Source organism: Antechinus flavipes, chromosome 3, assembly GCF_016432865.1.
Source record: "Antechinus flavipes isolate AdamAnt ecotype Samford, QLD, Australia chromosome 3, AdamAnt_v2, whole genome shotgun sequence".
In the NCBI taxonomy this organism is placed as follows: domain Eukaryota; kingdom Metazoa; phylum Chordata; class Mammalia; order Dasyuromorphia; family Dasyuridae; genus Antechinus; species Antechinus flavipes.
Window position 1 is genome coordinate 182601904 of NC_067400.1, and position 144179 is coordinate 182746082.

The following is a 144179-nucleotide window of genomic DNA, read 5'->3' on the forward strand; positions in this document are numbered from 1 at the left end:
CATCTTTAAAATGATCAGGAGAAGAAAATGACAAAGTATTCCAGTATTTTTGTCAAGAAAACCCTGAAAGAGATCACAAAGTATCAGACATAACTGAAAAATGAATAAACAACTAGGTATTTAATTAAATGGAATTGTAAGAACAATAGTTACAAAACATTCTTCTTAACAAGGACACACTCTCCCACAAACATATTCAGAATACAAAAGGGGTAAGGATGGGCAGGAACAAAAAGTAGAATGGCATACAAGTAGGGAATATATGTGGCTATGACAACTCACAACTCAAGAACAACATATCTGAAATGCTCTTTCTTTTACCAGAGCATGCTTATAAAGCTCACTATAAGTCATTGGATTGACTTTTTTGTAAAACTGGGTCTTAGAGTTCAATATCTCTACTGACCATTTGGTAAACTTTTGGTAATCTTGGCTGCTCCCTCTAGGGTTCAGTATCTTAGCTGTAACATCCAAGAAATTATGGGACTGCATTAAGCAAGTCATTTGGTCACTGTGCTTGCTTTTCATAAGTTTCTGCTGTTGGACTGGGCCAAACAGTCATTCAGAGATTGTTGATAAGTAAAGGTTGGACAAGTCACTCTGTCAGGTAGAATGTTACTATGCCTTTTTAGATGGGAGTACTACAAAGCTCTTTTGTTCTCACAGTCAGTGACCCTTAACTTAGGATCAGCATAAGCTTCTTCCCTTTGACTTCCTGGAGGCCAAACCATGAGGTTGTTTTTTAACTCTAGGGACAACATGAGGTTTGACTTTCCTTTGATGTGATAAAATTCTTCATTTGTTCCTTTTCCATATAACCTTAGGGTGGTTAGTTTTAGTTCAGCCATTTTCGTCTTCCATACTCTTGGGAATTTTATGTGTATGAGTAGTTAAAAACAAAAGCAATATTGTCTTTAGAATATACTACATACCACCTAGATATAGATGACAAATTTGGGAAATCTTATAAATTTAGTTTAGAAATATGATTTAGGGGCAGCTAGATGGTGCATTGGAAAAGCAACCAACCCTGAAGTCAGGAGGCCCTGATTTCAAATCTGGCCTCAGACACTTAACACTTCCTAGTTGTGTGACCCTGGGCAAATCACTTAACCCCAATTGCCTCAGCTGGGGGGGAAGGGGGGGAAAGTATGGTTTAGTATTGAAGAATTCCAAAGATATAAATTTCTGATGGAATTCTTTATACCAAGAGAGTAGCTAATAATTTCTTTATATGTCTTAATGATTTCATTCTCTAAAAGATGGGATAACTGTAAGAACCACAGGAAGAAATTTTATTTTATCAGTCAGTCAATAAATATTTCTTAAATACCCATTATGTTCCAAGCACTGTGCTAAATATTATAAATATAAAAAGAGAAGAAAGACAGTCCCTGTTCTCGAGGTTCTTACAATCTAATGATAGAAACAATAAGAAAATATGTACAAACAAGCTATCTACAGGATAAATAAGAAATAATTTTAAAAAGAAGGTCTAGAAATAAGAGAAGGTGAGAAAGGAATTTAAAAAAAAAAAAAAAAGCCAGGGAAGCCAGTAGGGAAAATTGAGGAGGAAGAATATTCTAGGCATGGGAGACAACCAGAGCTAAGAGACAGAATAACATTATAAAACATCAAGTAGGTCAGAGTCAATGATACAAAGAATACATAGTAAAGGGTAAGGTATAAGAAGACTGGAAAGGAAGAGGGAGCTACGTTATATTATTTGTGTTATAAATTTGATCCTAAAGATGTTAGGGAGCCACTGGAGTTTATGGAATAGGGAGATGACATAATTAGACTGGAGGTTTAGGAAAACCACTTTGGACTCTGAATGGAGGATAATTAGAAGGGGAAAAAGACTTGAGACAGGTAGACTCATAAACAGACTGTTGCAATATTCTAAGCATGAGGTGATGATGACATATTAACTGGTGACAGTATCAAAAGAGAGAAGGAAAAATATTTGCGAGAATTACAAAAGGGAAATTAAGAAGTCTGAGCAAAGACTAGATATGGTAGGGTGAGAAATTGTAATGCCTCAGTTTCCCTGAATTGTAATACCTCAGTTTCCCTGAATTATTATGTTATACCCTAAATAAAATATTATGGCCTCCCCCCTTTTCTTACTCCATTAAGCTCTGGTCACTCTCAAATTCCAGTGAGTCGTAAAACTCTAGATGGCTTATCTCAAATGCCTAGGTATCACTCATTATCTCTTGCCCTACACTTTCTGTCTTCTGACCCCTATCCTGTCGGAACTAAAGTTATGATCCTTTCGTGGAATTTCCACTCACCCAGTGTTTTCCCCCTCCCTTCTTCACCCCCCTTGCCTTTCTTTCCCTGGTAGCTGGGGCCCTATAAAACTCTCTGGAATTAATTGCTTGCTGCTGGATGTTTTGAGACAAGAGTTCCATTCAGAGTCCAAATTCTCCACTATAATCTTTGTCTTGCCTCAGTTTCTCCAGCATCACAAGATAGTGAAGAGCTAGGATAACATCTCGATTTTGAGCTTGAGGAAATGGGAGGAAACTTGTTCTTTACAGTAATAGCAAAGGTGACACTGAAGGTGAAGAAAGAACAGGTAAAGGGGAAAGATAATAAGTCCCATTTTGGACCTGTTAAGTTTTAAATGTCTACTGGACATTCAGTTTGAGATTTCTGAAGGGAATTAGAAATATGAAATTGAAAATCAATTGAGAGGTTGAGGCAGGATATGTAGATTTGAAAATCATGAACCAAGAGATGATAATTAAACAAGATGATCAAGTAAAGTAGTATGGGAAGAAGAGAAGAGGGAAAAAACAGAACCCTGTGAGATATCTATGGTAAATAGTTATGATGAAGATCTAGTAAAGAGCACTGAAAAGGAACAATCAGATTAGTAGGAGGAGAATCAGGAAGGGAGTATCTGGAAAACTAGAGAGAAGAGAACATCAGGGAGAAGAGATCAACAGTGTCTAAGATCTACAGAGATGTCAAAGACAATGATAATTGAGAAAAAGGTCAGTGGATTGGGCAACATAAAAGGTAAAGAAGAGAGTAAGAGAAGTAGAGGCACCCACTATAGCTGACCATTTCAAGGACTTTATCCACAAAGGGCTTTCTGGATCAAATTTTTGACATCAAGGAAAAATTGGTTGCTAGTGAAAATGGGGAGCAATTAATATAAATAATGAAAATTATGGGGGAGAACTGACAGATCCATTTTTAATTTGTAATAGAAAATGAGAGAAAAGCTCAAATTGTTTGACAAATGCACATTAGATTCTTGGAGAGAAAATTTCAAATGGTTCAAAAAGAAGACAAAATGAATCAGACTAAAATTCTATGGAGAAAGTTTGCCCAAAGGGAGAGAAAACTAATGAACTAAATTCTGAAGATCTAAAGAGAAACAGTTTTGATGAGGAGAAAAAAATGGGTGTTGTAAAAAAACATGGATACACAGGAAACTGATATATGTGATCAGTACACATATACATACTTATACACATATATGTATACCCAAATAAATATTTTATTACATGCTAAAATAAACATTATATGATATATGAAATATACACAAATTATACAAAATATCTAATATTTGTCATTACATGTTTAATAAATGATGGATGATATTTATACACACATACACAGAATGAAAGCAAGGGCAGACAATAGGAGATGGATAGAAAGTGAAACACAATACCATAACAATAGTTTCAGCTAAAACTCAGGATGAGCTGAGGCTGGCCTTGGAATGATAAAGATTTCAAAAATATTTTTAAAGCTACATTGGGAGAAAGAGGTAGATCAACAAAGTAATCTTACTGCTAGAAGGGGAGAGTGAGACAATGATAATAGGAAATGGAAAGAATGAATGCTGAGTTTTTGCATTCTTTATTTAACTTTCTTTTCTGCCAAGAATGATCTTTGAACATAAAATGACAAAACAAAATAAAATGGTCAATAATTAATATCCAAAGTGAGTAAGGTGGAAGGGGGAGAACATCTAGTTGCTATTGTTGAATCCAAGTCACTTGACTTATACAAACAACACTTTACAATGCTAAAAGAGCTAACAGAAGTGATCCCTGAATCACTGACAATGACAGACAATGAGATAAGCAAAGAAAGATTGGAAAAAAGACATCAAAAGGAAGTGTACCAAAAGGAAAGTGAATGCAACCTGCTAAGTATAAGCCATTGAGTTTGACTTCAATTCTTGGCAAAATTCTAAAAACATGTTATTAAAAGATAGTAAACATTTAGACAAGGAAATGATGAACAAAAAGTGCCAGCATTACTTCATCAAAGAACAAGTCATGGTAGACTAGCCGCATTTTTTTTTTTTTTTTTTGGCAGATTTAAAAAGCTAGTAAAACAAAGGAATATTGACATTTGTAAAGTACTTCATTCTATTCTTTTGGAAAGGATGAAAAAGTGTAAATTAAATGACAATTCAAGTATGTTGATTGAGAACTGGTAAAATGACCAAATACAACAGTATTTACAAATTAATTACTAATACAATTAGCAAAATTAATGCCTTCAGTAGAATGATCTAGAGATCCATGCTTGTCCTTATCCTAAATGGATTTTTTAAATTAATGATTTGGGTGAAGTTATAAATAACCTATTTATCATCAGATAATGTAGAATAATGAATAGAGAATTGCAATTAGAGTCAGAAAGATATGCTCTAATCTTATCTCAGATTCTTATGAGCTTATAACCAGATTCTGGTTAAAAAAAAAACAAAACAAAACATTTTATTTCTATAGGCATCAGTTTCCTTCTGCAAAGTAAGAGGATTTGACTTAATAGTTTCAAATAAGATCTTTGTGTAGTGCTTAAGATATTGAGTACCTGACATATAGTAGTTGCTTAAAAATATTTACTCTTCTTTATTTCCTTTCTAGCTCCCAAACTTTCATTCTTTCAAACTATCAACATTTTAAAAAAAATTTGTGATTAATTTCATATTTAATCAGAATTACTGTAAAATCTTATATATCAAACGAATGAATTTATGACACAATAAGATAGTATCTTGTCTGAAAAATATTTGGGGGTTTATTAGACTACAGACATTAATCTATTATTCATTAATGTGGTGTGGCATCTAAAAGAAATAACCAAATCTTCTACTCTAAGAAGCACAACTTACATCAAGAGCTTTCAATCCAGGCCATATAAAGACTGGTCTAAGGAGCTGTAGCACAATAGGAAAAAAATCAGGAGGAAGAAGACAATTGTCTTCAAGTATTTGTAGGGCTTTTATTTGCAAAAGATAACTCCAAAAGGCCACATTAGGAGTGAAGGATAGTAGTTGAAAAGAGGAAAATGTAGGTTGAATGTTAGATAAAATCTTTCTAACAATTGATGTTATCTGAAAATGGCTTTGTGGAGTAGTAGATACTACCTCATTGGAGTCTTCAAGCAAAGTGTGGGAAACAACTTCTTGGGTTTATTGTAGTAATGAATATTGTTGGGACATGTGTTGAATTAGGTGGCATTCGGGACTTTTTTTCATTCTGAGAATGCCTCTTTCATTTATGAGAAAATATACCAATAGTTTGAAATGCTGCTTCCAGTGAACAAGTTTACTCACTTGCTCAAAAGCAACCCTATAATTTTCATTCATTTTCATAATACTTTAATTTAAAGGCAGGGTCACACTTCCCTGCCTCTTCCTCATCTGTTCCCTGAGGATTAGCTAATTAAAAAAGAATAAGACCTGCAGAGCAATTACTATTCAAAAGAAAATCCAATTCAAAAAACATACAGTGCCTTCCTTGCTTTCATGAGTCATCAGGGAAATAATTTTAGTAATTCCAATGAATGCACTAGTTGTGCTCTCATCTACTTTCTGTATCTCCCACATATTTTGTGACAACAGAAATCTCCATTGTTCCTAAGGGAGATCATTTAGTCATTTTTTAAAAGAGGTTCTGTGCAGAAGTATGAATACAGTGTGACAGGTTGGACTCCATCTGCTTCCTGCTAATAGGTCTTCTGCAACAGAGAAAAGGGCATGAGTGTAAATAACACTTCATTGTTGAGTTTTTCATTCTTCAAGATGAGAGATGTGGAGAATGGAGAATGTACAACAAAATCAAGATTTCCTATTTTGATCTCCATTCTGTGTTACCTTGTACCCTATAGAACATAGTCTTCTAAATTTGTAATTATGTTTACTTTGTGTTTTAGACTTTACAAAGTATGTTTTCCCCAATTCCTCTGCATGGTAGGCATTGGCAATATTATTAGCCCTATTATAAAATAAGGAAAGTCTGCTTGAATTCCAGCCTCTGTAAAAGACATTACAGAATAAACAGCTTCATTCTGTTATCCTGAAAGACACCACCCCCATTGATAACACTCACTACTGATTAAGCTCTCTATAGAAGTAAAGATTAGTCTACAGGTACTCATTCAATTCCAAGATTCTCTGTTCTAATTCCAGCTCAGCCCCCATCAAGAGCAACCCCCAGCTTGTAGCAAAGGCCTCAGTTATAAAATGAGCCAACTTGGGGCTCAGTCCTTGCAGAGGACCTAACATGTCAAGGAACTCTCTCTTCCTGGCATAGTAACAACCTCTGCCCACTGAAATGATATTCTCTTTCAGCTTTACCCTCTCTTTATCTTTCTCACCTATTTCCCTAACAAAACTTTATACCTCTCTGTTGGGATTTTTCTGCTAGAAACTTTACTTCTCTGCCAGGAGAAACTTTATTTCTCTGTCAGGACCTTGCCACCAAGGAATTCAATCTTTCTATTTATACATAGCAAAGACTGATTTCCCAGTGCCAATAATAAACTTTTTTTTTTTTACCAATCTAGCTTTTCGGGTTCATAAATTCCTTTACAAAGGACCTCTGCACTGCCAGAAAGGGGGGGGGGTTGTTCCCACATCTTCCTGACATGCACTGAATCCTAGGGGAATCTAGGTGAGCCAAACCTCTTCATTTAGTTCCCTGAACCCCAAACCTGCCACTAACCTCATCATTTAACTCTCTGACACAGGAACTCTAACCTCATCATTTAGCTCCCTAACTGGGAACCGGGAAATCTAGACCTCATCAATATGATTTGCCAAAGATTATATAGATAGATAGATAGATAGATAGATAGATAGTATTTGTAGCAAAATCTAATCCCAAGTATAGTCCTTTATGTACTTTGTTACATCATCTTGAGGGATGAGACACCCTAAAAGTGTTTGGGGATACCTAGGTTGATGTTGCAGGTTTTGTGAAAGAATTCACAGTCCCTGTCTCCAAGTTAAGTTGGCAAAAAAGGGTTTATTTTGATACCAAAAATTCTCAACAGGTGGGATTCATTATTGGAATATCCACAAAAAGTTGAGCAACATAGTTCAATTTTATCTAGTCTTCTATAGCCTGGGGCTAGAAGATAGTCTCCAGATAAATTAAGGATGGTGAGCTAAGGAGTAATATCCAGGTGAATTAAGTGTGGAGAGTGGTAGGTTAAGGAATAATCTTTAGGTGAATTAAAGGTGGTGATTATCCTAGGAGTTTCCTGAGGCTAAAAGCTAAGGAGTGGTCAGAATTAGGAGAGTTTCCAAAGCCAGAAGATTCAATGTTTTTTGACCCAGGGCTCCCATAAAGATCAGGGGACCAAACAGCCCCATTACATCAGTCTCCCATTCCATCTGCTAGGCAAAGCTTTGAAAGCTTTACTAAGTGCCTAGCATCTTGAACATAAGCCTGGGCAATGGAAAATTTGATTTCTCTTCCATCACACTTACTGAGGCAACCACAGAATTAGAGCTCATTAAAGTCTCAGTGTGAAAGACGAAAATTTATTAAATCAATTACTAGGTACAAATGAAACAACAAAACACTTTATAATTGCAAGATTAGCTGGCATTGATACAAATATCTTTGAGTTTCTCTTAGATTTCTACCCAATTAGCAATTAATAGTGACTGATGGCCCCAAAGAAAGCTCTTTCACTGCTGTCTTTTCTCAGAGGAAATTAGAAATAAAACATTTGACAGAGTCAAATTAGGAAGGGGGAAAAAAAAGCTAAAGTCTTTTATTTGTATATAAAATACAATTGCAGAATCCTTAAAAAAATGTAAATATATTTCATGGCTTTTTAAAAGGAAAGAGGTATTTTATCTTTTCTAATTTTTGGTAACTTTTTTTAGAAAGGTTTTCCTCATATTAACTCTAATATTAAATATTAAATGGATAATTTTAATAGGAAAATTAGATTGTGAAATCAGCATCAGCCTGGAAACCAGGCCACCACCTCCAGACTCTTCTTTCCTGGGCCTTTCCAGATGGTCCATCTGCCTCTGAGCTCTGAGTTCCCAAGCCTTCTGCAGTTCTCCAGAGATCTGTTTCCAGACCAGACTCAATCCCAACAATACTTTTCAGCCATACTTTTTTCCTGCCACTACTTGCTATAAGTCAGACTTTCCAGGAAACAGAAGCTTTCTTTGGTCCCTTGTCCTCAATTTGCCATAACTTTGAATCTCAAGGAAAAGTTGATCAATTGCCTGTCTCCATCATCAGACTGCTCCCAGTCATTGGTATTCTGCCTTAACTTATTCCTCAATAGTTAGCATACCCTCTCCCCATTCCAATGATTTTAAACTCTTGGCTGCTGATAAACAAAGTTTCCACTCCTAATTGCTATCTCTTTTACCTCCATCTCCATGAACTCTTATCCCCAAAGTCTCAGTTCAAATCTACCCATCTTTCCATTGGACTCTCTGGATGTTCACTTTATAATTATTTTAAAAATATACTTTATCTTAATTCTTTAATTTTCTCATTCCTTCCATCTTCTGGCTCTTATTGACTCTTGATGTTCCTTAATCTTTGGGAAACCTGTTTAGGTGAATTTTTATACTTTTCTGACTCACTGGACATAGTGGGGAGTTGGCATATTCCTTCCTTGATCATCATTTCAATTTCCACATAATCCCTCTACCAGCTTGAAATTCAATATATTCAAATTTATCATTTATTCTAAATTTTGATGGCTGTTGTCTCTCTACCCTGGAATAAGTCTCTTCCTCAATAAACTCACTGCAGAAGAGCTTCTCTCTTTACTCCAACTTTTGTCTTCTTATGAGAAATTTAATATATATATATGTTGATACCTTCAAGTACCTTAACTTCCTATGTCTCATTCTTCTCAATTCCCATTGCCCACTCCTCCACTTCACTGCAACTATGCAGTTGTTTATATCTTTGATCTTGCCAATACTGACAAATGTTCTATTTCCATATTAAATTCCTTTATCTAATCATTATTAATCCATCTCTCTCCTGCCTTATAGCTCCTAACCCAATTCTTCATCCTTACTTTTATTTCTAATGTCTCTACTTCTTTGTTCTTTCCCAGACCATCATCCTTTTATTGTCTATACTTTCCTCTTCCATCCCTTATTAAACCATCTATTTTCAAATTCTTTGGGCTCCTTTTTACTAATCATACCTTGCAAACCATAGTGTTGAATGATCCCTACTGCTTTTGCTCCTATTGTTATGCGGCTGAATAGACATGGAGAAATAATGAATTCATGATGACTGGATTAACTACAATTGGTAGTTACACCAAATTGATTTACTCTCCCACTTACCATAGTGACTACTCCAAACACTTGCATCTCTCCTCAATCCTCCCATGGCATACTTCCTTCCATTCTTTCAGATGAGTATGCCTCATGTTTCATTGAAAAAAAAATCTAGGCTGTTCACTAAAAGCTCCTTCTCCCCATCCCCTTTCATCCCACAACACTGACATCTTTTTCTATTCTTTCCTTTACACTTGTCTCACATGAAAAGTTGAACCTTCTTCTTGAAAGGTGAATATATACATCTCATCTTATTTTCTATCACAAATTGTTCCCACTATCCCATATTCTCATCTTTAATTTTTGTATATGTATTGGCTCCTTCCCTGCTCCCACAAACATGCCAATGTCTCCTTCATTCCTTTAAAAAACATAACACCTCATCTTATGTACCAACCTAACTAGATACTGTCATATATTTCTTCTCTTCCTAAACTCCTTGAGAAAATGACCTGTACTCATTACCTCCACTTCCACAATCTGGCTTCAAGCATCATCATTCATCTGAATCATCACTCAACTGTCTCCAAAGTGTGTGGTATGCAACTTACCCAATAAATCTCAGAGGTCTCTGAAGGTGTAGGGAGAAAGCTTATTCAATTCTCATGAGAAGCAGGCAGTTACTTTCACCATAGGGAGAGGTGAAAGTGAGGGCTTCAAGCACAGGTAGAAGGGTCACCATATAATTTCCCTGACACAATACTGACCTCCGCACTGGCTCATTCTCATTGACTGAGAATGTGACCTTACATTTTAAGTGTGAAAACTACAGAGAATGGGGAAGCAATCCATAGATTCAAATTTAAACAGACATTCCTTTTACTGACCCTGAGTCAGTATGAGATAAGGGTTGAGTTAGTTCACTCCATACCTTTCCAGACCTATATCCCCCTCCCCATATCCTGGGAACTATTTGCCAATAAAGAAAGACACTCCTTTCCTCAAAGCCATCAAAGTGAACCAGAGAATTTGTTTCTACCAACTCCCATTAAACCGGGATCATCATGGGGTATTAAAGGGAGAGTTCTAAGTTTGTACTGGAACATGTGCCAGTTTCCTAATATCCTTGGTAATTTCTTTCACTATTTGTCCATTATCATCAATTTTGATACAACAGTTAGTTAGATTCAGTTTCCTGTATACCCCTCCCTCCTCAGCTAATAAGTAATCGAACACTATTTGAATCATTGCAAACAAACATACCTGGATTTTCATTCCTCCCTGCAGCCTCTCATCTGCTAATAGGTTGCTTTGAGCTTCAAAAGAATTGCCATCCTGATGCCCTCTCACATGTATTATGGCTATATTCCTGGATTTTAATATGCTCTCCAATATCTCTTGGATTGATATGCTAGTTCTTTCCCTTTACTATTCACTAATCCACCCTCCTCCCAAATTTTTCCAAATACATGAACCACTCCCCATGCATATTTGGAATCTGTATAAATATTTCCATCCTTTTCATTTCATTCAGTCCCAAGGCCTGATTGAGTGCATTATATGCTCACAGGTCTGTGCTGACCAGGTGGCTGGTAACCCTCCAGATCTCACAACAGAAGTCATATCCCCATCAATTTTGCAAATGCATTCTTTCTGTTCCCATTTACTACTCTAGATGATCCATCAATAAACCAATTAAGCCCTCCTGGCAATGGAGACTCTTGCATATCTGCCCTTACCCTAGTTTGGTATTCTACTAATTTTGTACAGCAATGCTCTCTATCTAGGCTATAATTTGGGTTTGAAGTCAGAAATGATGCTGGATTTAAGTTGTTATCTTGGAATCTTGGAATATTACCAAATCATCCCTTTCAAATAATATAGTCTCATATTTCAGAATCCTGGAATCAGTCAGTCACCTGCTTCCCTTCTGGTTTAGTATAGTTCTAACCTATGGGGAACACTAACAATGAGACTGCCTCTGAAAGTGAGTTTTCTGTTTTCTTCCACTAGAACATCTATAGCTGCAACTTGCCTGTACATATGTGGACCAACCCCTTGCTACAGGATCTAATACCTTAGATAGAAAAGCCACAGATCTACTTTGGCCTCCTCTTATCTGGGCCAGAACACCTAATTCAATCCCACCATCAGCTACATTCACAAAAAGATGAAAAGGTTTTTCTAATATTGGGAGAGCTAGCACTGGGAGTGATAAGCATTTGTTTTAATTTTTCAAAACTGTGCTCCCCTTCAGAGTCCCATTTGATACAACTGGACTCTGTTCCAACAAATATCAATATAGAGGTTTAGTAATGGAAGCATAGAAGTTGATCCCACTCTACAGTAATCTACTAATTCCTCAGCAACTTTTTAATTTTTGGTAATGGAGTATGTATGATACCCTTGATTCTAGCGGGATCCAGTTTCTTATTCCTTCACTGATCAGATGCCCTAAGTATTTAACCTCTCTCTCCACAAATTGAAGTTTTTCCTTTGAAATTCTGAATCCTGATTCCCCTAGGAAGTTCAGTAAGTTAATAGTACTTTTACTGGTGTTTTCCTTATCTCCTGTAATCAACAGATCATCTATATATTGTAATACTTGAGTTCCTGTAATGGAATGAAGCTTTCTAGGAATTTTTCCAATATCTGGTAAAACAAATTTAGGGATTCTGTGTAGCCCTGTAGTAGAATGCACCATTGAAACTGTCCCTATAAGTATAGGGCCCTCCCATTCAAATGCAAAAATCTTTCTGCTGTCCTCTTCTAAGGGGCAGCTTTAGAATGCATCTTTAAGATCCAGCACACTAAACCATTTACTTGAACTGAGGATCTTTCCCAGGATAGTGTATGGATCTGGTACAACAGGATGAGCAGGCAGGACTATTTTATTTATTTCTCTTAGATCTTATACTAATCTGAATGTGCCATCTTTCTTTCAGACCAGTAGGATGGGGGTATTGAAAGATGAAATACAGGGCTCAATTAATTTATTTTTCAGGAGCCCCTATATGACAAGTGTCAACCCTACAGTACCTTCATTAGAAATAGAATCTTGCCTAATTCTTACCACCTTCTTTGGGTTTCAAAGGGTAATTTTTATAGGGGCAATGTCAACTGTACCTGGGTAATTCAATCTTGTCCAGATGTCTGGGAAGATTTCTATTAATTCCATCTCTTGGAGCTTTGCCATTTTACTGGGAGATATATTTACCACCTTCAGTTTCAAGGCTATTCCTAAACAAGTAATTAAATACCTTCCCTTTAATTTGTTCCAGCTTCAGGAACCAGAAGTAGTTCACAGAATATTTCCTGAATTACCATTCTGATTTTACATATTTTGGTTATGGGGACTAAAAAACTTTCTCCTTTTACTCCCAAGATAATCAATGTTTCTTTAGATAATTCAACACCAGTGATTGAGTTTTGAGTAGCTCCCTTGTCTATGAGGAAACATTGTTCCTCCTCTTTTGACTCCACCCTTAAATTTAATAAGGGTTCCTGGTAGGTGCTGAAGAACCCTTGACTTCCCTAATCTTCACCTAGTTCTATGAGGGAGTATACTTGTTGTTCCCTCTTTATTTGTGGACACTCTCACAAGATGTACCCTTCTGCCTGGCACTGCCAACATTTGATCAGGGCTTTATCTTCCTCTCATCCTCGAAAAGTATTCCCCTTGAAGGACCCTTATCAGTGTAGCCTCGGCTGGCAGCAGCTCACTGTTCTAGACCTCTCCCTTTGTCCACGCTTCTCTTTATTTCCTATGCCATTTACATCTCTTACAACTTGCATTAAAATCCTAGCCTTCTGTTTCTGTTTCTCCTCAGACCTTCTGGTATAAACTTCAGTTGCTTCCTCTAGAAGAGTAGCAAGTAATTTATGATTCCACCCCTCTAACTTCTGCAACTGTCTACTAATATCTAGGCCAGGAGTTTGTTAGAAAATGTTAATTTCAAAGTTGCTTCAGTTTCTGGATCATCTGAATCCAGACCAGAATATTTCCTCATACTTTCTTTTAGTTTATTCAAATATTCTGCAGGAGATTCCTCCTTTTCTTGTGTCACTGAAAAGGCTCTCTTAAGATTCTGTGTTCTGGCTACTGCATTTCTGCCCCTGTAACAATTAATTCTCTCAAATCCTGTAGGTTTCGCCTGTAAGCAAAATTATAGTGGACTCATTGGGTATCAGGGAGAATTTTTGGTCAACAAGAGTTACTCCCTTCACTGAGGGATGTTGATGATCCCATTCTTTCAGAGCAGTCTGCCTCAGCATTCCCCGTTCTTCCTGTGTAAAGTATTTTAAATTGAATTAATTCATCCCAGGTATGGGCTTGGCCCAGAAACTGATCAAATTGTTCTGCCAGCCCTCCTGGGTCCTCCATGAAGGATTTCATTTCCTTCTTAAAACACCCAACCTCAATCCCGCTAAGTGGAGCATTCACATTTCATATGGTCCCTGGCCCCGTGGAAACTTCTCTTAGGGAGTACTGGCTAACTAATGGTATCCTGAGATCTCGTGATCCTAAAGGGAAGTTTTCAAGATCCTTTTGTAACTATCTGATTTCTCTCCTCAGAGAACTATGTGGCCCCATTAGAATAGGGGTAGAAGGATTGATAGCAGCAGGAGCAGAAGCAGAAGGGGAGTTGAGGTAAGGGGAATGGAGAAAGAGAAGGGGATCCCACTCTTCCTTTAACACTGCTTCTTCCTGTGTCTTATTTCCCTGATTCAAAAATATCTTTTCCCCAGAAAGCCACAAACTAGCATATGCAATCTCCTCTGGATTTACAGACTTCTTTGCATTAAGAAATAGATTCAATTTTTGACACTCCCAATCTTTATTGGAACCCTTGAGAGATCATATGATTCCATTTCCTAAATATTTATTTCCCCATACAAAACAACAGTATTTAATAATTTTCTTTTTGCCTTTGCCCTTATATTTTGGCAATTTATTCCAATTGCTTAATCTATTTCCCACGGGATTGTCTATTGGTACCTCAATTTGCTTGTCTGCAGTAGAAAATTTCTGTTTGTAGTGGGAAAATTCCATTGGACAGAGACTCACACAATCAAGTATGCTTAGATCAAGTCTCAATTTGGGAATTTGCTTCTAGCCTCTTCCTCTTCAGTCACCCCAATAAATTATTTCCTTTCAGGAACCTTGTACCCTTAGATTCAGGAGTACAGCTTCTTTCACTGATCAGATTTTCAACTGCAGATGTACTTTTCACCTTTTTTTAAAGAGCTTTTTATTTACAGAATATCTGCTTGGATAATTTTTCAATATTGACAAAAATATTGGCAAAATCTTCTGTTCCAAATTTTTCCCTCCTTCCACCCACTCCTTTCTCTAGATGGCAGGTAGTCCAGTACATCTTAAATATGTTAAAATATATGTTAAATCCAATATATGTGTATATATTTATATAGTTATCTTGCTGCACAAGAAAAATCTGATCTAGAAAGAAAAAAGCCTGAGAAGGAAAACAAAAATGCAAACAAACAATAACAGAAAGAGTAAAAATGCTATATTGTGGTCCGCACTGTCTCCGCACTCAATTCCCACAGGCTTCTCTCTGGGTGTAGATGGCTCTCTTCATCACTGAACAATTGGAGCTGGTTTGAATCATCTCATTGTTGAAGAGAGCCACATCCATCAGAATTGATCATTGTATAGTCTTGTTGTTGCCATGTACCAGTTTCTAGCCATTACAAAAAAGGCTGCCACAAACATTTTTTGCACATGTGGGTCTCTTTCCCTCCTTTAAGATCTCTTTGGGATTCAAGCCACTAGAAATACTGCTAGGTCAAAGGGAATGCACCGTTTGATAACTTTTTAAGCATAGTTTCAAATTGCTCTCCAGAATGGCTGGATCCATTCACAACAATTTTCCTACATTCCCTCCAACATTCATCATTATCTTTTCCTGTAATCTTAACCAATCTGAGAGCTGTGAAGTCATATCTCAGAGTTATCTTAATTTGCATTTCTCTGATCAATAGTGATTTGGAGCACCTTTTTCATATGACTAAAAATAGTTTCAATTTCTTCATCTGAAAATTGTCAGACCCTTTGACCATTAATTGCTTGATTTCTTATAAATTTGAATTAATACTCTGTATATTTTAAAAATGATGCCTTTATCAGAATCTTTGAATGTAAAAATGTTTTCCCAGTTTATTGCTTCCCTTCTAATTTTGTCTGCATTAGTTTTGTTTTGTACTTTTCACCTTATACTGTGTTCCTCTGTTTTCAGGTTGCTTTTGCTAAACCATGACAAACTTCTGAAATTGGAATTAGGCAGGGCACCTTTTGCCAAATTCTGAGATCTTGGAGACCCCCCAATAAGCACACAATCCCGGACGAACCCCCAAACTGTGTGGTATGCAATTCACCCAATAAATCCCATGTCTCTCAGTGTGTAAAGAGAAACAAAAAGTTATCAAACTATGCATACCTTTTGACCCAGCAGTGTTTTTAATTGGGCTTATATCCCAAAGAGATCTTAAAGGAGGGAAAGGGACCCACATGTGCAAAAATGTTTGTGACAGCCCTTTTTGTAGTGGCAAGAAACTGGAAAGTGAATGGATGTCCATCAATTGGAGAATGGTTGAATAAATTATGGTATATGAATGTCATGGAATATTATTATTCTGTAATAGATGACCAACCAGATGATTTTAGAGAGGCCTGGAGAGACTTACATGAACTGATGTTAGGTGAAATGAGCAGAACTAGGAGATCATTATACACAGCAACAAGACTATATGATGATCTAGTCTGATGAACATGGCTCTCTTCAACAATGAGATGATTCAAACCAATTCCAATTGTTCAGTGATGAAGAGAGCCATTTACACCCAGAGAAAGGCCTGTGGGAACTGAGAGGACCACAACATGACATTCTCACTCTTTCTGTTGTTTGCTTACATTTTGTTTTCTTTCCCAGTTTTTTTTTTCCTTTTTGATCCAATTTTTCTTGTGCATCAAAATAACTATATAAATATGTATACATATATTGGATTTAACATATATTTTAACATATTTAACATGTATTGGACTACTTGCCATCTAGGGAAGGGGGTGGGGAAAAGGAGGGGATAATTTGGAATAGAAGACTTTGTAAGGGTCATTGTTGGAAAATTATCCATGCATACGTTTTGTAAATAAAAAGCTTTAATAAAAAAATTTTTTTTAAAGATATAAGGAGAAAGTTTATTAGATTCTCATGAGAAAATGGCAGTCACTCTCACCATATGAAGAAGTGAAAGTGAGGGCTCTGAGCACAGATAGAAGGGGCAAATTTCCCCTGATGCAATACCAATCAATTCTCCCCACTGGCTCATTCTCATTGACTGAGAATGTGACCTTACATTCTAAGTTCAAAAAACTACAGTAAATGGAGAAGCAACCCATAGATTCAAATTTAAACAGACATTCCTTTTGCTGATCCTGAAGCATGTGCTTTCAACATATGAGAGATAAGGGTTGAGTTAGTCTGTTCCACACCCTTCCAGACTTGCTCCCCCTCCCCATATCCTGAGAACTCTTTGCCAATGAGGAAAGGCAGGGAAAATAGAAACCTGATGCCACAGCTTAGCTAATTTATAATTTGTCTTTTGAAGAAATATCAAGTTTTCCATTCAAAAGGATTTCTTAACTGCTAAAGTAAATGAATTTCTCTCAGTCTTCATCCTTCTTAACAGCTTATACCCTCCTTCTGAACACTCTGTCCTTTCTAGGTTTTTTATCACAGTGCTCTTCCCTAATTTTTTTTCCCATAGTCTCATTTATTGGTTCTTCATTCATGCCATACCCACTAATCATGATTGTACCCCATGATTCTACTTTGAGTCCTCTTTTTATTCTAAACTTTCTTGGTTTGTGATTTCATGAGTTGCCCTAAATTCAATTGTCTCTATGTAGATAATATTCAGATGTCTAGCCACATTTCTCTCAAGCTACAGTCCTTTTGATGTAATATGATTTTTGTGTTCCCCTGATTTTAAGAAGGGGAGGGCTTCTGTTCTGGTAATAAGTCAGTGATTCTAGATCTTCTGGCTTTGGAGTCTGCCTTAAGACACTCCCATACCTAATCTGTCTGATTATTATCACTCCTTAGATAGCTTCTGGCCTCCACATAGTCCCACAGATTAAACTCCTGAGACAATAGTGAATAAGGCCACTCCTCAATTCATTGCTGATTGATAATCTGGTCAGTAATAATCTGGTCAAAATGAGAACCAAATTCCAGAGACTACTCCTTCCTACCTATGAACCACCAAATTAGCATATGGATAAATGATATATGATCATTTGAGCATATGATAAAAAAACTGGATAGATTTTTTTTCCTAATTTCTTTTGGAAATTCAAGCCCATTTTTGTAATGGTGTTACAATTACAATAAACTTTGCCCCTTGGCTAAGAAGATGGGTTCAAGCCTGCAAATTCTTTTGAGATGCCTCAAGACATTGGTCTGTGACTCCAAACTTTTGGGTCCTCTTTCCCAATCTCAACACTTTTGGTTGTCTTGAACTAGATGTCCTATAAGCATTTCGAACTCAATACATCCAAAACTGCTAAGATTTTTTCTCTCACCACCAATCCAAGGCTTCCCTCTTCTGAACTGCTTTATTATTGACTAGGTTCTACCCTTCCAAGTCACCCAGACTTACAACCTTACTGAAATCTTTTGAACTCACTTCACATATGCCAATTAATTGTCAAGCCTTATTATTTTTACCTTCACAACATTTCTTATATACATATCCTTCTCTCTACTCACTCTGCTACTGTCTTGGTCCAAGCTCCCATTCCACTTCATGCCTAGACTATTGAAATATCCTGATGTAAGTCTCTCTTCAGTTCAATACATCCTCCATTTAGTTGTCAAAAATGAGTTTTTTGTGAAGTATGGATTATGTCATTCTACCTACCCCTGTTCAATAAACTTCAGCCCCTCCCTATCATCTTTGCAATCAAATACAAAATCTTCTGTTTGGCTTTTAAAGCCCTTCACAATATAGTCTCTTAGTAAGACCTTTCTAGTCTTGTTAAACTTTGCTTATGTATTCTATGTTTCTATGCCCATTTGGCTGGTAGAGATTGTCTTAAAAAGGATGGAAGCCATTCAGCCCATTCTCATAATTTACATTTGAAGAAAAGGAGCATTTATTAGGTCTTCTTTTTTTGGGGGGGGGCATGCTTTAGCCTTTCTAATATTTTTACAGGATCTTGTATTCTTCCTCATTGCCCACTTACATCATTCTTGATATTTTTTTAGCTACTCATTATCAAAGCTTCCCTCTCTTCTCTGATCTACAAGTTTCTTGTGTTTTATTGTTATCCTCCTTCCTATTATCATATGCTCATCAAAATTTCTAATACCCATCACTTAAGGCTTAAATATCAACTGCAGATGTTCTTTTTACCTTCTTTCATTTTGTCTTATTTTGCATTTTGAACATTATTTCCTTTTTTTCTCAATAGTTTATTTTTTCAAGTACATATAAATATATGTATAAACTAAATACATGTAAAGATAGTTTTTGACATTCATTTTTGTACTATTTTCTGTTCCAAATTTTTTCTCTTTCCCTCCCTTACCTTCCTCTTCACCAAGAAAGCAAGCAATAACAAGAAAAAAGTGAAAATACGATACTTCAATCCACATTCAGTCTCCATAGTTCCTTCTCTGCTTGTAGATGGCATTTTTCATCCCAACGTTATTGTAATTCTCTTAGATCACCACATTGCTGAGAAGAGTTAAGTTTTATTTCTAATCATATTGAAAAAGATTTTGTCCTAACTAAAGGTGGCAAACTTTTCTATTCAATGCCACTATGGATGGGTAGAATCCTCTTTGGGGTGGGTATGAATTACATCAGTGAAGTCTATATATTTTTAAAACCTATTTGACATGAACTTTCTCTAGAAACCTAATATGAATAAAGTTTCCTTTCTGCTCTTTGAGAAAGAAAATCTTGAAGAAAGGATAATAAAAAGGTCATAATCGGGGTAGCTAGGTGGTTCAGAGGATAAAATATCAATCCTGAAGTCAGGAGGACTTGAGTTCAAATCTGGTCTCAGACACTTGACACTTCCCAGGCAAGTTACTTAACTCCAGATGCCTTAGCAAAATAAAATAAAAAGGTCATAATTTAATTCCTGACTTTATTCCTTCAAAGTACCTAATGCAACATGGTATAGTAGAAAACTAGAGTAGGGCTTGGAAGATATGGGTTTAATTCCTGGTTGACCCTGGGCAAATTATGCTTATTATTCTAGATAATTCTTTAAGGCTCTAAATTATGTCACAACTTGCATTATCAGAGAGAGTTCTAGAATTCCCTATATCAATGAAATCATAATTACTCCTTATTCTTATTCATTTTTTCCCAGAAAAAATTTTTTCTATATGATAGAATTCCAAAATAAAGAAGGAAGGAAAAAAAGGAAGGAAGAAAAGCAGGAAGGAAAGAAAGAAGGAAGGAAGGAAGAAAAAAGAAAAAGAAAGAAGGAAGGAAGAAAGAAAGAAAAAAGGGAAGAAAGAGAAAAAAAGAGGAAGAAAGGAAAGAAGGAAGGAAGGAAGGAAAGAAGGACAGGAGGGGAGGGGAAAAGGAAAGAAAGAGGTTAAAATGTAAATAGACTTGAAAAAACTTTAGATAAATTCATATATGGTAAATCTATAAGCTACTAAGTGAAATTATGGCTCCTGCTAGCCTTCTGAGTTTGACAGCAGAAAGTCAATCTACTCTCCCTCAATAGGCTCCTTGGTTTCATTACAAAGATTAAGTGGCTTAAGAATACTTCTGGTCTTTTGTTTCTTTTTCTAGGGAAGGAAGAGAAAAAGAGCAAGCCCCTTATTATTTAGCCAAGAGGAAGCTCATGCTGTTGACACTGCAGATTCAGAATTGAGAGCTGGGCTCTTGATGCCTGTTGGAAAGTACATTATGTAACATTGATACTGAGGAAAATTACATGAATTACTATTACACACTCTACTAATCCCCAGCCTTCAGTACCAATAAGGAAAGCATGAAATGGTGATTGCAGTGTAGACTGAGACAATATTGGATGATTAAACAAAGAGGCTTTTATCATTTTTGAAATTTTGATTTTAATGGGTGCCATTTTTTTCCCTGTGAACTCTTTAAGTCAACTGCAACAATCAGGAGCTCTCTCCCCTTCTATTTCTTGTGCTTCCTTTGATCAGCAGCTAATGGTAAAAACTTTTCTGTTAAGAAGTATCTTTATTTTTTATTTATCAGATTTCTTGGAGTTGTTTGAGTCAACATAGCTTTGCTAGATGGACAAATGCCACTACTGCAAATGTTTAAAAATGATAAAAGGCTCAATATCCCAAACCCTAATGAAATATAATTTCCAGTTGTTTGAAATTACCTGGAAAATGATACTAATATTTAAGAGTAAAAGATTACCAAATAATCAAATGACACAATGGTTATAGCACTGAACCAAGGGTCAGAAAGACTTGCATTCAAATTCAGCTTCAAATATTTAGTAAGTGAGCCTCAGTAAATTACCTGACCTGCCTCAGTTTTCTCAGTTGCAAAATGAGAAAGATAAGAGCACCTACTTTTCAGGGTTGTTGTGAGGATAAAATAAGATAATATTGCTAAAGTTTTTTCAGAACTTAAAACATTATATAAATACTATTATTATTACAAAATGAAATCAATTACTCGAGTTAATCTCTGCTTATATTTTATGCCAATTAATGCATAACACATTTGAAGATTTTTGGGGTATTATTTTGGTAGAGTATAAGAAATTTATAAATTAGTGAGACAAATCATACTCTCATTAATTTGTCCCAACAAGTTTCTATGTAATATTGGACAGATCATCTTTGATACCTTCTCTCTGAATTGGGTTATTAGGCTACAATATGACAAAATTTTGCTATTTCCCTATTATGTATAGTACTGTAAAGTTCACTTACTTAAAAACAGTTTGAAAACCCTGGACTCAATGTTGCCACTTAACATAAGAAAAGATTATTTAACATTTATAAAAATCAAGTAAAGTTTATAGAGATTTTTCAATAAAGCATTACTTTTCCAAACTAGTATTAGAGATATTAGAGACATTAGAGAGCTAAAGGACTTTGGAATTTTGTTTTTAATCAAAATCTTTACTGCTATGACTAGAACATTGCCCTGAGTTAGATGTTTTCTATAAAGCTAATAATTAATGGATTAATAAGAATAATTAATGGAGCAAAAAAATCATATTCCATTATCCACTGATTGAATGATGATTGACATTACATTTTATATCAGATTATCAATTCCTTGGGGACAGAGATTGCTTTGTAAGACCACTGGAGAGGACTTCGGGACAAAAGTACTTTAGTTTTGATTCTGCCACTAGCTAGTCATTTGACCTTAGGCAAATATCTTCATTTTTCCAGGCCTCAGTTTCCTTATCTGTAAAATTTTGTGGTTGAACTAGTTGATCTTCTATCTTCTCAATGTCTCACTAAATATACTACACAAAGATAGCACTCAGTCAGAATTCTTGTTTCAATGATGATATTTAAACATTCAGCTGGAATGATAATGATATGGAAATTTGTTTTTGAGGCTTGAAACATATAGTTTTGGTCACACTGTACATTACAAATTCGTATCACAGAGCCTAATCCTATGGTTTATATATTATCTGTTATTTGTATTGAATAAATGTTACAAAAGAATTACAACTTTTATGATTTTTGATTCTATGGATTTTTTCTACCCTAGAAATAGAAGACTAGTTAAAAGCTTCATTCATATACCATTCATATAGTATAACATGCACCACTGATTATATTTGTACCTGAATTATCTAGCATAGATTAGAGTCTCATGCTATACCTTCATAGTAATTCTTAGTAGTTAATTGCCTTCAAAATGATTATCTTTTATCATCAATTAGGAGTTCTCCCACAAAATTATGTTAGCTAAGAATATGGTTTAACTTGCTTAATTAATAGAGTTCCAAACATGATTCTACTGAAATCCACAGATAGTTTTTCTTCTGTCTTCACAGACACCTAGCTAATATGTTCCTTAGCTAAGGAAAGTAAACCCAATCTAATTATTCTCCTTGAAACTCTAAAAACTCCTCTTTCAGAGTAACAAGAAAAATGCAAAAGACTAACTTGCTAGAGAGGAAGGCAAAGTCTTATGGAGAATAATATTATTTTCTTGGGAGCAGAGGACTATGGGATTTGTGGTATTCTTTTCCATCTCTAGGTTCTGCTGTCCATCTATGCCCCACTATTCTTGGTCCTTCTTCTTCTTCTTCTCCTGACTCATACTCCTCATCCACTGCATGAAACTGTGGCTTTGATATTAATGGCGGCCTTATTCTGCTCATTTGGTCTCCTCTGGTACCACTTCTTTGACAACCCAAATTTAAAGATCTCCCTCCTCTACGCAACCTCTCCATTGGAATCAGCTCTGGCTGTTTTCGTCTTTCTTGAAGTGACCCTGTTCGAGCATGTGGTTTAAATGTAACAGGAGGGAAGACTGAATCACTGCTATCATCATCTAAAAGACAAAAACAAATAAACAAATAAAATTTGAACAGAGTAAGGAATAAAGAGCAAAGCATCTCAAAATGTCACCATATCTTGATGGAATACTGAATGGAGAAGTATTCTATTCTTCATTCATTCATAGGCAAATTACTTGCCATGTTCATCTTCTACAACATTCTTTTCAGTTTCCAGTTCCCAAAGAATAAATCTAACAAATTTGCAATATTTTAAATAAAAACCCCCAAGTTTTCCAGTCCATTTTCTACTAATCTACTATTCTCTATGTTGGTACATTCCTACAACAAAAATTCTTATTTAACTGGATTAGTAGATGAATGATTGTTTCATTACAGGATAAATATTTCTAAAATATTTTGTTTTATGAAAAGAATACAAATACTAGTGATGTCATAATGTTAGGAAATAATTTATAGCTAATAGAAAAGCATAATATGGCAGTGAAAAGAAAAGTATTAGTATTGTGATATGTTTTTTAAAGCTTTCAGTATTTTTTCAGTCAAGTTCAACTCTTGAAGGCCCCTTATTTTGGGTTTTCCTAAGGCAAAGACGATCACATAATTAATGTCTGAGACCAGGCTTAAATTCAGGAAAATAATTTTTCCTGACTTCAGATCTGACACTATCCACTACATCATGTAGATGAAAAAAAATTTAAGCTCCATTCTATGAATTTCACTATCCTTAGCTCATAAAGGCAGATAGGTGGTGCATTGGATAAAAGAGGCAGGTTTAAATCTAGCCTAAAAGACTTCCTAGCTGATTGACCCTAGGAAAGTCACTTAAGTACTTTTCTACTCATAGTTAATAATAACAGCTACCTGACAGGGTTTTATAAGATTAAAATGAGATAATATGCGTAATATGCTTTGCAAACTTTATTCTTCTTGTGCTGATGTAATAATTAGTCTGTTTGTGTACAAAATAGGAGATTATAAGCAAGAAGTTATTTAAAATAAATCTTTCTGTTGAAAAATATCATCCACGTGTTTTCAGCATACAGCTGAAATTTTTTTTTCAAAAAATCCACTTTGCTTTTACTTGTTTGTTTTACAAGGCAATTAGAGTTAAATGACTTGCCTAGGACCACATAGCTAGTAAGCAGCATTCAGCTTTCAAGATGATAAGTGGAAATTGAATACTTCATCATGAAATGAAGTGAGTGACATTTAACGTCTCATTCTACTCATATTGTATTTTTTTTGAAATACCTAGATATACAATTGATGTAACCTGTTTATTTACAAAGTCAGATATATTTTGAAGAAAGTATAATTTAAATGTCCTTTTAGTTGCCATCTTTTTAATATCAATCTTCTACTGGTGTTGTATGTTTCCAAAACATGGAACACAATAGTTTCCAATGAAATTGGAATGAGTATTAAATAGAGAGCATATAGAGAGGTATGTGGTAAGTGAAAGCAAGCTGCCACTTGTGACAAAAGAGGAATTTAGAAGAACAGGTTTAAAAGATGTCATCAGAAATGTGTGAGAGAAAAAGATGAATGATTGTTATGTACCAATGGTGAGACAAAGCAAGAAAGATAGCTTAAGCAATTTCTAATCCAAAAATTTTGCTGAGGATTGTGGATCATTTGAGCTACTCACATTTGAATGAAATTTTATCAGATAGAAACAAGCACACACCTCCCAAAGATTTAACACTAAACTATGCTGACATGCTTTAAAATTCTATTTCTCATATTCTTTGAAGTTTTAAGATTTTAAAAAATAACCAAATAGAAAAGAAGTCACGTCACAAAGAAAATATCTATTAAGACTCCAAAATCATTTTATTTTCAACCGTCTCTTAGAATTTGAAAATATAATTTTCTATCAACTTTGAGCTTGGGGGAGAGGGGAGGATTGTTGTTCCTTTCTATTAGAAGAATACCTATTAGAATTTTAGACTTTAAGAAATTTTTAAAACTCAAAAGAGAAAAACATTTGCTAAAATATGGTAGTTGGTAACCTATGAAATTATTTTTTAAAAAATTCAGTAGTTTGGAAATGAGTGAAATTCCAGAGTCTCAGGAGGTATCCTTTTTCATTCTTTGGAGGAAGAAGAGCAAAGCAGACAAATTACCTGTGAAAACACCAGTTCCTGTTTCTCTGTTTGCTGAATGAGGGTTGCTATATGGGAAGGAGAGGTAGCGGATATTTTTGATACCACTCTATGCAACAAGAGAAAATTAAATAGTGTGTTAGTTGGTAGGGATGGAGTTTTAGAAAGGAAATGAAATTAGATAACATTACACACACACAGACACATACCCACATTATAATGAGACTCCAATTTAATTTACTGGCTTTTAGTCATTTTAAGTAGTTAAGTTTAATTTTTTATTGAGTACCTATTTCATGTAAGGCCCCATGGTAGGTGCTGAAGAAAGTGCAAATATGAATGAAGCAAGCATTTACTATGGTTAGGCACTGTGCTGAGTATCTCATTTGAGATCATATCTCATTTGATCTTCACAACAATTCTGAGAGGTGGATTCAATTATTATCTCCACTTTATCTGAGTAAACTGAGGCAAAGTAGTTAAGTGACTTGCCTAGGTCTACACAACTAGTTTGTTTCTGATTCCAGGTTTAGAACCCTAGATTAGCAATAAAAACCTGGATTCAAACTCTACCCCTTCCTATTTGTTATCTTTGTGGCACTGGACAAGTGATTTACCTCTCAGAACTTAATCTCTTTTATGATGAACGTTCAAAGACCCTTTATTTAAATGCCAAGAGCTCTGGAACCAAATTCAAAGCTCCCTGGAGCCCCTCTACATATGTGGTAATAGAATATAGGTCTATATCAGATCAAAATTCCATTCTATGGAACAAGAATCTTCACCAGATCAGGTCTTGACCTTCTCTGGAAGATACATTAAGAAAATTGGTTCAGGTATAATTTTGTTTAAAGAATTCACATTTACTGTGAGAGAAGTAAATTATGTATAAATCTGATTTTAATCCATTGTAACTTGGAGTAAATCTAAATCTTTAAGCATCAAGCTCTCATGTTGTATCTACCCAAAGGCAGTCCTCTTAATCTTAAGGCAGGAAATTCATAGCAAAACTGGTTTTTGCCTAATTTGCTAAGACACATGGATAATAGAGCTTAATCTTCTGCTTTATAGATAGCTTTTACCCAGTGTCATACTAAAGGCTTAAATTATTAGTAATTTTAATGAGTATTAAATAGTAAATGAAAAATCATGTAATAATTCCTATAGCCCTCAAGTAGAAAAACTTGTTTGTGCTTATTGTAAGAGATCGTTAGAACCATCCTACCCCAGCAAATTGATATGACTTTAGTAAGATCTTTTAGAAAACTGAATTAATTACAGATCATAATAGGTTTCTCAGAAGAATCTTGACTTGAAATGTGTTGGCTATTAATACTTCAGAAATTCTTTGGCAACTTCTGGCATGGGCCAACATGAGGCCCAGCGTGAGACTGGGAGGAAGGGAAAGGAAGCTGCCATGACATCCAGCACCATATTTTTTAGAAATTTCAGACCAAAAAAAAAAAAAAATTAATGATATGAAGGTAAAAATTAATTTCAAGGGATTTAAGTTTTGTAATTTATAGAAATAAGCAAATATGATAGGAGCTCAATAAATATTGACAAATAATTGAATAAATATACAAATGAATTTTTCTATTCCAAGTAAATAAATGACAACTTGTACCGGCTTTCCCCATGGCAGGCTATTGCCTTTCCTCAGACTCTCTCTGAAGGTATGTTGGCGACGGATTAGAATTTCTTTTGCTTGTTTCTCACTTGTTTCTGTGCTTAAATTATATTTATTGTAGGACAGGGTCTGAAATGAGAATGGGATTATAGACACATGCTGCTCATTTTGAAAACATTTTCAGCATACTTTTCAAATATAAGCAAAATCATAAATTTAACTGAGTTTATTTTTCTTGGACTTCCTTCTTTTTTTCCCCCTTTTCAACAATCTCATCCAGATGACTGGTGCATATGTTCCCTAAGATCTCACATAGATGTACTTTTCATAGGTAGTTACTCATATACTTCAGATCTATTCTTTCCCCATCAAACCTAACTTATCCTATGTCCTAGTTCTTTAGAAATTTTCTGGTAACCAAATACCTAATTTGATAAATAGTTTAGTATTGATATGATCTTATGTGTTTAAGGCACTCTTCCCAATGTAACATCATGGCATTTCCCCTTAAAAGATGCTATCAAAGTCTCAAATTAGAAGAAAACTTGTCATTTAGTCATTTTTAGTCGTCTGATTTTTTGTGATTCCATTGTTGGCAGAGATATTGAAGAGTTTTGCCATTTCCACTCATTTTACAGATAAGTAAACTGAGGAAATAGTGTGAAGTGATATGCTTAAGGTAATACCAATGATAAGAGTCTGAGGTGAACATCAGGCCTAGCTGCCCTTAAAAAAAAAAAAAACTTCTGTTAGGAATTTCTGGCCCTACAGTTTGCTGGGAGTGACAACTGGGTGGGAGTGGAAAGAAGGGCAAAAATGCCTTTCAGTGTTCTTCTGATCTATATCATACAGCCTTGGCTATTTTTTCACTTCCTGTACTGATACACTAGGAACATATTTTTCTTGTTTTCTGACTGCAAAAATTTATAGTACTTCTGGAATGGACATCGTATGATGTTACAGAGACATCAGGCATTTTGACTAAACAAAATATCTACATTTTGGTCACAAACTAGGAATGTTTCGTCATAATTTATCTATAACACCGAAGTCATATTGACCCATAAGCCAAAAGAAACATTTGGAACATAATCATCTAGTACAGTCTAAGAGTCCAACATATAGGGCAGTAAGGATAAAACTTCTCATTTTTGTTTGTTTTGTTTTTAGCTAAAACTTTCTCTTTGTCCTTTTTTCTTTTCTCATTCCTTCAAAACTGAAAATTGCACCTGAAGATTTTACTATGAAAAGATCACATAAATGACTGAACAAGTCAATCACTGATTCACATAAAAAGGCTCAACTACAGTCTGAAGCCAGTGGCTCCATCTGGAGGACAAAATACTTCATATTACTATTCAGATCTGCCATATTGCTTACAATAGTAGGGCATCATTCCAATCTGATCTCTCCTGAGTCCCAGAAGGACTTTCCCTATTCTACACAGAAATAAAAGTAAAAAGAGAGATAGTACTTCTCATCCTCCAGAGGCTAATTGTGTTCCAGTCCATCCCTTCCAAATTCCCAATCACATTAAAACACAGAATGGAACAAGCCAAGGGAGAATCTACTGCAAACCCTAGACAGAGCAAGTTTGATTATTTCTTCTCCCTGGTTCAACAGACTTTGGGAGAAGAATTCAATTGCAAAAAATGGCCCATAGAAATGACACAATAGAATGGCCCTCAGTGATTTAAAAAGAACCCTGAACTCACCCCAGACCTGCATAGTATGATTACAAACTTCTAAACTAAAGCAGGCATTCCTAAACTAAGAACTCCTTAGATCTTGGGAATTCTTTTTTCCTTGAAGATAATTGGGGCTAAACTAGACCTTCAGGTCTTGGAGGTATACAGAGAGTAGACTACTTTCTGAACTCTTACCCACTGGTCTGGTTCAAAACTGCACACCCATCACATATGGAAAGAAATCAAAATTACTGTGCTGGAGATGGAGACAATGATTGCTACTAGCATTTATATAATGTTTCAATATTTACAAATATTTTCTCATATTCTCCACGAAAGTAGCAGACTATCATCTAATCAGAGAATACTTATCTGCTATTTGAGATTAACTATGAAGTTATTTTTCTAACTATTTTGCTTGGTCCATCTATCTACTTTCAACTATTTTATGTAAACAAAACAAATAGGGGCCTAACACCATGCCTGGAACATTGCATTGGACCTCTCATTTCTGGCACAGTGCCCAGCACATAGCAGATATTTAATTCATTGATTAATGATTGATTTCATTGGTGTAATGAAGCTTCAATGAGGAATTTTTTTTCTATTCTAATCTAATTTTTTTTCTGTTAATACAGATCAGCATTTTCCCTTCAATTTATAACCTTAGAGGTGTGCTTGAGGAGCTATAGCTTGCTCAGTATCACATAAGGAAAAAGTAACTGAGAAAGGATTTTAACCCATCCCTTCTTGACTCTGGTCAGCTCTCTAATCATCATACCATGTTGACTTTTACATATTAATTATAGACAGAATAAAGACTTCATTGTTATAAGGAATTTACTAAGAAACTCCCTCTGCCAATACAGATAGGCCCTTTCTCTGAAACTTATAGCCTGAAAACTTAAGTGACTTGTCCAGAGTCAAACAGCCAGGATATGTTAATGTGGCACCTGAAACCATGGCCTTTCTGATTCTGAAGTTATCTGTCTTTTCTTATGTCCATAGCATAGTAAAAAACATTTATTTTTTCAGTAGGTACATAGTCCTACATAGGCATACACCCTATAATCAGCTAATTTTTTTTGTGAGAGAGGAGGTAGCAAACATTATTTTCTTTGAAGATAATAGAGTATTTATCCTGATGTAATTGGGAAAAGAATGTCACTAGAAAACTGAAGAACAGAGTTCTAGGTCCAGCTCTGTCATTAAGAAGTTGTGCGATCTCGGTGAAGTCATTCAAATTCTTTTAGCTTCAGTTTCTTCATCTTTACAATAAGAGGAGTAGACCAGAGCCTGTTTCACATTCTGTCTAAAACGAGGAACTTAGACACAGATAGCCAGATAGCAAACATCTAGCTGGCCTTAAATTAATCTTAAAGAAGACAAGGAGAATCAACAATGAGAAAAGTCAGGAATTTCTAAACTATACTTATGCTTTGGTTGGATTTTAGTCTTGAGAAATCTTTTTGTGGGGCTATGGAGAAGCACCTAAAACTTCCATACAGGGGGACTAGGACTCTCAGGTTAGTGTAGCCTGGCCCCTAGAGTAAGATACTGGTTCTGCTTTTTGTTTTTGTTTTTTAATATAGAATTCATCTTCCTGGCAAAACAAACAAACAAAAACTCACCATAAATTTCTAGATATGGGCACTGCCCTTTCCTCTGTAAATCTCACTTTCTTATCTAAGAGGAATGCGTTGGTTCAGGTGAGGTTAGATGAAGAGGAAATAATGCAATGATTTAATTGACAAGCCTCAAACCCTTTCAGAAGAACCCCGAAGGACTATTACATACCCTTTGACGAACTTGGTACATGTTGTGTGTTAGAATGTCCCGCATGGATTTCACATCCTCAGGGGAAAGCCTTTTGGTTCCTTGAATTCTCTGTGCTCTGTATGTATCAGGGGAGGAAACGCAAGGCATTATTCTGCTAAGCAAAAACAACAGCTGGAAAAATGTTTCACTGTCTTTCCAAGAATAATATATCCAAAAAAGTCATGTAGGGAAAACCACTGAAATGCCCCAGTAAATGATACAGTATTAAAACAATGTTGCATTATTCCAAACTTAAAGCTGACCACTTAAGAAAGCGTCAGATTTAATTAAATGTCATTTATCTTGATGGCTTGAGGAAATATTGCTGTAATTCCTGAGTTACATGCTCTCATGACTAATAAGCTCTGTCTGATGCTACACACAGAAAAGATGATCTGGAACAAAACTTAAATGAAATGAAAATTAGTAATGAAAAAGCTAGGGCAATTTAATTGAATGACAATTTATGTTAGTGAAAATAACAAAAATTAACCTAACTGGAAGCTTTATCAAAGCTGTTATTCTAACAGGTCATAAATATTATCTGAAACCCAATGCATGCATTGTGAGAAACTGACTCAAGATGCTATCAGTAAGAAAGTTTTATATTATATTTTCTTTGCTTTTTCCCATTTATACCTCAAATTCATAATAGAAAGTTATTACGTGTTTCTAATCTTTTCTACATAAACTTTTACTGCCAAATTAATTGTTGGTTTGACCTGCAGTTTTACTGATATAGGTTTTGTTAGAGTGAAAACTTCACCAATGAATTTCAGCAACTATTCTGGAGAATGCTTGTAGGCTTGAAGACTGCCTTAGGCTTTTAGAGTTTAAGTGACTTGCCCAAATCTTCCTGACACAAACAAAAGCTTTTTTCCCCCAAACCATTTTATCTACTCACCATTAATTTTACCATTTGAAATATTCATTTCTTATATGGGTATTCTATAAAATAGTATTCATGGTATTTCATTTTTAAGTATGATTAATTTTTGTTTTGGGGATTTGATTTTGGAGCAGAATTTTAATTCCTGATTGACACAGAAGATAACAAATTCAGAATGGCTACTGAACACAAGAGAGAGAAAGACAGAGAGAGAGAGAGAATGCTTGTGCCTAACAGATAGACAGTGTGGTTTGAGGTGGGGTGGGTGGGTAAGTACATTTTGCTCAGTATCTATTAAAAAAGGTCACACTTGTGAGCAACCATGTAGAACAAAATCAAACAAAACAAAACAAAAAAACAAATCTGGTAGTCTGCATGGCATTGGCCCTATCTTTTCCCATATTACACTATCCCCCAACCTTAATAAAAAAAATTGCACTGGTACCATGTAATTTGTTCCTAATTTTTTGGTATTTTGTCAAAATGAGATGTACTGGGGGAAGGGAAGTTATTCTATATTGATAATGGATAGATTATCAAATAAGTTTTCCCTGAAATTGAATGTTGATCTCTTTATATAAAATGATTCATTTACTGGGATTTAAAAGATAAAATATTTTAATATTTCAGATAGTTAAACTATACTTTTTCATATCATTCAATATTAATAAAAATATGAACTAAACAAAAAAAATTGTCAATATAATCCTTACTACTTTTGAGATTCATTCAAAGTACTGAGTAAATGCTTTAAAATACACAGCACTAATATACACACCAAATGCTTGCCTAAATTAAGACTCACATAGCAAAAGTCACAATAAGTAACTTTCTCCTTTTTAACTCCAACATACTATGATTTTTAAACTGTGGTGGAAAAGCCCTGCCAATGTTATTATTAGCAATACATAAAAAGCCTAATCCACCAGTCATTAATTATTTGATCTAAAAGGAGTCTCTTAATTCCTGCAGCTTCCTATTAGAAAAGGGCAATGAAAATACCTATTCTGTTTATCTTATGGAATAATCAGGATTGAATGAGATAATAGTAATTTAGATTATATCACACTCAGAGGTTCGTAAAGCATTTCTACTAATACCATTGGAATCCAGAACACCTAAGAAATTCTTAGAAGAAAAAAACACTCCAAACAAAACTTGGGGGAGGAGGCGGGTGTGCAAGTTAATATTTGGCATTATAAATCCATTTAGATAGTGGCTTTAGTCCACATGTTTCTTTCCTAACATTGTATAAAGGTTTGTTTGTTCAGAAGTCAGCTGCCTTGATCTCAACAGAGGAATTCCTTTTCGCTAGGCTTCTTAGGAGTTTCTAATAAGATCAAACAGTTGCCATCTAAATACAGAAACTGTCATCATAGGGTAATGTTCTCTTTTTCTAATCATCTAAAATTTTGTTTTTTAAGTTCCACGGGGTTGATTTGTTCAAAATAAAAAGTGGGGGGGAAAAGTGGGAAAAAAAAATCTTTACCTGGGAAATTCTTGTGTTTAACCCTGATTCATTGCTTAAGTGGCAGTAATAGAAATAGCTAACTCAACCAGATAAGTCTTTTGAACACAAAGGAAATTTATATTTTTTCTTGAGGAAAGAAAAGTCAGTAATTGAGAGCTATGCCTTTAAATTGTCAAGCTCCCAAATGTTTTTATCCATGTGACAGGCTGATTTTCATTGAGATAAGTGCTACTCACACACCAAAATAAGTTCTGAGGGAGCAATAAGGAAAGCCAAGGAAATTCCTCATTTTCTAACTCAAATACTCTTAAAAACTATGACTAAAAGCTATATAACTGTTGGCAGTAATAATTTAGACTCATCCACACACATGTTTATACATTAAGAGATGATTTCTTCAATAGCATAGCTTAATTTTTGTTCATGACTATGAAAGATTAACCTTCACTTAAACCTTATTCCTTTATTTCATGGTTCTTGATCATGGTGTGAGGGTGACTGGATTTTTAAAATTCACAATACAGTAAAGCTTAATGGGTTCTACAAGATGGAAAGACTTTGACAATAGGCTATCATCAAAGCACTATATTGTTTGGAGTGGTTCATCACCAAAAGTTTAGCTTTCAGTTCATCAACAAGTAAAGTGCTATGGTGAATAGATGGATATTCTTAGAATTAGAAAGTCCTGGGTTCAAATGTTGCTTCTGATCCTGGGTTCACATGTTGCTGTGGGATTCTGGGCAAAGTCACGTAAATCTCAAAGAGCAGGACAATTCTTTAATGAGACTATAAATTGCGGAGCAGGGATTCATCTATGTTATTAGAGTTTCCTTCCTGAATTCCTTATACCAATGAAATCATAGATCTAGACCAAAAATAAAAAATAAAAAATCCCCAAACTTATAAAACCACCAAAGGTATTTTTAAAAAATGAATTCACACCATTGAAATGATAGATTTTTCAAAATAATTAAAAAACTTATGGGATCATTGACTGGATTTTAAAGCTGGAAAGGATCTTTATTAGTTTTAGCTAATTCAACCCCTCATTTTACAAATGAGTAACCTGAGGCTTTTAAGAGAAAAGGAATTTGCTTAAAGTCACCCAAGACATAAGTGGCTATTCAAATACAGGTTTTCTTAGTACAAATTCAGTCCTAACTCCATTACACAAAACATGCAAGAATGGGGATAACATTTTATCTAAAAGAGAGAGATAAGTTATTCTGGAGCTCAACTTCATTTCTTTTGATTTTCATTTCTAATTCTACTTTCTAGTGGCTTTCTGAATCTAATGGTAATCTCTAGATTCCATACACCAACTTAATTGGACTCCTTTCAATGGCCTGCAATAGGTCTATGCTTGCTCATTTCTGTACATTGGTCCATACTATTCCCCATTTCTGGAATTCCTTTACTTTCTATCTCCTCCCTCTTTAATCACTGAAATCCAAATCATCTTCTGAGACACAGTGCAAAGGAAACATCTAAAAATTCTTCTGTGATCTTGTTCTTCTGGACTTCCAAGTCAGAAATAATATTTTCTTACCTGGAAATGTCATAGCACTTTATTCCTATTTCCTTTATGTACTTTCCAGGCTCTATTTTACATTCTTAATTACTTACCATTACTACTAAATTATCAACTCCAATTGGGGGAAGAAATAAATGCTTTATGTCTCCTCCCAGGTAGGACTTAGAACAATGCTGTACAAAGTAGGTACTTTATTAAGAATGTTGAATTAAATGGAAATATAAATAATTATTATATCAACCTAAGTAATCTTTGAGTCCATAAGCTAACAAGTAAATCAAGCACCTTTGGGAGTTTCATTAACTCCTAGAAGAACTGATGCAGTGATTTATAATAGCCCAAAATAAAAGTTAATGTCACTTTCAAATGTTTCTAGTTTACTCTTAGTGAGTCACCTATATCAGTAAAAAAAACAACAACAACAACAACAAAAAACCACACACACACACACACAAAAAAAATCCACAGATTTAAGAAGTCCCATAGGAAAGGAGCTTTCTTTCATGAGGAATTAGTGCAGGCAGGGAAACTGATTTGCTTCACATTTCCATATTCCTTTTTATCCATATCCCAGTCTTTCCTTATATACTACATTTAAAAATCAGAGAGTACCTGTGTAACATTGAATAAATCAGTTAAAGTCAGTGAGGAAAAAGGGAAGAACTCTTTTTCCCTATTTACAAAATAAGAATGTTGAACTAGATCGCCTCTAAGATCCCTTCCATTCCTAAATTAATTATCTTGTGGTCTTTAATTTTCTCATAGCATATTTCCTTAATAATTTATATTCACTAGAAATATAGCACATGGTGCCAAATCTCCCCATATATTCATACAAAATTTGCCTTTAAATATAATTCTAAATGTACTCAGAACATACAATTTTCCATATTCAATCCAGAAAGCATTATATCCTTCCCACTTCCTCATTATTTTATTCCTCCAATCCCACAAGGGGATTTCATCCATTCCTTTTCATAATATCTTGCTTGGCAAGCACAGATTAAATTGGGTCAGTGAGGATACAATAGAAGCAAAGAAGCAATGGGCAGAAACTTCAGGAGCAGTCACTGAGCAGATGACCAAGCTTGAGGGAATTTCAGGGAAAACAGATTGATAGGCAAGGGAAGAAAGATAATTATGTAAAATGTAGGTTGTCTATCGCTCTGTCATGACTCTTTTATAAAAGTTAACATTTTCTTGGTAGGTACAGAAACAAGATAAAAGATGATATACACAGGTGAACTTCCAAATAGAAAGGCTGATATTAATACAAAGGAAGCTCATTCCTCATGCCTCCACCTAATGACTCAAGAGGGAGTATGGCACAATACATAACTACTAGCTTTGGAATCAAAAAGATCTGAATTCAACTCCTGCTTCAAACACGTATTAGCTGTGTAACCCCTCCAAGAATGTTAGATAACCTTTCTGTGTTTGTTTTCTCATTTCAGATTTTTGTCTGTGAGGTCCCTTCTAGTTCCAAAGCTATGGAATTATAATTATTATTAATAAATTATTATATTTTATTGAAATTAAATGATACAGTTGTCATTGAATTCTGGTATGCAATTCCTAGATGGAGAAATGGAATTTACTTACTGGAGTGGTATCATAAAGCCTGTAGAACTTAGAATTCCAGTCTCCACCATCTCAATAGCCTGTTTCATTTCCAACTTCTTATATAATGAAACAATGCTCGATTTGGGCTGGTTCTCTCGGATCAAAATTTTCCTTAAGTATTTATGATCAAACTTCTTAAACCTGAAAATGAAAAACAACTGTTCAGAAACTAGTAATATATATGGGAGGGAGCGGAGGAGAAGGAAGGGAAGAAAAAGAGAAAGAGAGAGAGAGAGAGAGAGAGAGAGAGAGAGAAAGAGAGAGAGAGAGAAAGAGAGAGAGAGAGAGAGAGAGAGAGAGAGAGAGAGAGAGAGAGAGAGAGAGAGAGAGAGAGGGAGAGAGAGAGAGAGAGAGAGAAGGTATCATCAGCATCACTTATCCCTACTTTTTAAAATACTAGGGAAAAAAGCCTGGAATCAGAGCTATCTTAGCCTTTTAATAAGTCACTCCCCATCCCCCCAAATGGTGCATTTTTAAATGAAGAAAAGAAAGAAGGAAATGATGGCCCACTGGCCTGCATATATTGGAAATCAACTAGACAAAGGGAAGGGATAAGCTGCAATCAGGGCAAAAAATGGGAGTGTGTTGGGAATAGGGGAGGCACAGCATAGCTCAGCTCCAATTGTAAGAAAAGAACTGAGGGTGGGTTGAAGCTTTTGAACAAATGTTCTATTCTAATAGTGCATAACAGCAGCAGCTGCACTTACAGTAATACAGGCCTATTCAGCCAGACACCAATAAGTTTAAATGGCTCAGTTGTTACAGTAGTTTTGCCCCATTATGTTGCAGATAATTTTGAATCCTGCCAATTAAGAAAAAAACAAAACAAAACAAAAATTCCAAAAAACATATGTCCTAACAGTATGAATGACAGAGAGACTGAATAGACTGCACACTGATTTGGTGCTGATTGTTTTACTGCACCCTATGCCCATTATAGACTGAATCTCACATCAAGCATGTGGTCCAGTTTACACTTTGTTTTGTTTTAAATAGTAGTTATCAATCCTTCTGATAATTTTCTATTCAAAGGGCAGCTTATATGCCTCCTTTCTTTTCCAGAGGAGGGCCCAACTTTATGCGATTATATGGTTACATAATTAAAATTAGAAGAAATCTCATACCATCTGCTATCTCCTATCACTACCATTTTCCATTTACTATTTTACTGAGACCAAGGGAGATTGAATGATTAGTCAAATTCATCATATAGATAGTCAGAAACAGGATTTTAACTTAGACCCTCGGATTCCAGAACCAGTTTTTTTTGAAGACTTCTAATACAGATACACCTATTACCTCCTGAGGCAGCTCATTCCAGCTCTGAATAGTTATAATCATTAAGAAGTTTTTCTTGATATCAAGCTTAAATTTTCCTTTTTGCAATTTCTATCCACTGCTACTAGGTCCATTATTTGGGACCAAATAGAACCAGATTAATCACCCTAAGTCAGTGATCTATCTCCAGATCATTACCCATCCAAAACTTATAGTTTACCATGCTTGTACCACCACTACATCATAGTTATTCATAGCTAAAGTTGTAGTCTCCCTTTTGGTATCCTAGGAGGAATTGACAAATTAACTCACTCTATCCACTTGAGCCTATGTTTTGCTACAGCCATCACTAAATAGATATTTTTTTAACTCCATATCTCTAAATTCTATCATTTTCTCTAGGAAATGGTGTTCTGAAACAAGTATATTTTAAAAACAAAATCTGAAAATGGGAAAATGTGGAGGAAAATAAATTTGAAATTATGTACTTAAGAAGTTATCTAATCCATCACAGCCAACACACACACACACACAAAAAAAAATCTCTTCTACTATCCCTGGCAGATAGATAACTTGCTTCTGGTGCCTTATATGACAATTGGTTTCTTTGTTGGGCCTTTTGATCAAAACATCCTTATTCCTTTTCCCTTACATCTTTTTTTTTTTTTTTTTTTTTGGGGGGGGGGGGGGGGAGTAGAGAGGGAAGGAAGGAGAAGTCCAGATCTGTTATTTTAGTCAGAGAACCTGAACAGCAAAATTCCTTCTATTGTGAAAATTAACAACTACTTTGTAACTTTTATTCTTAGAAGGTGACCAGGGACATTGAATTCCAATTCCAAATGCTTATCCAGCTAATGCTTTCTTTTGTTTTCTTCCAGTTATATTAAGTTAAAAGATATTAGAATTGGGAAGAAGAGGGTTTCCAACTCTTCACTATCAATTCACCTCACTTAACCCTAGGATCATTTGCAATTGACTAATAAGAAACAATTAATGGATTGAGCCATGTGAATTTCCTTGAGAGTACAAATGAACTAGAGAGTACTAGAATTGGAATATATGAGAAATTTTAAGAAATTTCTGCTTCTTACAATCTTGCAGACTTTATCAAAGACAGATTCTTTAAGTCAAATGTATGCCCTTTAACACCAGTCCTAATAAAGTAGTCAAACATTCCTGAAAGGAAGATGAAAGGCAGGACTTCGTCCACATCCTACTTGACTCACATGAGGTCATGTGTTCTAACAAGCTCTTAATCTCAAAAGAAAATGGAAGCAGCCAGGAAAAATTAAGTGAGTTGAAGTGTGTAGTAAGACCCTCTATATACCCTTTACATGATAAGTGCCCTAAATTGGCTACCAAAGATCATATTAAGAGCTAGTAATATTGAAGAGATTCTGCTGTCTTGGTTAAAGTCAGTGTAGAAGAAGAGAAAGAAAGAGAAAACAAGAGAGAGGAGGAAGAGGAATAAAACCCTCTATTTTCAGAGAAAAAGAAGGAAGTGAGGAAGTCATTTGCTTGAATTCACACATAGAAAAAGATATTAGGGTTGTTCTGCTTTAGCCTTCTTTCCTATATGGAAGAAGGAAGAAGGAAGAAGCTCATATGCTATATGAGCATAACCAATATTCTTCCCACTGTTTTCTGGTCTAGCCAGAGGCCTATAATACTTATCCTCTTGTCCCAGGGCTATCATCTAATTTTTTTTTCTTAGTTTGCTGCTCAGTACAGTACCCACTTTGGGCTAGTGCTGAGAAAATGCACCTTCCAATTTCAAATCAAAATTGATTAGACTATGTGATCAGTAATATAATCAATCAATTCACAAACATTTATTAGCATTGTGCTAATAACTAATACAAAGACAAAAAATCTATGCTTTTAAAAATTACATTTTAACAAGGGATACTGTACATGTATGTGTGTATACATACATACATACATATATATTCACACATGTATGTCTATATAAAACATATACAAGTTAAGAGAGAAAGCATGATGTAGTAATTAGAAAATTGATTAGAAAATTGGCTTCAAAAGCCCCAAAGACCTGGCTTTTTGCCAAGTACTAAACATTTAAATTATGCTGATGGATATATATTGTATATGAGAAGAAAAACCAGTTTGATGAACAAATTGTGCTTTGGAAACATTGTACAATAGGAGAAAAAATCTCTAGTCTTTTAACATAAGGATAACAAATATAAAGAGTTTTTGAAGAAGGTGTAAAACACTAGGTTCAAAATCCATCAAAATTCACTCTGTTGATTAATAGCCAAGTGGCTTTGGTAAAATCACTTCATATCTCTATATCTTAGTTTTTTGTTTTTTGTTTTTTTACTGATAACATGATAGTGTTTAAGGAAATTACTTTCAAGGTCTTTTCCAGCTCTAGATCTATCAACTAGAAATAAAGATATAGATTGAAGTATGGGTTTTGATATGTCTTCCTCTTAATGTGACTCATTCAATAACATCTGATTCTGTTCTATTTCAATAGGAATGAGTCCCAAAAGTATAGAGGCAAGCCCTCTCACCCCAAAAGAAAAAAAAAAGAAAAAAACAGCTTTAAATCCTGTGTCTGATACATATTAGTTGTGTGACCTGAGTCTAAGCATTTTTTTTCTAAGACATTAAGTTGCAAAGAAGGTACGAACCTGCATTGGTGAAGGGAGTTTCCTTACTCGGGAGTCCCTTTTCTAATGAAATCACAAGTTCAATCCCTCTCTATACCAATTTGAATACTAGGTAACTTTGGAAAAGATGGTACTAGCAAGCTCAAAGAATCAGGAAAAAGTTTCATTTACAAAAGGCAATAGGGATTCCTGGAGTTAGAGGGATAAAGGAAGAGTATTCCAGACATGAGAGACAGAGTGCAAAGGTCTGAAAAGGGGAGAGAGAGTACCATGTGTGAATTATAAAAAGAAGGGAAACGTGGCTGAACTACAGACTAGAAAAGAATACACCACTAGGTCTAGATTAGTGTGTGAATAATGAATCCAGTTTAAAAAAATGGTTGTTTTATTCAAAATCTTGCTGCATTTTTCCATTGGGATATCACCATTGCTACATTTTATATAATTTGAATAGTGTGACCTGGAAAGCTAGGAATAGAACGGTTTGTGAAGAGCTTTAAATGTCAAAGAGAAGAGTTTTACATTTGATCCCAAACAATAGAGAGCCAACTGGAATTTATTGAGTTGGGGAGGGGGTCATATATCAGTCTTGCATTTTAGAAAAATCATTTTGGCAGTTGTTCATGGGAGAATCTGGAAAGACTAGGAAGTTGAAATAAGGAGATCAAATAGAAAACTACTACATAGTTCCAGTAAGAGCTTATGTGGATCTGAATAGAGATGGTCCCTCTGGGAGTAGAGAGAAGAGAGTATGTGCCAGAGTTGTTATGTGGTGATAAAACCTACAAGATTTGGCCAATGATTATTCAATGTGGGATGAATGAGGAGGTCATACCAAGCACGACATGAAAGTTTCAAACTTGAGTGACTAGAAGGATAGCGATCTCTTCGACAATAATAAAAACATTCAGGAGAAGGATGTGTTCCCTAGGAAAATTACCAATTAATTACTATATCAGTGCCATTCAGTTTCCTAAAGGTGTCTGATTTCCTTGTTAGTTCATGTCCTGGGAAATTACATATATTGAAATGCTTAGGAGTATTATACATTTACTTTGGACAAATTGTGCTTGAGATGTCTCTGGAGTATGCAGAGTATCTGATTGATGATCCAGGACTGAAATTCAAAGAGGGTTGTACATATAAAATCACGATATCACCTGCATAGAGAATACTATGTGATCTTTGGTGGAGGAGATTGCAGAGTATATGGAGAAAAAAGGTAATTTGGAAACTCTACCTTTGAACTAATAATTTAATTTTCCAATTTCTTTAACCTGTAAAGAGTCCTCTTGACTTAGCTCTGTTATTCTAATGAGAGCTTGCACTGGCATCTCAATAATAAACTAGAGAGTTAGGAGGTATAGTACATCTTTATGTTTCAAGGCATTGAAACAGATGGTTGTGCAGATTTCTAAAGGTTATCATCAACCTATGATTGTTATCCAGTGGTCTTAGTTCTGCCCATTGGAATAGAAGGTTATTGTTTTGCCTATTTTAATATATGCAATGCTTAAAACAATGCTTAGAATATGGTTAAGTTCTCAATGTTTTTTGATTGGATTGTTGGCTGACTGGAGCAACAGTGTCTCTTTCACCCATCAACTTTTCAAACATTTGAAACATCATGTATCTCTACAATCTTCTCCTAGTGAAGAATTCATGGTCTCTTTTACTATTTCCCCATATAATTTTCAGACTTTCTGATTACTTCCCCTGATAGGCTTTATTTTTATGTCTATACTTCTCTTCTATCTCTTCATTAGATTCTTTGCTTTCCCAGGTATCATCTACACACAAAATGTCCAGTTTCCTTACTTGTCTCTCACTTGATAGTGGCTCCACTGTCCACACACATCTTCAATTCCAGCCTTCAAATGGTCCATCAGCTACCAAAATTGAACATAAAGACACAATAGACTATGAGATGTTAATTTTGAAATTGCAGAAATACAGAATACAGAATATAATACAGAAATACAGAAATAAAGGTCATACGTGAGGAAAATTAAGCAGCTGGAAGAGTGGGCCTTTAATATTCTGGAACTCTCATCATACCCACCTATCTTTCTAAGTACTTTATCTCCATAATACCCCACATTGTCTTTTCACTTAGTTTCATGGATTCAAAGACTATACATTAATTTTTTTGATGATCAGCATTTCTAACAACAATAAATAAAAGTTATCTGTAAAATGTTTTGAATAATAAGCCAGCTGAAATCTCATGAAAATAGCTAAGAAATATCCAGTAAGTGAAACCGAAGTTATGTAGATTCTAATAGAACAAAAATTTCCATGGTTAGATTTAACTTGTTTCTTTTTTAGTAAGCAGAGTCAGCTATGTGATTTAGTAATTAGAGGACAAAGAGTCAGGAAAAGTTGACTTCAAATCTTGCCCCTGTTACTTACTAGCTGTTACTTACTAGACTTTGCACAAGTCTTTTAAATTCCCTGTCTTAGTTTTCTCATCTAAAAAATGGGGATGATAATAACTCATACCTTAAGAGGATTTTCATAAAGACCAAATGAAAAAATATATAGGAAGTGTTCTGCAAATCTTAATATGTTATATAAATATTAACTATTATAACTACCACAATAGAATAAATACTACTGTAGGCAATGTTAAAATTTTGTCCATAACTACTTTCATTCTATCATTAGGCCTATAATATATTATTTGTGTTTATCTAAAACTGTTTAGGGAAAATAAAATGGGACGTTTGAACCTGTAATTTCATTGTGATAGTAAGGAAAGAAATATTCACTAGTAATTAAAAATAAATGACTTTTCTGAAATTTAGAGTATTAAAATATGTTTGGGTCACTAAAGAGGTAAATGAATTGCTCAGAATCACCTGGACAACAAAGCAGAGCCAGATATTTAAAACCCAGATGGTCTTAAAGTTAGCTTTCTATCCAATAGGATCTCTTGGGAATTTAGCAATAGTACATTAGTCCAAAGGAAATACCTCCAAATAGATTTAGGGCTGGAAATGTCAAGATGTTAGTGTTTGACTTTTCACTAAATAAAATTATGGAATGAACTTAGATCTAAATACGATGTCAATTCACTGACTGAATTAATTTTTTTCAGGAAAAAAGACAAAAAATTTAATATCCCAGTTTTGTTTTGTTTTTTGATGTATTCATAACCTTTGGTTTCTTGTAAAATAAAAAATGTGTCTCAATTGTACCCTTCCTCCATCACTACCAGTTTCTAAATATTTGGATTGAGATATTTTTAATTTTTGCTTCGCTGATGACTATATAAAGATGCACGTACATATATATGTACACACATATATGTACAATACATACATGTGTACACAACACACACACATATATACACACACATGTATAAGGCATCTATACATACACATATATTTAGCTCTAAAAACCCATATATTTCCCCATCAAAATATTTCCAGTCTTTCACAAAAGTCTTATTCCCTTGTTTCATTGTATCTTGGGTTCTCAAAGGTCATGCTAATGGAGCATAAACTATGGCTGGTTTTACCAAGCTTAAAAGGCTTTAAATATAAGCCTGTTGATGGAGTGTGTTGTTGTCTGAGGATTAACCCTGGTTAATGGCCAGAGCAGTCTAAGCACATATAAGTACAGCAATGTTCTGTTCATAGCAATTATGAACACTAAGATGAGGCAGCAATCTACTTTGATGGAGAATATGCCCACATCATTGAAACCACTGACTTTTCAAAGTTAAAAAGTTCTTAATGCTAGAGAAAAACCTCCCAAAAAAGGGCTTTGGTTAAGCTGGTTTTTACTTTTGAGCAGGCCAGTATGACTTTCAAACCACTACCATCATTTCTTCTCAGATTCCAGTGGAAACTGTACAGAATCTGGTGTGCAAAAGTCAGGGGAAAAGCAATTCCTTCAGGTCACTGGCTCTATTTTCAGACCCACCTCCACAATCTAGGAGCAAAAAACCTTTTGAAGAAGGGACCTACCATTCCTTATTCCATATATAGCCTAAGAGCAAGAAAGCAACAGCTATAGGGATATGACCTGGCAAATGCCAATTCAGGTGATATAATCCCTACCTCCTCAACAGCTATAGCTACTGAAGACTTTTAAAAAGAAATCATCACTTTGATAAAATCAAATGGTTCATCATTAGAAACTGATATGGTCTTATTAATGGAAATTACATTCAACAATATATATATTATTGTGTTTTGTTACTTCCTAAGGAATACTGGTCACTACCATCTGACTTGCAACCAAATCCAGTGTGTATTGTCTCTCTCTCTTGGAAAGCAGGGACTGTCTTACTTCTTGATTTGTGTCCCAGGCACTTAGTACTTTGCAGAGAAGTGCTTAAATTCCTGTGACAGGAAAACACTGGACAATAACTGTCTAACATCGCTCCATTAAAAATTTGAAAAAAGCAGTTACTCTGAGTAAGAGATCACAAGGTAAATGACTAAATGACCTGACAGAAAGTCCAACTTTCTTAGTCATTCTGGCCCAATATTCTAATGACAATGCAATTATTCTACTTGAGAAGTGTATATGATTTCTACTGAATCATTTCTCTAATTCTCTTTCTTAGTTAAATAGACAGCTTACACGGGTATGAAGTTCTTCATTGATGGATTCTTTTTTGTTCGTCTTTTTCACATCTAGGTATCTCACCAAAGGACCAATAGTGATTCCCTGCATCAGAAGGAACAGAATTTTTTTTTTCACTTTATTTATTATTCCCATTTAAAATTCAAAAGATGAAAATTAAAATGAGATCATACAATTTAGAGTGGAAAGAGACATTAGAAATGATCTTGTCTAGTCTCCTTTTACAGACAAAGAAACTGAAGCACAAAGAAATGAAGCAAATTTTTCAAGGTCACATTACCAGTAAGTGTCAGGATTGGAATCTGAGCCCAAGTCATACATAGTGATTTCACTAACCTCTCCATTGTCCTAAATGAAAAAACTCCAGGGAAACTCAAATCAACTAAATAAGCCAGTCAAATAAAAGTCAGCAATAATAAACAAAAGCCTCTTTTTTTTTATCAACTAGCTGCTATTCCCCAAGAGTCTTCCAACTCCCTTCTTCCCCAACTCTTTCAGTATGAATCAACACCAGTTCTCAGATCCAAGCTTCCTGTTCAGGTTCCCCAACACTTGATCTGATCCACATTAAGAACCCTATAAAAACCCTAACAGACTTTACAGTTTTGAGATGTCCCATATCATCTGAAGGGTCCTCAATTCTACTTGGATTCTATTGGATCTGATCTGTATGCACCACCATTCTTCCTATTTATTCATCATGCTGCTAGTGTGTCCAACCCCCCACCTCCAAGAAAGCTGGTTTTTTTTTTTATTGTAAGTTTCATGTTTCCTTGCACTAAACTACTGTTATTCCAAATCTTGCTAAGCTTTTATAGAGACAGGATATCTCCTAAAATTAATAGTATTTCTATTATACAAAATCTATGGATTTACTTAATACCCTAGTTTTCTTGGCCTAGATTTTCAACATTCATTACCATATTATAAAAATAAGAAGGTCAGAGAAGGACTGAAGAGTTCATTTAAGTCCAATAACTCCTTTTATAGGTGAAAAAACTTTTCTTGGAGAAGGAAAGTCCTGGGGTCTGAAGACCATTTAGTAGAAAAACCAGAACTAGAATTTGTTATTCTAGTGTCCCTATCAAGCTAATTATCTGATTGTTGTTATTAATTATAAAACTTTATTATAATTAACAAGTCTTTTGTTATTATAAAATACCATGATTAATCATTCTTTTGTCATAGTTATATTATTTTACACATTATTAAAAGTAGTAGTAACAATAAAACAATCAACTGCATTCAGTGGTGATTCTACCATTAATTACCTTTAATAATAGTATTAATTTTATAAAGAATCCTAAGTAACTTTGAATTAACTTCGTAAAGATTAATTCTAATTGAAATAAAAACTAGCAAGGTACTAGCAACAGTCCTTTATAGTATTAACTGGGATCTTAAGGTTAGAGAGGTCAGGTGGAAATCACTCAGATCCCTTAGTTAATACTTTTTCCCTTCTCAAGTTATCTTAGATTTCTATATTCTGCATAGCTCTTCATAGTTGCCGAGAAGATGCTGACCTACATTGGTAGAGGGAGCTTCCTCACCTAGGAATTCTCATCCCAGTGAAATCACAGTCCCATGGTTGTGTTCATATTGTGTGTTCCTCTCAAAAGAGTGTAGGCTCCTTAAGGCGAGTCTTCATAGTCACAATGCCTTAGATATAGTATAAACTTGATAAGTTTGTTGAATTTGAAGTTGCATACCATGGGACTTGCTTAATATACATTTTAAAGCTTGCACTACAGTTGAAAGTAGACTTAAACCAAAACTTTTCATAAGAATTTGAAACCTCTGTTCTAATCTAGCTTTCCCTTAAATTATTAAAGCCAAATGTTGAAAATCAAGTAGTGCCTTTTAAAACATATACCACACATATTGAAGGGAGAGGAGGAGGAATGTTAGAAATGTGAAAAAGGTTTTTTTTTTTTTTAAAATTCAAAAGAAACTCACCAACCTGAATGAATACAGTAAAATAAATAATAACAAGAGTGGCTGTCACAAACATTTTCTTCCTAGGAAACAGAGATAAGGGCAGCAAAAATGCAAGTGAAAAACTCCCAGCTCCTCTAAGCCCACTGTAGAAGATAATACATTGGTCCTTGATGGTGAAGGGAAAAGTCCGAAACTGGTTACTGATGTAGAAGAGAGCAAATACACCTACCAAGGGAAAAGAAAATGTTAGAGAATCCAATCTAATCCAATCCAAAAAACATTTATTAAGCACCTACAATGTGTCAGGCATTGTGCCAAATATTGAGGATACAATTAGTAAAAAGAAAGACAATCCCTGCCCTCAAGGAACTTACAGTCTAAAAGGGGAGACAATATTTTGTCAGAGGCAGAGGAGGCAGAGAAAAGATTCATAGCAACGTAGAATCAAGGTCCAATGAATGTGACTCTTAACAGTGGGACTTTTTTACACAGACTAATAAAATTCAGTGTTTAAAGGAGTAGGCTCCATTTAATCAAACAGTTAAGTTCAAAGGGTTTTTTTTTGTTTTTGATTTTGTTTTTGTTTTAGCCTACAACAGGTAAAGAAAACCAGTGTTACTAAAATGTTTGGTTTGCATTCATTTGTTTTGGCATATTTACAACTGAACTAACCATGATTCAGTATGATCCTGCCTTTTGGAAGGGCCAAAACATTCTACACCAGACTGCTGAAATGAAATATAATCATTCATTTTACAAGAACTTTTTAAGTATCTTCTAGAAGCAAGACATTGTTACAGGCTCAGCATTCAGACTTCCTCTAAAAAGCAATATGGTCTAGTACACAGAGGATGATTATTGAAATCAGTCCTTGAAGAAGTCTTGTCTGACACATACTAAATGGGTAACCATATCACTTAACCTCTCTGGGCCTCAGACAACTGCTTAAGATTATGAGATTCAGTTGAGCTTCCAAGAAAAATAAGTTGTACTTTTCTTTCATCTTCCCTCCTTCCACCCCAGTGACCCCAAATAAATGTACATTAAAAAGTCTAAGTTTCCATAATGGCAGTAAGATGTAGGGCAATTTTTGAAAAGGTCTTCTTAATGTAATATAAGGTATACTACATAAATAAGATGTACTATTTCTACATAAGGATATATTTATGGGAATTTTATTAGATCTTATGATCACAGATTTACAATAGGAAGGCATCTCAAAGGTCAACTAGTCCAACTCTTTAATTGCATAGATGAGGAAACTAAAGCCAATGAGGTCAAGTGATTGTCTAAAGTCGTATAGGTAATCTGCATCAAAGATAGTATTTGAAGGTTGATTTTCTAACTAGAGAGCCAAGGCTCTTTTTCCTTTAGTACCCAATCAGGAAAGTTTTTAGTTTCATGTTGTTTTTGTTTGTTTGTTTTTAAAAATCATGTAAAGTCAATCGATAATATCAAAAATTTTGTTACTGCAGAAAAAACTATACATACTTTTAAACCCACAATTTTTTTTTATAACTTTTTATTGACAGATGCGTGGGTAATTTTTTTTACAACATCATCCCTTACACTCACTTTTATTCCAACTTTTCCCCTCCTTCCCTTCACCCCTCCCCAGATGGCAAGCAGTCCCATACATGTTAAATATGTCACAGTATATCCTACATACAATATATGTGTGCAGAACCTGAGGGTCGTTATTTGTGCTTTACATCACTAGAGGTAAAGAGACAAATAGCCAGCCCTATCCCTGATAGTGGAAGCCAGGAATGTGAAGATCTTTATCAATGGCCTCCCAATGATGGGAATCATTTTATAATCTCCTTTCTTGAACCTTAGGGTCTTTTGGCTAAGCAATTTGCAAACAAGTTTGAAGCTGGCCACACAGTACAGGACAAGATTGTAGTTTAAAAAAAAAAAAAAATCAGGAATAATCTGTTAAGGATCACTTGTGATTGTCCTCTTCCTTTCCTATATGGATACTTGGCAAGTCAGAACTGTTCACTATAGCCTAAGTAGAATAGTAGCTTGCCTCCAGGTCTAGACTAAAAATCTTTTTGCTATTAGAAGCCAGGAAAGGTAATGGCTGTCTGTAACCAAGCAACTTCATCCTTGAACCCTCCAACATCCAAACAACCCTCCACAAATTAACAATGATCACTGCTGTATTACAGGATTATAAATTTAAAGCTAGAAGGGACTTTGGAGTGCCATTAAGTTTAATTACATAGCTTTACAGATGTGGAAATTGGTGCTCAGAGAAGGTGTTACTAGAGCAGCATCCCACAGCTGGTAAATATCTAAGGCAGAATTTGAACTAGTCTTCCTGAAACTAATCCAATGCCCTATCAATTATGTTTTGCTTCCACTCCAAAGCCTTGGGTGGATATGTAGAACATGCTTCAATAGATGATAAATTTTTGATCCTATTGAAAGTCTCCTGTTTTGCTAGTTCACAATTTTAGTCTAAAGCAGATCATCAAAATCCTCAAAGTAGGCCAGTAGAAGGCCACTTTCATTAATATGTGATGGAAAATTCCTAGGTTCATGATTTACCATGAGAGATTGTAGATAGAAGTCTCAAAGTCTATTCTAGAGGAGCATAAGGCTCTGACACATAACAGCCATAAGTAAAGGTTTTCTTTCTTTCCAACTCTCCCCTTTTCCTCTTTTCTGTTTCTCTGTCTCTTATTGCATATATGTATAAAATGAATATCTCTCTCTCTTTCTCTCTCTCTCTCTCTCTCACACACACACACACACACACACACACACACTCATAAGGAAGTGACCAGGCTAACAATTTTTGTATCACTAGGCACTGGAAGCCTCAAGGCTAACTTCCTTATTAGATTACTAAGCACTGGAATTTAGGGTCTCCAAACTAGAAGAGCTGGTTTAAAAGTTAGCAGGAGGAAAGTGGCATTTGCTTTTGGAAAAAAATCACTGAAGGCAGTGAAGAAAATATAAAGATAGAGATGACTGAAGTAGGAGCGAGGAGTCTTTCTGAATCCTGAAGACAGCCCTTTAAACCTGGGAGTACTTCCAAGGATCTGAGGCAGCTGTTTATACATTTCTGCAGCTACAGTCTTTGGGTCTGGGGGCTTTCAGATCCTGATGAGGTCCTTTTCATCCTCTTTTCTTTCTTACATGGGGCTCTGGGATAAAACTACTTCACATCTTCTCAGATTCTTATTGGGACTCTTCTCCTAAAGATATTCTTAAAGAGTGTATTTAATTGTTCTGCAAAGATTGTATCTTTTTTCAACTTTGGTCCTTTAGTTGAAAAAACCTTGAGTTTCAAGTATAAAGAATTTCAAAACACATTTTGCCCAATCTAAGGGGAGAAAAATGCATCAGGATGTACAAAGAATACTGAACTCTGAGTCAGAAGACATGGATTCTAGGTCTAGATTTGAACGTAATTAGTTTTGTGACCTTGATCAAGGCTTTTGTTTCTGAGTCTGATTTTTACAACCGTAAAAATCAGGATAATGACACATTGAACTGAATGATTTTAAATGTTCCTTCTTGTTCAGAAATTCCATATATATCCTACTTGGGAAAATATAACCCCCTTCCTTTTCCTTTCCATACGCATAAATATGAATGAAGCACTGGGTGCCTAAGCAAATAGACAGCCACCAGCATCAAGCCATCACCACGTAGCCTGCCATATCCTTATGGTTTCCAGCAGTACCAACCATACCCACCCCACTCCCACAGCACAGCACCAAACTCAAAGGTTCCCCCCATGGGCATCAATGCAACATCAGTGTAACAGCAGATGAACAACCACAGTGACTAGCATAAGAAGCCTGAGATAATATTTCCTCAACCCTGGGAGCAAAGTTCAAATTTTTAAAAAAGCAAAAAGGGCAAAAAAACAAACAAACAAACAAAAAAAACAAACAAAACAAAACAAAAAAAAAACCCTGAGCAAAAAAGAAAAAAGAAGAAAGGAGGAGCAGAAGCAGGAAGAGGAAGAAGAAGGAGGAGGAGGAAGAGGAGGAGAAGGAGGAAGAGGAGGAGGAGAAGGAGAAGAAAGAGGAGGAGAAGAAAGGAGGAAGAGGAGGAGGAGGAGAAAGAGGAAGAGGAAAAAAGGAGGAGGAAGAGGAGGAGGAGGAGGAAGAGGAAGAGGAAAAAAGGAGGAGGAAGAGGAGAAGTAAGAAGAAAGAAGAATCTAACTATTAGAAAATTATTATGATGACAGGGAAGACTAAAATACGAACTCAGAAAAGGACAACAATGACTAAACACCAAAAGGCAAAACTCCAAAGAAAAAAGGGAAGTAATCTCAAGCTCAAATAGAACTCATGAAAAAGCCCAAAAAGAAGCTTTAAAATCATATAAGAGAGATAGAAGAAAATTTGGGAAAAGAAAGGAGAATGGATGCAAAAGAATTGTTTTTAAAAAGGGAGAGTCAATAGTTTGGAAAAGGAAAACAACTACTTAAAATACTGGCCAAATGGAAAAGCAAATACAAGAATTCACTGATGGAAACAATTACCTAAAAAATACAGTTGGCCAAATGGAAAAGGAAGTACAGAAGCTAACTGGGGGAAACAACTCCTTAAAACTTAAAATTGAGCAATTGGACACTAATGACTCTATGAAATTTCAAGTATCAAACAAATTTAAAAGAAGGAAAAAATAGAAGAAAATGCAAAATATCTTACTGGAAAAATACCTGACATGGAAAATTGATCCAAGAGAGAGATAATCTCAGAATAATTGGATTATCTGAAAACCATAATCAAAAGGTGGACCTGGACAGCATCAATCAAGAAATTATTAAGGAAAACTACCTTGATATCTTGGAACCAGAGGGCAAATTAAACATTAAAAGAAACCACCAATAACCTCAGAAAAGAGATCTACAAATAAAAACTCCAAGGTATATTATAGCCAAACTCCAGAACTATCAAGTCAAGAAAAGAAAAAATATTTCAGGAAAAAAACAATTAAAATATCAGGGAACCACAATCAGGATTACATAGGGTTTGGCAGCTGCACCATTAAAGAACCAGAGGTCATGGTGCATGATAATCCAGAAGTCAACTGAGCTACTACTATAACCAAGAATCATCTTTCCAGTGAAATTAAGCATAACCCTCCAAAGGGAAAAAAATGGTTATTCAATGAAATAGAAGGATTTGAAGTTTTCATAAAGAGAAAATCAGAACAGAACAAAAAAAAAATTGTTCTCCAATATCAAGACCCAAGAGAAACATAAAAAGGGGAAAAGGGGAAACAAAACATAAAGAATTGGACCTGTACTGTTTGTTATTGTTGTTATTATTGTTGTTTATCCTTTATTCTCAAAGAGGACCATGACATCAGGGAGGTAATGCCATGACATACAAGTGAATTAGATTTCAGTGAAGGAGAACTGTAAAAGGAACCTGCCTCACTTTCCCTTTTAGAGTTATCTGGATTCAATGGCAAGATATAGATCAAGACGGCTAGAGATGGTATTTCTACATGGGAAATTATACTGCTATTAGTAAAGTTAGAAGAAATATAGACAGAGGGCACAGGTATAAGGTGAATTTGAGGAAATGACATAAAAAATAATTAAGAGAAGAGAAAGAGGAGTATACTGGGTGCTGAAGGAAGGGAGGGGTAGAATGAGATAAATTATTTCACATGAAGAGGCAAGAAAGATTTATTAGAATGAAGGGAAAGAGATGGGCATTGCTTGAACCTTAGTGTCATCAGTATTGGTTCAAAGAGGGAACAATATACACCATCAATTGAATATAGAAATCTATTTTACCAAACAGAAAAGTAGGAAGGGAGAAGAGGTAAAGGTGGGGGAGTTAGTAGAAACTAACAGAAGAGAGGATTTTGGGGGGGCGGAATAGAAGCAAAACACTATCAAGGAAAAAAGTAACTTAGCACCTTGTTTCAAGTTCTGTATGTTCATGCTTAATTGTAGCCTTCTTGGGGAGGGTGGGGAGGAAGAAAAGAGAAAAAAAGAATAAAGTAATAAATACACAGCAAAGAAGAAAATAAAATTTACAAGGAAGCAAAGAAAAGGTAGACATCACTGAACATAATGTAGTATTTATTATGTTTTCTTGAAATGGAAATTCATGGTCTCATATTTTGAAGCCTCTCTTTACACTCTACTGTGCACATCACATTTTTTTTCTTTTTCCATTTTGTTTGTTTTTTTTTTATTTTGAAATAATAATAAAAGAAATGGATAGCAGAATAGATCAAAACCCAGAATCCTATGGTATGCTGATTACAAGAAACACATTTGAAGCAGAGAAACATGCCCAGATTAAAGGTAAGGAGCTAGAGCAGAATCCATCACACTTCAGCTGAAGGGAAAAAAAAAACAAAAAAAAAACCAGGGGTAGTAATCCTGATCTAAGACAAAGCAAAACCCAAAAATGGATAAAAATTAAAATAGATGAGAAAGGAACCTACATCTTGTTAAAATGTATAAAAATAATGTCTTTTCTATACATATACATATATATATATAAAATAAAGTAATAATACTAAATACATATGTATCAAGTAGCATACCATCCAAATTCTTAAAGGAGAAGTACAGGTTTATCACCAAAAGAGACAGTATTATGAAATTTAAAATATATAATTTTTATTATATTAAATAAAAAGGTTTTGCACAAACAAAACCAATGTAACCAAAATTAGAAAGAAGAAACTAGGAAACAATCTTTATAGCAAGTATCTCTGATAAAATCTTCATTTCATATACAGAACTTTGTCAAATTTATAATAATATAAGCTATTCCTCAATTGATAAATATTCAAAGGAAATGAACAAGAAGTTTTCAGATGAAGAAATCAAACTATCTATAGCCATATGAAGAAGTACTCTAAATTACTTTTGATTAGAGAAATGCAAATTAAAACAACTCTGAAGTACTACCTTATAATTCCCAAATTGGATAATATGATAAAAAGGGGGGAGGGGAATGATAAATGTTAGAGAGGAAGAAAATTGAGACAATGCTTTGTTGGTGAAATTGTGAACTTATCCAACCATTCTGGTGAGCAATTTGGAACTATGCCTAAAGCACTATAAAATTATGTATACCCTTTGATCTAGCAATATCACTACTAGATCTGTATGCCAAAGAGATCATAAAAAAGGGAAAGAAGGACTTGCATGCAGCATGATATGATGATCAATGAGCAACTCAGTTCTTCTCAGCAATAGTATTAGAATTTTAATCTTGTGACTCTTATTTCAGTCTTTTTTCTATTGTATTATGTTTCTTATGTTTCTCTTTCTTCCCTGATCATCTCTGTAGGTACATTGAGTGCTATATTCAATAGTAGCTTAAAACTCCTGAATTCTTGATCCTCTTTCCCAAGTGGTAAAAGCAAGATGTGTACTAAAAGGACTGCATAGTTGAACATTTCAAGGCAGTCCTCCCAACTACTCCTGGTATTTTCTTTTTTTTACTTTTACAGTACTTCAGAATTAGAAAGAACCCCGAGAGCCCATCCAGTCCAATATATATCAGAACAGGAATCCACTGTAAAAATAACTCCAACTACTTCTTAAAGATCTCTAGTGAAGATGAATCTCTCCTAAGATAACTCTGGCTACTTTTGTCCAACTCTACATCAGACCAAAACCTACTTCTACAATGTCTACCCACTGACCCTTCATAGTCAAGCAGAACCAGTAGAATCCCTCAGTCATGAAACAATCTTTTTGGCCTAGATCTTTTCCTCTTTCTGATGCCTAGGTTGTAGAGATGGGCCTATTTCCATGTTCCCTTCTCTCTAATGGGAACTGTCTCACTTCCCAAAGACAGCTTTCCCAAAGAATGCTTTGAGGGAGCAGTTGATGACACAGTGGCTAGAGTACTTCTGAAGTCAAGAGGACCTGAAGGTAAAACTAACTTCAGACATTTCCTAGCTATATGATCTTGGAAAATTTACTTATTCTCTGTTACCTCACTGTCCTCAATTATAAAAGAGGGAGAATAATAGGATCAGCTCTAGAGTTATTATGAGGATCAAATGAGATGACATTTTAAAAAAACTACTTAGTTGACACATTGTTCAATAATTCAGTCATGTCTAACTGAGTTTTCTTAATAAAGATACTGCAGTGGCTTCTCTGAAGCTAGATTTGAATTTTAAGTCTTTCTAAGCATGTTTATTCTTTTCCTCTTTCTTTTCAACTGCCCCCCCCCACTTTATGTTGAAGTCCTATAATAAAGTCCTGTAACTATGTACTTTAAATATGCTTCCATGCTGTAAAACCAACCTGACAGCCAGGATTCAATAAGCCCTATCTTGACTAGCAAATAGTACCAGAAAGCAGATACCTGTACTTTTGCTGTGTCTACCTCCTCTTACCCAAGGATTGATAATCATCTCAACCTTTGCCACTGTGAAGGGTAGGACAGGAATCTACCCAGTGACTCCCCTCAGTATCTCTGTGATTCTGCATTATCATCTGGCAAGGCTGAATCTCCCTTCCCTGAAAATATCCTCCATCAAACTCATCCATGTCCTTTCCTTTAGCATCCCTATCCCAATCTTCTCTATCCTTTCATTGTGATCTTCAAAACTCCAATTCTCATGCTAACAAACCATCCTTCATATATGACTTTGTGAGCTCACCCTATAAGTCATTTTGTATGTTTTCTACATTGTATAAATTTTTTAACTTATGCAAATAAGTTAAAGATATAGATAAGATACATATGCCATCCCCAGCTCTCAATAGAATCTGAGTTCCCTGAGAGAAGAAATAATTCCCTTTTTGATTTTGTAACTCTATGTCCATCACAGTATTTGGCACTTACTAAATGTTAAGAAATGCACATTGAATTGAATTGAATTGAATTGAGCAATTGAAATGACAACACTGCCTAAAGCCACAAATTATGGATCAAGTCATTTTAAGTTATTTTGATTTCAGATTAAAAGTATTACAGTGTTATGGGCCAGAACTTGAAACAAGGTGCTAAGTCACTGGAATTGATAGAAACAATGCTTATGTACTTGGTTCACACCTTTGGGAGAGTTCACACATTAGAGTTCACAGCTTTAAAAGAGCATATATGAGGAGGAGCTCCCACAAGCCCATCAGAGACTTCAGGAGATTCACAAGTCCAGGAGATTCACAAGTCAGAAGAACAAGCCCACTAAAGGACTAGCCCACTAGAGGAGGAACCCACTCTCAGAGGCAAGATAGATTCATTACATATTCCATCTTTGTGCTGGCTGGAGGCTTTGGATTCAGAGAGAGCTAGACGCTGAAGTTGGGAGAGACGAAGGACAAGCAGCAAGAGCTATCAGAACCAAGGAGAGAGAGAGGCCTCTAAGAAAGCTAACTGAGCTATTTTGAAGGAGACAATAAAGGATCTGGACTTTTAACAGCTGGATGCATTTGAGGTGATTATTACTCTGAACTGAAATAAGGCTGCCTCCAGAAGCCCCAAGGAGCCTGCTCACAGAGAACTATATTATAGAGAAGAGAACATTACATTTTGGCGCCTGAATGTGGGACCAAGAACCTTCATCTGTGATCCAGAAATTAGGGTGAGTACAAGAAGGAAACTTTGTTAAAGAATTAAAATAGTATTTCATCTAACATGGGACAGATGTTTAGAAAACAGCCTTCTGTTTCTCTTCATTGTGTAGAGAGCATTGTCAGGGTTATGAAAAGCCAAGGTTTGATTATAATTTGAGAGCAGATCACTGAACTTTTAGAAACTGTCCAGTACACATCTCCTTGGTTCTCTATGGAAAAAGAATTGGATCTAGAGAAGTGGAAATTAATAGGAGAGCAACTTTGTCAATCCTATAATGATAATGGACCTGACTCAATTTGCAAAGACACACTTAATACATATAATTTAATACAACTGGCTTTAGGAAATTATATAAGTGTTAGAATAAGGAAAAAGAAGAAAGAGCAGGAGAGGGAAGTGCCAACTAAACTAGGTAAAAAGGATGAAGAACCAGATAAGAATTCACAGCAGGAGAAATTAGGTCATTCCCAATCCCCTAAGCTACCTCCCTCAATTAACCCTTCATGGGTGGAGGGAGAAGGAGGAGGGGGAGAGGCAGTAACTCAATCAGCACCTCCTATGAAGAAGCCTATGACAAGATAAGAAAAGACATTAGTTAAGGCAAAAAATGAAGCACAGGATGAATCTGATTTTATAAATGCATACCCTGTGATTGAAGAGATTAACTCTTCAGGTCAAAAAAGGAGAAGATACACTCCTTTTGATCTGGAAAAAATTAAGGATTTGAAAAAGGGTTGCAATCTTTATGGGGCTACTATATGTTACTAGATAGTTTGGCTTATGAAATCTTAACCCTCAGTGATTGGAAATCCATGTTTAGAACCTGGACAAAACTTGTTGTGGCTTTCAGAGTATCATGAATTATGTAGGATTCAAGCCAGATGCAATAGGCAAACAGGAGTTAATGTACAAATCACTTTTGATCAACTAGCAGGTGAAGGTCAGTATGGAGAGAATTCAGAAGAGATCAATTATCCCATAACAGTGTATGAGCAAATTTCTAAGGCTTCAATTAAAGTTTGGGGTTCCTTCCCCAGATAGAAAGATGGAGGTAAAGCCTTCACAAAAATAGAGCAAGGTCCCAATGAACCCTTTGCAGATTTTGTGGGACGTTTGCAAACAGCTGTAACAAGAACCATTGGAGAAAATGCAGCTACAGAAATAATTACCAGACAACTGGCTAAGGAAAATACTAATAAGATTTGCAAAAGAATTATATGGGGACAACACAAAGATGCTCCTTTAGAGGAGATCATAAGATGCTATGCCACAGTGGGCACAAATGCTTATTATACCCAGACTATGATGAACATGGAAAGACAGGGTCCCTCTTGGCAAAGGAATTCTAGAGAAACTCATTGATGTTTTCAGTGTGGAAAAGTTGGACATTTGAGAGTCCATTGTAGATACGGAGGTAGAGTGAGAAGACAGGGTGAGAGAAAACCTAAAACCCCATGTCCAAAATGCAACTGAGGCTTCCACTAGGCCTCAGAATATATATTGACCCAGGGAAATGAGAGGCAGGGCTCAGCTCCAAGATATCAATCAAAAGACAGATGGGGCATAATGGCAGCTGAGTTTACATCCTGAGAGTTTTTAGAAAGTCTGGACTCTGATGTGATCAATTAGCCTAAAAGTAATCCCATGGCAGAAAGGGATTACATGATCAACCAACAGAAAAGCAATCAGCAGAAAGAGACTACAACTGGGGCTTTTTAAACCAACAGGGCAGTATCCAGTGCGAACAGCTCCAATGTAATTTCCAGATGATGAGGAGAAATCCCCAAAGTGGTAAACAGAAGGGAATTAGATAGGTTAACTGCCAGGGAGAGAGGGTTTGCTTGTATTCCTATAGACAGAGAAGGAAACAGATGGGTGGCAATGAGCACCTGGAGAGAGACAGAAAAGGAGAAAAACCTCAAAACAAAGGAGAAGATCTAAGAAACATCTGACACTGAAAGAGCATGGCTGATAATGAAACTTTTGCAGCACTTGAAAACGCATGAATCTTTGGATTCCTTGAGATGAAAAATTGTTGATAAAGACTGTTGCAGGACTTGAAAACCATCAGGAATCACTGGATTCCCTAACACAAGATAAGACTGTTGCAGTATGTGAAAACCAGCAGGAATCATTGGATTCCTTGAGATGAAAAATTGTTGATGAGACTATTGCAAGACTTCAAAACTTGCAGGAATTATTGGATTCCTGGCACATGAACTAATAAACAATGGATTCCTTTTGGACTATTTCTAGGACTTATGGGACATGTATAATTCCTCATGTTGATTCATGTTGTTTGTCACTTCACTACTAGCCTATGTTATGTTGCTATGTGCTTATGTAATTTATGTAACTATGTGTAATATCTCCCGTGTTGATGGATTTATGTATACCTGTTTCAAATGAGCCCCTTCAGAAACCCGCTAATCTGATTTGATTTCCCATTTCCTTTGGTGTTTTCATCTCCCTTCCTGAGCAGTCAGGGAGGGCATGATGGCCTCCTTTTTATGGTGTTTTCACTCCTTTTTTGAGCAGTCAGGGAAGATGTGATCACCTTCTTTTTAGGAGTTCTCACCTCCTTGAGAAGTCAGGGAGGTCATGACCAAGTATGTTCTAAATCAAAAGAAAACGGAAGATGTTATGGGCCAGAACTTGAAACAAGGTGCTAAGTCACTAGAATTGATAGAAACAATGCTTATGTACTTGGTTCACACCTTTGGGAGAGTTCACACATTAGAGTTCACAGCTTTAAGAGAGCATATATGAGGAGGAGCTCCCACAAGCCCACTAGAGACTTTGGGAGATTTACAAGTCAGGAGTCAGTCTAGGAGATTCACAAGTCAGAAGGACAAGCCCACTAAAGGACTAGCCCACTCTCGGAGGCAAGACAGATTCATTCCATATTCCACCTTTGTGCTGGCTGGCGGCTTTGGATTCAAAGAGAGCTAGACGCTGAAGCTGGGAGAGAAGAAGGACAAGCAGCAAAAGCTATCGGAACCAAGGAGAGAAAGAGGCCTCTAAGAAAGCTAACTGAGCTATTTTGAAGGAGACAATAAAGGATTGGAACTTCCACTGGGTCTCAGAATGTAGATTGACCCAGGGAAATGAGAGGTGGGGCCTCTCTACACTTGAGGCTGGCTGCTGGCTGCATTTGAAGTGATTATTACTCTGAACTGAAACAAAGGCTGCCTCCAGAAGCCCCACAAGAAACCTGCTCCCAGAGAACATTATATTATAGAGAAGAGAACATTACATTACAGTGTAGTGGAAGCTCATTATTTAGTTCCTAAAATATTAACTTAGAAGACGGATAAAGCCACTGCTCAAACTCAATTCATTTGTTTGAATTCTTTAATAACATACAGCAGTTTTCAAAAGTTGTTCTCTCTTATGCCAGGTATATATTCTCAAGATTTTTAACACTTATTCCAAATCAAGGGCTCCTGTCCTATTTTAGGAGAAAGTCTTCTAACAGTGCTAAGATTTGTTTTGACCCAAGATGTAATTTGAGATCTCATTTTCACCACATAAAAAAGTGCAAATTAAAGCTGTTTAGGATCTATAGCTGATTTAAAATGCAAGAATGTAGAAATTGGCAGAAGGTGAGAGGGAAGGGAATAAATTTATCAGGCTAAATATACATGTTGATGTAAAGGGTCTCAACATTTTTTAAAAAGCTCATTTACCAAAAAAAAAAAAAAAAAGAATTAAAAAAAAATTTTTAAAAGCTCATTTATTCTAGACCAGTGATCTGCACATAAATTGGCTATATAATGAGAAGACAAGGCTTTTTGGAAAAGACTCTGATGTTGGGAAAGATTGAAGGCAAAAAGAAAAGGGGATAGACAAAGATGAAATGGATGGTGTCATAGAAACTATGAACATGAACTTTGACAGACTTTAAGAGATAATGGAGGATAGAAGGTCACTGCAAACAATAATCCATGGATGGGGTCACAAAGAGTTAAGCATTCAATGACTCAACAAAACAACAAGTGAGTTGTGCCTTTACTGTATAGAAGCTACAACCTGACCCCAAGGGATAGATATATAATTCACCAATTACAAGATGAATTTCACCCTCAATGGATTCAATGAAATATAGCTATCCTTTTCTCCAACATTCCCTTAGTGCTACTCATCTTTCCAGTGTGCAAATTCCCAGCCTCCCTCCCTCAGAACTGAACTTGCTCTTCCTCTCCTTCCTCCCAGACTGTTACACCTGCTATCAGAACACAAATGCTCTGGGAAAATCCACTGTCCACCTTATTTCCAACCACATTTCCAGAGCATCTCTTGGTTTTAGAAGGAACCCCTTCAGAAAGTTTCTGTGCTTCAGGGAAATAATAGGTGAATAAAAACCCAATTTCTTTTCTTTTTCATTTAGAGTCGGACAGGGTTAGGCTGGGCTAACATGAGTGGATTGGATGCCACAGATCTTAACAGTTTTCCAGGATAGTAATTGTGGTGTTGTCTTTAGCCCCTTACTCTCCCTTACTACCAATTTAATTAATTTCCAAATTGATTGTCTCTACCTCTACAACATCCTTAGTATATGTCCTATTCTCTGTACTCACTCATCTGTCATCTTAAGTCAGGCCCTTATCATCTCTTTCTTCGTCTATTGCTTTTACTTGGTCCCCTTACTTCAATTCCCTTCTCAGTCCAATCCATCCTCCACTCATTGGCCAAAATAATTTTCCTAAAGCTGAAGTCTGACCATGTCACTCTCCTCAATAATCTCCAGTGGTTCTCTATTTAATCTAGAATAATAGTATTTCACCTTCATTTCATCTTAAATTTTCATACCCATTATCAATAAATTCTGATGGACTATTATCTCAAAGATTAAATATAAAATTCTCTGAATTTTAAAGTCTTTCACAACTTGGCCCTTTTCTATCAACACTGGTTCTGTGGACATGACTCTTATTCTTTGGACTCTTGTTCTGGCTGTCCTCTATACCATGAATATTCTTCCTCCTTCCACTTTCTGGGTTCTTTGGCTTACTTCAATTCTCTCTCAAATCCTGCTTTCTGCAAGAAATCATTTACATTGTATATATATCTTGTCTAACTTTTTTATATGTTTTCTCTTCCATCAGAATGTGATCTCTTTGAAAGATTTTTTTGTTTTTCTTTGATATTACTTCCCAGACTATTTCAGTTCCTGGCATATAGTAAGCTTTTTATTAATGCTTGTTTTTGATTGATTTTTATATTTGTGTAAATTTTTAATATGTACTATTAATATAATAGTATATGTAGTATAACAATAAATATGCACATATTGAAATTCATGTTCTTTCTTTTCTTTTTTTTTTTTTTTTTACTAATGGAATGCATAATAAAAACAGTTTAGAAATACCTGCTTTAGGCAATTGCATATTGTCTTATCATGTGAAAAATATTCTCATCTGTGTATGTAGGTGAAAACATTTTCCTGGCCATATAACATGCTTATTCTTTCTTGACTGGTTAAACCGGTTAGTGTCAAATTTCCACTTTATTTTTGAATTGAATCTATTTTTTCCTTGGAAAAAAAAAGACATTGGTTTCTAGAGTTTCAACATTGAAATGTTGGTTTCTTACTTATTGCTCTCCAAATCTGGCAGAAGATCAGGGTGAAGCAGACAAAAGCCCAGTTCCACTCATGGTCTTTTCCCACTGTTGACACTCCCATGAAGATGAAAATCAGTGTCTCACTGACACTGCTCAGCATCTTCATGAAGTACTTAATGGTGGTGTAGGAGGTCTGTGACACATTTTCTTCCACATATTTTTTCATTGTCACGGCACAGGCTGTAATCCTATAAGAGCAACAGAGTCTCAGTCAAAGCTAACAATTCTTTAGGGACAATTTCAAAAATAATCTTGCTGACAGGGATAGTTATATACTAATCTTATCTTTTTACCCAAATGACTTTCTTCTTTGCTGCCATGCTGTAGATTTTTCTTAAAAATTATTTTTTCTTCTACTGACCATTTTTCTATAGTGAGAACTTTTTAAGGGATCCAATTTTATATAATCAAATATATAATGATATAATCATTTTATATAAAGGCAGGGTTTTGATTAAGCCTTTTCATATATACACACACACATATACATAAATGAGTATGTGTAATACAGTTACGTACAAGTATATATGTTTGTATATACATATATAAAAACTATTTTGATCTTATTGATTTCCATTGCAATCTTATGCATTTTAATGCATTCATTTAAAAGCATTATTCTGAGAATGGGTCCATGACACATGTAAAAAGAATTAAAGGTTTCTCAAAACTTAAGCATTGGAAGTAACTTAATTGTTCAAAATAGAGCAGTTAATACAATGTTGTACAGACAGTATTTCCTTCTGACAATTATGATAACTTGGAAAGATTGACCTTTACATGATAAAATGATTTTTAAAAAAAGTATTTCTGTAAACTCTGGAAAGGTTAGTTTGCATCTTCCCCATAAAGTTACCAGTTAAACTTTTACCTTAAATTTTCTCATTCCCATTCTTTTATCTTCATTTCAAAGAGCACTTTCAATGGCACTAAATCAGTATCAATTGCCTGGGAGGCATAACTTAGTCAGGAATGCTATTAGTCTTGTTTTTACCACATGTACAGCATTTCTTATGATTTGTTTTTATGTATATAGTTCAATTAAAATATGTGAGGTCCTGGGCACTGGTACAATAAGAGACAAAGAGCGAACTCGAGAGATTAGTTCAGACTAAAAAACAAAAACAAAACTCAGGAAACAAAAGTCTGAGACCTACACTGAAGAAGGCAAATTTAAAATTCTTCTCTTCAGAAAGCATCTAAACTTCTTATTTTCTCCAATCATCTATCTCTTCTCTCTCTACACTGAAACAGTTGAACAATAATCATTGACTTGCCATAGGAGCATAGGAGAGTGAGAATGTAGCAGTTGATGACAGTAGCCAAGAGTGAGTTATTTCAGGATCTACTTACTTCAAAATATATTTGTGTATGTGTGTGTACATATTTACATATATAACACATAATTTTTATATACCATCTGATATATATAGATGAGGCCTTTATATGTATAAGTCACTTTACCTATATAATTTTTATATAACTAATAACATGTAATTTCAATTCAAAATGATTGAATTATTTTAGAAGCTTCAGACCTATAATTTAATTAATTGAAAGGTGCTTTTAACTCACTAATTTCCCATCACTGGAAGTTAGTAATAGGAAATTAATACTGAAATATTGTCAAAATTAGTATTCACTAACAATTAGTATTGTTGAAGATTCTAAACTGATGTTACAAAACCACAATTCTTTCCTAGGCAAATAATGTTGGTAATGCAAATGTTGATGTTGGGGAAACATTTGTGCCATACAAAAGGTCTGAATCAGATTCTGTGAATATTCAAAAATTATAAATCCTATAACAACTATGAGGTTTAATTTCAAAAATAATGGCTTTTTTTGCTATATGCCCATGATAGAATGCAAGCTACTTATCAGCAGGGACCATTTGATTTTTATTTTTGCATCTATAGAGCCTGGCACATAAAGTGCTCAGTAAGTGCTTGTGGATTAGTTGGTTGATTAAAAATGATCCCAGGACTATTCTGATTCTCTTTTAGTTGTGGTGACGGATGATTCTTAATTTGTACTCACGCCAGGATGCCGGAAAGGTAGAGTGTTTCAGCAGCTAAATAAGATAAGTAGCTGAACATGAAGACAATCAGTGGTTCAATTGCAGAAATGTTCTGTGTGAAACGTGTGATAAAGGCAGAAATGAAACCGAAGATGATGCCAAAAAACACCCCTCCAACTCCTACCACAATAAACCGGGCAAATCCAGCCAAAATGTCAATGGGTTCTATGTCTTCAAATTTATGCATCTTCGTGAAGGCAATTAATATATTGTATAACACCTGCACAAAGAAACAATGAACACTAATTAGAACTATTTGGGATTCTTGAATTTCTAATTTGTGTTTAAGCTATAATAATAAACAATAATAATAATAAAAGCTAACATTTATATAGCTTTTACTACCTTCCTATGGTAGTATGCTCTTTACAATTATTATCTCATTTAATCCTCACAATCACCCTGGAAGTTAGGTGCTATTATAATCCTCATTTTGCAGATGAAAAAATTATTTTGTATTTATTTTGAATATACTTTGCATTTATTCGCCTTATTTGTATTCCCTAGTTTGTTTTTATCAATACCAAACTCTGGCTTTGGTGTCGCCTTCAGTATTCACGGGAGCATTACATATCTTCTTTCCACTTTAAGTGGTCTTTCAGCTGTTGAGAACTCCCTTTGCTTCTACTTTGACCCTTGGTCCCAGAAATGGCTGATGTCCATACAAGTTGACTCACAAACTGGGGGGAAGGGGAGGAGGAGAACATCATCAAACTGCAAGTCTTTCAACAAATCTGGAGTCAGTTAGTAGTCAATTGAGTTGGCAATAGTCTCTTTTATTTAAATAAAGGGAGGCCACATTACTAGCAAACCTTGGCTGAGTTTTGGGAGGGAAAATAGTGATTTATGGTTACAAAAGAAATCCAAGAGAAATCCAGTGGTTTTACTGTTCCACTCCTTGCATGACTCTATACTGAAGCAACTTTAGATGAGGCCTTTGGAAATCACTGGGTGTTGCATTTTCAAAGTCAACGCAGATCAAGGAAGTGAGGAGCAACATGAGAAGTTAGCATCTCTATCCCACAGCAACCAGAAACAGCAGTTTTGCATGAGCTTAACTGGGTTTGTGGGGTGGGGGAATGAAGTTAAACTCAAAGAAAACTTTAAGAATATGTTCTAACTTGAAGATTTGCATGTGGCTGCCACAAACTGAAACTGCCTTACATCTGCTTGCCATGCTGTTAGAAGCATGGGTTGGAAAGGATCTTAAGAGGTCACCAAACTCATACTCGTGTCATTTGGTTCTCTTTGAAGAAAGATGACACTAAGCAATTTGAGAAATGGAAGTCATATATAAAGAGATTAACTTTACAGGAATAATGATAATGGCAGTCAAGATTGGGATGCAAGTCTTAGTCCTATATCTAATATCTGTGCTGCCTTAGGTAAGTCACCTTAAGTTTTCAATACTCCTTAGGCGACCCTCTAAGACCAAAAATTAGGGAATCCCCAGGAATTCCCCAAATTGATGAAATCACAAGTCTTCTTCCCCATACCAATCTCAGACCCCTAAAAACAAACAAACAAACAAAAAAAAACAAACAAAACAAAAAAAAAGAACAAGCAAAAATAGAAACCTTAGAAGTATTCCAAAAATTGTATAACTATGGAGTGGCACGATAGTGAATGTTTAACAACTGATCCTTGGTGGGGGAAATATATACAACATACTTTTTTTTTCCTGAGGCAATTGGGGTTAAGTGCCTTGCCAGGGTCACATAGCTAGGATGTGTTAAATGTCTGAGACTGAATTTGAACTCAGGTCTCTCCTGACTTCAGGGCTGGTGCTCTATCTACAACATACTTTTAAGCTCAATTTGCATTATTAGCTTTTTCTCCCTTCCTTTCTTCAGCATAGATAATCAACAAAACAATAAATCAAACCCCAATTTGTATTGTTGTTATTTAGTTGTTTCAGTCCTGTCTTTTTTGGGGTTTTCTTGGCAGAAATACTGGAACAGTTTGCCACTTACTTATCCATTTCATGTTACAGATGAGAAAATTGAGGCAAACAAGGTTAAGTGACTTGCCCCTGAGGCGCAGTCAGGTAGATGAGCCTTCTGGACTCCAGATCCAGCACTCTATCCACTGCACCAATTAACTACCTCCCATGCCCCATACAATTTGAGCCATTTGTCAATTTTTTGTGTATAAATGTTCACACCAAAATTTTATCAATCAGATCTCAGAGCCGGTAAGAATTGGCTTGGCTTGGCTTCAATACACCCATGTAACCATGATCCAATCAAGACTGAGTCGTTTTACAGGCTCTTTTTAAATGTTGAGACCTCTCCCTGCTCTCTGACATCAAAAAGATCCAGGGTTGAGGCATTTTTAAATTGGTTTTTAGCATATTCACACCTGGGGCTCTAGGCCACAATTGATGTGATTATGATAGGGCAGGCAGAATCTTTGCTAACTATTACAAACAGGACAAATCTAGAGAATATTATTAAGACCCATCTTCATTTTTTTGTACAAAAGCATTAGATAGTATAAGGAAAATAGAAAACTGTTCTGTAATAATAGATAACTTACTTTAAAGTGTAACTGAGAGTTTTGAAAGAAGATAGTTGCTAAGGCTCGTTGACTAAAGCTGATTAAACTTGTATTTAAGAAATTGAGAAAGAAGGGGAGATACGTTGCTCCAATTAGGAGGGAAAGAAAAAAACAAGCCTTTTCTAAGTAGAGAGATCCTAGCTCTTCTTTCCTTTCAGTTTTCTTTAACAGAGATTAGAAAGATAAGTTGATCAAAAGCTTAGAATATGGCAAAGAAACCTTAAGAGAAAGGATTTTGGCAAGACAAGAAGCCCAGAGTATTATTTCAATTAATCAGTTTAAGCATCCTCAAACTGTGGCCCGCGGGCCAGATTTGGCCCCTGAGGACATTTATCCCCTTCACCCAGGGCTATGAAATTTCTTTATTTAAAGGCCCACAAAACAAAGTTTTTGTTTTTACTATAGTCTGGCCTTCCAACAATCTGACAGACAGTGAACTTTTTAAAAAAAGTTTGAGGACCCCTAAATTAAGTGCTAGGAGTACAAAAAGAAGAAAAAGAAAGTTCCTGCTCTCAAGAATCTTACAATCTAATAAGGGAGACAACATGCAAACAAATACATATACAAAGCAAAATATGTGCAGGATAAATGTTGTTGGATTGTTTTTCAGTCATGTCTGATTTTTTTGTGACCTTATTTGAGGTTTTTTTTTTTTTTTTCTTTTTTGGAGGGGCTGAGTTGGCAAAAATACTGGACTGGTTTGCTATTTATTACTTTCTTTTTCTGCCATTTTACAGATGAGCAACTAGGACAAACAGGATTAAGTGACTGGCCCAGGGTCTCATAGTTAATAAATGGCTGAGGCTGGATTTGAACTCCAAGCCTGGCACTCTTTCACTCTGCCAAAGGATACATAGGAAATAATTAATAAAGGGAAGGCACTAGACTCAAGAGGGGGTTAGAAATGGATTTCTGTAGAAAGTGGGTTTTTGTTTAAGGTAGAAGAGTCTGATCACCTCATTTTTCAGAAGAGAAAACAGGCCAGCAAAGATGAAGTGATTTTTTTTTTTTTTAACCAAAGGTTATACAATAGTAAGTAGCAAATCTAACGCTGATTTCCTGTAAGGTGAGGTATGGAAGTGTATGTAGATTTATGACTGTGGGACAAGGTTATAGATTAATGAGAAAAGAATAAAGAGGGAGGGAAAGAATGGCATAAGATAAAGTGGAGTTCAGAAGGACGTTTAGATTAATGGGATAAAGATGAATAAAGTATGTAAATCAATGGGAATGGGACAAAGAGAGGGAAAAGTGGGGGAAGAAGATAAGTGAGAGATCCAAGAGATGGGGGGAAGTTATAATAGCAAGATAAGTTAAGGAGAACTAAAATAGGAAAATTAGCAGAAATAGGAAATAAGAGATATACAACTAGCCTCAGAATGTTACAAAACTCAGAAGTAGAATGTGTTAGTATAAAAGAAAGTAATCACTGATCTCAAAGTTAAACTTTCAAGAGAGAAATCTACACTGTATTGTAATGCCAGAGAAATTGAGGCAAAATAGAGATTAGAGAGTTTTTAATATTTTATTTGGATTTCTGAGAGGGAGAGATTATGCTGGGAGCAGGATGTCCCCAGGGCTGATGCCCAAAGCATCCAGCTTCAAATGTGAGTTCTCAACGACATATTTATAGCTCTTAGCTCAGGTAGCTAAACAAAAACAGAGGGGTGAAGTCCGAACTCTGGTGAGAGGGAATCTCCAGGCAGGAACCATCAATCCAGTTCTGACAGGTTGGGGGTTAGGACCATAAATTCTTGATGACTTAGGAGGAGTTAGGAGCCAGGAAGTCTGAACTCCCCCTTATCTTAAGTTTACATATTTACAATTTATATCCTTAGAGGAACTAGCCTTGAGTTATATCAGTCCTAATGAATCCAAGGGGGGTGGGAGGGTTGTTTGCAACTAAGGGAATCAAGCCAGAACAATTAAGGGAAACTGAGGCAGGACAATTAGGGAACTGTAGCACAACAATATGTCAGCCATATTAACATTATTGAAATGCATGCTTACATATTTGTAAATGTATATGTAAAGGCATGTGTGTATGCATATAGGTATATACATATAGATAGGTGTGTACATAGATATATGTATGTAGGTGGGTGAGGGTGTGGCCCCCTCCATGCTTGATTGGAGCCCACTTAGGGGAGAGAGGGAGGATGAAAGGGGAAAAATAGAATAAAGTAAAAAATACACAGCAGAGAACCAAAAAACAACCTACAAAGAAACAAGAAAAAGATGAACAGTCATGAATATAATCTTTTTTACTATTCTATATGCTTTCTTGAATTGGAAATTTATTGTTATATATTTTAAATCCTCCCTGATGTTCTGCTGAGCACATGACAATGTTTTGTTTTATTTTTCTCTTCTATTTTTCTTTTTCTATTTTGTTTTTTTTCTTATTTTGCATTTAGTTTTAAATAAATGAATATTTTAAAAAGAAGCATTTTGAAACAACACAAAAAAGTGTTTGCTTAAAATAGCACTTATGAGATATAGGTAAAATAGATACAAATATAAATATTCAGAAATTTATATTTTTAACTAATTTAGCCCAACCATATTGAAAAATAATTTGAAACCATTCTGAGGAAATGTGTATGGACTTAAATTTCTATGCCTTTGACCTAGAGATCCCATAGCTAAACATTTCAACTGCAAGAAAGTCAAAAGATTAAGGCCTTAATATACATCAAAACCCTGCTGGCAGTACTTTTGACTAGCAAAGAACAGCAAGTAAAGTAGCTGCCCATGAATTGGAGAAAAGTAAATTGTAGTAAATTAACACGATGGAATATTACTGTGCTGGAAGGAAAAGAAGGCTACATAGAACATATAAAACCATGAGAAAACTTCTATGAACTGATGCAAAGTTAAGTAAACAGAACCAAAGAGAAAAAAAGACATGCAACAGTCTAAATGCAAAGAACAATAACAAGACAATAAATTCAGAAAAGAAGTCTATATAATTGGAATGATTAGATCTGATTTTCAAGATGAGAAATGAGAATTCATCTCCCTCTTTTTCTAGCCAAGATCAAGGATTATAAGTGAAGAATAATGCATATAGGATTTGTTAGTCTTGCTGAAGAATTTCTTTCTTTCTTTTTTGTTTTTCCTTATGATGTAATGTAATTTTTTTTTTGTGGTCCCCTGATTTTAGGGTGGGGTTTCTGTTTTGGCAGTGAGTCAGGAAATCCTAGGTCTTTTGGTTTTGGAGTCTGCATCAGGAAACTCCCACACCCAATCTGTCTGATTCTGAATAGACTATTTCTCAGTTCATTGCTGACTGATGATCTGGTCTGTGATAATCAAATTTGGAGACCACCCCTCCATCTGGAGACTACCCTCCAGTCCTACCCTTAGGCTATAGAATTAACATGCCAATGATAGACTCTCTAGCCCCACCCTTGAGCCATATAATTAGCATATCTATGATAGAAGCTGAATAAAATGACTCTGCTTGCTTCTGTTTCTTGACTGAATTCCTTTACAATCCAGTCTGCTTTGTAATGGCATTATCATTACTTTCAATAAACTTGGCCTATTGACTAGAAGATGGGTTCAAGCCTGTAAATTCCTATATAACACCTCAAGACATAAGTTTGGGACCTCAAACTTTTGGAGTCCCCCCTTCCCAACCTCAACACGTATAAGAACCGGGTCTCTCTGTGATAGGAGAAGGGATGTATATGGAAATTAAAATTAAAACCAAAAGCAAAAAGATATTTTAAAGTTGTTCTAAAATAGATTCTTAAAGTAGAATATAAACTTAAACATGAACTTTGTTTTAATATATTGATCGTTGTTTTCCTTACATTTTATTTTATACATTTAGAAACATTATGAAATTGGATACACAGGTTTTATCATGCTACCAAATGGGTCCATGACATAAAAATAAGTAAAAGCATTTATTCTAGAGAAAGATCATTTTTCATATTAGTTAAAGTTCGCTAAATTTTAGGTATTTTAAAAAGAGATATAACTTGATAGTGTTTGAACATTGATCTCCAGGTACAGTCAAAGTAGCAAAGGTTTTATAGTCAGAGGACCTGGGTTCAAATCCCATCTCTCCATGACTCAGAAGACTTTGAGTAAGTCACTTGGCTTCATCTGTAAAATGAGTGTGGTTGAATTAGACTGTCCCTAATGTTCCCTTGACCTGTAAATCTGTGAATTTGTGAAAGCCCCCTTGAGATTAGAGGCTGTCTTAAATTCAGGAAAATTATGATTTCAAGTTGAGACCAAGAGCAGCTGATTTTATGTCACCCTCTGGTGGTAGCATATCTACAACAACAATAACAAAAGCCATTTATTTTCCTAAGTGCTGAAATGAGGGGGGAGAAGTGTAGAAAAGGGGTTGTGCATTGTGATAAATGCTGAGTGGTGCAGGACAGTTAAATGATGCAGAGCCCTGGATCTGGTAGTCAGGAAACTGTTGATCATTCTTCATTCTCAAAGAGCCTTGAGGTGATGACTTGATTTGCACATAAATTGGATTTAAGTGAGACAGAATTGCACAAAGTCTTGTTCTCTCCTCCAGAAATCAAAGTCCATTGGCAAGACATAAGTCAAGACAAATGGTGATAATCCAACATGTAGTGAATGATATTTCTCTGAAGACCTTAGTTCAAATCTGGCCTCAGACATTTATTAACCGTATGACCTTAGCAAGTCACTTAATTCTGTTTGCCTTTGTTTCCCTATCTGTAAAATGAGCTGCAAAAGGTCATTGCAAACTATTCAACTCTGCCAAGAAAACCCAAAATGAGGTCAGAAAGAACAATTGAGTGACAATTAATAACAAACTTCTGGGCTTGGATAGGTTGCTTAGCAAGCTTGTCTGGCTAAAAAGCTTAACATAGGAGGATTGAGCAGTCAGTTATAAAATCTAAGATCTCTCTTCTGACCTTCATTTCAGTGATATGATTCTAGTACTGCTAACTTGGAAATATTATGTTACCTTTCAGGCTCCAAATTCTTCATCTATAAAAATCCATAAAAATAAAGTAGGATTAGATGGTGTTTCCTTCTAGCTCTCAAATCCTATGTGATTCTGTATTAATATGTATTCATAGTTCTATATTAATATGTATTAATAGAATGTGAGCCCCTTGAGAGTCAGAACTATTTTTAAAATGAGAGGCTATTTAAGGTTTTGCAAGCCTTAAAATGCTTTATTAATATTAATTGAGGGTGGTAGTTTTGTTGTTAATGTTTTTATTTTTCTATCCAACATTTTGCAATTCTTGACAAATAGTAGGTGCTTAATAAATGCTTATTGACTAATTTTTAAAATAGCCAAAGGCTACTTTACCGTGTTATAGCCTTTTGCTGGAACTGGTTAAAAAACTGGAACTCATTCTTAAACTTTCATTGTGAACATTACACTTCAGAAATTGATAAATACTACAAATCATGACTTGATTTATTGTTTTGTTGTGAAGACTTAAGATAGGGATGGGGGAAAATGTTAATAATGTAATTTAAACTTAAAAATATGTCCTGCATATTTCTTTTTTTTCTTGAAAAGTTGATTGTTGATAAATATATAACAATATATTTACCAGAGTAACCGCTATTTTAGTACATCATTTTTACATCAGAATCAATGGCACACTAACATATCATGCAGCACTAATGTAATGAAGCATGGATGCATTATTCAGGCTTATTCAATTTATTTTAATGTTTGATGAAACTACATGGAGTCTACCTGCTATATAGGGAGCCACATAGTCCAAGGGAAAGAACATTGGCTCTAAAATAAAAAAATCTGGATTCAAATGCTATCTCTTTGTCTAAAAGCGTCTTCTATTACTTGTCACTTGAAAGAACCTGAACATGTCATTAAACGTCCTTGGTACTCAGTTCTTCATCTATAAAATCAGGATTTAAGGTCCAATCTAGTTCTCCATAAGTGATCCCAATAACTAATATTAGCCTATGATAGCAGACCTCTGGGAAACTCTTACACAATACTTATAATAAGTACCGTGGGGGCTAAAAAGCCCTGGAGAAATTATCTCCTAGAACCAAAGCAATCCATAATCTTAGGCCCATTTTGGATAGACAATAACAGCATTTTTAAGAGTTAAAAAGTAGTTGAGAGATCACTTAGTCTGACTGGTTCATTTTACAGATAAGGAAACTACTGTCATGGATATATTTCCAAGAGGGTTATTTTTGCCAAGAACTGAATCAATGCAAAACAGATTGGTCAGGTTGGATGTGTGGGGATGATAGCAGGGTAATGAAGTGGATGCTATGCAATGAGCTGAGATGAAGAGAAGTTGACTGAAGGCAACAGACTAAAAAGAGAAAGAATGATTGCTTATTAATCACAAGTTTGGTATTGCTTAGATTTAAAAAGGAACTAAAGACATTCTGTGGCAGGCCCCAAAAGTCACAGCAGCTTCTGAGACAATATGAAGAAAATCTTTCTCTGATTATGTATAATTGCTCTAGAAATTAACATATTTATATATATACTATTTCCTTTCATTGATTATATGGATGTTAGAAGAATTTCAGTAACCCAAGAGACAGGAATTAAACAATCTAATGCTGTGAGTGGCACAGTATAAGTCCTGGACATCAATTTGGTCATCTGAAAAATGTGCATGTTGGAGCAGCTGCCTTCTGAGGGTTGTTCTTAAAGGTTCAGATCCGAGAGAGAGAGAGAGAGAGAGAGAGAAAGAGAGAGAGAGAGAGAGAGAGAGAGAAGAAAAAAGTGAAGAGAAGAGAAGAGAAGAGAAAAGAAGAGAAGAGAAAAGAAGAGAAGAGAAGAGAAGAGAAGAGAAGAGAAGAGAAGAGAAGAGAAGAGAAGAGAAGAGAAGAGAGAAAGTGTATGAATATGATGGGCCTCTTTGTCAGTTCCATAAAGCCTATGAGCCCCTTTCCAGAATAATACTTTTAAATACATAAAATGAAATTATAAAGTAAATTACATTGACATGTTTTTGATCAATCTTTCTATCCTTCTTTCTATCTATAAGTCTATAAATTCTAGATGCAGAACCTCCGCCCGAGATACATAATTATAAATATATATTATGTCCCCAAAGTTTAAAAAAAGTACAAATATTTCACATTTTTAAGATATATATGTATGTGTATATGTTCCTATATGTATGCTTATGCTGATTTAACATGTATGCATGGAAAATACCATGACCACTTGGAAAAGCGCAACTTTTCTTCCCCAGAGCGTTTCCTTATTTCTTCCAGGAGTTCCTACTAATGTTATGACCCAACCTTCATTCAGGTATTCCACTCTACTTTGGAACTCTGCCTATTCATGAATTCTAGATGAAAATTGCTACAAATATTCACAATGTGGACTGCCCTGCAATCAAGTTGACCTCCTTGTGACTTTGGGCAAGATGATCCTACTCTCTATGCCCTAGACACCCTCCTTCTCTGCCTCCCTAGGGAATCTTCCTATTTACTAGTTTCTCTGAATTCTCATATCACAGGGCTATTATGAAGAGTTAAACAAACTATATTGAAAAAATCCCTCTCCTTCTTCCTCTGTTCTTTACTTCTAGAAAGACAATTCTATAGGGGAGGAATAAGAAGAGAAGTAGGAGCAACAGGAAGAAAGACAAGAGGAAGAGGAAAGAGAAAAAATGAAGAAATCAAATTAATCTTAAGAGAAGACTCCTCCCTTTCCATGAAGATACTAAACAACTATTCAAAGGTAAAAATAGTCCGAAACTTTTGTTTGGAAACTGCCTGGGTCTTTTTTTTTTTTTTTTCCCCTCTAGGAGATGTCTGAAGTGAGATTTGAACTCAGGTCCTCCTGACCAGGATAGTACACTATCCACTGCACCAACTAGTTCTTCTGGTCTTTTCTTTACAAAGCATATTTGGTATTAAGAGAAGGGAGAGTTCAGTGTAGGCTGTAATTATTCATTGAAGAAGTGAGCTTGCCAGAAAAAAATAGAATTTTAAAAGAGGGGAGAGAGCAAAGCCATTTCAGACAGTTAGGAAAGCCATGAGCAATGGTGTTTATCCAGGACATGTAAAGGAGACAGTAAGGAAACTAGCCTGTATGGAACAAAGGGTACCTAATACGAAAGTTTTATATATGTATGCTGTATATTTATATATACAAACACACATATAGCTATAGTGATGGTAATAATTATAGTTATATATAATAAATGTCATATTATGTCATTGCATATATGTATACATGTATATGTATAGATACATTATGTAAATGTACATATATGGTCTATAAACACAGCAATCATATATCAATAATTATTACTGTCAGTTTATCCTCATTTTATATTTAATGGAGTTCAGATAGAAATGGTCCTGAGAACCAATGATCATGATGATGATGGTGATGATGAAAGGGAATATGACATAGTAGATAAAGAATAGACAACAAGGCTAGGAAAATCTGGATTCAAGTCCTATATCTGACACATACTGGCTATGTATCACTTAACCTCTGTACTCTAGACTACAAATTATAGATTGAAGAGAAGGTAGTAATCAATATTGATAATAATAGTTTCCTCATCTATACATTCATATAGCAAAAAAATTACAAGGCCAGTCCTTATCATTATTCAAAAATAGAAGATCTTAAAAACCAATGAGGAGAATTTGAACATAATGACAAGAACACTGAATCAGAGTCAGAGTAATTGCATATAAATTCTGCAAACTCCTTTAATAGCCATGGAACAGATTGTTTCAACTCTCTGGCTCCATCTCCTTAGCAAAATGAGGAGGTTTGACTAAATGATTTAAACATATCTTTGAGTTCTAAATTCTAGGATTTCAAATTAGTGAAGGGTTTTAAGTATGAGATTGATAGGATGAAGTCAGTATTTATTTATTTTGTGCATTGTTTTTGTTGTTGCAATTGTTGTTTTCATTCTGAACTGGCATTTCTATATATATAGGATGTAAAAATGAATTCTCTATGAAACCATGAATCTCTGTTTCACACATTTTCCTTTTTAAAAAGGAAAAAGTACATAATGTATTCTGCATTTACTTTTGAAACTGTCCTGCTTGTCTGTACTTCCTATTGAAATTCCTTTAGTGGTGCTTTGTATATTTTAAAGAATATTTCACAGGCTTTATTTTTGGAGGAATAGGGAATAGGGAATTTGCTAATCTGTTCTACTCCACTCCCAATCTCTAAATTGAAAGTGTGTTTGAGGGAACTTTGTAACAAATTAACATAGTCAAATAAAATCAATCTATATAGTAATATGTCTAAAATTATATGACATCATTTCTCTGTCAAAAGGTAGGATACATACTCCATCATAGATGTTCTAAAGATATGATTGGTCAGTAGAAAGCAAGCATTTTAGAGAAAATAAAGAGTGTTTTATATGCATTGGAGAAGGTAAAGAATGGTGGAAGAGAAAGGGCCTAAAAGGCTGTTGAAATTATATGGTGTGAGAAGATGGAACTTAGATTATAATTAGTGAATAGCAATGAGGAAGGAGGGATTATGAGAAATATTTTTAAAATGAAATTACTTGCCTAGGTCATATTAGGAAGTAAATTAAAAGGCTGAGATTTGAACTCAATTCTGAATTGAAACTCTAGTACTTTTTCTATGATATAATATTTCCTAAATCAAAGATCATTTAAAATTTTTCAGCCCATACACTTTGGACAAAGTAAAATTGAGGAGAGAGCTCTTTCCAGAAGAGACACAGGTGAATATGGCTTTGAATAGGAAGAGTTTGATGAAACTAGATGGCACAGTGGATAGGGCCCTGGGTGTGGAATTAGGAAGTTGTTGTTTTTGCTATTCAGTCATTTTTAGTCATGTCTGATTCCTCATGACCCCATTGGGGATTTTATTGGTAAAGATATTAGAGTGGTTTTTCTACATGAGGAAACTGAGGGAAATAGGGTTAAGTGATTTGCTCAGAGTCATACAGCTACTAAGTATCTGAGAATGGATGTATACTCAGTTCTTCCTGACTCTAGGCCCAATAATTTATCCATTATACCACCTAGATGACAGGTAAGAAGTCAAAGATAGAGATATAGGTTTAAGTCTCTCTAGAAGAAAATAGCAATTGAAACAATGAAAATGGATGATTCTCATCATCATGAAAGGAACTCTTTCCTCCACCCAACAAAGGAGGCAGAATAGAAGAGAAGGAGGAGGAAACAGTCAGTGAAAAATAAAAGTCAAGATCTCATTTTGGCTTCCGTATCATTATAACCAGTCTTGCCATCAACTCCACTATAGTCTCCTTTGGTTTTACAGGCTTTTCAAACAACCTTCCTTTGAGTCTTCCTATATGTGAGACTGTCTTCTTTTTTTCTATTTTTTTCTAGTGCTTTGCATATAGTAATTGTTTGATAAAATGCATTCTTTTTCATTCTTTTATTCATTCCTATTTACTGAAGACTGATATATTACATGGGGTCACACATAAGTCAAAAATAATACATTCTTGCAAATGACTTGAAAATTAATGTATGCTTTGATACTTCAATAGGTACTACTTAATTCCTGGAACTAAATTGAAAAAAAAAAAAAAAAAACTAGAAAGATATGGAGATGGATTTGGGACAATAGGTATCAAATATCAGAATGTATCTCCTCTTCCAAGACTTTGGAATCTCTTTTTTTTTTTAGAATCTCTATTCTTTTTTTTTTTTTTAATAACTTTTTATTGACAGAATCCATGCCAGGGTAATTTTTTACAACATTATCCCTTGCCCTCACTTCTGTTCCGACTTTTCCCCTCTCTCCCTTCACCTCTTCCCCCAGATGGCAAGCAGTCCTATACAAGTTAAATATGTCACAGTGTAGATATGATCTATTCTTAACATCAAATGATAATCCCCCCAAAATGTTCTATCTCTGAAACCTTCTATAGCCACATGGATACAAGTATCAGGTCTAGTGTTCTAGTCATTGAGATCCCTAGCTGCCACATAGAGACCTGAGTTGCATACACATACTTTCAAAGAGTAGCACACATAAATTTCAAAATAGATAATAACTATGATGAAGTTGTAAGAGAAATTTTATTGCAGTTTGCTTATATATAATGACCAAAGACATAAATATAAAATCTGTTTAGGTATAAGCAATGCTACACTATATTGAAGGAATGAATATCACTTGCAAATATTTACTAAGTTCCAAGCACTGTGCTGAATGCTGGTGACACAAATACAAAATTTCACCCTCAAATAAGCTTATATTCTTTTTTTTTCTTTTCTATTTTTAAAAGCTTATATTCTAAAGGAATCTGGGCAGCAGATTTTGATTTGAGATGGTAAATGAAACTATAAGATATTTAATTCATTTTTTCCCAGAAGCAATGCTAATTTTGATTGGATAATTGTTGCCAGAACTAAGTGATATAAATACATAAAAGTTGGTTGAATGTAAGCAAAAAATGTCCTGTATTTTTAAATTCATTACTTACCAACAGTACACAAATGGACACTATAGAAGGAAGCAGATGTCTCTTCCTACCAGTTAAGGATCATGCTTTCAGCAGTAAATTAAGAATTGGAAACTTTATATTTTAATTCTGGCTTTACCATTTATTAGCTATGTAACTGTATACCAGTCACTTCATTTCTTTGGGCTCCAATTTCCTCATCTTTGAAATGAGTTCTGGGGTGGATAATCTCCAAATCTTCTTCTATCTCTTATATTCTATGAACAGTTTTCATGGTGCCTATCATAATGCCTGGCACATAATAGGTATTTAGTTGTTTATTGATCAATTGATTAGCAGTAGATGTGACTGAAGTAGCTATTGTGCCACTGAATCATTCAACTCATTTGGTTCATTCAATTATGGACACAAGTGATAGACCTAGATGCTCAAATCACGATGATCTTGAAGACAGGATTCCAGGTAGATCTTGCTTCCAACCAGAAGAGAAAACTGGAGAAGCCAGAATCCTGGGATTCTGCAGTTGGGCATTTTGCACTTGGAATTTTGGGATACCAAACTAACCAACTAATGATTCATTCCTCCACTCCCTAGAGACTGAAGTAATATAAAGAGTTATTATGGCCCTAGATGTTTAGAGGTCATGTGTCTGGGTTTGTTCTTGCTATTCCTTGAAGTAAATATTCTTTTATAAAATTAACCTGATTGTTATCACTTAATGGAACTGGGGGTTCCTTAAAACTGAAGGAACATAAAGTGATAGGATCCTGAATCAATGGTAGAGAGACTAATCATCAGACTAATTCTATTGATTTAACTTTAAAATGTAATGTCATCTATGTTTTATTTTATTTTTATTTATTTCATATAATGGTTCCCAATTACATTTTAATTTGGTTCCACTGACAGTGGGGAATGTTGTAGGCCACATATGCATGTTGGACACCTACAGCATTGTGGAGAGTATACTGGATCATGAATCAGGAGTCTTGGTTTTAATTCTACTTTAGACACTTAATAGTTATAAGAGCCTGAAAGGATGAAAACAAGTATTTATTAAGCCCTTACTATGTGCAAAACACTGTGTTAAGTGTTTTACAAATATTATATTATTTGATCCTTACAACAATCCTGTGCTGATTTTATAATTAGAGAAACTGAAGCAGAGGTAAAGTGACTTGCTCAGTCACACAGCCCTGGATTTGAATGCAGGTCTTCCTTACTTCAGGATCAATGCGCTATCTATTTTACCTTAGTCTCTTTATCTGTAAAATGAAAGAGCTTGATTTATACTCAGTGAGTTTTGAGGTTTTTCTAAGTTCTAAATCTATGGTCCTATGAATTTTCAATTATAATTAGGAGTTGGGGAGAATTTAGCAGAGATGTCTGAAATTTACAGACAATCCACAAAATACATTTTATTTATTAGTTTCAAATGGTCCCCTACAGTCCCTGCAGAATTAGAAGTTTGTACTGTGTCAGCATGTTGGAGTGGCTTTGCTTTTATCATTTTTTTTATATTGTATAAAAAACCTGAATCATGAGTATCTATGAGAAGAAGCCATAAAGGGAAATAAAGACAGAGCTAAAACTAGAGGTAAAAAGGATGGACACAGGACAAAGTACAATGAGATGGGGTAGAAATGTAGTAATAAGACACAACAAGGGCCCCTTATTTACATATATATTTTAATACACATAATTTTAATGCTGTGGGGCAGCCAGGGAGCCTGGAAAGAATGCAGGGCCTGGAGTCAGGAAGTCTCATCTTCTTGATTTCAGAAAGACTCATCTTTCTGAATTCAAATGTGACCTCAGACACTTACTATCTGTATAACTCTGGGCAAGTCACTTAGCCCTGTTTGCTTCAACTCCTCATGTGTCAAATGAGTTGGAGAAGGAAATGGCAAGTCACTCTCAAATCTTGCTGAGAAAACTCCAAATGGGGTCATGAAATGTGACTGAAAAATGACTGAATAATAATTTTAATGTCAAGAAATTAGTTTCTGTGTGACATTTAAGTATTTGTTTGGGGAGAAATTAAATCACATATCAAATGAAATCATGGGTCCAGAGTGAATCAAGCAGCATGTCCTACATGACAGACATAGATTCTAGTGGGTAGCTTGCAAGTCATTCTGTAAGCATCAGATTCTTTATCTCTTGGGGAAAAAAAGTTTATAGGGAGAGAACTAGAAGACCTCTGAGGTTCTTTCCGACTCTAAGTTTATGATTTTTAAGAAACCTTGAAGGTATCCATCTCTTCAACTGAAACAAGAGGTTTGAATTAGATTTATAATGTAATTTTGCTGTGCGTGCTCAAATCACTTGAGAAGATGGCATCCATGAGGAAGATGGCAAGAACTGATTCTAGGAGAAGACAACCTACTACATATCCCTACCACATGGGCACGAGTAGCCTTTTTCCCACTGTTTATGTAGCCAGAAAGATTACATCTTTATAACTACCAGATGCAGACAGTCTCATTCATTTTTCTGGCAGCATCCAAATGATGAAAGTTCTGTTCATCTGAAATTTAAGACCATGTATTGAGCTAGATCTTTACTCTTAATTTTCTTTTTTAGAGCTTACAACACTGAAAATAAAACTTGGGATTTTTGTCTATCTCGATTAAGTCCCTGGACCTGAATACTCAAGCTATGGTGATTTTGGAAGTAGGATTCTATGTTGGATGTTGCTTCCACTCCAGAAAAAGAAGATTGATGAAGCCATAATGTGGAATATTGATACAAACCCAGTGGGGCTTTGTACTTGGAAATCAAGGGCACCATACTATATAGTGCCACCAACTAAAGGTCTACCCCTCCACTTCCTAGATTAAGGTGGTATAAAATGCTGTAAATTAGGGAGTGAAGAGGGTATGTATATGTTTGTTCTCACTATGCCTTGAAGTAAATAGTCACCCTCTAAATTTATATCTCTAAAATCCTTTTCATTTCTTGAGCCCATGAAGTTCTGGACCTTGCCTAGTTATCAAATGCTCTTCCCAGCTTGTTAAAGGATTTCCTTTGTTCTGCTTCAATGATTTTGAGCATGTGAGTCTACATAGTTGCCTCATTTATCATCCTCAAATAAAAATGCTTTTTCTTTCTTTATTCCAGCCAAAAGACCAAAAGCAGTCTTTGTAGTATTCAAAAAGGCCTTTTGCCTTAGTAGATATCTCTTTTTAGCATGTTGACTTTTCAAACACAAATAGAAAATTTGATTTAACCCTGACCGCAAGGTATATTCTAAGCCTGATTCTGGCAGTCTGTTTGGTTTTGGTTAGTCAGAGTAATAAGAGTGGCCTGGTACACAATTAATGGTTTCTGTTCTGTAAATTTACCACAGAGATAATGTATCAGTGACTCCATAAAAGGCACCATAAAACTATGGTTGGATACCAAATCAGTTTCTATGAATTACTATAACTTTATAGTAATTAACTTATTTAAAAAATATTTTTAACCTCTACTCAAATTCTAAGCCTTATTGGGTCATGGAAGTATCTCTGAGGTCTCAAAAGTTTTGCCAGTAGACCATAACTCTGCCAGATGTTGTCAAGTGAGAAAAGCTTTATAACTGGGCCTGTTAGGGGACCGAATATTTATTGTTTAGAGACCAATTAAGCTAATTTTGGAGAAGCCAAGTTGGCTTCAAAGTAATGAATTTTTCAGTCACAGAAACTTGAATTTGGCCAATTAAGTCATTAAGAAGTTTTAAACTTCATTGGCAGGGATGGGTTAACTGCAGAACTTTGAAATACTAAAATTTTCAAAAGCATTTATCTTGCTTGCTATGGGCCAGGAAGATAAGATAGGGTGTCCTCCATTTTGGCAGAGATGGAACACTATGGGTGTGGAGCACTGTACCTTTTAAGTTCAGTTGATATGGGACTTTTTTCACTTTTTATTGTTGTAACAAAGGATAGCTTATTGGATAAAAGAGAGGGAGAAATACACACACATATATACACATAGATATCTGTATACACACATACATACACATGCACACATATATAATATGTATATATATATTTGGAAATTAAGGTGACAAAAAAACAGAAGATTCCATCTTTTTTTTTTTTAAGAAAATAAATCTAGGAAATACTTAAAGACACTAAGTTCAGTTTTTTATTCAAATGGCTTTATGAAAGTGTCAACATATTTAATGATTTTTAGAACTATATTAGAAAAGTCCTTAGAGACTGTTTAATTTATCTATATAATATTCTTTTTTTCCTTTCTTCCTTCATTTATTTTTTCTCTTTCTTTCCTTTTTCTTTCTTCCTTCCTCTTTCTCATTTCCCTCTCCCTCTTCCCTCTTTCTCCCCATTTCCTCTTTTTCCCCCTTCCTTTCTTCCTCCTTTTCTTTCTTCTTTTTTTTCCTTTTTTTTCTTTCTTACTCAGCTAGAAGTGCAATGGTCACTCAATCACCTGATTCTAGTGTCAACTAGCACAGAAACTTTGAACTGAATCATTTCCATTTTCAACCTTAACCAGCATCCCCCTCGCCCAGCCTTAGTAGACTTCTGCTACTAGAGACTGACAATACTAGTGTCAGGCATTTACCAGTTTGTATATCTAATCAGATTGAATCCTATTGCAGCTCAAGCCTCCTTCACTCAAGCAGTCACTAGCCTTATTTTCTTCAGTAGCAGGAATTGTAGGCATCTACCATCATCCCTTGGCCACCTCATTTTACAGATAAGGAAATCAGAGTCTATGGAACTTTGATCACGTGCCCAGATCCTTAGTGGTAAAAATCTAATACAATCCCCAACATTTATGACTCCCAGTCTTACTCTTTCCACTGAACCACACTATCTCCCAGGTCCTGCTAAACCTAATAATGAATAAATCTATTATCAGTGAAATAACTGAGACCAGCCACAAAAAGCAAGAGTGGGCAATGGGCAAATAGAGTTTCTGAAGAAATATAAGAGCAAAAAAGTACTTGTAAAGGAGTTCTCAAATAGTCTTGGTCACCCACTAAGAACAGATGAAATGAATAATAACATAATGTGTGGAAAAAGAGCTCCTGCTCAAGTGGTTGCATATGAACACTATAAATTGCATATGTTACAAGAACACAAATATATCACAGATATTTTGGTGAATCTGTGAGTTATTGTTCCTGCCACCAACGCATGTCATAATACCTTATCCCATCTTATCCTATATAATTCTTACCCAAAAACTAGAGATTACAAAAACAAAAAATAAATGATGCTATCAAAATGTTTGCCAGCAATATTTCTATCTAAATATTTTTCAGAAAAGAAGAAGTGTCTATAGCCATGGCTACATGATTATTGAAGGGTTTTATAACCAGGTCAAAGTAGATAATGTAGGCCTATCTAGATGACTACGAAGTGAAATTTGGACTACAAATTAATTGCTTTGACTTGGCCTGAGTTAACTTCTTTATCTAAGTATTATTAATAATAATAAAAATAATAAAAATTATAGCATTTAAAGCTAGAAAGAATCTTAGAATTCATCTAATCTAGATCTATCTAATAGAATAAACTGAGGCACACAGAGCTTAGGAGACTTACTGAAAGCCATACTGGTAAAATATACTAAAATATAACAAAACCAGAATTTTAACACAGGATCTTTTGCTAGTATTCTTTCTCCAACCTTAGCTCATATGTTATAAAAAGCTATATTTGTCCTATTATGTTAGTCATTCAGTTGGGAATGATTTAAAAACTATTTTTTAAAAAAGCCCTATTCCCCAAGTCTCCATCAAAGTAATGTTCATTTAATTCAATTCTTTTGGAAACAAGAAAGATAAAACAGGAGGAAAAAAATCCTTTAACTATTGCTTCTTCCACAGTGTGAAAGCCTAAAAGAGCCCTTAGCAACAATTTCTGCATGCTAAGTGGAAAATTGAATTTAACTACAGAGCTACTTGTTATGTCCCTGCTATTTTTTTTTTAAAGAAGTGATTAGTCTACCAAATGACAAGTAGAATTAGTAAGCTATTAAGCAAGTAATGCAGATACTAATTAAAATCACCAAAATCTATCATACACACCATTGAATCTAAAATCTGTCATGCTGCCCACAATGGCCAATTAGGAGCATACAATCTCGGTTACCCCTATGGATACCCAATTACTATGACCCCCTCACTCAATTTTCCCATCCCCTGCAACTTACCACACTTATCCCATCATTGAGCAGGGCCTCCCCAAAGATCATCATGTAGAGCTGCTCATTCACATGAGCTTCTTCAAATACAGCCAGCACTGCCACAGGGTCTACTGCAGAGATCATACTCCCAAAAAGCAGATTCTGAAGCAAGTTGATATCAGTGAGACCAAAAGCCTTGACCTGGCATATAAGGTAGAGGGAGAGGCCAATGCCAAAGGCATTCAACAGGGCTCCCATCCCCGACCACCATAGGATGGAACCAATATTCTCAAAAAAGGGTCGCGTAGGCATGAAGTAGCCCCCTTCAAGGACAATGGGTGGAAGGAGGTACAGGAAATAGATGCTTGAATCCATTACAGGTGGAGATTTGTGATCAGTGCCAAAGATAATACCCCCCACAAGGGCGCCAACCATGATCAGGAGGCAGCTCTCTGGCATAAGACCTGGAAGCTTGTGATAGAGATGGAAACCTAGGAGAAAACAAAGAGAGGTATAAGTTCTAATCATTCATTCAATAAAAATTAAGTAACTAATCCTATATATGACAGGCGCTGTGTTAGGTTCTAAAGTGTACAATGACAAAAATAAAACAATCTTTTCCCTCAAGGAGCTTACATTTGATTAGAGGGAAACAATATGTAAAAAGAAAAATAAATGTAAAAGATATACAAAGTAATTTTTAAGAGGCATGTGGAGAGAAGGGGAAAAACTGATTTTTTAAAAACATATTTATTTTTAATTTATGGAATAAACCAAGCATTTCAATAATACAATAATTTAAAAGATGATTGTAGGTGAAACTGCAAATTTATTTTGTACAATTTACTATTCCTTTTAAATATATAATAAAGTGTTATGCCACAGTTTTCTTTAACTATCCTGACTCAGTTTCCCTGTATGAGTTTCCCTTGTCTCAGTTTCCTTAATTGTTCTATCTCAATCCCCTTAGTTTGTAAATCCCCCTCTGGGCCATTAAGACTGAGGACCATTTGCTCTAAGGGTTATAAATTGTTAGCAAAGATAAACAAGAAAGTAGACCTCCTGACTCTTTTCTGTCCTCAAGAATTTACAATATCCCTCTAAAATATTCCAAGATACCTCACTGATATCTTTACTTCTGTGTATTCAGACATCCTGTCTCTGGGTTTTTAGGATTTGTGGCCTCCCCCATCCTGATAGTTTTCCTGCGCTTCTTACCCCTTCCTTTGTTTAGAGAAAAGGTATTTAAGAAGTTGGGGTTCCTTCATTCATTGCTGGAGGCTGGAGGCTAGAGGCTGGAGGCTGGATGCTGGACTCTGGATTCTTTGAGATGACAGTCTCCTCCAGCCCTGGGACCAACATGGATTCCTTGGTCCCAGTATATCTTTATCTCTGTCTAACTGGATAATTTGAGACAAGAGTCCTGTCTAGTCAATTTTACTGTCCCATTAATAAAATATTAAAAACTCTCTAATCTCTCTCCTGCCTCAGTTTCTCCGCCATTACATTTTGGAGGTCCCACAGAGATGATAGAAACTGAGAACTGGATTAGAGATTAGAGACCTCTCGGTATCCACCTAGGCTTGAGAAGGCTCAGGATTTTGGTCTATTCCTTGGGAAAAGACCTCCAGAGCCTCCAAGGAAAAGGAAGTAGTTTTTCAGCCTCAGTCCAGCTTACAATGGACAACGAAATCAATTCGGCATTTGGGAGAATAAGTTTGTCTGGGTACTTTTTGGGGTGCCATATGGTTTGGGTTCTGGTTTTGTTTCTGCTTATTCTGGTTCTGGTCTGGTCTGTTGCTAGCAACCTGTGGTCTCAGAATAAATACCGACGGGTTTAAAAGTTCTGAGATGGGTGTTTTCTGGGATGCTGGAAAATATCCTCTGGGTATATGTTATATGTTTGTTTAATGTTGTAACTGTGTGTTCTGTGTTTTGTGTGATTTGTCTGTCTGTTTTGTTGGTTGAAAATTTTTAAGAACAACGTGCTTAGTAAAATGGAGCTCCATATATGTCTGTGTGTGTCTGTGTTAAAAGTTAGCAAGCTTGTAAGAGAGAAGAATTCAGCCTCTGTGTTGCAGGCTTAGAAAATATCAACAAGTTTGAAAAATCTTTCTCTTTCCCTCTGTCTCTAACTGACTGTAGCAGTCTTGTGGGAGGAAAGGGAGAAAAGGGAGAGAAGGTAAGAAATAAAAAAAGAAATAAATAAAAAAATAGATTGAAAGGGATTTGAAAGTTTGGACTAGAGTAAAGAGCAATAAAATTCAAGCTTAGCCTGGCCTGGGCAATAAAAGCTTTGGAGATAAGATGCTAATAGCTGTTAGAAGAAATGTGGTAGAAAAGAAAAGAAAAAAAAAAAAACTTTTAAAAACAACTGTATTTAGTTTGATTCAGTTTGTTACCTTCTGAAATATATTGAGTTATTTGTTAACATGTTATACTTTAAATCCAGCTCTGCTGGAGATGTATGGGTTTTGTGGAGGTTTGGGTTATTCACTGTAGTGTGAATCTTACAGGTTTTTGAAGGAAAAAGGAAAGAGGAATGCAGGTGATTTAGGAAGGACTGATTTGTAGGGGCAATTAGAGGTTTGTATGGTTTTAGGAAGGTGAAAGAAAGACTTTTGGGAGTAGGTGAAGAAGTGGGGGAGGGAGCCACCCACCCTCACTACCTTCTGCTACTTTACCAAAGAAGCATTTGTTAGGAAAGTTCTTTAAGGAGATTGTTCAAGTATGTAGCCAGGGAGAAAGAGAAAGTTGGAAATGGGGGATTTGGGAAGAAACCTGATGTTAGGAAACTGATAGGCTAAATCTTGAAAAGGATCCCATGTGGAAAATTGAGTGGAAAACTTGAGGGAAGTTTTTTTTCCTAGGGGGTAGGAGTGGGGGAAGAGTGGCCATGTGGAATCCTCTCCTCCCCTCACCCCACTGAGTATGTACCTGCCGTTTTTTTCTTATCTAATTACAGCCAGTGCAGCACATTGTGCTTTAAAGGACATAGTTACTTTTAGGTTAATTGATTGAATATTTGTTTCTTGATACACAAAGGTTTTCTTGGTTGAGGAATATGGTCATAAATGTGATCCATACTTTGGTAGGAATATTTCTAAAAGTTTAATTGCTATGTTAAAAAAAAAAATTGAATTCTTTTATGTGGAATTGGGTCTTTTGTATAAGTTTAAATTGATTGTATTGGGTCATCCTGAGGTTATTTAAAGGGTCTCAGAAAATAGTAGTTTTTTTCTTTGTCCTTTTGAAAATGTTTCTGTTATGGACAATATGCAATTTGGGATGTTTTTCTATGTATTGGGTATTTTAAAAGCAAAATGATTTGTATGTATAATGTTCACTTATGTAACATCTTCTTAGATATGATCATTATTCTAAGTTGTGAACTTACTGAGAAAATTTTCTTTCTGTTGTTACTATAAGGTTAGGATAAATTTTTGTTTAAGATTTATCAGAAATTTGATTAATGGATTTGTTATTGGAGGTAAAATTTCTTGGGTTTATAGTTAGTTAATGCTATTTGGGAGTTTTAAAGGTCCACCCTCTGAAAGTTACTGAGATGATTGATTGGAATAAAACTGGGTTACTCTATAAAACATTCTCTTGATTCTGATAATTTTGCTCTTCATTTTTTGGGCAAATCTTTTGATATTTTTCAACAATCATCAAGTTCATCATTTCTGTATGTGCTGAAAGTTGAGTTTTAACTGCTTATGTTATGTTATAGTTATGTTCTTGCATTTTTCCTTGTGTAACTGATCTCTATGATCAGGGCAATGGTCAATAGAAACTATTAATGCAATTCAATTATGTCATGCCTTGCTGTTTTCAGTCTGGTTATATGTAATCATTGTATCCTAAATGCTTGGACAATTAAGTATTTCGCCTGGTCATCCGTCTGTTACTGGATATTTGTGTTTTGTTTCTTTAAGGTTTCTACATGATAAGAGGACAATTAACAGGAGCCTGTAAGACTGCAGCCGTTTGCTTGGCCTGTATTGCAAACTCATCTCTTCACATAGGAAACAATTTATTTTGGCCTTCTCGTATTTTGCAACAGTCTGGTGAACTGAGTCTTTCTATCTGAGACTGATCTAATCTTTCTTTGTTAGATTTGTGTTTTTGTTCTAGATTTTGGTCAAATTACAGATATTGGCTTGCTTCTGGAACCTGGATCAGCTTTGATCAGCTTTGATTATCACCACGGCACATACCCATTCTGCAAGGAATGAAAGCCTCCTATCACTTCTCAGCCTGAAGCAGCAGTTTTAAATGAGATGATGTATCGGACCCTGCATCTAGTGTACTTTGGACTGATATGAGGGACTTTGGGAATGGTTGATGACTGACTGTTAAACCTTGCCTGGATCATCTATTACTGTATGTTTAAGATCTGGGATGGGATTTGTTAAAAACTCTGTGATTATTGCTATTATGTTTGAGGGATTTTTAGGAAATGCTACTGTACTAGTCTATTATGTATAGGGATTTTGATTCACTCTTGGGATTTAAATGTGGAATGGTCATTTGATAATTCCTTTCCGTGAGGAAAAAAAAGGGGAGGAAGAAATAGAACATTGAGGAAACTAGTATATTTTTTTCAAAATACCTGAAAGAATGGGGACCCCTAGCTCCTATTCACTTTGCCTTAGGCATTTCTGCCCCACCCTCTATTTTACTAGTTCAGATTGAATTTGGAAGTCTTTTAAAACAGTCCTATTTTTTCATTTTTATTATGCTTTAGCTTTAGCTTTGGAATCCCTTATTTTGTTGGAATTGCCCTGGTAGACTCAGTTTTGGGGATTATTTTTTTAGAAAAATTTTAGAAATCAGTCACCTGTCTTGGGACTGGCAGTCTCTGATATGTTTTTCCATTCATGTAATCCCAGTTCATTAAGTATTTCAGCATTTCAAAGGACCTTGAAGTTTGGCCTGAGGCAAAAAGTTCAGGAGTTTGCCTGCCTTGATAGTCTAATTGTGCATAATCTGCTCAGAAGTCTGTATTCTAGTAGCAGCAGCTTCTGGGTGGTGACAGGTAAAGCTACTCCAAGCTTTACCCTTCTCCCCTGGAGTGGGTTGAGCCCTTGGGCCTTGCTGTTAGTTAAATGCAGAAATGGCCACAGATCTAACTGTCCATCTCAAACTGGATTCTCTGGCTTGGATGGTGCTCCAGAACTGTAGAGGACCTGACATGCTTGCAACAAGGGAGCCTTTGTACAGCTGTTAAACTCTGGGGTTATCAGGGAGACTTGCTCTTGCCATAATGAATCCTTACATTTTTCTAGTTTTATTTTGGGTTGGTCAAAATTATGGTGCTAAGACCTCCTGGGTATTTAGAGGAAGGTGCTAAGATTCAAAGGTTTGAATATTTAGGAGAGAGAATGTGGAATGTTATGCCACAGTTCTCTTTAACTGTCCTGACTCAGTTTCCCTGCATGAGTTTCCCTTATCTCAGTTTCCTTAACTGTTCTATCTCAATCCCCTTAGTTGTAAATCCCCCTCTGGGCCATTAAGACTGAGGACCATTTGCTCTAAGGGTTATAAATTGTTAGCAAAGATAAACAAGAGAGTAGACCTCCTGACTCTTCTGTCCTCAAGAATTTACAATATCCCACTAAAATATTCCAAGATACCTCACTGACATCTTTACTTCTGTGTATTCAGACATCCTGTCTCTGGGTTTTTAGGATTTGTGGCCTCCCCCATCCTGACAGAAGTTTTCCTGCACTTCTTACCCCTTCCTTTGTTTAGAGAAAAGGTATTTAAGAAGTTGGGGTTCCTCCATTCCTTGCTGGAGGCTGGCGGCTGTATGTATGCTGGATGCTGTCTGCTGGATTGTTTGAGATGACAGTCTCCTCCAGCCTTGGGACCAACATGGATTCTTTGATCCCAGTATATCTTTATCTCTGTGTGACTGGATAATTTGAGACAAGAGTCCTGTCCAGTCAATTTTACTCTCCCATTAATAACATATTTAAAACTCTCTAATCTCTCTCCTGCCTCAGTTTCTCCAGCATTACAAAAGCTATCATTTCTTTTTTTTTTTTCCTTTTATTCTTCTCTTCCCTCCCCTTCCCCCCCCCCCCCCCCCCCCGCCATGGCTACCAGTAAACACAAATATATATCTATATGTAAAATCATTCTATGCATACTATTTATTAGGTACTTTATAGTTAATTTGTGTACTTATAACAGTCAAAATGACTTTATCATTCAAAGTTGTCCTTAAAACAATATTGTTGTTACTCTATAAATAAACATTCTCTTGATTCTGATCATTTTGCTCTTAATTTTTTGGGCAAGTCTTTTGATACTTTTCTACAATCATCAAGTTCATCATTTCTTATAATACAGTAATATTCCAAAATGATCACATATCACAACTTGTTTAGCTATCCCTAGTTGATGGATGTTTCCACAATTTACAGTTTTTTGTCATCACAAAGAAAGCTGCTGTGAATATTTTAGAACATATAGACATAATTACAGATTGCTTTCCAAAATGGATCAGTTCACAATTTCACCAATGATGAATTAGTGTCCCAATTTTTCCACATCCTCTCCAATATTTGTCATTTTCCTATTCAATTATTTTTAGCCAGTGTGATGAGTATAAAATAATAGTCTAGGTTGTTTTTATTTGCTTTTGTCTAATCTATAATGATTTAGAGCATTTTTTCATAATACTAAAAATTGTTTTGACTTCTTCATTGAAAAACTGTATCCCTTGATCATTTATATGGGCAATGCTTTTTTGACCTAATCAGATCATAGTTAGAGTATTGGATTACGTTTTAGACATCACATTTATGTGTTCATACATGTCTAGAAGAGAATGACCACAATGTTATTCCAAAATCTATTTTAGAGACTGAAGATGCTTATTTTGAAGATAAGAAAAAGGCATGATAACTGCCTTCAATTGTCTGAAGAGCTATCACATGCTTCTGAGGGGAAAATGAGAACAATGTGGAAAAATTGCAGAAACATATATCTGGGCTCCATTATAAGAAGGACTATCCTAACAAGTAGAATTATAGAAAAATGAAACAGATGAACTCAGGAAATAATGAATTTTTCCTCATTGGAGGTCTTTAAGGTAATGTTGTGAAAAGGTCTCATGTTCATATTTAAATGGAATTGGATGGCTTCTGAAGTTTCTCTCAAATCATATGAATCCTCAGTAAAACTGTTATTAGGAGAAAATTGAACAAATTTCTAAATATCTAAAATTCTTTCTTGTATTTTCTCACCTTCAATTCAACAAGGATTGCAGCATGGCATATGAATAGAGTTCTGAATCTGAAGTCAAGTTGATTCAATTCAATAATCAATGGTTAAGCATCACATTGTGCTACCATAGTTACTGGGAATATAGAAACAAACAAAAAAAACAAAACCTGAATCTAAGAAATTTGCATTCTATTTGCTTCAGAGAAATGAAATTCACAAACCAGCTCCATCATTTTTGAAAGCTGTGTGACCTTAAGCAAAACAAAACCTTTGAGTGCTTTAGTTTTCACATCTGCAAAATAAGGATGTTAGAATTATTTATTTTTAAGGTCCCTTCCTGATCTGAAAGCAATGAAAATGCTTATAGACAAGGAAAAGAAAAGAAAGAGAATAGGAAATAAAGTTTCAATTGGACTTAAATTAAGCATGAGCTTGAAACCAGATGTTAGGGATAATAAAAGCTTACTCAGAGATCTAGAAGTTAACTTTAATTCAATTCAATGATTTAATGTTTATTAGGCATCTAGTGGGTGCATAGCCTTGTGATAGGTGATTGGGAAAGATATATATTATTATTATATTGTTATATTATGTATTAATAATATTATGTTATATATAATAACATATATTATATATAAAAATAAAACCTAAACACTATTCTCCTGGATCTCTCATTCCCCTAAAAGAATATAGCATAAAACTAAATAATGAAAGAGGTATAAATAAAGTACTCATGTGATGTCTAAGTTGGGGAAAAGGCTGTCTTCCACTAATGCCATTGTTCCCAGTCTTTTCTTCTTCCTATCAAAGAAGACTTACTAAATATGGGCTCTTAAGAATCAGTTGGAATTCCATGGGAAGAGGTCATTTGAATTAAATTCAATCTAAAGGGATTCATTACTAAAATGTAATCCTAGTAATCACAGTAGTAATTGAAAAGAGGACACATTTGAAAAGTAGAATTGATAACTTGGTAATTGATTAAATATAAAATCAAAAAATTATTATTGAAAGAAAATTTCAGACCTTTAGCATGATTTGAAGCATGAATCTTCTTGACAATATCCTCTAAAACATGGATTACATGTGTTTAATCAAACATTCAGCATCATGAAATTCATTCTCTCATAAGAAAGCTATTCTATTTTTCAAATTTATAAAGTCTCTTTTTTATATTTCTTAAATTTCTCTTGTGGAATTCTACAGGATAGCCCTACAAGTATCTGAAGTAAACTATCATCCTTCCTTATATTTTCTTTTCTCCAGAATAACTATTCCAAATTTCTTCAAATATTCCTTATAAGGTTCCCATTCCTCTCACCATTCTCAGTATTCTCTCCTTCAGATATCAGTCAAAGATAATGTCAATTCAATTCAGTACATATTTATTGTTTAGAGTATACTAGATTGTGAAATACAAAGGTAAAAATGAAAGCAATCTATGTCATCAAAGAACTTACATAGTACTGGAGGAATATGTGTAAACAGATAAATTAATATCAACTGATTTAGAGAAGAGGAGAATGGGATAATAATAACTGGGTGGGTCATAGGGTCAGGAAAGGGGTCTTTAGGAAGAGGGATATATACTTCAGATAATTTGAGGAGGAACAACTAGATAGCACAAGGGATAGAACATGGGGCAGAATCAGGAATATTTCATTTTCATCACAATCTCAGATAAGTATTAGCCCTATGACCCTTGGCAAACCATTTAACTTTGTTTGCCTTAGTTTCTTCATTTTTAAAATTATCTGAAGAAGAAAATGACAAACCACTCCAATATCTCTATCAAGAAAAGCCCAGATGGAGTCATGAAGAGTTTAACATACCTGAAATGGATGAAATAGATAAGGAAAAGTACAGAGGCAAAGCAGAATGTTGTCTATGAGGAAGAGATAGCTTCTCCCTGTAACCACATTAAAGAATTTATAAAGGAAAGGAACATGAAGTAAGACAAAAAGTGTAATCAAAAGCAAAGTTTCAAACATGGAATTGACCAGTTATAAGAAAGAACAGACTTGAAGGAAAAAATTAATAATAATTTCAGTTTTACATATGTTGAGTATAAAGTGTCAATTGGAATACAGAAATGGTGTTTTAGTTGGGAGGCAGGAGAGATGAAAAAGGTTTGTAATAGTTACTATAGTGAATAAGAAGAAAAACCAATAAGAGCAAACAAAAGCATTGCTAAGCAACAGTGAGGTTATATACTCTAAATTTATAGCCAATGAAACAATTTCTTCTTTTTTTTTTTTTTAATTTTCCCTAGATGCTTAGAATAAGAGAGGAAAAAACAGAAAGTGGCTGTTATCCACGTCTGAGGATTAACAAATCAGTAATGACAACAGGTCCTGGCAGTGAAGAATTTTAGAGTGGCAGCCAGAATCACTAAGTAGCAGATCATGGGGTCAGGGCCTTGCTATGAGGCAGGTGAAGAGTGAGATGGATTAGGAGGATCAAGGGACTAAAAGTGATAATTAGTTTGAAGAACAAGTTAAAAGTGAAAATGGCAGAAAGAGATAGAAGCAGTGATCAGAGAGTACAATTCTGAACTTTGCTATCTGGAAGGAGGAAGAGAATGGGAGCAAGCATTTATTAAGCATATAGGTGCTATTATTATTATGGTTATATAGGTGAAATATATAGGTGCTATTATTATTCCCATTTTATAGTTGAAGAAAGTGAAGCACATAGGAGTCAAGTGACTTGCTCAGAGCCACATAGCTAGTAAATGTCTGAAGTTGGATTTTGAAGCCAAGTGTATCCCCCGGGGTTATCACCTGCCTCTTGCTTAGTTCCTTGGCAGCCAAAAGTTCTAAGTTATGACCATGTATGGGTGATCATGTGTTCCTGAAATGGGGGGAAATACTGAGTGAGAAGATGGCTAAGTATTTGAGTGGCTATTACAGTAGATGAAATGGTGATATGAATATCTAAGACTCAGAGGATTATAAGAGAAGGATAAGGGGAAGAGGGAAGAGGTACTAGGGAGAATCAATGCAAGACTGTGAGAATCTGAAGAGAATCTCTGACCTAGCGCTCAGTAGAAGGCAATAACAAGGATAGGGACAGGATAGCATATACAGCCATAACAGATCACAAAGGAGGAAAGGTAATCCAAGGAAAGTAATAGATGAATAGCTAAAAGCTTTGGAAATCAAGGAGCAAGCCCATATTTTCTTCTAATTTTGTTCAGTAGTTTTCAATCCTGTCTGACTCTTAATGACCCCATTTGGGGTTTTCTTGACAAAGATAATGGAATGATTTGCCATTTCCTTCTCTAGCTCATTTGATAGATGAGGAAGCTGAAGCAAACAGGGTTAAGTGACTTGCCCAGGGTTATATAGCTAATGTCTGAGGCCAGATTTGACCTCAGAAAGATGAATCTTTGTGACTTCAGGCCAGGCCCTCTATCTACTGTACCATCTAACTGTCCTTTCCTAATTCTGTGAAGGGGATTTGAAGAAGCAGTCACAGAAAGATTCAGGTGTATGTGGTATTCTCAAGGAAAGCCACTTTTCAATGCTAGGGAGTATATGGGGGAGTTAAGAAAAAAGTTGGGTTCTCAGAGACAAAGAATCTTAATTAAAAGGGATCTCAAATACCACCTAGTTCAAATCTTAGCTGAACAGAAATTCCCTGGACAGATATTTGATGAAGATTCATGGCTCCTTTAAATAGCTCAGAGATTTACATGCATTTTTAGGACTAATTTCCAATATATACATCACTGTTTTTATTTTCTCCTTTTTGAAAAAAATTACAATCAATTTTTTAAATTTTATTTTTCAATTAATGAAAATTCACCTTCTTTCCCTTACTTCCTCTGCTGCCCTCACTGAAACAGAAAGAGAAAAAAAAACAAAAACCTGTAACAAACATGCATAATCAAGAAAATAAATTCTTTCATTGGTCATGTCCAATATAAATGCCTATATAAATGAAAATAGGCCAATATATACTATGCATGTGTGTGTATATATATATATGACATGACCTATACAGGAATTTGCATATATAGACCCATATATGATATGTGTGTATGACATGCCCTATGGAAGAATTTGTATCAAGAGACTTGTGATATATATTTGTGTATATATATGACATGACCAATGCAGGAATTTGTTTTGCTTGATTATGCATAATTGTTACAAGGATTTTTTTTCTTTTTGTTTTAATGAGCAGAATGGAGAAGGTGAACAGGAACCATATATATATAAATATACATATATATATGTATGTATGTATGTATATCTGCACCCTGATTCCATCACCTCTCTTGTTATGAGGTGATAATATGTTTCATTATGATATATGGAATTGTAGTTGGCTATTGTGTTGATTTGATCAGATTTTTTTGTCTTTCAAAGTTGAATTTACTTTGTTGTTATTATATACTTTCTTCTTCCAGTTCTTACAAATTCTGCATCAGTTTCAACAAGTCTTGTTAAATTTCTCTGAACTCTTTTCTTAACTCTCAAGAATTTGAAAGATATAAGTTTACTCAGTACCTGGTTTACACAGAGGGGGCTGTGTTACAAGAGAGACAGAGGGAGAAACAGAAGAAGAGGGTGAGGAAGATGGAGAGGGAGAGAGAAATTTTCTCAAATGTACCTTTGGTTCATAAGAGTACAGCAAGATTATCATCCTCTCATTTTGGACACTATGTTTATTTGAATGTTACCCAAGATTGAATTAGTTTTACTGATTGCCTTGTCATTCCATTGAATCATATTGAATTTGTATTTCCAAAGAATTTGAAGTGCAACCTTTCAACCTTGGTTTATCTTATTTGTGAAACAGATACTATGTAGTATTATGTATTTCTTCTAGAATTTAAAACAGATAGAAAATTCAAAAAAATCAGCATTTTTTGTTGATATCTTTATCTCTACATTCAGTATTTAAAAAGAAATGAATGACAAGATAATAATCTGTGAGGGATTTTTCTTTTTGTGTGTGTGATTCATTTAACAAGTTTTTGTTGTTAAGCATTTGTTATTTATATGGCAGTGGAATAGACTTATGGAAGATACAAAAAGGTTTTTTAAAAACTCCCTAATTTTAAAAAGCTTAGAAACCAAATATACATATAGCAAAAGTTAAATAATAGCATGCAGTATAATTCTAGTCTAATGTACAATATAGTTTTAACAGGTCTGAGGATAAAAAGAAAATGAAAAACAAATTCTGCTCTCAGTTCAATTCAATAAACGTTCATTAAGTATCCGTTCTGTGCCAAACACTGTGCTAAACACTAGGTATACAAAAAGAAGCCAAAAACAAACAAACAAACAAACAAACAAAAAACCAAATAAAAAACAACCCAGTCCCTACCCTCAAAGAGTTTATAATATAATGAGAGAGACAACATGCAAACAAAAATATATATAAGGCAAACTATATGTAGAATAAATAGGAAATAATTAACAGAAGGAAGCATTAGAATTAAAAGGGGTTAGGGCAGATTTCCTATAGAAGTTGGGACTTTAGTTGAACTTAAAGCTAGAAATGTTAAGGAGGTAAGGAGGGAGATTGATCCAAATACATGGCATGGCCAGAAAAAAAATGCCTGGAGTAGAGAGATATTTTGTTTGTGGAATAGGTAGAAGGTTGTGGCTCCTGGATGTTAAGACTACATGTCAGGGAGTAAGGTGTAAAAAAACCAGAAAAGAAAGAGAAGATAGGTAATAAAGGGCATTTGAATGACAAACAGAGACAATGACAAATTTTATATTTGCTCCTGGAGACAAAAGGAAGCAGTTTATGAGGGTGGGGGAGGGGTGTTGACATAATAATGTTTTAGGAAAAGCATTTTAGTGGCTGAATGGAGAATGCAGTAATCAAGGCATGAGGTGATAAGAAACTGCACTTTAGTAATAGCCATTTCAGAGAAGAAATGGGAGATATTATAAAGGTGAAATAAGCAAGCCTTAGCAACAGTTTTTATATAGTGAGTAAGGGATGATGAGGAGTTCACAATAATTCCTAGATTAAATGCCTTAGGGGACTGGAAAGAAAATATTGACCTGTATAATAATACCAAAGGTAGGAGAGGAGAAGAATTTAAGGAAAAGATAATGAATTTTGTTTTGTACATATTGAATTTAAGATTTCTATTGGAATCCAGTACAAGATATCTGAAAGTGAAATGGAGACATGAGATTGAAGGTGAATGAGAACACTGGCATAGGAAGGGAAGATGGTGACAATGAGAGATTGAATGTGAAAGATAAGCTAAAACCTTAATAATTAATTCTTACCCCTAAGCATTTCACCTATTCTCAAATGAAAGAGTGACAAGTTCTAGCTTGCTCTATAGGACTATAGAATATATCACGGATTGTTCAGGAGTTATCTTCATCCTCTGTTTCATCCTCTACAGTTGAGGAACTAGGTGGTCTAATGACTAGCTAGGAAGACTTTTTTCTTCAGTGTGAATCTAAGCTCAGACTCTTACTAGCAGTATGATCCTGGACAAGTCACTTATTCCTGCTTGCCTCTGTTCCTAACCTGTAAAATGAGCTGGAGAAGAGAACAGCATCTCAGTATCCTTGCCAAGAAAACCCCAAGATGGGGTCATGAAAAGTTGAACACAAATGAAAATGACCAAACAATAATAACCAAACCTTTGTTTGCTCAGTTTCCTCAACTTCAAAATAGGGATAATAATAGCATCTTTATCACAGGATTGATATGAGGATGAAAAAAGATAATATTTGTAGAGTGCTTGCCATATAGTAACAAATTTTTATTCTCTTCCCTTCCTGTTATCTTATGTGCAAGGGCTTGATTAGGGATTATGGTTGGACAGACAGCTTATTACTGGTCTATTTTGTGGGGAGGTCTGTGATGTGAGTGAGATAGAAGTGGAATTTTTAAGCTCAATTACAAGGTAAGTAATAACAAAATATTTACAATTACAAAATCAGATCTACTTAGCCACTTTCCCCAAACTTTTAACAAGATTGAGAAACATTAGAACTTTAACCATTTTGAATTTAGTTTCAAATTTTCATAATTCCTAAAGCTATAAGAGATTTTATAGATGTTAGAGATCAATCTATTCTACATATTCATAAGGCCTATATTGTAGGTTTCAAGTCAAGACATCTAGTCAGACTTGTCCTTAGCGATCAAAGATGGCCCCAGATATTTATAGAAAGTGAGAAAGAAATCACAGAATTATATAATTTGAGGGTCAGAAAAGATCTCTCTCAGTGGTCATCTAGTTCAATCCATATCTTAAAAAAAAGATTCTTAAAGGTTCTTAACAATATCTTAAAAAAAGGTTCATTAACTCATGTTTTAAAGAAAGGTCCAATAACTCATGTTTTAAAATAAATATATTTTTATAACTATATTTCAATATAATTGGTTTCCTTTGTAATCCCATGTCTTTTATTTTAATGCCTTTAAGAACATCTTTCTGAGAAAAGATCTATAGGTCTCACCAGATAACCAAAAAGATCTGCAAAACACAAAAAGTTAAGGACCCTTGCTAATGGTATCTCCACTATAACAATAGGAAGATCAATGAATTTATCAAAAAATAATTGGATTAGATGGCCCCTAAAATCTAATTCTAAAGCTTGAAACTGTATGTATCCCTCCTTGACCTAACTATCATCATCATTTCCATTTTTCCATTAGTCTGTAAATGTTTGTATAATGTCTGAATGTAAGCTCCCTAAAGATTAAAACTCTCATTTTTTTTCCCCTTGTAACCTGTATCCAATACATTACATGGTACATAGCAAATAATAAATAACTATTGACTGACTGATTGAAAGATTCATTCCTCCCTACTTTCACAAACATGCACATGCATGTGCTCATACACACACACACACATACACACACACACTTGCACACATGCACATCTTCACCTTCTTCCAGTGCTATCTTGTCTGTATTCAATATGGTTTTCTTGTTCCCATAATGCCATTATTTGTTTTACCTAAATTCACTTCCTCTTCCAGTAATAAAGATGTCTGTATAAAGTCCAAAGTAAATCCATTGTATGCTAAATTCTCCTGTATGGAAGATAAATCTGTAGCATAGTTACAAAATTATTAATGGATCCCTGGAAAAACAAACACACAAGTTGTTGATATGCCATATAATACCATCTGCTATATATCACCACAGGGAAAAGACATTAAATTACTTCCCATTTTAAAACTATCCCTTAAGGCACACTTTTGTGGCGGTTAGACCTTTGTGTCGTGTGTCCAAACTGACTAAACATTTTTTGTAGATCTAGCGTTTCTATGAGCTAATGAGCTTTTGCTCAATAGTCAAGCATCAGAACTGTATAAATCTAAAGAGGTACTGGGCAACCATCAGTGAGCTGCAACAACGTGACATGGGTGATTAAATTAAACATCTGGCTTCCTTTCATTTGCTTTTCTTGGTAAAATTTAAATGAGGAATTTTACACTCCAGATTTTTCCTGTAATTAATTTGTGACATTAAAAAAAGTGGGGGAGGAAGCTGCGGAAGAAAAAAAAAAGGGAATTCAATCTAAAAACATAATGAACATATTGTGAGTTACTGCCCTTCAAATCCTAGATCGGAGATAGGATGGGGGAAGGAGGAGGAAAGGAAGGAGAGACAGATTCCAGTCACAGTATACAGTCTAGTTATAAATGCCAGGAAAGTAAATATTTCAATAAGCACAAATAATGTAATCTAACAAGGTAAGAAAAGAGCCTTTCATGTTTCTTAAAGTGTTATAAAATACCACATCTTAATATAGTGGAAGTGTTATTGTCATGCTCATTTTAGAGATTATGAAGCAAAGCCCCTTCACTTCAGAGAAGCTAAATGACTTATGCACCATCACATAACTAGAAAGTGTTACAATCAGGAATTGAATTTACATTTGTCTACTCCAAAGCTCCCATTCTTTCTATTGGAGGATCTTTAATTTAGCCCAATGATTCAACAGATATGTTTATAATTCTAGAATATTAAGCTATGGAGTAGCTGGAGCACAGTGGATAGAGTGAAGGAGCAGGAATCAGGAAGATTTATCTTCCTTAGTTCAGATCTGTCCTTAGACACTCAGAGATGTGTGACTTGGGCAAGTCACTTAACTCTGCCTCAGTTTCCTCATCTGTCAAATGAGATGAAGAAGGAAATGGTAAGCCATTCTAGAATCTCTGCTCAGAAACTCCCAAATGGGGTTTGAAAGAGTCAGACAACTGATTGATTGAACAACAAATATTCAGATGTAACAGACATGAAGGATTTAGATTGAAATTCAAAAAGCAAAGCTAATTAATAATTCACTTGTTTTATAAAGTGTCATGGCTAGGGGTAAACTTCCTTTAATTCCTTTGGATTGAGATAGTAATAATGAAGAAATAATAATTGGCATTTATATAGTGCTTTAAGGTTTGCAAGGTGACTTGCACATATTATATTATTTTGATCCTTACCACATCCTAGAAGGTAAATATTACAAATCTCATTTTATAGATAAAGAAACTGAGGCTGAAAAAGGTTAGTGTACAAGGGAGGACTTGAACTTTATCTTACAGCTCATTTAGCTTTGAAATCCAATGAATTTATATTATTGATATATAACAAAATTAACAATGAAAATTAAGGAAGCTTAATCAACAATTTGCTATTCTGTTCATATATACTTGTTGTAATTAATATTCACATCATTTCTCAGAACTACAAATTACAGATCAAATTAAGGTATGACCATGATGAAGTACAAAGTTTCTGTCCTGACATTTCTTAAAATATATTTCTGATTTTTTTCAGCAGAATATGTAAATTTATACATATTCCCAATTAGATGCTGGGTAAAAAGGTGATTAGATCATAAGTAATGATCTTTACTAGGCTTTAAAAATCACCTGTCAGATTTTTTTTTCTTATTCATGCCACCTTTAATCTGGGTTCCTTTAATTCTTTTTCTTTTAGTTTAATTGTTTTTAATGTACATTGTTTTATGAATTATGTTGGAGAGAAAAATCAAAGAAAATGGGAAAAACCACAGGAAAGGAAAAAAAAAAACCAGAAAAAAGAAGTGAACATATAGCATGAGTTGATTTACATTCAGTCTCCTTAGTTCTGTCTCTGGTTACAGATGGCATTTTCTGTTTATTGGGATTGCTTTGTATCACTGAACTATTGAGAAGAACCAAGTCTTTCATGGTTGATCATCGCACATTCTTATTGTTATTGTATATAATATATTCCTGGTTCTGCTTGTTTCGCTCAGCATCAATTCATGTAAATCTTTCCAGGCCTTTCTCTAATCAGCTTGTTTATCATTTTTTATAGAACAATAATATTCCATTCCCTTCATATACCCCAGCTTTTTCAACCATTCCTCAGTTGATGGACATTCACTCCTTTCCCAATGCTTTGCTACCACAAAAAGAACTGCTACAGACATTTTTGCACATTTTTCCTTCCTTTATAATTTCCTTGGGATATGGACCAATAATGGCACTGCTAGGTCAAAGGGTATATACAGTTTTAGCCCTTTGAGCATAGTTCCAGATTGCTTTCCAAAATAATTGGATCATTTCACAACTCCAGCAACAATGTATTAGTGTACCAGTTTTCCCATATCCCCTCCAACATTTATCATTATTCTTTTCTGTCATATTAGCCAATCTGAGAGGTGTGAAGTGGTACCTCAGAGCTATTTTAATTTGCATTTCTCTAATTAGTAGTGATTTAGGGCATTTTTTCATATGACTATAAATGGCTTTAATTTCATCATCTGAAAATTGTCTGTTCATATCCTTTGACTTTTTATTAGTTGGGGAATGATGTATATTCTTATAAGTTTGACACAGTTCTTTATATAGTTTAGAAATGAGACCTTTATCAGAAATACTGGCTGTAAAGATTTTTTCCCCAGCTTTGTACTTTCATTTTAGTCTTGTTTCTCTTGATTTTGTTTGTGCAAAAACTTTTTAATTTAATGTAATCAAAGTTGTCCATTTTGCTTTTTATAATATTCTCTAGTTCTTCTTTGGTCATAAATTCCTTCCTTCTCCAAAGATCTAATAGGTAAATTATTCCTTGTTCTCCTAATTTGTTTATGGTATCATCCTTTATCTCCAAATCATGTATCCATTTTTACCTTATTTTAGTATTGGGGTGTGAGAAGTACGTCTATGCTGAGTTTCTAGCAAATTATTTTCCAGTTTTCCCAGCAATTTTTGTCAAATAGTGAGTTCTTATTCCTGAAGTTGAAGTTTGGGAGTTTATCAAATACTGGGTTGCTAAAGACCTTGCTTATTGTGACATGTATATCTAATCTATTTCACTGACCCACCCCTCTATTTTTTAGCCTGTACCAAAAGGTTTTGATGATTGCTGCTTTATAATATAGTTTTAGGTTTGGTACTGCTAAACCACCATCCTTAATTTTCTTGACCTTTTGTTTTTTCAGATGAATTTTGTTGTTATTGTTATTTTTCCAGTTCTATAAAATAATGTTTCAGCAGTTTGATTGGTATGGTACTGAATAAGAAGACCAATTTAGGCAGAATTGTCATTTTTATTAGCTCAGCCTAACCATGAACAATTTACATTTTTCCAATTGTTTAGATATGATTTTATTTGTGTGAGAAGTATTTTGTAAGTTATGTTCATATAGTTCTTGGATTTATCTTGGCAGATTGACCCCCAAGTATTTTTTTTTTGATCTACTGTAATTTTAAATGGAATTTCTCTTGCAGATGGGCTTTGTCAGTAATATATGGAAATGCTGATAATTTGTGTGGTTTTATTTTATATCCTGCAATTTTGCTAAAGCTGTGAATTATTTCCAGTAAAATTGTGGATGATTTGCTAGGGTTCTCTAAGTAAATCATCATATCATCTGCAAAGAGTGATAGTTTTATTTCCTCAATGTCTATTCTAATTCCTCTAAGTTTTTTTGTTTTTATTTTCTTGTTGCTAAACATTTACTTTTCTTATTGCTAAACACGATGTTGAACAATTGTGATGATAATGGGCATCCTTCTTTCAACCCTGATCTTATTGGGAATACTTTTAGCGTTTCTCCATTACAAAATAGTGCTTGCTGTAGGTTTTAGATAGACACTGCTTTGTATTTTAAGGAAAGCATCCTTTATCCCTATGCTCTCTAGTGTTTTTAATAGAATAGGTACTATATTTTGTCAAAAGCTTTTTCTGCATCTATATGATTGATCATATGATTTCTGTTGGTTTTATTATTGATGTGGTCCATTATTTCATTAGTTTTCCTGATATTGAACCAGCCCTGCATTCTTGGTATAAATCCCACTTGGTCGTCGTGTATTATTCTGCTGATAAGTTGCTGTAATCTCTTTGCTAATATTTTATTTAAATTTTTTGCATCAATCTGTCAGATTTTCTAATGGAATAGTTTTCTAAAGTGAGAACAAACATTGGAATATTGCCATTTCAGAAATGAAGCAAGAGCTTCCTGGTGATTTGTTTTCAGCAAATTGAGGCCTAGAATCTCATAATTCTTGTTCATCCTCCATTCATTAGACATCTCCAAAAAGCAGAAGAAATAAATTATCCCTGTAATGTATGATAAGATAAATACTTCTACAATCACTAAAGATGTCTAGATGTTGTTAAAGTCCCCTTTTCCAATAGCAACAAAGTATGATTGAGTGACATATTTCCATAACAGTATTCAATTTCAATATTTCCAATATTTAAATCCACTACAAAAGAAAGAACTATGTCCATATATAATGACCCCAGAGAACCCATTGCTTGACATATATTCAGGAAGTTCAATGCTAAAAAGAAAGGTCTCATAGACAGCAAAATAATTGTAGCAGCATGTCTGACAGTAGCAAAAATCTGGACACAATAGAGATGCCCAGTTATTGTGGAATGGCTGAACAAATGGTTGTATAGCAATGTAATGGAATATTATTACATATTTTTTTTCTTAGAGACTATAGGTTGGTTTGATGCTAAAACAAAAGGGCAGGGAATTCATGGGCACAGTTGGTCTCCTCTTTCTTTTTACAAAAGAAAGTCAATCTGGACTGGAGGCCTAAGTTTTAGCTGAGGAAGCCTCTGTGACAATATCCACACTAATGTGTTGTATCAAGTGGTTTAAATAACGCTAACAAGTATGTAGGAGGATGGTAGAGAGAATCTCAGAAGGCCCATAGGCCACTATCTTCCCGATTTTATCCATGAGGAAACTGAGGCTCATGAAGGATTAATGATATGCTCAAAGTCAGAGGTAGTAAGCGTCATAAATGGATTTCTGACTTCAGAGATAGTTTTATTATTATTATATATTACATATTATGACATTAAAATTACATATTTTTACATATTACATATTAAAATATGATAAAGATAGAGAAGCATAGAAGATTTCTATGAACTGTTACAAAATGAAGCAGCTAGAACCAGGAAAACTATGAGTACAGTAATGTAAAAGAAAGAACAACAAGAAAACAACAGAAGCAAAATGCTTTCAAATTATGAGAACAAAGTTTATTCACAAAGAAGAGATTTCAGAATACATCTTTTTTCTTTTCTTTTTTTTTTGCTGAAGTAAAAACAAAACTATTGTTCTATCAACACAGGATTTAGTTTTACAAAACTGCTCTTTTCAATTCTGTGTGCAAGGGTTAAGTATATATTAGGAAAAAAAATAGTTTTAAAAAAAAGATAAAGTAAAAAATTTTTTTATAAAGAATCTACCATAGGGAAGAAAGAAAGATAAATCATTGGCAAAATTATTTTGTCCACAAACTCAGTAAAGGGATCTACCTATGAGATCCAAAGTGGAAAATCATGATTGAAGCAAATGGTGATTCAGAGAGTAAGGTATCTGGATAGAAACCTTCATTCCCCACTTTCCTTCAGAGGTATAGTTCATGTAATGGTTCATTAGCAAGAGCACTATCTCTGAAGTCAGAAATCCATCTATGACGCTTACTATCTCTGTGACTTTGAGCATATCATTTATCCTTCATGAACCTCAGTTTCCTCATGGATAAAATCGGGAAGGTAATGGCCTATGTGCCTTCTGAGATTCTCTCTACTATCCTCCTACATACTTGCTAGCGTTATTTAAACCACTTGACACAACACATCAGGGTGGATATTCTCACAGAGGCTTCCTCTGCTAGAATTTAGGCCTCCAGTCCAACTGACTTTCTTTTGTAAAAAGAAAGAGGAGACCAACTGTGCCCATGAATTCCCTGCCCTTTTGTCTTAGCATCAAACCAACCTATAGTCTCCAAGAAAAAAAAAAAAATCAAGTAATATGTAGGTTGCCTTTTAAAAGAAATTTTTCTTCCTGCAAATTAATAGCAACTGCTGCCACCATCTGAAGTTATAGGTGCCTATCGGAGAAGAGGGTTTATAAAAGTAGAGTTGTACCCTGACTTACATTTCTGGCATGAAACAAGCACATTGTGATCTCTGACAGGTTCTGCTCGCGCTCATCACACCCCCCTCCTCCCCTCCCGTTAGTCACATGGCATCAACCCCAAACAAGAAGGAAGCAGCTACCCCAGAAACTAAAATAGCCATCTGCACAAAAGTAAGCTTTCCAATACTAGAACATGATTCACAAGTGCTAATGTTTCTCTTTTAAATGCTTTGAGTCTTATGGAGGAGTTTATAAATTTCCTCTCATCTTAGTTGAGTAGAACAAAATTTCAGAAAACACAAGGACAAGCACATGTGAGGATGGGTGCTTGCACACACAGATACAGACACAGACACATACCACAATATTCTTTTTACCCACCTATTTTTGCAAGGGATGCAAGAAGTATCCAAAGGGTTACTTCATATGGAATTTGAACATAATCATAATCCAGAGAAAAAACAGACAGCCTTTCATCCTGCTCTGAGCTAGCAGTGCTAGCAACAGGAGCAGCAGCAGCCAACCGAGCCTTAGGTTCAGAGTAAGAAGTGGAGTTGCTAGATACATTCACATTACAGGCAGCACCAGGAAACTTGAAGACCACCAGCAACAGCAGCAGCAGCGGCAACCAATTCCAAGCACTCCGAGGCACAAAGAGATGAAAAGCCATGGTGTGGGCTTCAGCCTCCCACCTATGTTCTGGTCTGTTTAAGTGTACAAGCCTCCACAGGGCTTTCGTATTCTCCTAGGAAGACCCTGCATGCACCTTTGCCACAGGTAGCTCCCCTCCTGGGGCCAGCCTCACAGGTTATACCCAGCAGAGAGCTGTCATGTCAGCAAGTTCCCAATCCTGGTGTTCTCAGACCTTCTCTGACGCACTGGCATCCAGACAGCCCAGTCTCTGTGTCAAATGTAGGTATGGGGTAGATTGGGTGAAATCCAGGTAAGACTCTTCATCAGCTTGTTTGGCCATGATCTGAAATGGAATTGACATGGAGGGGAAAATAACCAATCACTTCTCTCAAATCTGATTCCAAGCTTCACAGTACAAGGATTCTCCTTTATGTGGGGAAATTAAGGAGGATGCAAAACTCATTCCAGATCCAACCGAAGTTCCTTCTAAAAAGAAGAAAATAAACCCTTCCCTCTTGATTCAGAGCCCAGAAAATGTCGTGGGTTTTATTTCAGGTGTTTCCTTCCTCCTCCTTTTCTCCTCCTCCAGCTCTTTCATTTATTTTGTATGGCCAAGACAGAAGGTAGCTTCTGAACCATTCCTAATTAAGTGCACTTCTTTGACTTTTGTAATGAAATGCTTCCCCCATGCTCACCCTCCAGAACTTACACTGGTGGCACCTAGTGGGCAACCACTACAATTACACCTTTGCATCACTATACCTGGGGCATTTTATTGATGAGGCATCTCATCACCAGGTAGGTGCCGGTCTGTGCTATGTACTATAAGTAATGTACACAAGAAGAAAACACCATCCTTTCTCTCAAGGAGCTTACACAGTTATAAAGGAGAGATTATTTGACAGAATGGACACTGCATAGAATGTCAGAAAAATTGCATTTCAATTTATCCTTTACTTAGAATAGCTCTAATAAATTACTTCCTCTTTGGGGGTCTTAATATCTTAAAATGAAGTAGACTAGATCACTAAAGTCTTTTCAAATTCTAAAATTCTATGATCCGTGGAGTTCATATTACCACAAAAGCAAATACCATTTAATTTACGAAAGATTTATTGTTCTTTGTATAGGGCACATATGGTTTTTTACCTAAAAGTGTTATTGACCAGGTCTTGACTATTCTCATAGAAAGCAATTGAATCAATCTTAGCCATAGACACTCTGATTAGGCTCAAAGATATAGAGCCAAAACAAAAGTCCTTTTGTCCTCAAAGAGCTTACATTCTACTAAATATAAGTAAAGTATATACAAATATTTGGTAATCAGAGATCATGTAGTGTAACTAGTATTGACAGAAAGGGCAGCTGGGAAATATATATATATATATATATATATGCATATATATGTATATTTGCATATATATATATATATTTTTTTTACTAACTAGGAGATTAAAAGATTATGAAAGGTTAGAAGGGAATTACAAATTTCCAAGTTTTCTTGTGCTTACTCTCCTAATTCTTCAGTTTCATGTTCATCTAGAACATTACACTTCCCAACAGTTCTTTCTACCAGTATTATGATAGGATAAGAGTGGAATTTGAGCTAGTGAGGTCTTGCTACATAATAGTAGCTAAGTGGACTTCCTAAACACATTCAGTTTGAATGTAAAATCTGAAGGAAGAGAGATATATGATATGGTGGAGATAAGGTGAAAAACATTCATTCAATCAATCTTTTTAACAAGTATTTACTGAGCGCCTAGTATATTCAAAGAGTTTTGCTAAAAGATATTGGTAAAGATATAAGATATAACTCATGCCCTCAAGAAAGGATTCTTCTTAGTACATTGATTAGATATAACTCATGCCCTCAAGAAAGGATTCTTCTTAGTACATTGATTAGCTTTGTGATCCTAAACAAATCATAGTAACAGTAACAACACCAACAATAATAAATCACTAGTACTTATAATATAATGCTTTGAAATTTACAAAGAACTTTACAAATATTATCATATTTTACCCTCATAATAACTCTGGGAGATAGATACTATTATTATAAATATTCTTACAAAGGAGGAAACTAAGGCTGAATGGAATGAAATGATTTGCTCAGAGTCACATAACTATTAAATGTCTAAGGCTAAATTTGAACTAAATTTGAATTCCTGACTCCAGATATAGTACTTTATTTACAAGGCAAAAATAAGGTACTCAGTACCTTATTTTCTCAGCCATCAAATAGAGGGCTATGTGGGGTATGGCAAAGTCCTTTCCAGCCCTCAATCTAAGCTCTAGGTGAGTACTTGCATTAAAATGAGAAACAGAGACAGACTGAGAGGCAGACAGACAGACAGACACACACACAGACACACAGACACACAGACACACACACACACACACACACACAGACCAAGAGAAATTGTGTGTGTGTGTGTGTGTGTGTGTGTGAGACAGAGACAGAGACAGAGACAGAGACAGAGAGACAAAGATAGAGATAGGTGCAAGAAAAGACAGGGAGAGAATGAAAAAAAGAGGGATTGAGAGAATGAGAGAAATGAGAAGAGAAAAAACATTGGGGTATATAGCACATATATGTAGATATATAAAATACATTCAAATATATATGTATATGCATATACATGAACATACACAGAAACAATGAACTAGATTTTGTAGATTTTTATTTTAGCTGAGACCTATGATTTCATCCATGAAGGAAACTCCCAGAAACTGATAAGCCTTGTTCTGAAATTTATTTTCTTAAGGAATTGCTTGAGGCACTGAAAGGTTAAATGACTAGCCCAGGTTGATAGAATCAATTTGAGAGATAAGGCTTGAACTCATTATGTCTTTCTGACTATTCATTCACTCCATTGTCTCAGATATGATGTGTGTGTGTGTGTATGTGTGTGTATAAAGAAGAGAAGATTCAAAATGGAAATAAGAAATGTGAAAAGTAATATTTATTTTACATTAATAATTGTTTACAGAGAATTAACATAAATATTCAAATACTTTTAGCCAATAGAGACCAATTATCTGCAGATTTTTTCAAACTTATCTAGATAATTGCTTCATTTGGGTAAAAATGTTAATTTCAGTTAGTAGTGAAAAACTAACACAAAGGCCCTGAAAGTTCCTATACCTGTCTTGGTCCCAACACTAAAAAGTTTCCTTCTATTTTTCCCTTTTGGAGGCCTTCTAGTCCAAAAGGTGAGACATAGCCCTGAAGGAATGAAACCTACCCAAATGAATCAAAAGCCCTTTAAGTAATAGTACTAGATTCACATTCAGAGGAAGAAAATTAGGATGATCTGTTCTGTGGCAGTATAACTGACAATACAGCCTACAATTGTACATATCTGGAAACATGATCCTTTAGGGTTTTCTTACCCTTCCATTTCTAGATTCTTAGAAATTGGCTTTGTTTTAGACATTCTCACAATTGTTAATGCAAAGGGAACTCCAGAGAGAAAGTTAATCACCTAACAAAGTCTTCAACTGTATGTAGTCAACCAATAGTCCCATCTCTCCATACTCACATATTAAATTAAAAAAAAATTAAAAATTGCCAATGTTATGTCTCTCCCCATAGCTTGTGGAAGAGTTTGACTTTGGCTGGAGTTCCCTTACACTAACTTGTTTAGCTCTTTGGAGAGTGAATATCTGCTGTATGTCCTGCTATTCTGACAGGGCTCAAATTTTCTATTCTTTTTTTAGGAAAGGAATAGAGATACAGAATTGATCCCAGGTTGTTCAGAAAGATGACTTGCTTTCCAAGTTTATAGCTACTAATTAAGCTGGGATGGTCTTGAATCTCATCTTGGCACTTCCAAACCTTGAATTGAGGGCCCACATCCTGAGCTGGAAGACACTCAAAAGTTTTGACCCAGCTTTGGGGACACAGACCTGGCCTTGTCCCTATGTCCCAAAGCCAAACATTCCCACAGTCTCTGACATATATGACTAACAAAGAGATTCTTGGAACAGTTCAGAACTGGGATAGGAGGAGGAAAAAAGATTGTTTTGCCTTGTGAGGGCAATGAAAACTCTCTGACCCTGTGATTCCTCTATAATGATAAAAAATGATATTTCTATGGTGGCTTTTATATATAGTACCTTATTTGAATTCCACAATAACCCTGCCAAGTAATACTGTAGGTACCATTATCTTCATTTCACAGATGAGAAAACTGAGACTGTGAGGGATAAACTGACTTGCATAAGCTTACATACCTAATAAGTATAAGAGGCAGAATTTGAGTAAAGGTCTTCCTGACTTTAAATCTAGTACTCTAATCATTAAGTTATGCTGCCTCTCAAAGTAGATCAGATAATATCTTAAGCTCTCTTCCAGGCATGACATTCTATGTGGTATGATATGTGTAACTCACCCTTGGCCCAGAGTTTTCAAGCCTGATTCCTTTTCCTGAAGACAATTTATTTGCTTGTTATTAAACTTGCTTTGACTTTTAGATATAACTTGTTTTTTTTTTTTTTTTTCATGCTTTGATTAGATTAACTCAATGGCTCTGTCCTCTCTAGAAGTCATGAGTTTTTTATTGCTAAAGGCTTCATTTCTAAGCCTTTCTCCCCAATTATAGATTCACCAAGGTGCCCTAAACCAACTCAACTTCCTTTTTCTGTTCAAAACGAATAACCTCTTTGGACCTTCCATCAAATTCCTCTTTCTGGTTAGAAATTGACAGAATTTAGATAACAAAAACATCTTGAAAATATTGAATATATCACAACTTTTTGAACACAACTATGAGGTCCATCCACTGTTCTCCCGGCTTTTAAATTAATGACTCTTCTCAAGGGTGCTAGTCTCTTTTATTTCCTCTTCTCTTCTCTAAGAAAGTAGATGCTCTAGAATCCAGTTTAACAAGAAAAATATTTTTCACCATAGCTGTTCAGCCATTATTTTCACTTTCAGGAAAGCTAATTCTCAGTACCATAGACTTCCTCAGAGAGTTTTATTGACTACCACAGGTCTCTTTGTGATCCCTGAAGATCTCTAGGAGGTAAATTAATTTCTCTCTTTTCTGGCTTTCTTTTGAACAGAGCAAAGAAAAAAAAAAAAAGAAAAGAGAAAAGGAAAGGAAAGGAAAAGAAAGAGTAGCAAAAAAAGGGAAAAAAAAGCAAGGCAAAGGAGGAAAAATGAAAAAGAAAAGAAAAGAAACCTTAATTTTCTTTGATGAGGGGGAAAAGGGAAGGGGAGGAATAATCATTTTTATATGTGCCAGGCATTGTGCTAAATACTTTATAATGGTTTCTCAAAGGTGCTATCATTATCCCCATTTCATATTTGAGAAAACAGAGGCAAACAAAGCTTAGAACCTTGCCCAGGCTCTCCCAGCCCATAAGTGTCCAAAGTTGGATTTGAACTCAGGTCTTCCTGACTCCCAGTCTACTGCACGATATACTGTACTACCTAATCAAGAACAAAGCTGTTGAAGCAGCTAGGTAATCTATTAGATAAAGAGTATTCAACTTGGAGTCAAGAGGATATGAGTTCAAATCCCATCTTAGACATTTACTAGCTGTACCAGTCTGAGCAAGTCATTTCCCTACTCAGCCTCTATTTCCTTATCTTTAAAATGGGATAAGAATAATTCCTCCTTCATATCCAAATAAGATAGGAAAAGCAAAGCATAATATAAATGCTGGCTATTATTATTTTGTGATTGTTATAAGGATCAGATGAGGTAACATAAGGGAAGAACTTTTATGGTATTCTTATGTATAAGTATACATAAGTATTACAGATCTAATATAAATGTTAACTATTAACAAAATCTGGAATATTAGAGTTTCAGGATGACTCACTGTTGAAAGAAACCTGGTTTTCTGATGGGAGGGTCACTAGAGAGAAGGGGAGTTTTCTTCTCTGAGCTACTGCTCATGGGAAACGTGGAAAATCTTGAGCCACACTGAACTTGGATAACTCTTGAGGGAGAACTCCAGTGGTAGCACCAAATTCTTATGTTATTAAATCAAAAAGACTCATATACACTAAATCCCACTCACCCTGAAATGTTTCGACAAAGACCCTAAAATTTTTTTGCACAAGAACCTAGTATGATGTTTGGAGAAAGAGCTAAAGAGTTAATTAATCTATCCAGAGAGATTTTGGACACCAGAAAATTGCATGTTAAAAAATCAAATACTATTTTTCTTCAATTGGTGAGCATTTATCTTATCTTCCCTTCCACACCCTGAAAAAAAAAGATAAATAAAACTCTTCCAACAAGTTGCATGATCAAGAAAACAAATTCTTTCATTGATTGTGTCAGAAAATGTGTGTTTCATTCCATTTTGGATCCATTACTTGTTCATATCATATAGATAGTTAGCAATAAAGTAAGAATTTTCTCTTCCTCTGAATCCAAAGTCAATATTTTCTTCATTTTTGAATTGTAGATTTCTACAGTTTATATGTTGCCAACATATAAAAAAGTTGACATGAAATAAACATCAATAGGGGTTCACTTTATGCATAAGCAGAGAGGGAAATTATCTATGTAAAAGAATATAGGAAGATCCATGTGCCCTGCAAAATCTCTCCTATCCCACCTGACATTGTGACCATAATTATTTATTTGGACTAAAGTATAGTCTTCATATTTTTTTAAAGAAATAAGTTTCTTATAATGAGATGCAATAATAAGCAATCATTAGTCCTTAACACTTTAATATCAATTTATATACCCATTTCTTTCCTACAATACAGTTAGCTGAAAATATAATGCTGAAAGAAAAACATTGGTGTGTAAAGAAGAAGGAGAGATAATTTGTGCATTGGATATGCCTAGGGAAAGCAGGAATATTTGACCTTAGAGAATTATGTATATGTGTTTGTATACATATATACATATATATTTATATTTATATATATATGCAGAAAAAGGGAACATACATTAGAGAATATATATATATATGTGTTCACATATACACATATATGTGGACACACACACACATATATGTATACACACAAATAGTCAAGGAGTAAAGGCGGGGCTTCTGGAATTCCACTGAGTATATGCTATCTTTAAGAACTTTGCAAATGGCATTTGATTTGAGATTCGAAATCTGACAGATTTGCTTTGTACAATCTGAGATCTACTCTGTTTTAAATTGTCATAGAACTGTTTTATGGCCATTTATTTAGTTTGAGAAGTTATCTGCCTTCCCATACTTGCCTTATCCCACTTGTCATGAAGAAAAATTAAACCAATGGGAAATAAGTGAAAAGAAAGCCTGGTGATAATAATTTTATAGCCATAAAACAAATGACGAAGGTCATAGATTTATACTTGGAAGACTCATTGTCATCTAATTAATTTTTTTCTTTTTACAGAAGAGGAAACCGAGAGTCTAGCAACTTGTCCAAAGTCACAGAGATAGAAGTAGCTGAGCCACGGGTCAAACTCAGATCCTCTGACTCCAAAATCTATACTCTTCCTATTGTTCCATATTCAATTGGAATTCATCAGGGAATATACCATATTGATGAAACCCCTGGTTCTTAAAGGAACAGAGACTTTTTCCATAGCAAAGTGTCAATAAACTTTTAGATCACTGACCATAGAAGCAATTTAGCATAAAATTATATCATTCAAGATAATTTAGTAACATTCCTTTATTTTATAAATGACAGTACTAGACCAAAGAAAATAAGTGATCACTCAGACCAAACAATTGGGAGTAATAGAAATAGATTCTATTCCAAGACTCATGATTCTCAAATTGGGGCTTCTTCCGTTATACCATGGCTCATCTTTAACCTCTTCATTGTGTTTTCCAATTGGGATGTCCACTTTGTGCCAGTTCTCCAGTGGTTCTTATGATGTGGATGCCTTTTGGATGTGAAAGAAGACCTGAAATTTTCTTCACACAGGCAGCAACTGAATGGTAGCAATTTCTAGCCACTTCCAAATTGGATCACATTCAGATCACATAAGATGACATGCCTCAAAAGACCAATGCTACATGTTGGGTTGCTTTTTTTGTCATTCCATTCTAACAGAAAGACCTTAGAGGACAAAATTCCTATAGTAGCTAACAGTATATAATAAGGATGTCAATGATAAAGATGGTTAGAGAATGGAATTGCCTCAATACTTTAGTAAAATAATTTCATTTTTTCAAGAGATCTGTGATCTCATCAATAGGTAAATTCTCCTCATTAATAAAGAAAACAGCAGATATATGAAAATATTTATATACATATACATATATTTATGTATGTATTGTGCATGTATACACACACTCATAATCACCAGAAGAGTGATGAATTTAAGACCAACCTTTGTTTTAGGGAGAAACTTGGGGTCATTAAAAGAATTATACAATTTCTGAAAGCCAATATAACTTGCTGTCTACCTGGTCAATTTTAGATTAACTTATTGTCCATTTGCAGTGTGACTCCAAATAGGTTCTATGGACAATCTGTTCCAATATGTAATAGTCTAAATAATCAACATTTTTGATCCATTTGTTTTTGTTTTTATTTTTTCCTGAGTGGATTGTATAGTGAGGCTGAACTCTTTTTCAGTGATTGGGGCTCTTGTTTAGCAGGTTCTGCCGTGTTGCAGGGGTTAATGTAATAAGCAGTACATCATCTATAAAGAAGTTCATCTGGATGATGTCACCATTTATAGAGAATACATCTTTGTACTAGATAGAATACTAGTAAATTTATTTGTCACATTTTTCAAAGACATTTGTATAATGTTGATATAGGCATGAGAAACTCTTGGAGAAAGTCTTTAAAGTGACATTCAGCTCTATTAAATCAAATGCTTTTTTATAAGCAACCAATATAGTCTTACACTAACTAAGCCTTTCATTCACTCATGTGACTATAAAAATGTGATCTGCTATAAAACAAATACCTTCCCGCCTCCTTCTCATACTTTGTTTAAGGATGTACTTGATGGCTGGTCTTCTTGGCAGTTTTATAGAGAGCTGAGAAAGTAGAGCTGTGGGTCAGTGATTATTATATTTTCTCTATTATCTTTTTAATAATAATATGAGATTTACTTTTGTAATGCCGGGGAAACTGAGGCAGGAGAGAGATTAGAGAGTTTTTAATATTTTATTAATGGGAGAGTAAGATTGACTGGACAGGACTCTCGTCTCAGATTATCCAGTCAGACAGAGATAAGTATACTGGGACCAAGGAATCCATATTGGTCCCAGGGCTGGAGGACCCAAAGAATGCAGCATCCAGCATCCAGCTGCCAGACACCATTCTCCAGCAATGAATGGAGGAACCCCAACTTCTTAAATACCTTTTTGGAGACAAAGAAGAGAAAGGGAGGGAAAGTTTTTTTATCAGGGAGGGGAAGCCATAAAACCTAAAAATTCCAGAGACAAAGAAGTAAAGGTATCATGGGTTATCTTGGAATATTTTAAGGGATATTGTAAATCCCTAAAAGAGTCAGGAGATCTACTCTTTTATCTTGCTAATTCATAACCTGAGAGCGAATAATCCTTAGTTTTACTGGGTCAGAGACAGAACAGTTAAGGAAACTGAGACAGGGAAACTGAGTCAGGACAGTTAAAGAGAACTGTGGCATAACACTTTGTGTCTTTGAAAAGTTCTCTCAGAAATCTTGAACTCTAATTTCTTAATATCTTCCAAATTTAAGCATTTTAGCACAGCTCTTATGAGTGTTCAGTCCATAATTGTTTCCCATTTTTGTTTCTTTATGGGCCATGGCCAAATCTTAAATATCAGGACTGTGATGTGAGAATCCAAATGTAGTGGTGCCATAGGTTTTGATAATGAAAAGAGTTTACTAAAAAAGTCTTTATATGTCTTTGAATTTTTCATTAGATTTTTTTTTTTTTTTTTTTTTTTGCTTCTTTCCAGTTTCATCTTTAAACATCCTTGAGATAATTTTAATTGGTTGGGTTTCTTGCTAAATTTAAATTAAATCTGGTTATATTGCCACCAATTCTTACTGCTTTATGAGGTGGCATTTCCCAGGGTTTTTACCATCTGTTTCCTTTAAGAGTCAATAAATGAATTTACTAAAGATTGAATTTAAAGTGATGTTTTTGGCTACTACATTCTCCACCTAGAAAAGATCAAGTGTTTATTGTTTGTTGGGGAATTTCTAAAATTTTTTTTTGATCTTTTATTACAATTAATTTATTTATCAATTAAAGTTCTTTGGGAATTAGTCTTCACCAATTTCTCATTTTTTCATGCCAATTTAAACATTTAAATAGATCAGGTTGGAGTCATTTCAATTACATACCATATCTTTCCATAATTTTTATTATAATTACAAGTATATAACTGAAGAAGACTTTGGAGAACATATAGTTCTTTTTATAGATGAGCAAAGTGAGACCAGGGAGATTAAGTTGTCCAAGATTACACAGGCAGCAAATGATTGAATAACAATTTGAATTCAGGTCTTTGAATTTATTTTTATCTTTGATTTCTGAATGACTCCCATGCAAGTTTTAAAGAAAAAGTTATTTTCTTTCTATCAAAATATTATCACTTTCATTTTTGGTTGCTATTTGATCATTTCTGAAAGAAAGTATTCATTCATGCAGAATTAGGCTTTTTTGTTTTTGTTTCTTATTCCCGAATCACTTATCAATGCATTTTCCCCCCATTCTTCCCTATATCTACATTTACATTCAAATGGCAATGCTTGTGATAACTCACACTAAAACATCGGCCAGGAGAGAATAGTAATAGTAAACACCTCTCCTTATATTATACTACCTTGGAAGAACTGATAACTTATAGATTCTTAGAAGTATCTCTGAAAACAGCTGCACTTGAAGTTTGGGTCATTGCACCCTCATCCTTGCAAGCAGAGCCCTATTTTATTTAAAAAAAAAAAAAAGTCAAAGTAATAGGCTGGGAAAATTAACAAACAATGGAAAAAAATTCTGACCACATAACATTACTATTGGTGACAAGGAAAATCAAAACACACACTTAAAAGGTGATATAACAAAGTCAGAGCTTCTATATCTAAAGACTCCAAAAAATATGAAATGGTTTTGAAGAAAGGACCCCGAAACTACAACTCTTTGAAGGAGAAAACCTTCTCAGTGAGAGACCGCTCCCAAGAGAAACAAGAGAGTCTCATTCTGTTATCAAGGTGGGGTTGGGTCAGTCCTGAGCAAAAGAATTCCAACCTTAGTGAAGTAAAGAATTCTATTCAAATTCCAGCTCAAGCTGAAACCTGACTTGTAAATGAGCCAACTTGGGCTGTCCCAGCTCGGACTAAGACCCAATATAATAGCTTCCTTCAACGAAGGTCTTTTGCAGATGGACCTTGGTAGCTCCCTTTGCTGCCAGGATCTTCTGTCCACTGAGAGTGCATTCTCAGTGCAAAACTCCATTTTCCAATAGATCTGTCACTATAAAAGTCAGTCTCTTGGTAAACTGATATCTATCTAACAATGAACTTTCATTTTGCAGCTAATAATGTGGGAATGAGTGAATTCTTTCACTCCTAAAACCTGCAGTCGATTTACAGGGGATTCTTAACAACTTTCTCATAGCCACTAATCTAGATCATTCAAACAATATCAGTTTCAGGCTATGGAAGAGCTCAAAAAGGATTCTGAAAATCAAGTAAGAGAGATGGAAAAAATTGGGAAGAGAAATGAGAGTGATGCAAAAAAATTATAAAAAATGAATCAATAGCTTCATAAAGTAAACACAAAAAAAATTGAAGAAAATAACACCTTAAAAAACAGACTAGATCAAATTGCAAAGGAGGTACAAAAAGGCAATGAGAAGAAGGTTTTAAAAATCAGAATTGACCATTTGGTCAATTTTGCAGGTGCAAAAGCTCATTGAAGAAAATAATTCCTTAAAAATTGGAACTGAGTAAATGGAAGCTAATGATTTTATGAGAAATTAAGATGCAATATAACAGAACCAAAAGTATAAGAAAATACAAGGCAATGTGAAATATCTTTTTGGAAAAACAACTAATCTGGAAAATAGATCCTGGGGAGATAATTTTAAAATTATTGGGCTACTTGAAGCATGATAACAATTTTTTAAAAAGAGCCTAGATATCATCTTTCAAGACATTATCAAGGAAAACTGCACTAATATTCTAGAACTGGAGGGTAAAATAGAAATTGAAAGAATATGCCAATCACCTTCTAAAAGAAATCTCAAAATGAAAACTCCTAGGAATATTATAACCAAATTTCAGAATTCCTAGGTAAAGGAGAAAATAAATGCTATTCATCCCCAGAGAAAGAACTGATGGTGTCTGAATCCAGAATGAAGCATACTTTTTTCTTTTTATTTTTCTCAAGGTTTTGGGGTGTTTTTTTGGTCTATTTTACAACATGAGAAATATTTTGCATGACTACATGTGTATAACCTATATCAAATTGTTTGCCTCTTCAAAGAGGGGTTGCTTTCTCTTTTTATAGATGAGCAAAGTGAGACCAGGGAGATTAAGTTGTCCAAGATTACACAGGCAGCAAATGATTGAATAACAATTTGAATTCAGGTCTTTGAATTTATTTTTATCTTTGATTTCTGAATGACTCCCATGCAAGTTTTAAAGAAAAAGTTATTTTTCAAAATATTATCACTTTCATTTTTGGTTGCTATTTGATCATTTCTGAAAGAAAGTATTCATTCATGCAGAATTAGGCTTTTTTGTTTTTGTTTCTTATTCCCGAATCACTTATCAATGCATTTCCCCCCATTCTTCCCTATATCTACATTTACATTCAAATGGCAGTGCTTGTGATAACTCACACTAAAACATAGGCCAGGAGAGAATAGTAATAGTAAACACCTCTCCTTATATTATACTATATATTATATATAATGTTTATATATAGAAAAAACTAAGGGATTTTGCTGTTGTTGTTGTTCTGGAAGGGTGTATGACAAAAGCCACAAACCTGTAAAAACTTCTTTAGTAGCATAGCCATTTCTATATGCATAGAAGAGAAGAACATAATGGGTGAGAACGAAAGAATAGGAAGGGAAGATTAGCTAAGTCTTCTCAATATGGTATCACAGTTCCTTTTTTCATTTTGGGGTAATTTACTTAGTCAAGTACATATTTAAAGAAAAAAGCCTTTAGAACTAAAATAGAACATAAATTAGATGATATTTGAATTGGGAGAGTCAGGAAAGACTGTGATGAATCAAATATAGTTATTCCTTCCACATCAAAACTTTCCCTATCACAGCTTAGATATATTGAGGGTTGGCATAAGAAATAAAATGGGAATTTGGGGGAGTTTTGCAGAAGCTGCACATGACACACAAAAAGGTTTAGGAACTCAGAAATGCATAAAATATATTCATATTATTGCATAACATCAATGTATTTTATCTAATACCATGATAATTCAGATTTTCTCCAGTAAAAAAGAGAGGGCAAATAAATTTCACTTTTCTAGATCTCGGGGCAGTTAGATGGTACAATGGTTAGAGCACCAGCCCTGAAGTCAGGAGGACCTGAGTTCAAATTTGGCCTCAGACACTTAACACTTCCTAGCTGTGTGACCCTCGGTAAGTCACTTAACCCCAATTGCCTCAGGGAAAAAAAATTCCAGATCTCAAAGACATAGCACCCTTAACCCCGGCAATGTGGAGGGAATAAAAGTAATTCAATTTGCAGAAGAGTTCATCAAAGATGCATACAATTAGAAGGCATTGCCTACTTTGTAATATCAAGCATGAATGTTCTTACGCACAAAGTATGTAGAACTTGGAGTAGCTGACTAGAGAATTATTGGAGTGTGAGTGTGTGTGTGTGTGTGTGTGTGTGTGTGTGTGTGTGAGAGAGAGAGAGAGAGAGAGAGAGAGAGAGAGAGAGAGACAGAGAGAGAGAGAGAGAGAGAGAGAGACAGACAGAGAGAGAGAGAGAGAGAGAGAGAGAGAGAGAGAGAGAGAGAGAGAGAGAGAGAGATGTAGAGATAATACAGATAAGCTAAAAATGCTTAGCATCCCACCAGTTGGTCATCATGACTAAAGAAGCAGACAAGGACTTCCTAATACTGAGAATCATTTCTAGTTTCTTTTTGTTTTAGGGGTTATTTAGAATTCATCACCAAGTCTAGCTGACTGGTGATGAGCCTTTCCATGTTTAACAATAATATTCTATTGCCATGTCCTTATTAGGTGATGGCAATTCCCAGCAAGGCAGAACATGCCATCACTTGTGCTCTACTAGCACAACCTTCAAGTACTCACTAACACTTCCACACCTTTATGAGTCATCAAAGAGTGACTGTAGAATTCAGTTAACCTCAATTATATCAGGTTTGTTATTCTCTCATCTATGACTCTATTCATTCAATAAAGATTTAATGAGCACCTGCCATATGGAGAACAATGCATCGGCACTTATGGTTGGACTCTTTTTCTGGATTCTTCCTTTTTCTCTTCCCTTTCCACATTGCTACATTGGAGAATCCTCCATCCTGAGATCCTTCCCACCTGATTTATGACTTCTCTCCCGGAACCACCATTTTAAGAAGGACCCCATTTTCCTAAATTATAAGTTCCTTGAGGGCAGGAACTATCTTTTGCCTCTTTTTGCATGCCCACAGTTTAGCACAGTTGATGAAACATAATAGGCTGTTTTTGTTATTGTTCAGTTGTTTCAGTTACCTCCAACTCTTTGTGACTTCATTTGGGGTTTTATTAGGAAAGATACTGGAGGGTTTGCTATTTCCTTCTCCAGCCCATTTTACAGAAGAGGAAACTGAGGCTAACAGTGTTAAGTGACTTGCCTAAGATCACATAGCTAGTAAAAGTCTGAAGTCAGATTCAAACTCAGGAAGATTCCTCTTCCTGGTTCCAAGCTCAGTGCTCTATCCACTGTGCCATCTGATTGCCTAATAAATATATAACAGGTGTTTAATTTAATAAACATTTGATTGATTGCTTGATTAATATCACACCTGAACTCTCCTGACTCCTCCTTTTCTTTTCCTGCTACATTGTCCCTCTTAAATCCTCTTTCTCCTTTCCAGGGAATAGCTTCTCTTATTAGAAAGAAAGGTCTTTGATGGTATGGCTTGTTTGTATTTGTATCCCTAATGATTAACATAGTGCCTGGGATGTGGTAAATATTTAATAAATGTTTTGCTTATTTATCTCTTTCTAAGTGCTGTGTACTTATTCCAGCCCATACTGTAAAACCAATTTAGAAACTATACAAAGAGTTCCTATCTCAGAAAGCAGTTATCTCAGCACAATGTTTGTTTACTGATGATATAGTCAAAAGAACTCTGGACTAGAAATCAGAAGACCTGAGTTTTGTAGCAGGCCTTCCATTTAGTAACTGTGTAACTTTAGGTAAGTAGTCACTTAAAAATTCTGTGAACCTGATTTGTAAAGTTGGAATCACAATCTCAGAGTTCTAAAGGGTTTCAAGGACATGATTGAACAAGGATTTCCCTCTATAACCATTAGTCATTCTTTTTGCATTAGCTTGAAGAGTTCTGGTGAATAAGAACTCAAGCAGCCCATTCCACCCTTAATTATAAGATAGATTTTCTTTCTTACATAAAATTTAAATGTTTTTCTTTGAAATGTCTATAGTCTTATTTCTGCCCTTTGGGTAAAAGAAGTTTTTTTTTTTTTTTTTTTGAACGTCACTGTGTGTATTTTCTCTTTCTCTTTTCTTTTCTTTTCTTTTTTTTATTTTATAATAATTTTTTTATTGACAGAACCCATGCCAGGGTAATTTTTTTTTTTTTTTTTACAACATTATCCCTTGCACTCGCTTCTGTTCCGATTTTCCCCCTCCTTCCCTCCACCCCCTCCCCTAGATGGCAAGCAGTCCTATATATGTTAAATATGTTGCAGTATATCCTAGATACAATATATGTTTGCAGAACTGAACAGTTCTCTTGTTGCACAGGGAGAATTGGATTCAGAAGGTAAAAATAACCCGGGAAGAAAAACAAAAATGCAAATAGTTTACATTCATTTCCCAGTGTTCTTTCTTTGGGTGTAGCTGCTTCTGTCCATCATTTATCAATTGAAACTGAGTTAGGTCTCTTTGTCAAAGAAATCCACTTCCATCAGAATACATCCCCATACAGTATCATTGCTGAAGTGTATAATGATCTCCTGATTCTGTTCATTTCACTTAGCATCAGTTCATGTAAGTCTCTCCAAGTCTCTCTGTATTCATCCTGCTGGTCATTTCTTACAGAACAATAATATTCCATAACATTCATATACCACAATGGGTAAAAGAAGTTTTAAGTTTTTGTTATGTTATACTCCTTATATTTGAAAATAGCTATTCAAGTCCATTCATTTTGTTGTTGTTATTGTCCTCCAGGCTAAATACCCCAGGCTCCTCCAACTTAGTCTACTTACTATTCCTTGAACATCTTCATTTGTGTATATTCTATCCAATATGTGAGAGAGAGAGAGACAGAGAGAGACAGAGAGAGAAAGAGAGAGAGACAGAGAGATAGACATGGAAAGAGAGAAAGAGAGAGAAAGAGAGAGAGAGAGAGAGAGAGAGAGAGAGAGACTCCTTGAAGGTAAAGACTTTCATTTTTGCTCTTGTATCAATTTGGAATATAATAAATACTTAATAGATGCTTGTTTACTGATTGATGTGCTCCTTCCCATGAAAACTAAGTCTGCTTCACAGTGTTATTCTGAACATCCTATGGAATAATAAGAAAGTTCTTTGTCAACTCCATAGTGCCATTTAACTTTAATGAATTGTTATTGCTACTGTTGGTGATGCTGTGGCTTGTCTCTGTTAAAGACAAACTCTTTACCTAGCATTTGTCTGTCCTATAAATGATTATTTTTTTAAAGTACTTTCTTGACTGAATCCTAGACTCAGTGATATTTAACATTTGGTTCTCTTTTTAAAAAAAATACACACAACATACTTTTAAGTTTAATTTGCATTATTAGAATTTTCTCCATTACTTTTTAAAATCTACAAAATAATATACCAAATCAATTTCCAGGGCTGAAACTGAAAATTCAACAATAAGTTCTTCCAAACTCCTGAAAGTTGGCTCTAGCATAGTCTTGATTGTCTTCTGTTTTTTATTTCTGACTACTGGTTTTCCCACTCATGAAATCATCAAATCTCAGAAGTGGAAGTGACCTTTGTACTTACATAGCACATCTTTCATTTTACAGATGAAGAAACTGAGGTCCAGAGAATTATAAAGGCTTGTTTAAAGTAACTTTAAAAATTCACCCTTCACCCTCCAACTTTTTATCTCTATTCCATAATCCTTTCCATTTCCTCATGCTATTTGCCTATTATTTTTATCTGCTCTCTTGGCTACTTATCCTGTTAGTCACTGGCTGGAGTAGTTAAGGACATCCTACTCCTGATTCTGCCTTGTGGTCATACCCATTGAATGCTCCATCTACACCTCCTCCTTCCCAACTCTTCAAAACTGGATAGTACTTTAACTAGGGTTATAATCATTTCAAATGTAAAACTTTCACTTGATTTTGTTAACAGACAAAAAAAGTCATATATACAACATATCAGCATCATTTTAAATGGCAGCATTTGCCTATGCACATAGATTAGCTTTTGTAATTTCTCTTTCTGCTGTTGAATTCATTCCCATATCAGAGGCAACATGGAGTTTGGGGAACGTACTTCCTCTCCAGTGAAGAAAGACTAAGGATGTGCAGTGATGTCCTTAGCTCCATGCCCACAGGTCTAGCACTGACCTGTGGGGAAACTTCCATTGTATTAACTTGAAGTCTCTTGGCAAGGCAGGTCCTCTGACTTTACCATTCCTTGAGCCAGTAGCGCCTCCCAGTGGTTTCTGAAATAGCGATTTTTTTTTTTTTTTTTAATTATGAAAAAATTCTAGGAAAAATCTTGAACCTTTTTCCTTCTAGCCCCACGGTTTTTCACAGGCATATGGTAGCGGACGCAGTTCCAGAATCGGGAATTTGGAGGTATTGATTTTGAACTTCTCCAAGTGATAGTGGGGAGTACAGCAAGGGCTTGCTTCACTCGGTGAGGTAAAGAATCTGTCTCTCTGAAGGGAGAAAATTTAATTAAAATGAGTTTCAGTGTTTGGTCTTGCAAGGCAAGATTGATTGCGGCTTGAAGTTCAAAAACAGCAGGACTGCTCACATATCTGGGGCTCAGGACACAAATGACTCTCCGACTTTGCTTGATGATTTTCACAATATCTTCTGTGTAAGCTGGAGAAAAAGAAACAAAGAAAAGAAGCAAGCATCAGATCTTGATGTCCTCCATGAAATCCAGAGGGTACTAAGAAAGTCAGGTAAGACTTTCTTGGTCTTGTAAGAAAGGAAATTCTACCTATCCCACTTACCTCCTCCTGGAATCACATCCCTTTCAAACAAACACAAGGTGTATCCATATTTTTTTTCCAAAACTTTAGGGAGTAAATCCAATGCAAAGCTCTCCTCATTCAGAAATGAAGGGTCCAGGTTATCAAAGGAGTCTTGTTTAGCATAGGACACAAAGGCATCAAATTCTTTTCTATCTGATGGGGAAAGAGGGATGGGAAAAGGAATTAATCCATTTTCTATTTTAATATCATGTATAATTGACTGGTTTTAGTTGCTTCTAATTTTTTGTGATTCCATTTGTATTTGCAACATCATTTTCTTGGTAAAGATACTAAAGTGTACTTTTTTTCTCCTCCATTTTACAGTATATGAAATGGAGGCAAACTGGGTTAAGTGACCTTGGGGTGACACAGTATATGTCCAAGAACAGATTTGAACTCACAAAAATCAATCTTCCTGATTCTACATTCAACACTCTATTCAGTAGGCCACCTAGCTGTCCATCATATAAAATAGAGACATTCAAATGTTTACATAGGGTACAAGAAAAAAAATGTACATTTGTATACATTTTTCATATATCAAATAGACAAATAAATGTGAAATACTTTGCAAATCTTCAAATACTATATGAATTGTTGATTCATTATGAATCACATTTATTATTTATTACTAATTAATAGGGCAGCTAGGTGATGCAGCAAATGAAGAAAATAGGATTTGGGCTGAGTCTTAAAAAGAACCAAGAGATGGAGATGAGGAAAGAAAACATTCCAGGTATGGAAGTTAGTCAATGAAAAGGTCCAGGGTGGAGAGAAGGAAGATTGTATTCAAGGAATAGTAAAGAAGACCAGTTGCTAGATCAGAGAATACATGAAGGCAGTAAAGTGTAAGAAAACTAGAAATACATTAAAAAAAAAAAAAAAAACCCTAGTAGGTTAGGACTTTAAATGACAAAACATTTTATATTTGAGCCTGAAAAAACTCTAGAAAAGAGAGGTTATCTCTTCCTTTTAAAATCACTAGGTCCATTTATATTTTTTTGGTTCACTTAGCATACTTTTTGGTTTCTATTCATTTACAAATATTATATAGCTCAGCAGGTATTTTATAATATAACCTCAAAACAATGGAATTCTACTGTCACCAAACTTTGCTTAGGTTTTAGTTAACCCAATTTGATAGCAATTTTAAAAGCCTGCCACTAAAGTCTCATTCTCATGATTTATTAAGGTGTGGAGGTGAGTTTGTTTTCTTTCAAAAACAGAGTTAAACCTTTGTCAAGTCCTTCCAAGCTAAAAAGGCCCCAAGTATAAGCCTGTACATGGAGTGTGCACTTAGTGAAACCGGTTAGATTAGTGAGCCAGCTTAGTGAGGATAAAACTAGTTAAGTTCAGAGATTCATCATGAGAAGGTTGACCATAGAGTGATAGACTTTTCTAACCGTAGCAAATCATGGAGACTTATTTAGAAATGGTATATTCTTTCATCTTGAGAAGTTGTAAGTTCTCTCTTTAAAGTCTTCAAGAAAAGCCTGGACAGCCACTCAAATGGTGTGATTCTGTGACTCAATAAATGCCCACAACATTGAAATATCAGGTCTTTTGAACTACCAAAGTAATTTAAAAGAAAACTAAAACTTTATTGAGAAAATTGAGTTCATTTGACAAGAGTTACTTCCTCCCTAGTTTCTCTGTCTTAAAAATCCTTAATGTTATCCCTCTATTCTCTCATTTTTATTTTAGTCTCTGAAGGAGAGGTCTTTCTCCTTGCTAGAGTCTGTCCTTCAGCTTGACCTTTTGATCTTGTCCCTCTTGTCTCCTCTTTTAGCTTTCTCTTCCTATCATCACATAGCTCTCTCAATTTCAGACTTTTTCCCATGGTTCCTTTCCTACTATCTACAATAATAGCTGAGCAACTCCCATCCTTAAAAACCTTTACTTGACTCGGCCATTCCTTCAAAGCCAGCATTTTCTACATCTACTCCTTTTTATAGTCAAGCTTCTAGGAAAAATCATTTATCCCAAATCATCTACACTGAGTGCACTTCTCCTCTCAGTTCCCTCTCACCCCACCCCACCCATCTTCTAATCTACAATCTAACCTCACCACTTAACTGAAATTGCTTTATCCTGGACTATTAGAACATCTTTTAATTGATCTGCCTTTCTCCACTCCAATTCATCTTCAATTGCTTCCAAAATGATTTTTCTAACAGAGAAGTCTGAACATGTCATTTGACAGCCAAAGCTCTTCCTAACCCAATTTTTGTAACTTTTTGATTTTCTTAAATATTACTCCTTTCCTCACACTTTATATTCCACCAATACTGATCTCCTTATTCCTCAAATATAATGTTCCCATCTCTCCAACTTTGCCTTGTATGGTATACCCTTCTTCTTTACATCAGCCTCAGCCCAAGTGGGACCTTCTGGCAGATGCTTTCCCTGGTACCTTCTGATAATTCCTTCCCCTCTATGATTACGTTGTATATACTTTAGTTTTTTTTTTTTAATTCAATTTTATTTTATTTTTTGGTCCCTTGTATCTATTTTGCATCTAAATTATATGTAGAGATATATAGATATAGATGTATATAGATCTCTCCCATTAAAAGGTAAGCCTTAAAGGGCATTTTGATTTTGTCTTTGTATCCCTTAACTCTTATTGTAGTAGTTATTTAATAAATACTTTTTGGTTGATTGGCACTTTGAACTTCTACATTACCAATAATATTTTAATTGCAAAGTCCAATGGCTTTTTTCTCCCTTTCTTTTTTTAGTCCTCATCCTTCTTGACCTTTCTGTAGCTTTTTTTCTCTTTCCCTCCTTTTTTCCCCCACCTGCATGACTTCTTAGTTAGTGGGTCTTCATTCATGCTTTATCTGCTAATTACAGATGTCCTCCAAGATTCTCTCTTGCTGTTATTCAGTCACTTCAGCTGTGCCTGACTCTTTGTAATCCTATTTAGAGTTTTCTTGGCAAAGATATTGGAGTGATTTGTCATGTCTCTGGCTTAGTTTTACAAATGAAAAACTGAAGCAAATAGTGTTGTGACTTGCCCAGAGTTACAAGGTGCTAAGTGCCTGAGGCTGGATTTGAACTCAGGAAGATGAGTCTTTTTTGACCTGACATTACATCTACTATATCACCTAGACCTGGTAAATAGTAAATGCTTTTAAAAAAATTAAATAAATTAACTGGGATTAAAAAAATTTCAGCATTATGCCAGCAGAGGGCACTCTATTACTGTTCTAAAAATATGACACTGAAATTTAGGACAAAAGGGCAAAAAAAAAAAAAAAAAAAAGAATCTAAGAGCTGAAGAGATCTTACTGTCATTTGGTTTTTAATCTCCCTTCCCTCATTTTGCAGATAAAAAATGAGGAGCAGTGTGTTAAATAATTGCTTTGACTTTAAAAGTCAGTTACTTGGTCACTAAATCACTGTCAGAATCTTACAATGAAAAAAAAAATTAAAAACCATTTGAATGTTTTGGAGTTGGTTAACTTCACTTTGCAAAATGAAAAAAAAAGTTTTTGTGCTATTGATGGAATCGTGAACTGATCCAACTATTCTGGAGAGCAATTTAGAACTATGCCCAAAGGGCTATAAAACTTTAAAATTAAACTTCAAAAGAGCTATAAAAATTCCCTTTGATCCAATACCACCACAAAAAGGATCCATATGTACAAAAATATTTATAGTTACTCTTTTTGTAGTGGAAAAGAATTGGAAATTGAGGGGATGCCCATCAGTTGAAGAATGACTGAACAAGTTGTGTTATATGAATGTAATGTGATACTATTGTGCTATAAAAAATAATGAGCAGGTGAATTTCAGAAAAACCTGCAAAGATTTAAGTGAACTAATACTGAGTGAAATGAGCAGAACTAGAACACTGTACAGAGTAAATAACATTATGCGACGATCAGCTATGAATAACTCAGCTCTTCTCAGCAATACAATGATTCTAGACAATTCCAAAAATGAGTTTTGATGGAAAATGCTATCCACATCCAGAGAAAGAATCATGGAGTTTGAAGGCAGATCAAAGCATACTAGTTTAACTTTTGTTTGATTTTCCTCTTTCTTATGGTTTTTCTCTTTTGTTCTGATTCTTTTTTTAAGAACATGACTAATATGTTTAATATGATTGTACATAAATTATCTATATCAGATTACTTGCTGTTTAGGGAAGAGAGGTGGGAGGAGAGGAGAAAAATTTGTAACTCAAAGTCTTATAAAAATGATTGTAGAACTGAGACAATAAATAATTTTAAAAAGGAAAAAATTGTACTGTAATTCTCTTTAGTATGTAGTATATACCTGTTAAATTGAAAGATCATTTTTAAACCAATTACTAAAACTGCATAGTTCAGGTTGATGAGGTCTCCTCTTGTCTAGACATCCCTCTTACTGACTAGGACATCCTAGTCATCCTAGACATCCTCCCAATCACATGAACTTTTAAATACAGTATTCTCTTTGACTCCTCTCTCTTAAACACAAAATATCAATTGGCAAATCCCATAATTTTTTCTCTACAATATATCTCACAAACTTTTCTTTCCCTTCATTCATACAAGTAGCAGCCTACTTCATGACTTTATGACCTCTCATTTGGACTAATACTTAAATAAGCTCTCCTTATTTCAAGTCTTTCCCTACTGTATACCATCAACCCAGCTACCAAACTGACTTTCTCAAATGTAGGTAGGTGCACATCACCACACTGTTTAAAAAATTCTAATGGTTGGACAGTTAGCTAGTACAGTGAATAGAGTGCCAGCCCTGAAGTCAGGAGGACCTGAGTTCAAAAACGCCTCAGTCACTTAATACTTCTTAGCTGTGTGACTCTGGGCAAGTCACTTAAATCCAATTGCTTCAGCAAAACAAACAAAAAAAAACCTCAAATGGTTCTCTTTCATTATTAATATCAAATATTGTCATGAAGCTTTTTTCATCTTGGGCCCTTCCTTACTTTTTTCCTTACTCTAGGCAGGTATTTGATCCACTGTGCTGCCCCTACTTCCTTTCTTTTAAGTCTTTGAAAACAAGACTATCTCCCTCCACATACCCTACAATCTAGTAATACTGGCCTATCTCATATATAACACCCCAATATTTTTCATAAGTACTTATTGTTCAGCTGTTCAATCAAGTCTGACTCTTTGTGAGCCCATTGCCAGAAACACTTCATCTCAGATTTGAGATAGAGTCATGTAAAAATTTCCCAGGCAAAAAGAGGTCAAGAGGGGAAATCCCTGAACACAGCTGTTGATGGGGTTTTCTTGACAAAGAAATTGGAGGCTTTGCCATTTCTTTCTTCAGTTGTATGCAGGAAGAAGTTAAGTAACTTGCCTAGGGTCACATAGCTAGTAAGTATCTGAGGTCAGACTTGAACTTGAAATCAATCTTTTTGATTTCTGATCCAATGCTCTATCCACTTTACTACCCAGCTGCCCCTTCACAAATATGAAAACTACTCTGGCTAATGGTATAATTAGGGAACATGATTCAAGTAAGGTAAAAGAAAGTAATAACTATATTAAGAATCCACTATATAGCTTGTACAGTGCCTGAGATAGTCCAGTACCCATAATAGAGATGACAGCTGCACACAGCTCATAGAGATAACAACTGTTTTATGTCAGAATGATCCTACTAAATACAAGCCAAAACTAGACATTCTTGGTAGGATTCTTGCTAAAAATACACTCTGCTATAGCACTAGAATATATGTTGGACCAATCTCCACAAAGACTATAGGAATATAAAGGTCATTTTCCTCTCAAAAAAACCCCAAATATTACCAAATCAATTAACCCAGTGACTGAAAATATTTTTTAAACATTCATTTTTTTATTGTGAGCTGCAAGTTCTCTTCCTCCCTCCACCTGTTCCCCTACTTATTAAGAAAACAAGCATTATACATGTGAAGTCATGCAAAACATATTTCCATATTAGCAATGTTGCAAATTAAAAAGCAAGAAAAATAAAGAAAATAAAAATATGTACTTTAAACTGAATTCATCAGTTCTAAAACAAATTTCAAATATTCAGTCACTATTGATTATAAATTTTTCAAAAATAAGTATTTTGGTTCCTTAAGAAAAAAGTCCAAGGCTGCAGAACTTACCTCCTAGAGTTTCATCCTTGGCCTTGTAAGTTCGGTACAAAAGGACTATTTCAACCCAATAACGATAGATGAATGCACTTGCCATGAGGATTATTACTAGTGTTATAGTGATGCCAAATAATATGTATATGAAAAACACTAGGAAGAAAAAAATTGCAGTTATTATTGTCCATTGATACTCTTATAGCACTAGGTATAGAGCAAAGTTTCCTAAATTTGGGGAATGTGAGGGTCATGAAAAATTTGGTAACAATAATAGGTTTCTAAATGCAACAAAAAAGTAATTTAAAATCAAACTTGTAATAAATCTGAGGTGTTTTTGCTAGCATTAGCTAGCAAAACATGACGTCACTGCAATTTTGGTTCTGAACACAAAACATGTGCACTTTATAATGAGCATGCACAAGCACTGCCAGAAACACCTCAGCTCAGATTTGACATACGGCTATGTAAAAATTTTCCAGGCAAAAAGGAGTCATGGGTAGAAAAAGTTTAAGATGCCCTAGTCTAAGAAAAGACCATATTTGCATTACAATGGATGATAAAGGGACCCATATTATTAATTCCTTTTAGTTTACTATCATTTTCACAAAAACTCTTCCATTGGCAGCATTCACCATAGTTACATGCTAACTTTTGAGAGAAAGTTAGAAGAAAGGCAGTGTTAGATGTACAGTGAGTTTTGGATTTGGTATTAGATCTTAATTTGCCACTTAATAGCTATGTGATCTAAGTTATATTTATATTATATATATTTAATCTCTTTGGGCTTGTTTTCTCATCTTAAAAGTTAGTCAAGATCCCTTTCAGTTCTAAAATAATATACTTATCATGCTTGGAATGAATGAGGAAGCCCAGGAACCCTGAGGACATTTATTCCTACAAATTTGTCATAAAGTAGTACATTACTTTATTACTTATTACATAAGCTCTCACTTGTTCAATAAAAGACTAGTCCTGCTGGAAGTTAGCAGATAGAGCCCTGAGCCTAAAGACAGAAAAAACCAAGTTCAAATTCAGCTTCAGACACTTCCTAGTTGTATGATACTAGGCAAAATATTTAATCTCTCTGCCTCAGTTTCCTTAAATGTAAAATGGGATAATAATAGCACTATCTCCCAGGGTTGTTATGAAGATTAAATGAGGTAATATTTATAAAACATTTTATATGTTTCCTAGTATTTAGAAGGTGCTTAATAAATGGTTAATTCTTTTTTTTCTCCCTTTCTTTCTAATAAATATGAATAATAAGATTAGTCCTCAGGGGTGGGCAATTAGCTAGAAGTGAAACTGAACATAGAAGTGGATTTCTCCTTAACAAAGTCTATCTCATGCCCACTTCCCTGTAGACACGGACAGACCAAATCTCTAAAATGATGCTTTGGGGTTTACCTCCTCTTTTCTGTTTCAGCTTGATGGTTCGTGTACTATTTCCCACAGAATTCTGTGCAAAACATACAAAATTCCTTAGTAGATCCTTTTTAGTTACTTTCTTCAAGTAGGCAGTGTAATGGATAGTTTCCCACTCCACTTGTTTTATGATACTAGGAAAAAAAGATACTCTTGTCATGTTCCCAAGACATTACCTATGCAAAGAATACATGTTGGCACCTGTTGAGCACTCTGACATCTCAGCTATCATCCAATACTTATAATTTCATAAGAATGAAATTTATCCCAAAAGTGTTAAAAAGTAGAAAGAAAGTATGGAATTTGGAGTCAAAGAACTTAGCTTTGAATCCCTAGCTTTGTTACTCACTACCTATATGACTTGTAAAAGTCACTCTCCCAAAGACTGAAGTCTTTCTAAATTCAAAATTTCTAATTTATAATTTCTTAATTTCTAAATTCTCTTGTCCATCTAGACCCTTTGATTCAATAGCTTTATGATTGAATCTGGATGTATTTAATAGGAATAAGAAGTCAGAATAAGATTATTATGCCAAATTCTCTTGTTCTGAAGTCTGATTATGATGATATAGATTAAAAATCAGAATAGTGAGTACCTTTACCAAAGATGTACCTTGTGGGTCAATCAATAAACATTTAATGGGTGCCTACCATGGGTCCAGGGTAGGGTTACTGGACCTTTGGATTTAAGGGCATTGACAAGCTTAAAAAAAAAAAAAAAGCAAGTTGTTTGATGAGCAGTTAAATAAGAGTAAAGGCATGGTAGTTTCTAGTTGGTGAAAAGGTAAAAACCGTGGACAGGATAGTCAGAACAGAGAAGTGAGCACTGTGATTTTCCCTTCCATTGAATCTGAAGTTTCGTTGCCTTATATAGGAATTGGGAAGGAAACTTAGCCTAATGAAACTATCCATTCCTCAGAAAACCTTTTTTGTTAACTCATCATCAGAAAGGTATCTAGAAGGATCACAGGGTCCTTCAATCTGTATAGTTGCTTGTTCTGAATTATAGAATCATGGAATCATGCTCTGGAAGTGGCAGTAGCGCTGAGGAAAGCCAAACTTTAATCATCTAGTTAAAAAAATTTACAGGATTGGGAGTTAAGAGCCCTAGGTTTGAATGTCTTCTCTGGCACTATATCAAAGTTTCTTTTCCCCACCTCTACACTAAGACATTTGGGACATTTATTTCATTTTACAGATGATGAAATTGAAATTTAAGAAGATAAGACATTTAATAAAATTGGAATTTAATTTCACTGGATTTTCATTTTACCTTTTGTTTTCTTGTTTTAGTTCTTCCTTATTACGCTCAGCATCTTCCACATACCATTTTATCACAGGATTAAAATTTCTTTCAAAGCCAAAACGTGCTTTGCATTCAAGAATCAATGGTTTTCCTGGAAACCAGTGAGGGAAAAAGGAAGAGGAAGGAAGAATATAATCATTATACAAATGGAGAGACTGAGGTTGTATATAGTACAAAAGACAAGGGAGTTATTCTCTGTTTTTTTTTTTTTTTTAACTTTTTAATAACTTTATTGATAGAACCCACGCCAGGGTAATTTTTTACAGCATTATCCCTTGCACTCACTTCTGTTCCGATTTTTCCCCTCCCTCCCTCCACCCCCTCCCCCAGATGGCAAGCAGTCCTTTACATGTTGAATAGGTTACAGTATATCCTAGATACAATATATGTGTGCAGAACTGAACAGTTTTCTTGTTGCACAGGGAGAATTGGATTCAGAAGTTATAAATAACCCGGAAAGACAAACAAAAATGCAAGCAATTTATATTCATTTCCCAGTGTTCTTTCTTTGGGTGTAGCTGCTTCTGTCCATCTTTGATCAATTAAGGCTCTCTTTATCGAAGAGGTCCACTTCCATCAGAATACATCCTCAAATAGTATCGTTGTTGAGGTATATAATGATCTCCTGGTTCTGCTCATTTCAGTTAGCATCAATTCATGTAAGTGTCACCAGTCCTCTCTGTATTCATCCTGCTGGTCATTCCTTACAGAACAATAATATTCCATAACGTTCATATACCACAATTTACTCAACCATTCTCCAATTGATGGGCATCCATTCATTTTCCAGCTTCTAGCCACTACAAACAGGGCTGCCACAAACATTTTGGCACATACAGGTCCCTTTCCCTTCTTTAGTATCTCTTTGGGGCATAAGCCCAGTAGAAACACTGCTGGATCAAAGGGTATGCACAGTTTGATAACTTTTTGAGCATAGTTCCAAATTGCTCTCCAGAATGGCTGGATGTGTTCACAACTCCACCAACAATGTATCAGTGTCCCTGTTTTCCCACATCCCCTCCAACATAACGCATTATCTTTCCCTGTCACTCTAGCCAATCTGACAAGTGTGTAGTGGTATCTCAGAGTTGTCTTAATTTGCATTTCTCTGATTAATAATGATTTGGAGCATATTTTCATATGTCTATACATAGTTTCAATTTCTTCGTCTGAGAATTGTCTATTCATATCCTTTGACCATTTATCAATTGGAGAATGGTTTGATTTCTTATAAGTTTGATTTCTTATAAATTAGAGTCAATTCTCTATATATTTTATATATATATATATATATAATATATATATTATATATAAAGGCCTCTATATATGAGGCCTTTATCAGAACCTTTGACTGTAAAAATGTTTTCCCAGTTTATTGTTTCCCTTCTAATCTTGTCTGCATTTGTTTTGTTTATACAAAAACTTTTCAATTTGATATAATCAAAATTTTTTATTTTGTGGTCAATAGTGATCTCTAGTTCTTCTTTGGTCATAAATTCCTCCCTCTTCCACAGGTCTGAGAGGTAAACTATCCTATGCTCTTCCAATTTATTTATAATCTCATTCTTTATGCCTAGGTCATGAACCCATTTTGACCTTATCTTGGTGTACAGTGTTAAGTGTGGGTCAATGCCTAGTTTCTGCCATACTGATTTCCAATTTTCCCAGCAATTTTTGTCAAATAATGCGTTCTTATCCCAAAAATTGGGGTCTTTGGGTTTGTCAAACACTATATTATTAAAGTTATTGGCTGTTTTGTCCTTTGAACCTAACCTATTCCATTGATCAACTAGTCTATTTCTTAGCCAATACCAGATGGTTTTAGTAACTGCTGCTTTATAATATAGTTTTAGATCTGGTACAGCTAGGCCACCTTCATTTGATTTTTTTTTTCATTAATTCCAAGGGAGTTATTCTCAAAGATAAACATTGCCATAGAGAGATGATAGTTCTCGTAGAAGAAAGGAAAATAAGGAACATGGCACAGGGAGAAAAGGTACAACTTACCAAGCTCCACTTCTAATGTGAACATGTCATGTGTTGGATCCAAAATGATTGGTATGGATAAAGTATTTTTCACTGAAAGAGAAAACAAAGCTTTACTCTTTGCACTAGGAAAACTGACAAATTTGTTTATTTTAGAACAAGGTTTTGATTTGGGGACAAGTATTTCAAATTTTCATCCTCCCTCATCAATTCCCAGTACCATAATACTAGAATAGCAAGTTTTTTTGATTGTGTAGTGTTAGGTTGGGTTGGGTTGTATGTTGGGAGTCATGATTGGGGTTTTTATTGTAAAGCCATTGAAATGAAAGTATATTCTCCAAAGACTCAGTAAGGGAATACTACAATACATTTGATAATTTTCAGTGTCAACTTATTTTCCTTGATGTTCTTGTTCAATCATTTAGGCTAGATTTTTCATAACCCTGTGGTTCCTATTGTTCATGCAATTTTGTTGGCAAAAACACTGGAGTGGTTTGCCATTTCCTTCTTCAGTGGCTTAAGGAAAACAGAGGTTGTGACGTGCCAAGGTCACACAAATAATAAGTGTGTGAGACCGGATTTGAATTCAGGTCTTCCTGACTCTAGGCCCAAAGTTTTATCATTAAACCATATAGCAGCCTCCTTTTTTTTTCCTTTTATAGGCAACTGCTAAGGTAAGTTCTTGTTGTTGGTTTTCATATAAGACATCCAAAAAAACTTTTACTATTTGGGGAAGGAAAGATGTTGGAATGGCAACTGTTATAGTTAGGTAGTTAGGTGGCACAGAAGATAGAACACTTAACTTGAAGTCAGGAAGATCCAAGTTCAAATGTAACCACAGAAAGTTATTAACTGTGTGTTCCTGGTAAGTCGTTTTATTTCAATCTTCTCATCTGTAAAATTAGGATAATAATAGCATCTACCCCCCAGGGTTGTTATGGGGATAAAGAGAGAATATTTATAAAGCTCTTTGTAGGCCTTAAAACAATTTATAAATACTAGTATTATTATTATTATTACTCTAGAAAACAAATAATTTGAGTGAACATCTGAAGGTGGCTGGGAAATTATTTCTTTTATTTTACTAATATGATCTTTGCAGATAAAATGATTTGAAAACTCTAATAGTTCAAACTTCACTGAAACTTTTGGGGTACTGATTATGAAAAAGATTTTGGATTGAATTGGAACCATGCCATAGCAATGATTTATATTGTTTGCCCTTGAATTAACCTTTCCCTAACCTATGTGACTAAGACATATTTTATTACTGGAAAAAAATGTTGTAAATTTTGCCTTTAAGATGTATATAGTGTGATTTGGAAAGGGTTTATTTTTCTGTAAGAATGCAAAAAATGTGTATGAATTTAGAAAAAAAATTTGAATAAGAATAAAAATATTTTGGCAATAATTTTAAAATGGGAAATTGTATAGCCTTATAGTTAAGTTAATTTGAAAATATTAATATTTGAAAATGAAATTTTTATATCAAAAAATAGGAGAATTTTAAACTTTGACACTGCAAAATGAAAACAACATTTATTTTTTTTTATTTTTTTTTTTCCTGAAGCAATTGGGGTTAAATGACTTGCCCAGGGCACACAGCTAGGAAATGTTAAGTGTCTGAGGCCAGATTTAAACTCAAGTCCTTCTGGCTTCAGGGCTGGTGCTCTTTCCACTGCACCATCTAGTTGCCCCAAAATAAAATATTTAAATTGAAATGAAAATACAAAGGGAGAAAATTCCCCTTGTCTTCAAAAGATAATAGTGTTTAGCCTTACAAATAATATCTAGGCCAACTCCCCTGCAATTTTTAAAGCTCTTTCTCTTGATTATTCAAATTGTATTAAACCTTGATGTACTGACTGTCTGTGGGAAAATTTTCAGAATGATTTCTTATTGGAGATGGAGAGAGAACGCTATCAGCTTTTTAAATTAAGTGAAAATTATAAATACCTTAATGTTTAAGAGAACATTTTAATCATAAATAACATGAATGTTGGAAAATTGTTCTTAGATTTTTAAAATCTCAGGTGAATTTTAAAACTACATGGATTTATAAACTTAAGAGGGGAAATCCTTCTCTAGAGAGAAATTAAATAAAGCTTTTTTATTGATTCATTCTTAAAAATGTAAATAGTGATTTTTTTTCATGACAAAGGCTTTCATCTAATTATTGTGATATTATGGTAGCTTCTCAGTATGAAATCCCTGATCTTGTGTGAATCAAGAACCAAAGTGATCCTTTTTGATTTGGAAAGAATGCACTTCAGTCAGTGAGCATACACAACAAATAAAAATATCTTCAGAGAAAAAAAATTATTACATATAGATAATCATTAAGACCAACTAGCTTAATTTAATGTGTGTCAAAATCTCAATATTACATTTTAAGGAATTTCATTGAACTAAATATACTTACCAATAGTTTTCACTTCAACAACTGCTCTGATTATCCACCAAGTTGAGTTAACAAACTGGTTATAATCACATACATACACACCATGATCTTGATAGTAAATTTCTATAAAATCTATGTAAGCTTTTCTCCGATTAGGATATAGCTTTCCATCCTAATTTAAGAGAAAACAAAAATCATCCAATTTTACATGTTATTATTCATAATGGTGGTTCCACTCCCTGTGATCTTAATAATTTGGTCAGTCCAGATTATAAGAAGTTCTATTCTTGCAAACTACTTTTACATCAAAATTTAGTTGTAAATTGATTTGGAACTTGTAATGTATTTTCCTATAGAAACAATGCTATATGAGGTAGTTGGACCCTTTTCCCTTTCACTAGCCAGATTTTTAAAAAGCTGCTTAAATTTCTGAAGTATTATACCATTACAACTTTAGTCAATAATACTCAGTAGTCAATAAATAAACACTAAGCAATGAACTAATCGATCAACATCTATTAAGGACTAATTATGTTCCAAGCACTGTGCTAGGTACTGGAAATCCCAAGAGGCAAAAGTCTCTGCACTCCACCCTTGTAAGGTGAGACAATATTTAAACAAATATATGGAAAGAAAACTATGTAGGATAAATAGGTAATATAACAGAAGACACTAGAATTAAGAGGGGATGTAAAAGGCAAGGGGATGAATTGAGATAGAGACCCAACTGATTACTTTTGCAATCATAAAGGCATGAAGTGATAGAAGGCCTACACCATAAGTGGTGGCAATGTCAAAGGAGAAAAGGGGATAAATTCAAAAAATATTGCGAAGTTGAAACTGACAAGTCTTGGCAATAGATTGGATATCATGGGTGAGAGATAATAAGAAATTCAGGATGACTTGTAAGTTGCAAGCCTGAGGGAGAGAGAGGATTATGTTGCTATCTACAATAATAAAAAGGATTAGAAAGATAGGGGGGAAAGGGAAAGAAGTGGGGGAGGAAGGGAGATAAGTAGGTACATATAAAAATATATATTTCTTTTGGAGCATATTGATGTTAAATGTTTACTGAACATCCAATTCAAGATGACTGAAAGGCAGTTGAAAATGGGATTTTTAGAGAAAGTTTGGGGCAGGATAGGTATATTTGAGAATCCATTGCATAGAGATAATAATTACACCCATGGGAGCTGAGATCACCAAGTGAAATAGTATAAAGAGAAAAGAGAAAAGAGTCTAGGACAGAACATTAAGGGATATCTACAGTTAGGGGCATGATCTGGGAGAAGAGATAGCAAAGGAAACAGAGGAGTGGTCAAATTGTAGGAGGAGAAACAGGAGAGACTAGTGATCTACATCCCCATCCCAATCTAGAGAACAGAGAAAGGAGAAAGTGATGAACAACGTTGATAGATGCAGACAGGTCAACGGGAATAAGGCCGTTGGATTTGGCAACTAAGAGACCATTAGTAACTTTAGAGATTGGAGTTTCAATGGAATGATATTGTTAGAAGCTGGATTTTAAGAGGTTAAATAAAAGTGATAGGAGAGAAAGTGGAGACACCTGTCATAGACAGGCTTTTCAGTGAGTTTAGCTACAAAGAGCAGAAGAGAGGGCAATAGCAGAAATGAAAGGCGTACGGGAGTTTTTGTTTGCTTGTTTTTTTACAAATAGGAGAAACAACAGAATGAAGTAATAGAAAGAAAAAGTTTGAAAATAACTAAAAGAATGGGCATGACAGAGGGCAATATATTCGCGGAAACAATGGATTTTTTTTTTTTTTTTTTTTTTACTTTAACAAGTAAAGGCTTTAAATTCAGTAAAGAGATAGGACAATTCATCATGTGAGATAGGGTAGAAGGAGAACATAGTGGTAAAAGACATCTACTATGTGCTAGGAAATATGCTAGAATACAAATATGAAAAATATATACCCTTGCCTCCAAGAGCTTAAAATCTAACAGGGAAAAGACAACACTCAAAAAAGAAAACGAAAAAGCAGGTGAAGTCAAAGAAATCCAAAATGATTAAGTTGTTGTAAAACCTTAGGAAACAATGTTTTTAAGGGAAAATTTGCTTAGGATTCCATTTGAGACTAAGAATTTATTTCTTCTCATTCTAGGGAGTTTGTGGATTTTCTTTTCTTTTCATCCCCACTTACAAGGCAGAAGACTCTTTTAGGCACAGGTTACTAATGACGATTTTTATATTCTGGGAAAGGATCTGCAATGTGCAGACTGTAATGGTTAAGTGACAATATGGTAAGCAGAGAAGGGCAGAGATGTTTCCTGAGGCTCCCCCAGAGCTTAGGAGGTTAAGGAGCTAAGGGGATCATAGGATCAAGAGTATGCTGAACATTCCCCAGTTGATAAATGGTCAAATAGTCAATTTTCAGATGAAAAAAAAATCAAAGCTATCCATAGGCACATAAAGAAATACTTCAAACCACAATTGACTAGAGAAATGCAAATTAAAACAACTTTAAGATATCACCTCACAATTATCAGATTAACTAATATTACAGAAAAGAAAAATGATGAATGTTGGAGAAAATGTGTGAAAATGAGAACACTAATATATTCATTGCTGGTGGAGTTGTGAACTGATCCGACTATTCTGACAAACAATTTGGAACTATGCCCAAAGGATCATAAAATTCTTCATACTCTTTGATCCAGCAGGATCACTTCTCAATCTATATCCCAAAGAGATCATAAAAAGAGAAAAGGACCCACATGTATTTTTTTTTTAATTACAGAAACTCTTTTTGTAATGGCAAAAATTTGGAAATCAAGAGAATGCCTATCAACTGGGGAATGGCTAAACAAGTTGTGGTATATGAATGTTGTGGAATGCTATTGTGCTGTAAGAAATAATGAGCAAGCAAATTTCAGAAAAACCTGGAAAGGCTTACATGAACAAAAAATAAAGTGAAGTAAGTAGAAACAGGAGAATATTACATGCAGTAACAACATTGTGTGATGATGAACTATGAATGAATTATAGTAACACAATTCTCTTCTCAGTAACACAATTCCAAAGAAGTCATGATGAAAAAATTCTATCAACATCCAGAGAAAGAATTGATGGAGTCTGAATGCAGCTCAAGTCATGCTATCTTCTCTTTCTTTCTTTTTTTTTTTCCTTGTAGTTCTTTCTTTTGGCCTGTTTCTTCTTTCAAAACATGACTAATGTGAAAATATATTTTACATAATTGAATAAACATAAAATATATCAAATTGCTTACTGTCTTAGAGAATAGTGAGAGAGGAAGAAAGAAAATTTGGATCTCAAATTTATTATTAATTTATTATTATATATTATCAACTAATTCATTCATCATCATTTATTAATTTATTAATAACATTGATTATTAATTTTAATAATTGTCTTTATATGTAATTGGAAAAAATAAATTACTATTTCTAAAAAAGAATGCTAGAGTCAACTTAAACTATTAGAACTTATTGTTAGGTTTTATTGTTTAGACTTTGTTCATTGTTTAGACTTAAGAAAATAATTGTAGAAAATGTTAATGATAAAGATTAAACTTAAAGGTGTGTCATACATACTATCATATACCTACACAGATTCAGAAGTGAAAGGAATCTTAAGAGATCATATGCTTTAATTCTATAATTCTTGAACCCCAGATTTATATACAGTCACTCAGGTAACAAGAAGAAGTAGATGGTACTAAAAGGTTTCAGTAAGTGACTTGCCATTGCTTAGCTGACAGGAATGCAGGAAGAAAATTGGAGAAGTAACTAGATGGGCAGGAACTCTTGGAATAAAAGTAATGAAAATGGTGATTAAAAAAACTAGAAAAATCAAACTATGGCAAAAATATGCCATGATTATGAATCATTAATTTGTACTTAATTTAAATCTCAAAATGAGTTTCACAATAGTATCTACTTAGCAAGCTATAATTTTAATTATTCTCCTAGGACATCAACTAAAGTTTTACTATTCTTATGATTTTTTTTTTTTTTGAGATTGGGTTTTTATCTGGGCTAGATGTTCAACAGAGGCCTAACCTAATGTGTTTTTCTAATATATGTCAGTTTGCCTCTCCTTAGCCATAAGAGTAACCCTGGGTTCCTGAAAGTTCTCCATATTAGTCTCAGACTTATTGTATACACCCAATAAGATTTTGTCCTATTGCTTTTCAGAACTCCTATACTCAACAAATAGCATGCACCAAAATGCTGTTCTCATAATTTATTGTCCTAATTTTACATTAGGATAGAGACATTACACTATCTTTTAGTTAGTGATTATCTTTTTCAGCTAATATACCAGAAGCAAAGAATTGCAATACTTACTGTGGTTTAAAACTTCTTATTCTTATTGAATTAACTCAGTAAAGTAGGAAAATTAATGTTTCTTCTCTTTCCCAAATTTCTAGAAAAAGCTTGCTTTTACTATTGCCTCTTTAATATTTTGCAATCTGATTGTCCACCTCACCATACAACTGAAACTACTCTCTCCAAAGTTACCAATAAATGATCTCTTATTTGGTAAATTTAACGGTCTTTTCTCAGTCCTCATATTTCTTGAACTATCTGCTGCATTTGACTCTGTTTTACCACCTGCTCCTTTTGGATATGTTTTTCATTTTGGGAATTTCATGACATTTACTTTTATTCTTCTCCCTTGCTTATCTGTTTGACCATTCAGCCTCCTTTGCTGAAGTTATCTTCCATATTATGTGACATAATTATGGATATGTACAAAGTTCTATGCTAGGCCCTCTTTTTTCTACATATTGTCTCCTATCCTGATGTGTGCTCAGCTTCCTGACATTTGCTTCAAATACATACATATTCTACTCCTTCAATGTCTGTTTTCTCACATGATAGTTAATTATCTGATAAATTAAGCTAAATCAAATTGACAGATGCTAGTGGATATATGAGTTATTCTCTCCTATAACATATTTACATTTCAACAAAGATATTCTAGAGTTATGCTTTAACTTAAAAACATAATTGTAAAGGTGGGATCTTTTGGCACTTTTTGCACATTTCCATATAAGTACTAAAGAATGAGCCATCTACCTTGGCATCAGAGCTGCTGGGTCTCTGTGGTCAGCTCTGTAGAATTTGGAGATCTAGGAGTTAAGTCTTTGAGCTGCCCATTACAAGAATGGTACTTGTATTTTATACCTGATATTTCTTGGTGACACAATTCAATCATTCTTACCTTGTACCATGTTATGTCTTCCCTTTGTAAATCTCCCTCACAGTTCACTGCAGGACAAGGAACTAAATCAGTGCTACCAATGAGAAGGTATAGCTCATTTTTTATAGAGTCCATACAGGGTGTCTTCTCCTTTGGTTGAACTTCTAAGATTATTTTAAGAAAACAATTCATCTCCTTTGATTTCCTGGAAAAGACAACAAGCTCTAATAAACTTATTTACTTCATGAAAATAAAATAAAAATTAAATAGTATTTTCAAATCTGAAATGAATGAGCATTACCTGGACTCTTTTACAGGATTTGGTTTATACTTGATTGTACAGATATAAGACCCAGAATCATTGAAACCAACTGGTGAAAATTGAAGTGAATTATTTTCCCATATGATGCGAGGGTGGTTATTCTGAATAGCATATGGTTGTGATCCATTCTGAGGTTGTTTGTACCAATGGATGTCAGATGAATAACTGATTCCTTGGTATACAGTACTACTACACTGTTTCTTTGAAAGATTTCTCTTGTGGCAAAGACCTTGTCTAGGAACATCACAAAATAATAAAAACTTCTCTCCACTCCTTGCAAGATATCTCCAAGTACTTTCTGTAGAAGGACAACCTGGAAAAGAGAGTAATAGAGAATTCTAAAAATTAATAAGCATGTAGTTAGATTCCATTTGATAGGAATAACAATATCTCCTGCAATCTGATTTGACAGCAGTTTAAACTTGGTATATGCTTATGTAATTATGCCTATATCACAAAATAAAATTTTTATTTTCCTATCTACACTACCTTAATAAAGAATAGCTACACTTCTCAAACATGGTAATTGTTTCTGTGAAGGCTCAATAAAAGTACTATAATACATCTGAACCACCCAATTTACTAAAAGTAAGAAATAGACAGCCTAATCATGATTCACAGTTTTTCCCAGTTGCAGTAAATGGAAGCCAATGTGTTCACTACAGCAGCTAGAAACAATTCCCATATTTTCTAATCCCTGTTTTCCTATTGTAGAAGTTGTTGGTTTTTTTTTTAAATCCTCTTTAAAGGGAGGAAAAAAATCAAGTAAGTGAATATAGCATACTAATTATATTGATATATCATTTATTACTTAGGATTTTCACCACAAAATGGAAAATAAAAATTATTTCCTTACCTGATAAATCAACGTCTCCTTTTACTAATATCCTTCTGACAAGCCAAAAAAGGATGCAATACAAAGAAAACATTGTAGTTTCAGTTTTCTTGCTTTGCTTCAGTATTTCCAGGCTGGTGAAAGATCATAATATAAAATGCATTAGATGTTCATCTTCATAACCTCCTTTATTTGTCTAAATTGAGAAATGGGAAATGAGGAAATAGAGGCCAATTTCACAACAAAAGTCACACAGGAAGTTCTGGGTTGACAAAACTCAGAGTATATAAGGCTCTTATGTCTAATGCTCTTTGGAAAAACAATTTGACTTT

The 144179-nt window shown here is 34.8% G+C and overlaps 2 protein-coding genes across 2 annotated transcripts; both read right to left on the minus strand.

The window, feature by feature from the left end:
- Window positions 1–16733: 16733 nt before the first annotated feature.
- SLC9A4 (solute carrier family 9 member A4) lies at window positions 16734–106572 on the minus strand. Its single transcript, XM_051984327.1, has 12 exons — window positions 105682–106572; window positions 83694–84157; window positions 63498–63757; window positions 61428–61645; window positions 46310–46512; window positions 44347–44433; window positions 41569–41639; window positions 35813–35974; window positions 30296–30392; window positions 26808–26939; window positions 25202–25289; window positions 16734–23107 (listed from the first exon to the last, which is right to left on the minus strand). The coding sequence occupies exons 1-12, from the start codon at window positions 105968–105970 to the stop codon at window positions 22755–22757; spliced, it is 2424 nt and encodes an 807-aa protein (XP_051840287.1). The 5' UTR covers window positions 105971–106572; the 3' UTR covers window positions 16734–22754.
- Window positions 106573–123784: 17212 nt separating this feature from the next.
- IL18RAP (interleukin 18 receptor accessory protein) lies at window positions 123785–143971 on the minus strand. Its single transcript, XM_051990553.1, is given in 11 exon segments — window positions 123785–123830; window positions 123832–124141; window positions 124276–124449; window positions 130397–130534; window positions 131789–131940; window positions 133080–133203; window positions 135120–135191; window positions 137521–137671; window positions 142712–142895; window positions 142992–143325; window positions 143869–143971. Coding segments are annotated over 11 exon segments (1758 nt in total). The 5' UTR covers window positions 143942–143971.
- Between the last annotated feature and the right edge of the window lie 208 nt (window positions 143972–144179).

Bases quoted from the DNA above. Each gene is read 5' to 3' on its own strand.
- SLC9A4 (XM_051984327.1), bottom strand. From the start codon at position 105,970: ATGGCTTTTCATCTCTTTGTGCCTCGGAGTGCTTGGAATTGGTTGCCG. The intron at 84,158-105,681 runs GTGGGTAAAAAG...GTTTTCTCCTAG, and splicing joins TGCATCCCTTGCAAAAATAG to GTTTCCATCTCTATCACAAG. The intron at 23,108-25,201 runs GTAATTTGTCTG...TTTGTCTTTTAG, and splicing joins AGGAACTGGTGTTTTCACAG to ATGATGATAGCAGTGATTCA.